The sequence below is a fragment of the Bactrocera oleae genome, chromosome 3, assembly GCF_042242935.1.
Source record: "Bactrocera oleae isolate idBacOlea1 chromosome 3, idBacOlea1, whole genome shotgun sequence".
Classification (NCBI taxonomy): Eukaryota; Metazoa; Arthropoda; class Insecta; order Diptera; family Tephritidae; genus Bactrocera; species Bactrocera oleae.
Genome location: NC_091537.1, coordinates 46,817,586 through 46,961,764, shown reverse-complemented (window position 1 = coordinate 46,961,764; position 144,179 = coordinate 46,817,586). Strand labels below are relative to the sequence as shown.

At 37.3% G+C, this 144,179-nt stretch overlaps 2 protein-coding genes, 2 long non-coding RNA genes and 3 pseudogenes across 5 annotated transcripts; 2 read left to right on the top strand and 5 right to left on the bottom strand.

Annotated features, from left to right (window-relative positions):
- The first annotated feature begins 14,733 nt into the window (after positions 1 to 14,733).
- On the top strand, positions 14,734 to 16,686 carry LOC138856173 (uncharacterized; annotated as a pseudogene).
- Positions 16,687 to 18,971: 2,285 nt separating this feature from the next.
- On the bottom strand, positions 18,972 to 20,125 carry LOC138856172 (uncharacterized). The gene is given in 3 exon segments (XM_070106591.1): positions 18,972 to 19,639; positions 19,642 to 19,843; positions 19,909 to 20,125. Coding segments are annotated over 2 exon segments (693 nt in total). The 5' UTR covers positions 19,825 to 19,843; positions 19,909 to 20,125; the 3' UTR covers positions 18,972 to 19,129.
- Positions 20,126 to 27,010: 6,885 nt separating this feature from the next.
- Positions 27,011 to 28,114, bottom strand: LOC138856170 (uncharacterized; annotated as a pseudogene).
- Positions 28,115 to 38,009: 9,895 nt separating this feature from the next.
- LOC138856470 (uncharacterized) lies at positions 38,010 to 38,676 on the bottom strand. Its single transcript, XR_011395687.1, has 2 exons — positions 38,305 to 38,676; positions 38,010 to 38,238 (listed from the first exon to the last, which is right to left on the bottom strand). It is a non-coding gene; the product is annotated as an uncharacterized lncRNA (long non-coding RNA).
- Positions 38,677 to 47,536: 8,860 nt separating this feature from the next.
- On the bottom strand, positions 47,537 to 127,848 carry Cand1 (Cullin-associated and neddylation-dissociated 1). 2 transcript variants are annotated; one of them, XM_070106590.1, is made up of 10 exons: positions 127,689 to 127,848; positions 127,248 to 127,631; positions 101,522 to 101,811; positions 101,305 to 101,467; positions 49,407 to 50,768; positions 48,401 to 49,348; positions 48,096 to 48,339; positions 47,891 to 48,037; positions 47,704 to 47,836; positions 47,537 to 47,643 (listed from the first exon to the last, which is right to left on the bottom strand). In XM_070106590.1, the coding sequence occupies exons 1-9, from the start codon at positions 127,728 to 127,730 to the stop codon at positions 47,706 to 47,708; spliced, it is 3,711 nt and encodes a 1,236-aa protein (XP_069962691.1). In that variant the 5' UTR covers positions 127,731 to 127,848; the 3' UTR covers positions 47,537 to 47,643; positions 47,704 to 47,705. The 2 variants fall into 2 exon arrangements, with proteins under 2 accessions (XP_069962691.1, XP_069962690.1); XM_070106589.1 differs by having other exon boundaries at positions 47,537 to 47,836.
- Positions 50,768 to 87,549, top strand: LOC138856171 (uncharacterized). Its single transcript, XR_011395229.1, has 3 exons — positions 50,768 to 52,072; positions 52,147 to 58,729; positions 86,964 to 87,549. It is a non-coding gene; the product is annotated as an uncharacterized lncRNA (long non-coding RNA).
- A 7,161-nt stretch (positions 127,849 to 135,009) lies between the features above and the next one.
- On the bottom strand, positions 135,010 to 139,502 carry LOC138856049 (uncharacterized; annotated as a pseudogene).
- Positions 139,503 to 144,179: the final 4,677 nt, after the last annotated feature.

The following is a 144,179-nucleotide window of genomic DNA, read 5'->3' as shown; positions in this document are numbered from 1 at the left end:
TTTGATGGGCCTAGATGCAAGAGTGATATCGACGTGACGTTTCTGAATCAGGCAGCAGATAGGGCGTTCATAGTTAGATGGGAGGTTAATGGAGGGTGGGGATTGAGTGATCATAATTTGATCCAAACTATGGTTACTCCCAAATACCCTCCCTTTTAGTATGATAGTCCATTGCGGAGATGGCGTACCTCTGGTATCGACGGGAATACGATCTGGACGATCTGTTAGGGAAGGGGTAATAAGTGTACTGCTTAGAGTGTTTGTAGGCGTAAAGGTCCACGAGCAAATAGCTCGGTTATATGAGGTAGTGTGGGGGTGAACGATAGGGTACTTTGGAAGTGTGATAGTTTTATGGTTAGAAAAAAGTTAGTGGTGGACGTTCGATGGTCCAATTCTGAAAGGCTGTACCAGCTTAGGTATGAATTTAGTTGTGCAATGTGGGAGTATAAGGAAATGTTGGTCAAAATTAAAGAAGAGGAGTGGAGGAATTTTGCGGGGTCACAAGAGGAAGGATATCATCTCTCTCCGCGTTGGTGACACTATGTTATAAACGTAGAGAAAGTATGTTGCTAGAAGTGGCGTGGTTTTCCCGTTGTAGCCGAATAATTATTGTGTTGTTTACATGGCGTGGTTTTACCTTTGTGTATGGATGTCTGCTGTGTTTTAATCTGCATGTCTTGTTTTTTCTTCTATTTGTATCCTTGCTGTGTTTTATTTGTTTAACAAATAATTCGTTGTGTGGGCTAAATTCCAAATGGATATTTATATCTCATAATGCTTAAACGTTAATATTTAAAAGCTAATCTAAAATAATTACTTAAAATTAAAGAAAAAGAAAGAAACTTTAGTTTGTAATTTATGTACTTATATACGATATATGTAGCAGGTATGTATAAATGGTAAAATTTAAAAGCTAATCTAAAATAATTACTGAAAAATTGTAAAAATGGAACCATAATGTATAAACGTGTGAAATAAAAAATTAAATTAAATAAACAATTTCAATTCGTAACCAATAAGGTAGTGATAACCAATACGTAAGGTAGTGGTAACCAATTGATGACCAAATAAATAACTCATAACAAGTGCCGAAATCGATTCATCAGTTTTCTGTAACCAATGGCTAATAAAACAAATAACCTATAAACCAGTTTTCTGTGTCTTGTAAGTAACCGACAAATAGCCAATGAAAAGGACGCTGTTAACCAAAGAGTAACAAATAGTTTTCCAAAATTGTTGGCATATTGGAGCAGTAAAATATATGAAGCGTTTGCACAAAAGCAATGCGAGAGAGCGTGTAAGATAATCACACCGACGTGGAGTGAGAGTGGAGGATAAGCTACTTTATCGTTATCGGATAACAAATGTATTAATTACTGATAACCTATCGGTAACCAGTTAGCTAACTTTTGCCCGTCTTGTAGGGATGTAGAATGCAATATTGATGGATTGCTATCCATATCACAAAATATTTAAATATATTGAAATCCACATCGAGGATCGCGCGTTAAACATTCAATATTGATCCCTCGATTCACGGTATTTTGAATGATGAAAATAATTAAAAAGATGTGCGATTCTAATTGAAATTTTACATTTTTAAACATTTTTAAAGATCCGGTGAGTTCTTAGCAATGGTTGATAACATTTTTTTGATCCAATGGTTACTTTGAAATTTTTACTTTAAATCTATAGAAACTTTTTTTCAGTTTTTTTCGACATTTAATAAAAAAAAAAGGACACAAAAATTAACATACAATAAAACAAAACTATTTTTAACATATGAGTTGAAAAAAATCGACTTATTTCGAATAAATACTGACGTGGTAATTATTGAACGTATAGAATCCACCCGCTATCCATCAATCATAACTATAGATTTCGCAGATACGGAAAACCAATATTCGAATCAGCTGTTTACGAATGTGACGAAACTTGGATATTGTGACGAACACAGATGATAGAACAAAATCGAATCAACGATAAACTGCCAGAAGCAACTAGTTAGCGAATTCGTAGTTGCCAGAATGTTCTAAAAGCAATGTTTTGTTACAGATTTACTATATAAGGGCTGCCGGATTGTGCAGCAAACACAGTTCTAGTTAGAGTGTTGTCGTGATAAGAACAATTGAGACATAAGCAAGAAGTTGTAAGCTCGAATAACGAGCAATAAGTGTTAAGTTGTTGAAATTAGAAATAAAGATAAGTGTGTAGCCATTAAATTGGGACTTTTATTTAACAATCCAGTGATCGAACTCAAGAGTGAGTTACAGGTAGACGATTTATCGAGAAATCCGTTACAATATGAATGAATTTGAAAGCAATTCTATTAAAGTTTACAGTGAGTTCCACTTTTTTTAGCTTTTAATTTATTGGTGGAAGAGTGCCACAAAAAAATTAAAAGGAATATATTAAGGGGAGCAATACATGTAAAATAAAAAAAAAACGATTTTTTTTCATTGATGGTTAATTTAGCATCGTAAAAATATGCCTGCAAATTTTTAGAACGAAAATCGCGTTTTTCTCAAAACGACTTTTTTAAAACTAGCGTGCAAGGAAACTCGGAAATTTCTTAACCAATTTTTATCAAAATACACATTTTCTTTGTAGTGTTAGCTTCTAGTTATTCTACCAAAATGCTACAAAAAATTTCAAAAACTACCCTTTTTGATTCAAAAAATGTCGGATAAAAGGATAAAAATTTCGAAATGCCTTCTAAAATTTCTGAATTTTTTCCGTAAACTAATTAAAAAAGCCATTCTGTATTTAGTTTTTATATTTTCCGATATAGAAATAAAAATAAGTTAATTCGTAACAATAAAATAAATTAATTTCTTAACATATGTTTCAAATCTGTCAGCGACTATCTTCTTTCTTTGTTTCTGCTAACAAAAAAACTGGTTGCCGTGACTCCTAAAACCGATACAATTTACATTTCGAACATCAAACCAATAATATCAGAAGTCATTACACCTACTACATTTTTTTATCGGTTTCAATTCTGATTCCGACAACTATCAGATTTACAACGTCTTCCCAACTTTACTTCTACGGAAGCTATGCAAAGTATCTTCGTCGTACGTTTCCAAATAATATTATTTAACTCCATACATTCGAGGCTTAACAGAATGTCGCAGACATAGCGTAGAAAGATGAGAAAGATAAGAAATGCAGTCCAAATGCTCCATTCAACTTCAATTTATTATTAAAATTACCCCAAATAGTTTTTGCTTTTAGATTTTTAACCTGAGAGATGCTATTTCTTGTTTTGGTAAAACCAGAACTTACTTGACAAAAGCAGATATTGAGAAAACTTAATTTAACTTTTGGTATTACTCATTTTCACTAAAATGTTACAGATTTTGATCAACATAAACGGTTTAAAGTCAGATGGAAAGACAAAATAGCTCAACATCTCGGGTGTATGGGGCTAGCACTTGCAACAGCATCACGTTCTAGTGTCACTTTTTGCACGCAATTTATGCAAATAATCGGCAACACTAAATGTTTGTCTGCACATCAGCAGAGTATCAGCAAATAAGCAACACAGTTGCTGTACTGCTGCAATTATTACGTAGCTCGACCTCACCACACATTAATTTTAAATTGGCCATACACTACATACATTTACGTTCGATCGGTACGTGCGCAAGTAAACTGTACTCGTGTTTAGGTTTGTGTGCATGCGAATTTATGTAAGAGAAAATTTAAAATTTTTTACAATCGGTCAGTAGCTTTCTCACTTGCTGTCTAGGGCCCCACGTATTGGGAATTATTCTAGCGATTGCCGACACAGACCGCCCCGCTTTGTTGTGGGTGGCGATTAGGTGCTGTTTGAATGAGAGTCTGTGGTCCAGGATCACTCCCAAATATTTGAGGCGAAGGCTCGATTTTATGGTGTGCCCATCAATGTTCATCTCAATGGTTACAACATTTTTTCGACTACTCATTAGCACTACCTCAGTTTTATATGTTCTCTAGCTAGTTTTTAACATGCCTTATGGCTTCAATGCAATTGTTCTTCGATTCTTTTAGGGTTTTCGCTACGACTACGACCGCGATATCGTCCGCGTATCCTACTATTTTTACTTTGTCCGGCATCAGGCACAGTCTCTCTCAGTGTATTTCTCAAGCCGTTTACATTTTATGGTTTCCAGGACCTTTCCTTTTGTATCGATCATGCAGAGAGGGTGATACGATGAGGGTTCTTTCGGAGGTTTGTCACCCTTTTTGAGAAGAATTAGCCGTTGCCGCTTGCAGTATTGGGAAAAAATCCCTTCCCTCAAACAACTTGTATTCGCTTAACGAAATTGGATATTCCGTCCAGGCCAGGTGCTTTTCCTGTCTTTATTCTTGTCACAGCATGTTTCAGTTCCTCATGGGGCACCTCCGGAATTTCGTCCATGTTTATACGAACAACACATCTTGGAAACAGGGCACTAACTATCTCACGCAGGATGATGGGAGATATAGGGGGTCTTCTTCACCTTTTAGTTTCCTCATCACTATCTAATAAGCTTTTCCCCAAGCGTCATTTTCTAGTTGTGACTCTCTTCACTATTGCTTTATGTAGTTCTTTCCGCTTTTTCCGAAAGTTGACCAGGAGTTCCTCAAAGTCGGGTCTTACCCTAGCCCGTTGTTGCCTACGTCGAAACCTGAAGCATTCAGCTCTCAGCTGGGCGATTTCTTCGGATCACCAGTACGAGGGTGCTTTGTTTACCCTGTTTTTCCTTCGTGGCATTGCGGCATTGCAGACCAATGTAAGTGATTTCGTTATGTTCTTCGTTTGGCTATGTGCATCACTTCGTGTGTCTTTATTGATTTGCCCAATGGCATATTCAAGCATTTCTAGATCGCAAGATTTTATCTTCCATCGTTTTGTCATATTTTTGATTTTTTATATCGAACTTTATGGCTTGGTGGTCACTATGAGTAAATATTTCGGAGACTTGCCATGATGTCTGTGAAACTACTGATGAACTTACAAAGGTGAGGTCAATATAAGACTATGCCCTGCCTTTAATAAAAGTTGATTTGCGTCCGTTGTTAAGAAGTACTAGGTCGAGATTTGCGAATGATGATAGTAGGGCTGTACCCCTCGCAATTGTAATTGTACAGCCCCATTCGACCGCCCATGCATTAGAATCGCCAGCTACCACTAGCGGTACCTTATCCCTTGCGTGCATTGTGAACTTGAAGAGCGTGTCCTGAAATTGCGTAAGAGATAGGCTGGAGACAGCGTAGCAACTATAAAAATGTCTGTATTTTATTTTTGCATATACAAAGTCATTATCTTGACTTTTGGGGGCTTCTTCAAATGGTAGATTGTTAAAAGTCCATATCGCGGATTTTGAGCTTTTGTCTTCAGTCCAGTTACTGTCACCACCTGGGGTTTTGTACAGTTCGCTGGGTATTAGTACGTCTGTGTTGAGATCTGATGCGGTTTTTGTCAGTAGTGCTTGGGCTGCTGTGCATTGGTTCAGGTTCAGTTAGAGGCACCTAATCATTTGCCTGAGATTTTCCAACAGCCTTTTTATATGCTGGGCAGCTGTAATTACCAGTCGGGTGCTTATTTCCACCTTGTAGACATAGCACACACAAAGGGTCTTTAATACAACCTTTTGCGGTGTGCCCTTTCTCTCCGCATCGGAAACACGAGCCAGTAAGATCTTTAGTGCTTTTACAGTTGCGTAGTGTATGTCCAAATTCGAGACATTTGAAGCAGCGGACTGGTCTGGCGACTTCTCGGACTCTCCTAGATCAAATATTGAACTCAACGAATCTCTCCGCCGCATGTCATGATTTTATTTCTAATCCTGCACACTTGTTTTATCTAACTCACTTAAATAAAATATTAAAAATTAATTAACATTTAAAAAGACTGCATATATTGCTTTCCTTGATGTCCCTCTCATGGCTGCTTTATCACGGCTTAGTATTGGAATTTAATTTAGGAAGGAAGGATTATTCACTGGTGAAATCCTTCAGGCCAGTTAGTATCACTTCATTCTTATTGTACTAAAAATTATGGAAAAGATCATAGATGTTGAAATAAGATCGAAGGCGCTGAAGAATGCACTCTTACATGCGAATCAGCATGCTCACAGAGCTGATAGGTCAGCTCTGATACAGGTCAGGTTAACTACAGAAATCAAAAGTTCACTGGATGGTGGAGAGGTGATGCTATGTGCCTTCCTAGACATCGAAAGTGCTTTTGGCAATATATCTCACGAAAGTGTGGCAAAAGCACTAGAGAAAAGGAATGTGGCAGCATCTGGGCGCAGATGAATAGAGGCTGTACTGCGCACTAGGCTAGCTGAAACGACAGTAGGGAATACTAAGATTCGTCTTGGCACGACAATAGGCTGCCTACGGAGTGGAGTGCTATCTCCCTTTTATGGAGCATAGTCGTAGATAACCTTTTCAAAATGCTAACCAACAATGTAATATGCGATAGAGTGGAGAAGTATTATGTGAATATGACCACAGTCAAAGCTACAAAAGCACTCATGGTGTCCAATCGTTTTGCTGGAAAATCCTGGGGCTGCAAGCCAAGGTTTATCAGATGGATGTACACTATGATCGTACTCACATCGCTTCAAATAGCAATCAATCAAATACACAATGCTTCAAATGACATCAGAAGGATTTGGCAAAGGAAAGGTTGTTTTGTCCCAATAAATGAATAAAATCCTCTTCTTCCATGGGACAGCATTACCAAAATGAAAAAATGTCACGAGGAAGTTTAAAGTTACCTTTGGTAGTAAGGCTGAATGGAGTGATTTCACGCTTGACCTACTGCTAAGGGATAGCACAGTCAAGTGGTATACCGACGACTCGTAAACGTACCAAATTCTACGAACATCCGAATTAACCTCCTGCCTGCAAGTCATGCAATTTGCACGGGAGTCGCGTAACAGCCTGAATTAGGAGGTGGCAGCTCTTGGTTGCCGCAACATAATTTTTAAGAAAACATTTTTCACTTAAAATATCACTCATTTTGACCAACCGGAACAGTTTAAAGTCAGATGGAAAGTCGGAAATCAATAAATGAAAAGTATTGGGTGAAGACAAAGATCTGGGCTTGTCGCATTAACTTTTGGCATCGCACACTTATACTCGATAATATTTTTTCCAGCATTTTTATAAATAAGTAACTTACACAAATACATATTTCGTATTAGGTTTGTTAAAATAGCGAAAATTTATATGTAGTACATGAAAGTTGTAGTAATTCGTAGTAATTACCTATTTTCTCAGTACATGAAGAGGTGTTAAAAAAATTTCATTTTCAGCCAGGGACTACGCCCACTTATTCAAAATTGTTAGCCCACAGGTGTTTCTTATTACTGCGATCACCTGTATCAAATAACAGTTTTATATGTTAATGTAGTGCTTATTTATTGCACTTTATACGTTTTTCGGCTTTTTATGGGCGTGGCAGAGGTCCGATTACGCCCATCATTTATCTCCTCTCTAAAGTAGTATTGGTTAAAACTCGATTAAACCACCATGCTTTAGAAGAACAGCCCAGTTACAAGCTTAAACAATACGTTCATAAAATCGTGACTTAAACTTGACGGCTATATACTTCGCACCTCGTTTTGAAATTACAGGTTGCCTATATAAATACTTTTTTGGCTCACTAGGAAAAAGACTTGTAGCAGGTGGTGACTACAATGCTAAGCATATATATTGGGGCTCTAATTAATCCGAAAGGAAGACAGCTATATTACACTATTATGAATAGGCGCAATAATCTTGACATAATATGTTCTAGTAAGCCGACATTCTGGCCCAGTGTTCTAAACAAAAGGGAAAACTTTAGTTTAGCATCCCATGATTTCAGGGTTGATTGCTTTCATCCGTTTGGATATCGCAACACTTATTATCTGACAACATGGAACCCATTTGTTATTGTTCATATTACGAAAATTGTGTAAAATTAAAATGCTTATTTAAAGCAAATACTTAAATATTTAATATAAAATAAATATGTAGAAACATTGTAGTGAAGTGTTAGTGTGTAATAAGTGCATAATATAATATAAAATGAAATTTGTGAAATTTTCAACTTAAAATGCAAATATCTCGAGAACTATAAATTTCCGGCGGCAATAATTATATATATTCGTGATCTGGAGAATCTCCTCAATCCAACCATACCTCTCTTAACCCTGAAATCGTGGGATGCTAAACTAAAGCCCACCCAAACCAAATATCAGATTTATTTTATTGTAATTAAAAATATAGATAGATCGCTTATAACTGTTGATACATGTACTGAATTACCTTCTGCTCATTCTCCTGCGCTAATAAAACTACGCGAGCAACCCTTGGTTGTATCACCAAAAGTTGGTTTAACATCCAATCGAACGAACTGGGTAATGTATCAAAAATAGTAACACCAGAAGATCACAAATGCTGAAACAGAAAAGCTTGTAATTGAAAAAAGACGAGCTAGACGTAATTGACAAGAAAATCGCTTTCCTTTTACTCAGCTCGAATTGAAGGATGTAGTACCTAAACTAAGAAAAGCGCTGAAGTGTGCGGAAGAATACAGCACTATAAATTGAGTAAAAAAGTTGAGACCAAAAAAAACTAACAACCAAAACTCCCTTTGAAAAGCCCAAATACAGATTAAGCCGCCGATAATGAAGAAAAAACAATTTTTTTTGCAAGCCACCTGGCTAAATGAGCTATCTATTATATATTATTCCCAGCAAACATCCCTGCACACGCACCACACACCACTTCACAAGCAACACTGATAAATTCCAACACACCACAACATTACCATCCACTCCTGAAAACACCACACACCAATACATACAACTTTACAGAATTCACCGAGGGATACCAACACACACCACACCTTCAACACACCCACGATCTCACCACTACCCAACGAACAAAAGGGATGGACGATTGGACACGGGCCCCTTTTTTCGATCGATCGCCGTCGTATACGCTTCAGCTGAGTCCTGTTGTGCGCCAACCCGGATATCTATATTTTCATCTCGTTTTTCAAATCATTTTTAAACAACTTTATAGTTTGAAAGACTAAATAAAATTGCAAGTTGGAAAAGTCTTTATTAATTTTGTAACCATATTTGTTCTGTTTCATTTCGGGAGCGTGTGAAAGTGGTGAGTATTGTGGTGCACTTTAGTACTAAACTATTTATGGTCCTTCGAGCCCTAGTGGACGGCACTATGGGTGTTTAAAACAAAAAAAAAAAAATACATTTCTAAAAAGAAAAAAAAGCCTCAAGTGATATTCATATACATATAGAAAAACAGTGCAGTTACCAAACAAGAAAAAAAAAAAACGCAAAATTACAGTAATGTAACAGTACGTGCAGTTAAAAAAAAAAAAAAAAAAAAGGAAAAAAATGCTTTAGTTTAAAACAAAGTGCGGTTACAAACGAAAAATACATATGTACATATATAAGTGCAATAAGTGCAGTGCAGTGCATATAGCCACATTACTGGAATACTGTTAAACAAAAAAAAAAAAAATTAATTACAAAGTATAATTACTCATATGTACATATAAGTGCTAAATAAGTGCAGTGCAGTGCATATACACTAGAATGCTGGTAAACAATAAAAATAAAAAAAATAAAAGTTCAATAAATATTAAAAACACATAAAACAATAAAAATAACAAAACGGGCGCGAAGCTTAATACAAAACATAAATCAAAAAAGCGGGCGCGATACAAAATACATACCACAAAATACATATAAACCAACAGCGGGCGCGATACAAAAAAAAAAAAAACATATAATCCAACAGCTGGGACAACTACACCTTATAACGTCCACTTATATCTCCCACAACCCCTGCAGGAAATCAGAGTGAGTTGTATCGCTTCCTCTTAATGAGTATATTTACATGTATATATGTATGGCAAATTACGTTTTTTTTCCATATAAAAAACGAAATTAATATTTAAATATAACGGACACCAAACTGTCTCAATTTACGGTTTAATTTACGGAAAGAGCCGAAAACAGTTTGGTACATATTATATATATATCTCTACATATATATACATATATATATAGATATATATACGGGTATCGAAAATAGCCATATTACATAGGGTGATTTCCTTGTATGCTTACATTTGTGTATTAAAAACACACTTTACGTTTCCAACAACACACCAAAATATTCAAGTATTCACTTGCAAACTTTTCCAGCAATACCCCTTACGCTTAACAAAGCAATAAGCAGGATTGCGTCAAACCAAGTAAGCTAAGGCAAATTCAGAACCTAACCGAAAACATAAAAAAAAAAAAAAAAAAAAAAACAAGCAGAAATTTACATACATACATATATGCAATTTAGTTACAAAATATATACATACGTACATACAATATAGCACATCTTCATATGCACATATATATACTTAATCTAACAACAACCATATACATATATATATTAAAATACATTTTATATAATTGCCAAGAGCAATACATATATGTACATACATAAATTCAATTTTATCTTTTAACATACGTGTACAAGATCATAATTTGATACATATATATATACATTTTACGAGAATACCTGCGGTCTATTATTCTCCTTTTCGCGGTCTTTTCATATATACACGCGCATTTACATACATACCGGCACAGGTTTACAAACATACGTACTTCGCTTCAAAGTCCACATTGGCAAATATTCCGCAATACCCCTTGTTCTTCGTTAAACAAAAACAATTAGGATTGCATATATACATATAATATTCTAAGTCCACATTGGCACATATTCGCAATACCCCTTGTTCTTTGACCAACAAAAACAAGCAGGATTGCGCAAAACATAATATAATACATACATACATATGTACAAAGCACATTGATCTCTAAGACGAGCTCTCAATTGCGCATAACGACAAGTACATATGTATCAGCTGATCCGCTTATAGGTATACCCTATAGGAATTGCGGACGAATAATACATACACATCAAATTAAAAATAAAATCATTCGCGTTTTATAATAATCAATTAAATAAATAAATAAAAATAAATAAAAAAAAATTATTGCGAGTGAATCCGAACAGTACAAACAAACGTCGTGCGAACTGTGTACAGGGGGGCATAAGCTCAAATCTTGCGAGAAATTCAAGAAAATGAATATTACCGATCGAAACAATTATGTACGAACAAAAAGGCTTTGTACAAATTGCCTATCACATGCACATACACTTAAAGAGTGCGAAAGCAAATTTAATTGCGTTTATTGTCATAAACGACATCATTCAATGCTGCGTTACAGCACATTTTCCAGCTCACCCCCAAACAGCGCAAATATGAAAAGAGCCACGGGTTTAGTTCCCGAAGTGCGAAATCCCGATAATTGCCAAGAAGCACCATGCTGCTCAAAGGCATTAAAAACCCAAACGCTACACAGCGAAAACCAAAGTAGGGTACTACTACCCACAGCAGTCGTCTCCATCGAACACCGAGGAGAACTGTTTAAACTTAGGGCCTTAATAGACCAAGGATCACAACGATCTTTCATAGCGTCTAGGGCTCAAAATAGGCTACAACTGCCAACAAAACAAGCCAACTTTGAAATTACAGGAATGGGCGGAAGAGTAGTCCAAAACTCAAATAAAATCTGCCCCATTACCCTAATTTCCCCCCAAGCGGATAAGCACATACAAGCAGAAGCTATAGTCTTACCGCAACTTACAAATATGCTTCCAAGCTATCACATACATAGCAAGCATTGGCAAAAGGTTTCACACCTAAAGCTAGCAGATCCCAACTGCAACACTCCCGCTCAAATAGACCTTCTATTAGGCAGCGATCTCATACCACAGATAATACTCGAAGGTATTGAGAAAATTTCAAATACACTTCTGGCACAAAATACTATTTTTGGGTGGATCCTAAGTGGACTAGTTTCGGAACCAGTTACCACCATGACCACTCAGGTTGAGGAAATCTCAAACGAATACCTCAATTCACAATTAAAGAAATTTTGGGAGTTAGAAGAGCTCCCCCCCATATCAATCGCAACCCCTGAAGATCAGTATTGTGAAGACTTTTACAAAGCCACAACTACTAGATCAGATAATGGTCGGTATGTCGTACGACTACCACTAAAACAACAATTTCCCAACACAATCGCCTTAGGTCACTCTCGCACCTCTGCTATACAGCAGTTTTTAAGTATGGAAAAAAACTTACTTAAAAAAGGTGAGCTTAAGCCAGAATACGATGGCGTGTTGGAAGAATACCTCCATTTAGACCACATGGAGGAAGTAAGCCCATGCGAAAAAATCGTAAATGGCAAATATTATTCATTTTACTTGCCTCATCACGCAGTAGTAAAGCCAGACAAAAAAACAACTAAAGTAAGAGTTGTCTTTAATGCATCAAGATCCACCAGCTCGGGGAATTCCCTAAATGATATTCTATTTACGGGACCCACGCTCCAACCAGATTTAATGCTACTAATTTTAAATTGGCGTATATTCAAATACGTTTTTAACGGAGACGTCGAAAAAATGTATAGGCAAATAGTCGTACATAAAGACGATCAAGATTTTCAGCGAATTATTTTCCGAAAATCTCCCAATAGTCCACTACGCGACTATAAACTTAAAACAGTTACCTTTGGCGTCAACTGTGCTCCATATTTAGCCATTCGAACACTCCACGAACTGGCAGAAAACACAAGGTCAGAATTTCCTCTGGCAACCAAAGTGTTAAAAACACAAACATATGTAGACGATATCTTGTCTGGAAGTCACAGTCTTCCACAAGCATACGAGTCACTCTCACAAGTGGTAAAAGCCCTCAAAACCGCAGGGTTTCCGTTGAAAAAGATAACGGCGAACCACCCTAATATCTTAAAGGACATACCTAAAGAAAATCTGTTGGATACCAATTTCCTTAAATTCGAAAAGGAAAGTACAACAAAAACTCTGGGGATCCAATGGAATGCGATATCTGACCAGTTTTCATACACTACAGAGTCAATATCTGCATTATCTGCCATAACAAAGCGGCAAATTCTATCCTCTGTGGCGAAACTTTTCGACCCCGCAGGATGGCTTTCGCCAGTTATGATACAAGCCAAAATTCTAATACAAGAATTATGGTTAGATGGAACCGACTGGGACGAACAAGTAAAACCACTGCGTTTAGAAAAGTGGTCCCAGTTTGCGAGCAATCTAAATGATATCTCACAGATACAAATCCCACGATGGGTAAATTATGCCCCAGAGCACAAAGTCGAACTACACGGCTTCTGTGACGCTTCTGAAAAGGCATATTGCGCAACTATATATGTTCGCACACAAAGCGACAATGCGACCACATGCCACTTACTAGTAGCAAAAGCAAAAGTGGCTCCTTTAAAAACAATAAGTCTACCACGACTTGAATTATGTGGAGCGCTACTACTAGCCAAACTCGTGTCCATCGTACAAACGCATTTAAACATGGCACAATACAAACTATATCTGTGGTCCGATTCTGAAATCGTACTCGCCTGGTTAGAAAAACCACCACATGCATGGAAGACGTATATTTCCAATCGAACGTCTCAAATCCTTGACCTAGTAGGATCAGCCACTTGGCGACATGTAGCCAGTGCTGACAATCCTGCTGATCTAGGTACAAGAGGATGCAAACCCCTGCATCTTGCCATCACCACCCTCTGGTGGAATGGCCCCCGATGGTTAACAGAATCTTCCGATTCTTGGCCACAATCGCCCATGCGCAATATAATTGCCCCAGAAAGTCAAAAAATCGACTCCTTTCATGAAACATCGGATGATACTGACATCCTTGAGCGATTCTCATCGTTCCCCCGAGCCCTCAGAGTAGTTGCATACATGATCAAATTTATAGAGCAGCTCAAAACTAAAGTTAACGGAACACCTCCAATATACCCCCAATGCGATACATTAACGCACTTACACTTACAAAAAGCAAAAGGCGCTCTTATCGCATCTACGCAAACGCGCTACTTCAGCCGAGAAATATCATTGCTAAAAGATTCGAAGCCAATCGATAAAAAGAGCTCACTTTTAGTACTAAATCCATTTCTGGACACAAAGGGTTTGCTTCGTGCGAATGGTCGGCTTGTCAACTCCAGCCTGACATACAACGAACGACATCCTATAATCATACCAGAAAAAGCACGGCTTGCCACATTATATCTGCATTATGTCCACATACTGATGCTACACGCTGAGCACCGCCTCATGCAACAAATAGTCCGCCAAGAGTTTTATATTCCCCGTCTTAAGCCTCAAATAAAGAAGTGCATTTACATGTGCAAAGTTTGCACAACGTACAAGCAAAAAATGCGAACGCAGATAATGGCAGCACTTCCACCTGAACGCTGCAACTTTGCTCTGCCCTTCACAACAACAGGTGTCGATTTTGCTGGGCCTTTCCAGATAAAGGCTTCAATGTTAAGATCTCCCACTTTAATGAAAGGCTATGTGGCAGTTTTTGTTTGTTTTACGACAAAAGCTGTTCACCTTGAGCTATGTACAAATCTGACGACAGAGGCTTTTCTCGCGGCATTCGCTCGCTTCGTCGGACGGCGTGGTTTTCCTTCAAAAATTATGAGTGACAACGGCAAAACGTTTATTGGAGCCAAAAGAGCCACTGAGAAACAGTTTGTGGACTTTATCCAACAAGTCTCACCTGAGATTGTACAGAAGTACGCACTCCAAGGCATTAATTGGCAGTTCATCCCCCCAAGCGCTCCTCATATGGGTGGTTTATGGGAATCAGCTGTAAAAAGCTTCAAATCCCACTTCAAAAAAGTAGCTGGAAACTACAAGTTTAATTATGAAGAATTCTCGACCTTATTAATTCGAATTGAAGCCGTACTCAATTCACGGCCAATCACAATCCTCTCGCAAGATCCCTCCGATTTCACCGCCCTAACTCCTGGGCATTTTCTCAAAGGAGCACCCATTCTGGCCATACCTGAGCCAGACGTGGAGTCGCTATCCTTATTAAACCGATGGGAAAGAATCAAAATTCTCCATCACAATTTTAGTCGCCGCTGGAAAGAAGATTATCTAAAGGACCTCCACAAGAGGTACCGCTGGAAAGCTCCAGAAAAGGCGCCGAAGCTTGGAGATTGCGTGCTAGTACACGATGATTGTCTCCCCCCTACCGAATGGCGGCTTGGTCGCATAGAAAAGCTAAATTATGGCTCCGACGGTCATATAAGAGTAGTTGATCTCCGTACCCAAAGTGGAACGCTTACCAGACCGCTCGTGAAGCTGTGCTTTCTACCAACCGCAGATATAAACGAAAAAGCAAATGATAAACGATAAACCGATCATAATGCCGAAAACGCAATTCATAACCGTTTCAATAAATCGACTAAAAAACACGAAAAGACAATAACTCGCAAACTCGACAACAATCCGTATATATAAGTATAAAAGTATATAAACTAACGAGTCGATCAATATGACGACCCTCTCATGCTACCAAGAGTTGTAGAATGCCAATTTCAACTTATATCTTAAAACTTTATAAAGCCCAATAATCTTTTCTACATAGATAACTATGGACGCAGATGCACCTATGCCAACGCCTGCTATTCGGTCGGCTATCAATGTGCCGCGACCTGGGGTTACTCCAGCGCCCCGATCTGTAACTGCAATCGCTCCTACAGCCGCTCCTCGAAGTAGCGCGCGACCGTCACCCACAGCAAACAGGGAACCGCAGCGCGTCCGGTGCATCATTTGCCGCCGCCCTCACCGACTACAACACTGCAACATTTTTAGAGGCATGCAACCGATGCAACGCCAGCAAATTGCCCAGGCTCATGGGCATTGTCTCAATTGCTTGACAGCGGCACATAACACACAGGAGTGCACGTCCGTCAATCTGTGCCAAATATGCGGCAGGTTGCATCATACGTTGCTCCATCGCAACCCGAGACGTGACATCGGTCGGCCGCCTGCCCCGCGCAGCCGCCCTCCAAGTAGACAACCACTATCTACTCGGGCAATACAGCATCGACGACCAGCAGCCCCTCCTGTGTCCCGATTAAGGAGCCACCGAAACGAAGCACCAATGATGCGCCGGCACTCTAGGCCGCAATATCGCCGCTCTACGGGACTGAGCAACGTTGTAGCAACGCTGCAACAGCTGCAACGACTCTTAGGCTAAACATTCGCCTAGGGGGGCCGGGATGGCTAAATGAGCTATCTATTATATATTATTCCCAGCAAACATCCCTGCACACGCACCACACACCACTTCACAAGCAACACTGATAAATTCCAACACACCACAACATTACCATCCACTCCTGAAAACACCACACACCAATACATACAACTTTACAGAATTCACCGAGGGATACCAACACACACCACACCTTCAACACACCCACGATCTCACCACTACCCAACGAACAAAAGGGATGGACGATTGGACACGGGCCCCTTTTTTCGATCGATCGCCGTCGTATACGCTTCAGCTGAGTCCTGTTGTGCGCCAACCCGGATATCTATATTTTCATCTCGTTTTTCAAATCATTTTTAAACAACTTTATAGTTTGAAAGACTAAATAAAATTGCAAGTTGGAAAAGTCTTTATTAATTTTGTAACCATATTTGTTCTGTTTCATTTCGGGAGCGTGTGAAAGTGGTGAGTATTGTGGTGCACTTTAGTACTAAACTATTTACCACCTAGAGAAGTTATTGTTCTCAAAACAACTTTAATCTGACAACTTTGTCCGACACTGCTAGCAAGTCGATCTTGTCTATTTAGACTTCAACTTTTGAAATTAAAAATGTAATAAAAGAGATAAATTGAAAAAAGTCAACAGATAAAATTACTCCAAAAATGCTCAGGGAGCTACCAAATATTTCTGTCGTAATGCTCGCTTTGTTTTTTAATACAATTTTCATTTCGCATATTATCCAAATTCGTGGGAAAAGTCGCAGATCATCATGATAGAGACCCAATTAGCCTCCTGTGCAACCTGTGCAATTAACATTGATACAATACAGAGGTACCAGTCTAAAATGCTTTGAGCTATAACGAGTTCACCATGGTACATTCGAAATGAAAACATTCAGAAATATCTTGGTATTCCTATGGTAAATAAAAGTAGAGGATAGCAGTAAAAACTATGAACTTAAACTTCTTGAGCGTGTTTAGTTTTAATTAGATTTTAAATTTTATTACTTATAGTTGAGGTTTGAGCAAGCAGATTCAACGAATAAAGATATATTAACAAAATAAAAACCGTTACAGCTTACACAGGCAGATGAACGGATATGACTATATCGATTATAGTGATGGTATAAAAATTCATAAAAAAAATTTAGTACATGGGCTGTTTAAAAGTTCTTAACATTTTATTTATTCGTTCTCAAGTTATTGGCCTCAACGGATGTCATGCACCAATTTTTTTAAATTAATAAGCTTTACCGGCAATCGGAGGCGCGGTTCTTTAAATCGATCGAAACGACGAACTTGTCGTCGGCTACGTAAAATGGGCTTCGCTTACTTACTTACATACCGGAGCAGAGGTTTAAGATTTTATCAGGAAGGCGAAATCCACCAAATCTATTGGCTCAGATGGAATAAGTATGTTGATACTGAAACGTCTAGGTGTGACTTCAAAAAGTTATTTTATTTAATTTTATCCGGAAGAAAGGTTAAACTATTAAAGCCTTAGAAACCCGGCCACCATAATTCATAACAAACAATTGATATTCTTTCTATCAGTTTTTTTATTAGTTTATTGATATTTCAAAATAAAATTAAACAAAATCGTGAAGTTATGCCAATGACGGCTATTCAATTCATGAATAAATAAACACTTTCTAAAGGAATACGCGATACTTTTTAACAAACCTTGTATTTGGAAAAATGGTGAGTAGAGAAAATAATAATAAATATGAAAAAAATACATTCAGTGCACATATGAGCCGAGAAAAAAAGACTTTTAATCTTAGTGCAGCTAGATTTGTTAACATTTTTTAAAATATGCAAATTCTGATTGTGATCGCAGTGTGGAGGGCAATTCACAAGCTCCCTTGAATTTTCTAAAAATAGCAGCGATAACCATGTTAATAATAAGAGTAATAGTGATAGTGTAAATTTAATATTCAGTGCAGAAATAAAAGCTTGATCTTTAAGAAATAATGTGTCTCACAACACAGTGACCGATTTGTTGCAAACGTTGCGAAAAATAGATTGCACAGGATTACTTTTATCGGCTAAAAGTCTCTTAGTTACCAGCGGAAAAAAATTAAATATTCAAACGATTTCAAGTGGATCTTTTTTATATAAAGGAATTCAAAATTTTTTTGAGAAAAATATATTCCTCAGCTTGAAAATAAGGATAATATAGTGCTTGATGTGGGGCAATATAAACGTAAGCAAAGCTAACGAAAAAATTCCATTTCTCTCCAATTTAGTTCCTTCAGAGTTGGGCCAAATATGTAGAAGTTTAGATGAAATCAGCAATTGGAAAGCGATAGAGTTTAGGCAGTTCTTATTTTATATAACGGGGGTCTCTTTTCAAGGTATAAAACTTTAAGTTGGCATTACTGTTCAACATGGCGATCGATTTAACAGCTGTCAAGTGATTTATTCTCAGTATGGTTTGGCAATCATTAATAGACTCATAGATAAAATGATCCGAAACTCCTCTCTTTGCCATCTGAGAGAGCTCATGAACTTTTAGTGCTGCCAAAAAAACCCACGAGTTCATGAGCTACTGAACAGATGACAAGCAAAACAATGAACTACCACCAGAGAACGTATATCATAGAGAAGGTTCAATTGCGGACCAGCGTGTGAATTGTCAAAACCTAACAAGATTTTATTAGTGAAATTCACCACATCTGGCTCGAAATTTTAATGCTATAAACACAATACGGGCGACGGCGAATATTCGTCGTACTCGGCGATGCCGTCGGTGATTCGAACACACAATTGTATATGAAGATTAACACATTACGCGACGGCGGCGAATTTGGCCCACCATGACGATTTTTCATTCAGAGCTATTTCTAATTTTATCGCCGACCGCGGCGGCAAAAACGGCATTGCCATATCAAAGAAAGTTTATTTTCAGTAAAATCTTTAGAATTTTCAAAACAAATACAAGAAAATGTCTGCGCTGGCAATATTAAGATTGTTTCTGTTTGAAATTCGAAACGTTTGACTTTGCGAAGTTGTTTGCCTCCAAATTCCAGGAACGAAAGCACCATTTTCCGAATGGTCCACCAACTCTTCAGTAAAATATCCCGAGCTCCTGTCTAGCATGAGATAATTATGTAGCACAACTGTTGCTAACACTATTTTGTCAATATTTTTTGGTGCTGCATGTATATTGCTATGTAATATTCTCCACCTATTCGCTAATATACCAAACGCATTTTCGATGTAAACTCTGGCGGAAGATAGCTTTTTGTTGTAGTGTTGCTTCAGAGGCGACAAGTTGCGGCCAGGATATGGACGCGTAAGGTTTTCCTTAAGTGGAAAAGCATTGTCCCCCACAAAGAAATACTGGAAGTCTTTATTTGTACCTAAATAAGGAAAGTATTTGTAATCATCAAAAATTAAGTTATTTCCAAAATTCAGATTATTTAATTACCCGGAAGGTGATCGAGGGGAGGCAATACGATGTTTCTTCTTAATATCATTTTCCCAAAAGCACTTTTGGCGAAAATTCTGCCATCGTTTTGACTTCCTACTGCCCTAACATCAACAAAAGTAAATGTATAGTCGGAGTCACAAGCTATGTTAATATGTTTGCCATCAATAGCACCTAGGCAGTGCGGCATTCCGGTTTTTATATAAAATCTACGAATAAAAAAAATTCATTTATGGAATAAATTTTTATTATTTATCAAAAATGTAAAGCCCACCTTTCAGAAATGAAATTTCTTCGGATTGGTTTGGTTGAGTAACATAAACTGTGTGTAATTCATTCCAAATTGCAGCGCAAGTTTCGTAAATAATTTTCCTCACCGTTGAAAGTCCAATTTTGTGAGACCATGCCAGAAATTTAAGACAGCATCCTTGAGATAAGTATCTAAATATAACTTCCTGTTATTTACAATGCTAATATAAATTATAAATATTAATTACATCAATGTAATTGCCAAACGTGTTTTTCATTTATCGGTTCTCTTCTCGAACACCGATGGAGCTTGTCTTTTAACAAACAAAGAAGAGCATTAAATTTGTTAACACTCATCCTTGTTGCTTGGAAAAAGTGCTCTTTATCCATTGATTTCAGCGGTTTAAAACAAGTATCATGAAACCCTAATTCCTTTTTTGTTAAATTCACGGGTCGTATCCACCATCTTCTTCTTGAACGCAATTTAAAATCTATGTATATTTTGCACATGTTCAACATTATATTTAACATTTTTAAAATTTGAATTAATCGAAAAATACGCGGATTCATATTTTTTTTTACTAACAAGCACTAACAGTTGCAGCGAAAATCGTTCGTATTGTGGTTTACACGGCGGCAACACTCGGCGAAAATCCGTCCGACGGCATCGCCGAGTACGACGAATATTCGCCGTCGCCCGTATTGTGTTTATAGCATAACAGTGGCGCGTAAACAGAGCTGAGCATTGTATGAAAATTAAGCTCAGAGAGCTGAGCATTGTATGAAAATTATGCTCAGAGACTTGCTTTCATATTACAGCTGCATGTTAGCCTTTTGGCTTATATTCTTATACGCTTATATGCAAACATATTTATTGATATGAATATCATTTTGCGAAATTTTATGAATGCATGCAAAACTGATAAAATCTATTAAATTATGGAATTTCGAAATAATATTTTTAGTCAATTTGGGCATTTAATAATTTTATTTAGTTTTTACCTCATATACATTACTAATCTTATATAGTCATATGTATGTACGTATGTATTTGAATGTACGCATTCAGAAAGTCAAATCATGATTTTATCACTTATCAATACACTATATGTGCGCGCATTGATCTATATGTACACGCATATATCTACATAAAATTGCCGAACAAATAATGTATACACAAACCAACCTACATATGTGTGTGCGTACACATGTAAATATGTCACCCGCAAAAACTACAAACATTGTTCTACAAAAACAACAATCGTCACAAGTCAATATGTCAGCAAAATAGGCGAAGCCCAAATTTATAGTAAATTATACAAGAACAACATTTTCATTCATGACCGCAGGCGTACTTTTAACAAGCAACCTCGTTTCATTCAGAAAAACAGGTACCCTCACATCCCCCGATGCTCTTGCCTACAAGCGTCTTTTCACGACGATAACAAAAGCTAACAAGTAAAGAAGTGCTAAGTTCGATTTCTTTGTTTAGAGTTCATTGTGGATCTTGCCGCCTTGTTCTATGTTGACCGATATTTTCGGTAAAAAGTCAGCTATAGGCACTGGGGTCCACATATTCAGTACCTAGGGCTTGAACACTTTTGATTCGATTTAGACAATTTTTGGTCACAAGGTGGCATACTTTAATTGCATTATTCACGCAAAGTTTTACCCCGATACAATCATTGTTGCTTGATTTGCATACTGGAAAGTGAAAGGATCAGATGGAATTGAAAATGGTGTTATATGGGAAATAGGCGTGGTTGTAGTCCGATTTCGCCCATTTTCGAACTATAACATAGAAATATGAAAATAACGTTAAGTACCGAATTTTGTTGAAATTGGTTAAGCAGATGTCAAGATATGGGTTTTCACCTAAAAGTGGGCGCTGCCTCGCCCACTGTCTAATTTTGAACGCTGTTCCTATAAAGTCATCTCCTACCATCCCCGAGATAAAATTTAATGTCTGTGGCGTGTTTAGTGCTTGATTTATCGCGCTTTTAGTAGTTTTTAACAGTACCGTTATATGGGGAGTGGGCGGAGTTGCCACCCGATTTCAACTATTTTCACACTGTAAATAGAGGTTCTAAAAACATTTGCATCCAGTGAATCTTGTTATTATAGCATTAGCGGTTTAGGAGATACGCACATTAAACCTATTAAGGGCGGGACCACGCTCACTTTTAAAAAATTTTTGTATTGTATTTTATTGCGGAGCTTAGTTATGGCAATATATTTGTTTTTGATTAATGGCGTTTTGTGGGTGTAGAAGTGGTCTGATTACGCCCATCTGCAATACCAACCGTCTCACGCTACCAAGAAGCATGTCGACCAAGTTTCATAAAGATATCTCAAATTTTACTCAAGTTAGAGCTTGCACGGACGGACGGACGGACGGACAGGCGGACGGACGGACAGTCACCCGGATTTCAACTCGTTTCTTCATCATTTATACATATATATATATAACCCTATATCTAACTCGATTAGTTTTAGGTGATACAAACAACCGTTAGGTGAACAAAACTATTATACTCTGTAGCAACATGTTGCGAGAGTATAAAAATCATAAATTGAACAAATTTCTGATATTCCCTCTAGAAGGGAAAAGTGACAGCCCCGCAAATAGGAGTATTAAAATATTTTAAAATAAAAGGGACAACATAGTATACTTGTCGATTTACAATTCAAGAAACTTTTTAAAGAAAATATTCAATATTCCTCTGATTTATGTGTACAGTAAACCCCCGTTAAGTATCACTCCTCCAATCCCTCTTATCTGCCTGTGTCTTGCTGCTTCTCACGTTTTTTTTTTCTCTTAATTTTAAGAAAAATGGTAGTTTTTTTTTAAATACATAGAAATAATTTTTTTGGTACCACTTGCTTAAGTACCACAATCGCTTATGTACTACAAAGTACCAAAAATCTGCAACTGGGATTGACTGTATTTGTCAAAGAATGTACCTAAGTATGTAAATATTAGAATTTTTTGTACACACATTTGCCCGTATATATGCACATGACTTATTGACTTTGTTTCCATTTAGGAATGCCACGTTGTATATGAATAGGGGTTGATTTTGCACTTGCACGCATGCGCTGTATGTTTGTAAGAGTGTGTATGGTTCTGATTTCCCATGAAACAATGAGTGTACATACATATTTACATACATACGCTGCATATAGACAAATTAACAATTATAATGGGTACTTTCATATTTGTTTACATGCACACATAATTCTACATACATAGGTATATGTATAAGAATATTTGCGACCGCTTGGTCTTTTCTTATCGGGTTATGTTGAGCAAGAGGTGAACAAAATCAAACCCAGAAATCTGACTGAACTGAAGCAGTCCATTAAATAGATATTTGAGGCAATCCCGACTTGAACCCTCCAGCCTGCATTAATTGTCTAATTAGGTGTCGCATATGCGTGGCTGAGCATGGAGGAATAATTAATTGTATAAAATAAAATAAGATTTTCTATACAATACAAAAAAATTAATGTAATGCATTGATTAAAAAGAAACTTATTACGGTTTTAAACATTGAATTTAGCATTATTTTTCTCATTTAATATTCAAAATGCTCAATTCTGCTATTTTGCGCTCCGCAGGGGTAAAATTCTGCTTATAATTTGTTTGTGGTGAAATGCTCTAATGTTGGCGAGTAACCCTCCGTCAAGAGGAACGGCACACCATGAACCTTTTCTATGATATACGTTCTCTGGTTTCGGATCATTTTATCCATGAATAGACTCACGCCAGAGAACGTATATTATAGAGAAGGTTCAATTGTGGACCAGCGTGTGAATTGTCAAAACCTAACAAGATTTTAATAGTGGATTTCACCACATCTGGCTCGGAAGGAGAAATTTTAACAGTGGCGCGTAAGCAGAGCTGAGCATTGTATGAAAATTATGCTCAGAGACTTGCTTTGATATTACAGCTGCATGTTAGCCTTTTGGCTTATATTTTTATACTTTTATATGCAATCATATTTATTGATATGAATATCATTTTGCGAACTTTTCTGAATGCATGCAAAACTGATAAGATCTTTTAAATTATGAAATTTCGAAATAATATTTATAGTCGATTTGGGCATTTAATAATTTTATTTAGTTTTTACCTAATATACATTCCTAGTAAATATTTAATATTATAATAATAGAGATTAAATTTATTACAATATATGTATGTATGTACATCTTTTATCATATTAATCTTATATAGTCATATGTATGTAAGAAAGCATGTATTTGAATGTACGCATTCAGAAAGTCAAATCATGATTTTATCACTTATCAATACACTATATGTGCGCGCATTGATCTATATGTACACGCATATATCTACATAAAATTGCCGAACAAATAATGTATACACAAACCAACCTACATATGTGTGTGCGTACACATGTAAATATGTCACCCGCAAAAACTACAAACATTGTTCTACAAAAACAACAATCGTCACAAGTCAATATGTCAGCCAAAAAGGCGAAGCCCAAATTTATAGTAAATTACACAACAACAACATTTTCATTCATGAACGCAGGCGTACTTTTAACAAGCAACCTCGCTTCATTCACAAAAACAGATAGCCTTACATCCCCCCGAGCTTGCTTTTGCCTACAAGCGTCTTTTCACGACGATGGCAAAAGCTAAAAATCATAAATTGAATAAATTTCTGATATTCCCTCTAGAAGGGAAAAGTGACAACATAGTATATTTGTCGATTTACAATTCAAGAAACTTTTTAAAGAAAATATTCAATATTCCTGTGATTTATGTATACAGTGAACCCCGGTTAGGTTTCACTCCTCCTATCCCTCTTATCTGCCTGTGTCTTGCTGCAACTCACGTTTTTTTTTTCTTAATTTTTTAAGGATAAGAGTAATTTTTTTTTAAATACATAGAAATTATTTTTTTGGTACCACTCGCTTAAGTACCACTATCACTTATGTTTCAAAGCACAAAAAATCTGCATCTTTGGTTTAGGCACTTAACCGGAATTGACTGTATTTGTCAAAGAACGTGCGTATGTAAATATTCGAATTTTTTGTACACACATCTGCCCGTATATATGCACATGACTTGTTGACTTTGTTTCAATTTACGCATGCCACGTTGTATATAAATAAGGGTTGATTTTGCACTTGCCATATGCGATGTATGTTTGTAAAAGTGTGTATGCTTCTGATTTCCCATGAAACAATGAGTGTACATATTTACATTCATACGTTGCATATAGACAAATTAACAATTATAATGGGTGCTTTCATATTTGTTTATATGCACACATAATTATACATATACTTACATATATATGTATAAGAATATTTGCGACCGCTTGGTCTTTTCTTATGGGGTTATGTCAAGCAAGAGGAGTACAAAATCAAACCCAGAAATCTGACTGAACTGAAGCAGTCCATTAAATAGATATTTGAGGCAATCCCGACTTGAACCCTCCAGCCCGCATTAATTTTCTAATTAGGTGTCCAATATGCTTGGCTGAGCATGGAGGAATAATTAATTGTATAAAATAAAATGAAAATTTTTTATACAATATAAAAAAGATTGATAAAAAGAAACTTATTACGGTTAATTTTTGTAGCACGATTCGTGAGCCGCCCTGTATATGCAGAATATCTTAAAATTATATGCAAAGTCGTTTGCGCATTGTAAATATACGAATTTGAAAGCGTACATTTCTTAACATTGAATTTAGCATTATTTTTCTCATTTAACATTCAAAATGCTCAATTCTGCTATTTTGCGCTCCGCAGGGGTAAAATTCTGGTGAAATCCGCTTATAATTTGTTTGAGGTGAGATCCTCTTAAGTTGGCGAGTAACCCTCCGTCAAGAGGAACATTTTGACAATCGGCACACCATGAACCTTCTCTATGTTAACGTTCTCTGCTCACGCCTGAACAACGCTTGCAAATAGTAAAATTTTATTTCGAAAATAATGGTGCTGTACGGAATAAGTATCGCGCACTACGTTCAAGTGTACTACTAAGTGCGATAAAGCGCACTTCTGGTTGAATGGCTACGTCAACAAACAAAACTGCCGCATTTGGAGTGAAGCTAATCCTCAAGTGTATGTCGAAACATCGTTACATCCAGAAAAACTGACTATTCGGTGCGCTTTATGGGCTGGTGGAATCATTGGTCCGTACTTTTTCAAAAACGATGATGGCCAGAACGTTACAGTCAATGGTGATCGGTATAAAGCCATGATTACTAACTTTTTCATTCCTGAATTGAACATCCATGATGTCCAAGAGCTGTTGTTCCAACAAGACGGCGCAACATGTCTCACATTTCACGTTTTGGACCTGTGAATTGGCCTCTAACATCTTGTGATTTAACACCGCTAGACTACTTTGTGTGGTGTCATCGAAAATTGGACGTCTAGATTGGACTACATCCGAGCCAGCTGTGGCGGTCATATGTCAGAAATCATATTTAAAATGTATAGCCACAAGATTATCTTTCGGATAAAGAAAATCCATGTCAATCGAATAATCCATCGTTGTTTTATTGCAATTTAAAGTTCTATACATCTAAAAAAAAACACCCTTTACATAGGTATATTTGTTGTAAAAGATTGCGTTGGAAGTGACCATTACTACCATTTTCTCTTATTGCATGCAGTTATAAGACTACTATCATGCAAGAAGTCATATAGGACTGAAGCCAAAGTTGCCAAACAAATCTTGGAAGAATTCATTGATTTGTTTGGAAATATATACGGAGACCATTTAGGGAGTTACAATACCTATACATGGTTTACTCCATTTAACTGACTACACTAAGCAATATGGTCCTCTAGATAATTTTTATGCTTTTACGTTTGAAAACTACATGCATTATTAAAAAAAAGCTTATAAATATGTTAAGCCCAATAAAAGCCTAAAGTTATTACATTTAATGCTTGAAAGAAGAAATGAAATTTCAAAATTAATTCATTTAATATAGATTAGTCAAAAATTAGGCCTAATAAAAATAACGGACACAGACAAATTCGGTAGCGTTGTAGTATCGATGCTGTTAAAAATTACTTTCAAGAAAAAAAGATTTGTTTTGAGTTATGTAGTTATTTTTGTACCTTTGTTCTCACCTTTTCCACTTTTTCGTTCCACTAAACACTCACGTATTTGTAAAAACTGAAATTTATTTATAAATATGTTGATATCTTATCAACAAACCAAAAAAGAACTTATAACGTCACTTGAGGAATAAAAGGTTATAATCGGGATGTGCGACCGTGGAAAAAAGGCGAAACTTCAAATGCGACTTCCCTGTTGACGATTTCGATGGAAAAGAGAGTCGGCTCGATCGCCCTCCCTGGTTTTGTTCATGTTGGTGTGTAGAGTTATGCTGCTGTGTGTGGGTGTATGCTGCTGCTTCCAGCAAGGTTGCCTTGGTGCGTGGGGTGTGGGTGTGCTGATGTTTCTGCTGATGTGTGAGTGGTGTGTTGTGTTGTCGCATGAGTGGTGTGTTGTGTTGTCGTATGAGTAGTGTGTTGTGCGGTGTTGTTGACTGCATTAGGGCGGGAAGCTGAACTCATTTAGCCATCCCGGCCCCCCTAGGCGAATGTTCAGCCTAGCAGTCGCTGGAGTTGTTGCAACGTTGCCACGACGTTGCTGAGGCCTGTCCTGCGACGAGGATGCGGCCTTAAGGGTTGGTGTCGTGTTGAGGTGCTATTGAGCTGACGCCAAGTACGGGGTGCGGCGAGTGCTTGTCGTTGACGGGGTCTTGCTGCATGGCTTGGCTGTGGACGACGGCCTGCATCATGGCTGCGGGGTACTGAGGGCCGTGCGCCAGGGCGTCTTGGGTTTCGATGCAGCAAGGTATGATGCGGCCTGTCGCAGTGTTGGCACACGATATCGGACACGCATTCCTGCGTGTCGTGCGTCTGGGCCAAACAATTCAAACAATGCCCATGTGCTTGGGCCACCTGCTGACGTTGATTGGGTGTCATACCCTTAAAAATGGGGCAGTGCTGCAGCTGCTGCGAACGGCAACAGAGTGGGCAGCGGAGGCGAGGCGGCTCTGAAACTAAAGTAGGCATTGGGCGCGTGGCAAGTCGTGGAGCTGTCGGTGCAGTTGTTGCTGGTGTTGTTCGTGGCGCTGCTACGGGGGTAGTCGCAGGGCGCGGCACAGTGACAGCCGAACGCATGGTTGGCGTGGGTGTAACTGGCATTTCAGCGTCCATACCTACCTGTATGGAAAAAAGAGCGAGTTTAGTTATGACTCAGTGATATAGATAATGGATCCTTTAAAATGTAACCAACTTTATTTGGTTGGTGGGGGACGTTTTAGTCCACCCATTATTGAATTAGTATATATTGTGGTGATTTATTATATTTGCGGTTTTTTTTCGGTTTTAGGTTATTAGACGGATATTTTGTTTTCTGCGTGTATATAATATTATTGTACGGATGTTTTATTACTTGCGTTTTCGCTGTTGTCTGCGATTGGTAGGAAGCATAGTTTAACGAGCGGCCTGGTTAGCGTACCGGTTCGAGTACGGAGGTCAACTACTCGTATATGACCGTCGGAACCATGATGTAGCTTCTCTATGCAACCAAGCCGCCATTCTGTAGGGGGGAGACAATCGTCATGGATTAGGACAAAATCTCCATGCTTTGGCGCCTTTTCGGGAGTTTTCCAGCGGTACCTTTTATGAAGGTCCTTTATATACTCCTCCTTCCATCGGCGGCTGAAATCATGATGGAGAATTTTAATTCTTTCCAATCTATTATGTAAGGACAGCGACTCCACGCCTGGCTCAGGTATGGCCAGAATGGGTGCTCCTTTTAGAAAGTGCCCTGGAGTTAGGGCTGTGAGATCTGAGGGATCTTGCGAGAGTGTCGTAAGTGGCCGTGAATTGAGAACGGCTTCAATGCGAATTAATAATGTTGTAAATTCTTCATAATTAAATTTGTAGTTTCCAGCTGTCGTGAAACAGACAAAGACAGCCACATAGCCTTTCATGAGGGTGGGAGACCTTAACATGGATGCCTTTATCTGAAAAGACCCAGCAAAGTCGACACCTGTAATGGTGAAAGGCAGAGCGAAGTTACAGCGTTCCGGTGGAAGTACTGCCATAATCTGCGTTCGCATCTTCTGCTTATGCATAGTGCAGATCTTGCACATGAAAATGCATTTCTTTATTTTGGGCTTGAGTCTTGGAATATAAACCTCTTGACGGACTATTTGTTGCATGAGGCGATGTTCTGCGTGTAGCAATAGCACGTGGACATAGTTAAGGTACAAGGTGGCAAGTTGTGATTTCTCTGGGATAACTATGGGATGACGTTCGTTATACGTTAGGCTTGAATTGGCAAGCCGACCATTCGCACGGAGTACTCCTTTCGTGTCAATGAATGGATTTAAGACTAAGAGTGAGCTCTTTTTATCTATCGGCTTCGATTCTCTTAGTAATGATATTTCTCGGCTGAAGTAGCGCGCTTGCGTAAATGCGATAAGAGCGACCTTTGCTTTTTGTAAGTCTAGGTGCGTCACTGTATCGCATTGGGAGTGTAATGAAGTTACTCCCTTAAGTTTAATTTTGAGTCGCTCTATGAACTTGAGCATGTAAGCGATAACCCTGAGTGCTCGGGGATATGAGGAAAATCGCTCCAGGATGTCATTATCCTGCAATGTTGCGTGGAAGGAGTCGATTTTTCGACTTTCTGGGGCAATTATATTGCGCATGGGCGATTGTGGCCAAGAATCAGAAGATTCGGTTAACCATCGGGGGCCATTCCACCAGAGGGTGGTGGTGACAAGGTGCAGGGGTTTGCACCCTCTTGTACCTAGATCAGCAGGATTGTCAGCACTGGCTACATGTCGCCAAGTGGCTAATCCTACTAGATCAAGTATTTGAGACGTTCGGTTTGAAATATACGTCTTCCATGCATGTGGTGGTTTTTCTAACCAGGCGAGTACGATTTCAGAATCGGACCACAGATATAGTTTGTATTTTGCCATGTTTAAATGCATTCGCACCATGGATACTAGTTTGGCTAGTAGTAGCGCTCCACACAGTTCAAGTCGTGGCAGACTTATTGTTTTTAACGGAGCTACTTTTGCTTTTGCTACTAGTAAGTGGCTTGTGGTCGCAATGTCGCTTTGTGTGCGAACATATATAGTTGCGCAATATGCCTTTTCAGAAGCGTCACAGAAGCCGTGTAGTTCGACTTTGTGCTCTGGGGCATAATTTACCCAACATGGGATTTGTATCTGTGAGATATCATTTAGATTGATCGCAAACTGGGACCACTTTTCTAACCGAAGTGGTTTTACTTGTTCGTCCCAGTCGGTTCCATCTAACCATTATTCTTGTATTAGAATTTTGGCTTGTATCATAACTGGCGAAAGCCATCCTGCGGGGTTGTAAAGTTTTGCCACAGATGATAGAATTGGTCGCTTCGTTATGGCGGATAATGCAGATATTGACTCTGTAGTGTACAAAAACTGGTCAGATATCACATTACATTGGATCCCCATAGTTTTTGTTGTACTTTCCTTTTCGAATTCAAGGAAATTAGTATCTAACAAATTTTCATGTGGTATATTTTTTAAAATATTATGGTGGTTCGCCGTTATCTTTTTCAACGGAAACCCTGCGGTATTTAGGGCTTGTATCACTTATCATAGTGACTCGTATGCTTGTGGAAGACTGTGAGTTCCAGACAAGATATCGTCTACATACGTTTGTGTTTTTAACACCTGGGTTGCCAGAGGAAATTCTGACTTGGTGTTTTCTGCCAATTCGTGGAGTGTTCGAATGGCTAAATATGGAGCACAGTTGACGCCAAAGGTAACTGTTTTAAGTTTATAGTCGCGTAGTGGACTATTGGAAGATTTTCGGAAAATAATTCGCTGAAAATCTTGATCGTCTTTATGTACGACTATTTGTCTATACATTTTTTCGACGTCTCCGTTATATACGTATTTGAATATACGCCAATTTAAAATGAGTAGCATTAAATCTGGTTGGAGCGTGGGTCCCGTAAATAGGATATCATTTAGAGAGTTCCCCGAGCTAGTAGATCTTGATGCATTAAAAACAACTCTTACTTTAGTTGTTTTTTGTCTGGCTTTACTACTGCGTAATGAGGCAAGTAAAATGAGTAATATTTGCCATTTATGATTTTTTCGCATGGACTTACTTCCTCCATGTGGTCTAAATGGAGATATTCTTCCAACACACCATCATATACTGGTTTGAGTTCGCCTTTTTTAAGTAGGTTTTTTTCCATACTTTGAAACTGCTGTATTGCAGAGGTGCGAGAGTGACCTAAGGCGATGGTGTTGGGAAATTGTTGTTTTAGTGGTAGTCGTACGACGTACCGACCATTATCTGATCTAGTAGTTGTGGCTTTGTAAAAGTCTTCACAATACTGATCTTCAGGGGTTGTGATTGATATGGGAGGGAGTTCTTCTAACTCCCAAAATTTTTTCAATTGTGCATTGAGGTATTCGTTTGAGATTTCCTCAACTTGAGTGGTCATGGTGGTAACTGGTTCCGAAACTAGTCCACTTAGGATCCACCCAAAAATAGTGTTTTGTGCCAGAAATGTATTTGAAATTTTCTCAATACCTTCGAGTATTATCTGTGGTATGAGATCGCTGCCTAATAGAAGGTCTATTTGAGCGGGAGTGTTGCAGTTGGGATCTGCTAGCTTTAGGTGTGAAACCTTTTGCCAATGCTTGCTATTTATGTGATAGCTTGGAAGCATATTTGTTCGTTGCGGTAAGACTATAGCTTCTGCTTGTATGTGCTTATCCGCTTGGGGGGAAATTAGGGTAATGGGGCAGATTTTATTTGAGTTTTGGACTACTCTTCCGCCCATTCCCGTGATTTCAAAATTGGCCTGTTTTGTTGGCAGTTGTAGCCTATTTTGAGCCCTAGACGCTATGAATGATCGTTGTGATCCTTGGTCTATTAAGGCTCTAAGTTTAAACAGCTCTCCTCGGTGTTCGATGGAGACGACTGCTGTGGGTAGTAGTATTCTACTTTGAATTTCGCTGTGTAGCGTGTGGGGTTTTATTGCCTTTGAGCAGCATGGTGCTTCTTGGCAAATTTTCGGGATATAGCACTTCGGGATTTGCTGTTGCAACTAAACCCGTGGCTCTTTTCATAGTTGCGCTGTTTGGGGGTGATCTAGAAAAATTGTTATAATGAAGCATAGAATGATGTCGTTTATGACAATAAACGTAATTATATTTGCTTTCGCACTCTTTAAGTGTATGCGCATGTGACAAGCAGTTTGTACAAAGTCTTTTCGTTTTTATAAAATTGTTTCGATCGAAAATATTCATCTTTTTGAATCTCTCGCAAGATTTGAGCTTATGCCCCCCTGTACATAGTTCGCATGACGTTTGCTTGTACTGTTCGGATGTGAACGTTGGATTTTTGAAGAAGCTTCTATTTAAATTGTTGTTGGTACTGGCTTGGGGTCTGTGGAAGCTTCTATTTAGGTCATGTTGAACGGGTTTCGTTCTGACCATTTTTTTATCTACCCTTTCTGCGATTTCATATTGGGTAGTTAGGAAATCTTTCATTTGTTGCCACGTGGGGCATTTTCTTCGTGATGAGAGCGATTGTTCCCATAGAAGTAATGATTTTTCTGGTAATGCGGCAGTGCATATGTTTACCAGTATTGGGAATATTTTGTGTCGATAAAACCGACAAACAATTTGAAACAGTGGATTGAAGTTTGATAAATTCTTCACTAGTTTCCCTTTGAATTTTTGGCAAGTTCATTAATATCGATATTTGTTTATCGACCAATATTCTTTCGTTTTCGAATCTTGATTTAAGAGCTTCCCAAGCCAGATTGAAATTATCGTCATTTAGTGCGAACTGTTTGACTATGACGCCTGCTTGACCTTTTGTTTTGTATCGGAGGTGATACAATTTTTGTGCGTTTGTTAATTTTGGGTGGTTTATGTAAACGGCTGTAAACATGTCCCGGAAGGACGGCCATTGTTCATAACCACCATGAAATATTTCTGTATCACATGTGGGCACCTTGAGATGGATGCCTGAACTTGCCTCTTGACTTTGTACTTGTGGCAGCTCTACTCGCGGATATGGAGTAGGTGCAATTGCTTTTATTAGCTTTAGTTGATCGGAAATCATTGCTTTAGTTTCTTCGAACTGGTCTAAGCAGTTCTCATATTTGGCGTAAGCCGAGGACTTCAAATTTTCTGGTAGATCTGAGTCGTCAGATTCTACTATGGCGTTATATGAAGCTTGGAGACGTGACCAAAAATTGTCAAGATTGTCTTTTTTGATTTCTAATACCGATTCAGAATTGTCCTGAATCGGCGAAGATAAGAATCTAGTGCAGTATCTTATTAAACTATCACTTTCCGAAATGAATTTTGTGTAAGAAATGTCTCTACCCCTTTTTTGTTTTGTTGCACCTAGCTTGGAGCGTGTAGCAGGTGCACATGGACTTTTCTCGTCCGAAATCATTTTAGGTACTTTTAATAGTTGGGAAGATTTAGATTCTTTTGAATCTGTGCTCATTTAGAAAAAATAGAAAATTAAAAAAGTTAATTTTTTTAATGTATAAATAATAAAATAAGCGATACTTTGTAAATTATAACTGCAGCCGAAACTCTTTTACGTAAATACGAGTTTTTAATTCAAATACAATAAACAAAGGTGCGTGAATAAAAATTTTTTTGTATAATTAAGACCGATTTTTAATTTGAGTTATCAAATAAGTATTTGTATTGTATTTTATTATTTGTAATAATTACAAAAGTTTATTAATAACCGCAATTATTTATTTTTTTTTTGTGTCCGGAACTCCTAGGTATACCTATAGTTCAGTTTATATATATATTGGCTTAATGTACGAATGAGCGCTCGTGAAGAGATCACTTTATACAAAGGTATGCACGATTTGTTTGTGCTTTGATTTTCTGTGTGCAATCCTGCTTGCTTACTGCCAGGTGTATTGCCGAATAGATGCCGAAGTGGACTTTGAAAATAATTTAGTTGTTGCTCAACCAGTATACATATATGAGTATATATATATAAATTATTATTATTATTTTTTTTTTTTTTTTATTAAACCGTTCTATATTTTTGTTTTTGGCTAAATTAAAATTCCGTTTATCGTAATGTTTTAATTTGCGAAATGTTACGATTACTTTTTCGCACGATTGTTCCCTATGTATTTAGGGTATGCCGACCTAAGTGCATTAGATACTGTATGTATGTATGTATATGTATATACGTATTATTTCCGCGGTATGAATTAAGAGAATTGGTAAAATGCCGGTATTTTTTGCTTTCGTTTTCGCTTTGTTAATTTGCACTTAGGAATTAAGTATATGTAATATGCATATAATAAATATGAACATACGTATGAAGTATATATGTATATATGTATGTAAGTATGTAAGTATACTCAAATCTGTCTCTTTTCTCTTCTTTAATTTCTTTTATTGTATTTAGGTTGTTATTTTGCCTTTGCTTACCTTTTTTTTTATGCAGACCTGCTTATTGCTTTGTTAAGCCTAAGGGGTCTGTCGGAAATTTTTCGCAAGTAAATGCTTGAAAATTTTTTTTGTATTTGGGAAATTGATGTGTTTTTTAAAACACAGTGCTTTTTAAACACAATGGTAAGCTTATAGGCATTGATTTATTATGTATATATTAATATACATTATATATTACTGTACATGCTGATATAAATCGTACATCAACATACTACATACATATGTATATACAATAATGAATAATGGAAACGATACAACTCACTTGGCATTCCTCCAGGGGCTTTAGGGGGTTTTGTATGTTTATTTTGCCTATCTGGGTTGTAGAGTCCTTTCCTCTTTGTTCCAGGTTTTGCTGTAGTAATTGGTGTAATCTCCGTGCCTATTTGTTTGGATGTTAGTTTTTATTTTAGCTCGCGCCCGCTTATATGGTTTATTTTGTTTGACTTCGCGCCCGCTTTTATTTTATTATTTTTTTTCTTCACTTTATTTGTGTGCTTTTTTAAGTATATATTAAATATGTATGTGTGTTTCCAAAGAAAATAAAATTTTATAAAACCGGGTTTTTTTTTTTTTCTTCACAAAGTTAACAGACTTTTGTTGCCGACCAAACGCACGAAACTTTTCACCGGTACATATGTATATCCATAATTCAGTTACTTTCAATAACTGCACTTGTTATATGTACATATGTAAATATATGTATTTTTTATAAATGCACTTTCGTTTATACACTTCCCGCCGGTTTTTATTTTCCGGTACTTTTTTTTTTTTGTTTCACTGCCCTTTTATCACTTTATATACACGTCTCTTTATGTAATTTATTGGTTTTGTCACTGTTTCACTGCACTTTGGTCACAAATGTATTTTTCCTTTTTTTTTTGTTTTTTATAAATCGATAGTGCCTTTCTTTTAGGCTTGAAGGACCATAGTTATTTTTGTAACTTTGTTCTCACCTTTTCCACTTTTTCGTTCCACTAAACACTCACGTATTTGTAAAAACTGAAATTTATTTATAAATATGTTGATATCTTATCAACAAACCAAAAAAGAACTTATAACGTCACTTGAGGAATAAAAGGTTATAATCGGGATGTGCGACCGTGGAAAAAAGGCGAAACTTCAAATGCGACTTCCCTGTTGACGATTTCGATGGAAAAGAGAGTCGGCTCGATCGCCCTCCCTGGTTTTGTTCATGTTGGTGTGTAGAGTTATGCTGCTGTGTGTGGGTGTATGCTGCTGCTTCCAGCAAGGTTGCCTTGGTGCGTGGGGTGTGGGTGTGCTGATGTTTCCAGATGTGGTGTGCCAGTGTTGTCCTGTAAGTGGTGTGTTACGCTGTCGTGTGAGTTGTGTGTTGTGTTGTCGCATGAGTGGTGTGTTGTGTTGTCGTATGAGTAGTGTGTTGTGCGGTGTTGTTGACTGCATTAGGGCGGGAAGCTGAACTCATTTAGCCATATGAAATATAGACCGAGAGAATGGCAAACGTGTGGTTTACCCATTAGGCTATTATGGAATGCAGCGTTGCGCTTCCTTGAAAGCAGTTTTGTTGATATGCCATACATTTAGTTAAAGTGTGAGAAAGAAGTATATATTTCTATTACCGCAGAAAATATGTGAGCGAGAAGGGAATAAAAAATCACATGCATATAAAAGTTTTGAGAGCTTTTTTGATTCACTCTTAGGAAAGTGATAGAAAAGTGTGACAATTAAACATACATACATATGTATGTATATTCTGCGAGCTACATATGTACAAACATTCACAAGGAAATAACAAGTGCCGCATACATCTCTCCGCATCCGTATGTTGTCTAAAAGCATGTATCGCGAATAATTGAATAATTTGGGAAATAAGAATTATTCAAGTATTTGTGATTTTTGTCAAGCTGCCGCCACTGATGGCACATTTCGCATTGACTTCAAAAAAAAATTGATTTTAACTTTTTGCCATCGTCGCGAAGTAACAGTTTGTGGGTAGCTTGTGCGGGAAGAAGAATTGAAACGCATGTTGTTGCTGGTTTTGTGTCATTAATATTTTTAATTTTATTGTAGTCATTCATGTATGTTTCTTTGTCTATAGTCATATGTCTAAAAATAATAAAATTTTATCTTTGAGGTTCTACACCATCTTCTTCAATCATTTAATTGCAAAAGCAGTTAAATGGCTTATGAGTTCTTTCGATTACATTGCTTGCCGATTCTTCGCAATAAATAGTTGTAAAGCCCAAAGGTTAGTGGATTTTGTTGACAAGAAAATCTTGGACATATAATATTAGCGAACGCGTATTTAAAAAAATGGGGATAGGCCTTAACGGACAAGCATGACAAAGGCTAGTTAACGATTTTCCAATTTGCATTATCTTATACCGATTCTTCATACTCGGTGCGGATTGTTACTACTACATTTGTGTTATATTATATGTTGGGGCTTCATTAGGAACAGCTTTAAAACTTCAAAAACTGGTTCTAAATTTGCATGAAGCTTAAGATAATTTATGTCGTGGCTAGTAATGAAAAATATGTTTTCACTTAAACTTTGTGATATTTTATTCATTTTCGAATCGGGATATTTTGTTATATGACTAAGTAAGCTTTTCTTAGCTTCAAATTGCTGAAAGGGTTTCCTAAGGCATCAGCCAAATATTTTTGTGATTTATCTTCAATAATACTGTATTTTTTTATTTTTATTAGAAGTTAGAAATATGTTTTCTATTTACATACATTATTTACTTTCACTTTCATAAGCCCCTAATTCAACTTTCCATTGCAGTAAAAATTCTTTAATCAATTCTTGTTTGTTTGTGGAATATTGGCTTCTTCCTTGATTGTGTTTTCTTCCTTGTCGGTTGTTCTTCTTTCAATCGCTCGGCCTCAGTTGGGCGACAATAAAACGAATTGATTTTTTTGACCAAGTTAAAGCAATTTACATTTTTTCCATTATCAAGCATTTTATGGTCGTGGAAATGATCATCTGCAATACCAATCTCTTCAGAGTGTTAGGTAGACGTGTACCATGTTTCATTAATATATGTATCTCAAAATTTCCTCAAGTTGTCGGTTACATATACGGATGGAAAGATAGACATTCAACTGAAACAACTTCTCGTGTAGAGGAATTTCAACACATAACAGTTCTATCTGGTATTACCTGCGACCAGTACTCGGATTTGGTTAAGAGCATGCCAGAACATAATGGTGATCAAACGCGTTATGTGTCAGACAGTGTGCTCTTTGAAGGTCTTTGAATAATATAAGGGAATCTGACGGTGATAGTGCCATGGTGAGCCATGGTAGGCCATGGGCATAGTTAGGAAAAATTATAGGTTCGGCAGATGTGGTATTATCTTCTTATAATACAATTCTAAATTTTTATGCAATAAATTCGAGATTAGATTTCACATATTCTGACAAAAAAACGATCTAGTTAATCGAACAAGATCTTTCAATGCTCAGTTCAGGATCAATATCGATTGTCAAGTACTAGAATGAGATCGAGCGCAAACTAATTATGCTAATAAATAAAACTACAATGCTTCATGGTGACAGCACACCACTTATTGAGTCACTCTGCAAGAAATATCTTAAAAAGGCACTTCGTGTTTTCATTTCCGGTCTTAATAAAACTTAATGTTACATTTTATTTTCATCAAAACCAATAGACCTTCCCTCTGCATTAGCCTTGGCTTGGCGAGCTGGAATGACCGAAATGATGAAATGACCATTCATAAAGGTAACTCCTTTGGAAGGTAGGAGTTACCATATGAAACAGGAAATATATGTCCAGGATAGCGATTATTACGAATTTAATATCTATAAAAAATACGACAATTATAATTGCAACAATCAGGTTGCAGATAATGAAGAATTTTAACTCACCGTAATGATGAAATCCATTTGTTAGAATAGATCTTTTTTGTCGTAGAGTATTCGCCGATCCTGATAAAGCTTTGCCCTATAACAAAACATAGTAGTCATATTTAGAACAGTTGATAACCTTCCGGTCTTCTTTAAAAGTTTGCGGTGGAGTTTGTCAATGCTGAAATTGTTATAGCAAAACCCCTTAATATAATATAAGTACGTAACAACCTTTAATTACGTATCTTAACGTGTCATCAATTTCGGCACATGCTAATACCTTTCCCAAGACAAAAGCAATGCAATGTAGACATAATTGTTAGTATAAACCAAATTAATTTGTATCCGAATAAATTTGGTAAATTATTAGATTTAGTATATGTTGATACCTCTTCAAAGCGTTCAGTTATTCAGAGTAATCCTTTTGTTCTACCAGAGGACTCGTATCATCCTGCTTTGGAAATATCTGTCGAAATCATAGGCAATGTACGGGGTAGTAATCATCAAACTTCTAGCTTCTGTACTCGGTCTAACTTTGCAAAGGCTAATTTTAAAAAGTTAAATAAAGAACTTTCTACGATAACATGGCCTAATTATAATGGTGATATTGAATTAAGTTTCTTGCTTTTTAATAATATTAGGACGAAATTATTTGAAAAGTATGTTCAAACAGTAATTGTTACAAAGGTAAAAGTACAAGTCTGTGGTTTTCGAAAGAGTTACATAAATTGAAAAACAGAAAACTCGCCCTACTTAATTTGAATAAGTTAAAAGCATCTTTAAGTTGCGCCCCAGACAAGATACCCTCATGTTTCCTAAAAAATAGTGCCAAATATATTTACTTGCCTTTGACAAGGATATTTAATTTCTTTCTTAAAGACGGTGCTTTTCCTTAAATATGGAAAGTCATTTATAATAAGGTATTGCAAAACTATCAGTTATACCTAATTTTTTTGAAAGTATCATCGCAGACCATATAACTTTTTCGATTTCTCCGTTAATTTCCTCATCTCAGCATCAATTTCGTAACCATGAATCATTTTTTTAGGTTGGGGTTTTAGGGAGCATAAGCATACGAATGTTAGCTTCTTATCTTTATAATAGAACACAATGAGTGATATTTGAGGATACTCTTTTAGATACCATTAATGTCTCTTGGCCCGATTCTGTTCTTGCTGTTTATTAACTGTAATAGAATTCTCAAAAATTTTAATATACGCCGACGTCTTAAAGCTTTTTAAATCATATACTTCACGAATACAATGTATCTGACTTAACCATTTTGGATGCTTGAAATAATTTGCCATTGAATCTCAATAAATGTTAGACGATGTGCTTTTTCCACATATCTGTGCACCTCTCTCCTTATGTAATTAAACACCATAGTCTAGTGCAAGTTTTTAACTTTGTTGATTTGGGAGTTAGTATGGACCCTAAGCTTAATTTTAGTCTTCATATTGATACCATGGTCTTGAAAGTAAAAGCTGTGCTCAGTTTTGTTAAACGTTGGTCTGAAGAATTTAGAGATCTGTATGCTACTAAAACACTTTATACAACTTTGGTTAGACATATATTGGAATATGGCCCTGTTGTATGGAACCCTAGCAACCAAATCCATTCCGACAAGTTAGAGGGAATTCTATGTTAAGTCTACCTCCATACTATGGTCGTTTAAAACTTATAAATCTACCTACACTTTCTAGTCGTAGAAAATTATTGGCATAATATTCTTAGTGAAAATCTTAAATGGAACAGTTTGCAGTTCTTTTTAAATTAAATATCCCGTTCGCTTTTCGAGGCAGTTTAGACCTTCACTGTTAAATCCTGTAGATCAAATTTCGAACTAAACGAGCCATTCCGCCGTATTTGTCATAATATTAATTCTCATTCCAGCACATTTGATTTATCTATAATATAAATAAACAGATATTCGTTAAAACGTATTTTTAAATCATAGCTGTTGAAGTTTTTGTTTCTGTAGCTGAGCAGTTTTAAATCTCAACACTTAAAAAACTCTCTTGCCTTTTCTGGCTCGGCTAATTCCGCACTACTTAACACAAGTTGCAACATAAGAAGCTACTTGTTCGGTGAACAAAGCATACACCGAATGGAAGCTTATGCAGTTCTGCTGAGTTGACCCTTGCGATTATTCGTAATGTGAATCACTCGTGGGTGTAATTTTTCGTTGCCGGAAATGACGTTTGCGCCGTCCCAACTTTTAAATATCGGGTTTCCCAATAGGGATAATGGGATTTCCTAGTGTCATTTAATATGTCATGATCTGTAATTTTTTTTTATCATTGTAGATATATGCAAGAACAACAAATTATTATACTCTCGCAACCTGTTGCTACAGAGTATAATAGTTTTGTTCACCTAACGGTTGTTTGTATCACCTAAAACTAATCGAGTTAGATATAGGGTTATGTATACAAGTATATAAATGATCAGGATGAAGAGACGAGTTGAAATCCGGGTGACTGTCTGTCCGTCCGTCCGTCCGTCCGTGCAAGCTCTAACTTGAGTAAAAATTGAGATATCTTTATGAAACTTGGTAGACATGTTTCTTGGTACCGTGAGACGGTTGGTATTGCAGATGGGCGTAATCGGACCACTGCCACGCCCACAAAACGCCATTAATCAAAAACAAATAACTTGCCATAACTAAGCTCCGCAATAAGATACAAGACTGTTATTTGGTACACTAGAAGGAAATGTTTTTAGCACTTCTATTGACGGTGTGAAAATAGTTGAAATCGGGTGGCAACTCCGCCCACTCCCCATATAACGGTACTGTTAAAAACTACTAAAAGCGCGATAAATCAAGCACTAAACACGCCAGAGACATTAAATTTTATCTCTGGGATGGTATAAATTGGCTTTATAGAAACCGCGTTCAAAATTAGTCAGTGGGCGTGGCACAGCCCACTTTTAGGTGAAAACCCATTTCTTGAGATCTGCTCAACGGATTTCAACCAAATTCGGTGCATGCGATACTGTCGTCGATATTAAGGGTGACGTCTTCCAGCTTCTTCCTGCTTGTAATCAGTACTGCTTCAGTTTTTTGTCCAGCAAGCTGGAGGTTTGTTGCAGCGAGCCAATCTTTGATTTTTGTTGCCGTCTGATTACATAGGTTCTGGATTTGATCCAGTTCCTTTGCTACCACTGTTACCGCAATGTCATCTGCGTATCCTATGATCTGCACTTCCTTCGGTAGTGGCAGGCACAGCACACCGTCGTAGAGTACATTCCATAACAGTGGGCCGAGCACAGAACCCTGTGGTACTCCACCCGATACCGTATACTTTTTCGGTCCGTCATCGGTATCGTACAGCAACTGTCGATCTAACAGACAGCTGGCTACAATTTTCACTAGGTAAGCAGGTGTTGCCTTCCAGTGCGCTTATTATATGAGGCCAATAAGTCGAGTTAAACGCATTTTGTACATCAAATGTTACCACAGCGCAGTATTCCTTTGTCCCATACATCCATCTATTTCCTTCGATTACCTTGTTAGCGATATCAGTGACCAAAGCCGTTAAGGCTGGTGTCGCAGTATTGCGTTGGAAGCATGGGGCCACGTAACTCCCTATGGGTCTTAAGGCCTGACCAGGTCTTAAGATGGCTCCATCCATTGCATGTATTGCACCTAACCGAGGTGGAGTTTGGATGGAGCCTTTTAGCGCATACGCAGCAAAAGAATTCCTCGGGGCCCGGGTTGGACTCGATACCAGCACGGGTCAAGAGGATACGGAGCAACCCTGCTGCTAGGTATTGCTCTAGTGACGACAGACTTAGACTAACATTTACCGATCCAAACAGGGTTAGATCGCCGAAATAACAGCCCTTGGCCCGATGAAATCTGGGTCAATTCCGGTAACGTAGAACCGGCTGTTGTGGGAATTGCTGTTGTTGACGACGTTTTTCCTATCGCTTGGAGATACCGAAATCTAACATAAACATCGTACCTTGAAGTTATGTTTTGTTTTTGTTATGTAATATTGTTTATCTTGTTACAAAATATATATTGGAAATACAAAGTATATACTTTATAATAACTGACCCATATACAATTATGATGAAAAGATGACTGTTTGTATGTGCAAATACGTTTTCTAAAAGAGATTTCAAATTCATTTCATTGACAAACGTTTATACCTTTGTTTTTTCTATAATTTTCAAATGAATTCGAAAAAACTAGTGTCATTATTTAGTTCTGTATTTCATCCACAATACGCAGCTTTATGAATCATGTAAATATTGTTTGGTTTTTACAAGCATTTTTCCGAACCCTTGTAAAACTGTGAAATTCGGCCGGTTTTTTTCGCATAAGCAGCTGCAATATTAGCAGAAAATGGAACGCCTATTGTAACATTTCACAACCTCCTTCATTACGCGTGATGATCGATGAAGTCTCGCCTGTGTATGACTCATTGCTATCGCTGGGCGATGAGAAACAAATCACAAATGCGATAATCATATGCATGCTCTGCCACCTAATCCAAGGATTGTGAAGTAACCTTGAATAGACAGTACCAGCACCTATCAGCGGAAGTAGCAGCGTGTTCGAGAACGAGACGCATAGTCGCAATCAGCGTGAATCACGTGAACAGGAAAAAGTCAGCTTTAGTTGCTGCAATTACAAAGCAGCAGTGTCAGCAGTGCGAATCAAATTACGATAATTTAGCTGCCGCTCCACTTTCAACACTCTCTCTGTGCAACAGAGATTTGAGTCTGTTAAATCATTGTCTTATGCATAAATTGTTTGCGTATGGCAGATACGGCATCCAAGTGCAGAGCGGATCGATGTCGTGTGTGCAATCCCGTTTCTTTTGCTGCTATACCTAATCCGCGACTAACAACAAATACACATGTAATACAACAAGTGTGCCTGATCGGGTAATGTTGGTAACAGCAGTATTCTTGTGAGAACCAGCTGTAAAGAATCCCTGCCCGCAAGAGCCTTGCTGGCTCAGGATCACAAGTCAACTTTATGACGGAGGATTTGGGCCAAAAACTGCGGATTCGACGCCAAAACAGGACGTTATATATTATAGAAATTGGAAACTTTAATATGTAAGTCAGGGCAATATTAAGCGCGTTTGTTAAATAGCGGGTAAATAATCACAAACTTTCGGCGGAGTTCCGGATTATGCGATGTATTTCGGATAATCATCCAGACCATAACATCAATGTTAATGGTTGGAAAAATCCGCACAATATTGAATTGGCGGATCCAAAATTCCAAAATATTGATATATTATTGGAAGCAGAAACCTTTTTGATCTGTTAACTGAAGGCAAAATTAATAGTGGTTCTAATCAACCAACGCCACAAAAAACTCTTTTGCGATGGATTGTGTTCGACAAATATGTCAGCAGTGTAAGGCTCCTCCCGTCGTAAATATCACACTGTGCCAAACTGAGAGAAAGACTAAACTTAGGTAGTCCAAAAATGTTGGGCTCTTGAGGAACTTCCTTCCCCTTCAGGATGCAGCAGGCCCTGGAGAAGAGAAAATTAAAAGATCCAGAACTTCGTAAAATGTATTTGGACTTAATGAATGAGTATACATCACTAGGTCATATGAGCACAACAAATAATAAGATCCCGAGTGAGCCACACTATTTCATTCCGCGTGAGTGCGTTTTGAGGCCCGAGGGAACAACAACAAAACTACGAGTTCTTTGGTGCGTCGAGTCGTACTTCTTCTCAAATTTCATTAAATCAGCTTTTGATGGTAAGCCCAACCATCCAAGAAGGATTGTAATCAACTCTTCTTCGTTTTCGCTTACATAAGTACATTTTAACAGCAGACATTACTAAAATGAACCGCCAAATAATTATGCAGGAAGAAAAAAAAAAATTGTCATCTTATTGTGCATCGCTCAGAGTTCAGTTTATTCGACTTAACGGCACTGCGCCTGCACCATTGCTCGCAACACGGTATTTACAAATGATCAGCGATGCTAATGCAGATACCTATCCACTCGATTCATTTTCCAGTAAAAGATACTTTCTATGTTGATGACTTATTAACAGGATCTGAAACTATAAGAAGTGAGGTGGTAGTTAAAATATTAACCTCGGATGGATTCACCTTAATGAAGTGGTTTTGCTAAACGACCGCTAAACGAAACATATTGTCAGTCTCTGCTCGCCAATCTGCTGGTTGTGATAAATGTACGCTGCTTACTGCAAAGTCTAGAGTGGCTCCGCTGAGGCCCAAGTCTCTTCAACGTCTCGAGCTCTTGGCGGCACACCTTTCAAAATTATGGTATAGGCGCTACTATATTGAATCGATTATTCGAAAAAATTTGGGCAGACTCCATTTTCAGGGTTGCAACTCCGAAGTGAATAATTCCATATGGTTTGGCGGTCCAAAGCTGCTTCTAAAAGACCCGGCTTTATGGCGGCTTTTACGATGGATTAGACGACTAAAAATGGCTGTTTTGAAAATTGTTCAGGTGGTTCAATTTGCGAATGAAATCCCAAAACTGACTAAAGGCACCACGCCACCCGCTAACGTGTAAAAACTCTACCCGTCAAATTAATCCCAGTAGGATGTCGCCTATTAAATGCACCTCTTCCATAAGATATCGAATAATTTCTTTGTTTTCGCCCTAAAAAGGTTCATTGGTCGCCGAGGGATGCGCCAGACCATTTACAGCTACAACGCAACCAATTTCGTCGGCGCCGACCGCAAGCTGCGCGAACTCAAAGAGGCGTTTCTGTCCCAGTCTCCAGAAGTAATGCGATTCGCTGCCGAAGTAGGATTCAAATTCGTCTATATACCACCCAGGGCGCCGCACTTTGGCTGGTTATGGGAGGCGGTAGTGGCTGCACCCGAAACGGAGTCTTCAGCCCGACGATATCGTTCTTGTTCACGAAGACAACGTAGGAACGCAGCAGTGCGTATTAGGACGAGTCGTCGCAACCGTAGAAGGAAAGCAAAGGTACGAGTGGCAGACGCGGTAACCAAGGCAGGCACAATTAAGCACAATATAAACTCGCCCTGCTATCAAGGTGGACGGTGTTGCGTCAAGCGACTTTGCAAAACAAAATAAAAATATATTTTAAAAATAAATTTAAAAATTCATTTCATGTTCATTCAATAAGCTCTATTCTTATATTTTTGTGGTCATCGATGCGCTTTCAAAATTGTTCTGGCTATACCCAACTCGCAGCACAGGGACAGAGGAGGTTATTGATCGTCTTAAGAACCAATAATTTGAGTCGATATAAGAATCAGTCATGTACCACAGCTAAGTGAACTCTTGGACAATGAGGTTATCAAGGAGATCAATAAGGAGTGAGAACACTGAGTGAGCGTAAGAAAACGAATGTGAAAATGAAGAAAGAAAATATACGTAGCTTTAACGCGCGACTATTGACTACTTCGGATGTACAATAACACAAGTTATATTCAAATTTAATAAACTAATGTAATTTTTAATAATTAAAACCAGAAAGTGTTGTAATAAAATTAATTTAATGGCCAATCCACATATATTTCCCTTCCGCTTTTTTGCTCTTCATTCAATGCTTTATAAAAAGTGTTACAGTGATCGGATTTAGTTAAAAAATGCGCCGTTTTGTTCGATGATCTGTTTCCATCTAGACGGCAACTTCATAATACCTTCCGCGTAGAAGCCCCCCTCCTTATTTGCGAAGAATTCGGACAGCCACTTTTCGCAAGCCTCTTTTGAGTTCAACTTCACACCACCAAGGGCATTCGCCATGGACAGAAACAGGTGGTAATCACTTGGCGCTACGCCCGGGACGCTTCTGGTCGATCGCCTGCTTCAAGCGGTCCAGTTGTTCGCAGTAGATGGTAGAATTAAGCGTCTGGCCATATGGGAGCAACTCATAGTGGGTGATTCGGTTCCAATCCCACCAAACACACAGCAAAACCTTCCTGGCCGTCAATCCCGGCTTGGCCACTGTTTGGGACGATTCACCGGCCTTCGACCACGACCGTTTTCGCTTGATATTGTCGTATGTGATCCATTTTTCGTTGCCATTCACCATCCGCTTCAAGAATGGGACGAGTTCGTTCCGTTTCAGCAGCATATCGCAGGCGTTGATTCGGTCCAGAAGGTTTTTTTGCGTCAAATTATGCGGCACCCAAACATCAAACTTTTTTTTGTATCCAGCCTTCTGCAGATGGTTCAAAATGGTTTGGCGACTAACTCCCATCTCCTGGGTGATGTCACGAGATGCCATATGCCGGTCTAACTCGATGTATTCCATGATTTGATCGGTATTAGTCGTCACAGGTCTTCCGCCGGCTGGCTTATCCATGGTGTCGTTTTCACCGGCTCTGAATCGTCGAAACTATTCCTCCGCGGTTCGAAGTGATAGAGTACCATCCCCCAAAACACCATTAATCTCACGGAACGTTTCTCTAGCGGATTTGCCTTTAACGAAGAAAAACTTTAAAATAGCGCGAATTTCGGCGTTAGTGAACTCCATGTTTACACGTCTATAACTGTTGAACGCAATATCCAAACTAATCATGCATAGCGTTGTTTTGTAGGTTATGTCAAGACCTTTCAAATTATGTATAGTGTTGCCAGATACGAGCTCTGTAGCGCTTTGTACATAGCCGCGAAATTCAAAAGACAAAAAAGCGGAAGGGAGATATTTGACAACCTTATATTTTCAAGTTTAATTTTTTATAGCCTATTCGGAACAGTTACATTTTCACTTTATTCGCATTTGATTACTTACTTATATATGTCAATAATATCACATTGATATTTACATACAATAAAGTTGTCTTCAGCACATATCAGCTTCAGAATTGGCGCAAAAGAGATTAACATCCATTTTCGAAAACTATTAATTAACATCCTTTTTTTTTGTTTTGCTTACGAAAGATTTCATATTGTTTTGTATGGTTCTTTAGTTTTTCAAATTTAACTAATAGGTAGTTGACATGACGCCCGGAGAGGATAGAATCATGATTAACTGAATCATGGGAATAAATGAAACTACCTTCGAATTTTTAAACAATGCATTCAGCTCTTCACGAAATAAATATAGTTGATGCAAACTTTAGTAGGGCAAGTTGGAGAATCAATAATCTACATTTATTGTGGTTAATTTCGCAATATATGCTCTTCCGTTCAGTTCATTCAACCTTTAAAATCAGGTTCTGAGAAAGTGTATAGTGCACTTCCTAAAATCGGCTTACTTATTTTTAAAGGAAGTTACGATAAACTCTAACTTAACAATTAAGCTGGCTACCCGATTGAAATTAATATGAAAAATTTGTTTATTTATTAAATAAGATATCTACATATAATACGTAGGTAAAACATTTATAATATTTTTACGATGACGTATTGGTTTCCACATCTGTCAGATAACAGAAAACATGGCATTAACGCTTATATTACAAAACAAAAATGAATTTACATTTAACTTTGATCCATTGACGAGTTTTCAATATTGACCGAATTTGAGTCTTTTTGAATGCATTCGTAAATTTTGCACAATTCCGGTGTATCTTTGATTATTTTCAAAAAATCCGTTAAGTGTTGATTTTTGTCTGAAATATAATTAAATTCCGAAACCGTAGAGACAAAAAAAAACTTTAACTCACCTGCATTAGGTATTTGGGATAACGCAGAAACAGCTCTTAATGCAGACCTTTTTAGTTCATCTTGTTTTTCATGTTCTTGTTTCACGGAATTTGCCTTTACTTTGTAGGTACACGTTTCCCGCAATTGCAGCACAAACTGGTCAAGTTCTAAACAAAACAATTATAATTTAGTTTAGCAAAGATATACACTGGACACTAAACATACGTTGTAAAACTGCATCAGGGCATAAAACAGCTAAACGCGCAGTCATTAAATATGTTAACATTTTTATGTCATAATGATCGCATAAACCAGCTTGCACGTGTCCCAAAAATTGTTTCACATCAACTCGGTCCAATCCTTGCTCTAACAAAGTATACATACATTCAAAAGCTGCCTTGCGAATGTCTAGACCATCGTCAACAGTATGCTTAAATGGACCCATTTCAACTTCACGAATTAATTCAGGCTATAAATAGTTTAACGAAAGTTTAACAATGTACATAATTTAAATAATGGTAAAAACTAACCTTAACTTTCGTTTCTGAGTATAAAAAAGGCAATAATGTGGGCAGTAGGTCACGTACTAATGTTGGTTTGTTATGAATGGCCGCATTGAATGTGACCAATGCTACTCTCCTTACTCCTGGTTCGGGATCACGAAGAGAGGAAAGAAACTCGCCTAGATTTTGTTTTAATAAGTGGTCTATTGGTTGCGGTTGATCTGATATAGTAAATTTTATGGACGATACTACCACGGCTCTCATAATTGCGTTATTAGAATATAAAGCATCGCGAAGCTGTGGCAATAGTTCATCTGGGTTAACCAAGATTAATTTTCCGAGACATTCTGCAACAACATTTCGAGAACCCTCTTCAGAACTCTCACAATGTTTTATAAGTTGCACCCAAATAGATGGAACGGAAGGTAGTAATTGAGAAAGTCCGTGTTGGGTAACAGATAATGCTGATATAACTTCCTTTAGTGAATGCAATAACAAGTACTGACGTTTTGGTTGTCCTTCTATTTCTTTAAGTATAAGAGGTAAGTAAGTTTTTAAACTTCCAACTGCAACAGCACCTAAAGCCAAACTTGATGAACTCTTGACGTCTTCAGAACAAACACCAAAACAATCAATTAGAGTTTGTGGTAAAGATAAAATCGGACTTAAGTCAAAATTGCGACCAATCTCTCCAATTGTTAATAGACAAAAGCCCATTTTTATATCATTAGATTCAGTTGTTTTTTGAATATAATCAAGCAGACGCGACGCCAAAGGTATGGCTTCCCATGGGCACTTTAGAGTGAGTGATGCTATACATTTAGCTAAAGAATGATGTGCTTGTTTATGAACTTGCTCATTATCAATGATAACTGGATCCATAAGTTTATTGAGCAAAGAATTGTAACCCAAATGTTGAATATTTGTTTGAACTAAGACTTGAAGAAGGTTTAACGTACATGTCAGTGCACCACCCTAAAAAACATACAGTCTGTATAGTAATTAATAAATAATAATAAAAAGAATTACTTACTTGTAAAAGTGGCGATCGCACCAGCATTAATACAGCAGGCAAAAATTGCTCATGAGTATCTTCAAGAGCTTTGGGATGTTTAAGGGCAGTCGCTGTTAAAAGTATTAAACAATATTGAGCAATATGGAGATCGGAATCTGATATTAGCGGTTTAAGCTCAACAATTACTAATTGTAGAATTTGGGGATTAAATGCAGGAGAATAATTCTCAACCAATTTGTTTAGTAAATCTAAAGAATGCAATCTGAGAGCTCTATTATTTTTTCGTAAAAATGAGCCTAATATGGGAATAATTTCTTTTATTATTAAAGTCAAATCGATTCGTAAAGGAGATGAAGCGATCATATGAATTGCTTTAACGCTACTTAGACGAGTTATTTCATTATTAAGCCGTTCCATCAATATTGGAAGGCAAGTTTGAACTTGCGGAACTAAAAAGTCGCCCATATTTGCTATTATTTGGCCCATACAAGTTATAGCACGATCTTTAACTTCCTGATCAACATCAGATGTCATTAATTTTTTTAGTGTAGCAGAATATAGGTCTTCCACAAAAGGTCCTATTTTAAAAGTACCAGGTAATATGGGATCGTCTAAAGGCCTTATAACCTTTACAAGTTGTTGCATGACTTGAAGTGCTTCTGTAGAAATTTTATAAAATGAATCAAATACAGCAGTAATTATAATTGGTACCAATGTGGGAATATGAGGTTGAAAAAGATATGTAGGTGAATGACATGTAAAAAGAGAGCATAAGAATCCTAATGCACTAATTTTAATGTTACTTGTTGAATTTTTATCACATAGTGCGTAACTTATACCAGGGACAATATCATTTAAGTATGGCCCTAAGCTTCCAGGTAATACATTTAATAATTCTCGCAATAAAAGAAAACAGTCCTGACGAGTTTTCATCGACCGTTCACGCATTAGAGGTTGGATAATTTTAATAACATCTTTTAGTTGATCTTGAAGAAGAGAGAAGATTCGGGGAATTTCTTCCATTGAATCTGGATCTTGTGCTAAAGGATGTGGAGCCTTTGCACTTTTCAACAAAGTTATGTATACATGAAATATGTCCGACTTCACATTTTCTTCTCTTTCTTTCAAACGCAAAATTAATATAGGTCCCAAGTCTTGGCAAAAACTCTCAATAAATTCATGGCGAGTTATTATTAAAGCTTCCAAACATTTTGCGGCAGCACGACGAACTTTCCAGCTTATATCATCATCATCACTGTAATCATCACTGTCGACATATTCTCCTTCTTCAGTATCCATCGCAAGGCAACTGTGACCATCATCAGATTCATAGTTATAGTTGGGATCGTAACTTAAATATTGAAGGCAAATATCCAAAATCTATTCCACGAAAAAAGAAAAATATGTTTATTAATAGTGTTAATTCCAGGCATAAATATAAAATAGCAACGCCGATATTTGTATCAGTATTGAACCAAACCAACTTTCTACCAGATATTGAGGTATAAGTAAAATTGATATTTCTCTGTTTTACCCTACAAATTAGAAAAACAGTACTCACTCGGTAACCGCAACGCTCGTTAACACAATGTAAGGCAACCTTAATAAGTACAACTCAAAAAAAAAAAAAATTAACTCTGCAAAATTAGTCAAACATGACACATTTGTACAACGTAATGCAACATTGATAAGTACAACTAAAAAAAAAAATTGAGCTCAGCAAAAATAGCCAAACATGACACATTTGTATTTTCGATACAAATTTAATCTTGTAATTCTCACATTTATTTATTAAAGTAACGTTTCTATTTACAGTAAATTAATTCAATATTTATTATTATCTTTTAAATCTTACCGTATTTTTTGTTTAAAAACAATAAGATCTCAATATCCGATCTTTTTAAGTAACCAATCTTTCACACAACATGCACCTTTATGTAGTAAAGGTAAATCAGATGACAGAAAGTTACAGCCATTTCAATAAAATAAAAAATGTGCGATTGATCCATTTTTACTAAAAGCAGATATTATATAAACAACAACAACAGACAAGGACGTATAAATTACACTACAACACCTGCCGATCGAAAACGTACCTATGTCTGTCGTGTATGGCCACTTTAATTGTAATTTTCTTGTCTATGCGTACCTATAATTTTAAGAAAATTGCTTTCTTGCCGGCAGTGTATTTAGTCCTGCCATAAGTTCTTTTACAAGTTCAGACTATTATAAAAATTAAATTACTTATACAAAAATGTTTAATAAAATTAAATTTATTTAATATTAAATGAGCGATGTACAAAATTGTATTTGAAATGGTCTCCGTTTGCTTTCACACACTTAAAAAATTCAGCCATCGATCAATAGCAGCACTTACAGTTTCTGTTGATACTCACCTCGTTGCACGAACGATATATTTTTGGAGTAAATTTTCAGTGGGGTATCTGATAGGCCATATTCTCCAACTCTGAACACATACTGTAGTCCAGTAGATTCCAATCTTGACTTTGAGATGATTAATCATCTACAGCTATAAAACCAGGCGTTTTTTCATCTGTAAAAAAATATCTTCCTGGCCGTTGACCGCGTACCACTGAAGAGCCGCTTGCATCTGTTGACCCTCATTTGTTTCAAGCGCTTTGTCAGAAGATGACTAGTTGACCGACAGTAGACTTTTAGTGGAGGTAAACTCAAATAAATCTTGACATTTTACTGATCGATACATTCATTTCCTTTGACATCCTTTTTTGTTTTCTAGGGATTTCTGCGATGTCGTTCGCGAACACTTTATGGCTGAATTGATCGGAAGCACGCGAGGTCAAGCACTTCTTTTTCTGTCATCAACTGTAGACGCTTGGGAAAATCGATCAATATTACGATAAACAAACATTCTCAAGATATTAAGTTTTTTGAGAATCTCATAAATTTCACTTGCGTTTTTTCCACACTTACGTAAAGCAATCACTGAAATACGATTTTCTTTTGCTCCCCACACCATTGTTAATAAACAACAAGTAAGGAAGTTCTAAGTTCGGGTGTAACCGAACATTTTATACTCTCGCAACTTATAAGGTTCAAAGCCCTGGAAATTACTTCAGGTGTTGGCAAATTTTATATTAAAGGAAGTATTGATCGGAATCAACCCATTTTTGACACAAAGACATACTATTATCGATAGTTTCATTTATTTATTCTATTATATGAATTTCAATTATATATCTTACACATTAACCGATATTTTCGGTAAAAAGTCAACTATAGGCACTGGGATCCACATATTTGGTACTTAGGGGCTTGAACAGTTTTGGTTCGATTTATACAATTTTCGGTCACAAGGTGGCATACTTAAACGCATTATTCATGCAAAGTTTTATCCCGATACAGTCATTGTTGCCTGATTTGCATAGTGGAAAGTGAAAGAATCAGATGGCGTGGTTGTAGTCCGATTTCACCCATTTTCGTGCTATAACATAGAAATATGAGAATAAGGCTAAAAAAATATTAACTGCAGATGCCCCTCCCTAATGTGATCCTGTGTACCAAATAACAGTCTTGTATATTATTGCGGAGCTTAGTTATGGCAATTTATTTGTTTTTGATTAACGGCGTTTTGTGGGCGTGGCAGTGGTCCGATTACGCCCATCTGCAATACCAACCGTCTCACGGTACCAAGAAACATGTCTACCAAGTTTCATAAAGATATTTCAATTTTTACTCAAGTTAGAGCTTGCACGGATTTCAACTCGTCTCTTCATCCTGATCATTTATATATACATAACCCTATATCTAACTCGATTAGTTTTAGGTGATACAACCAACCGTTAGATGAACCAAACTATTATACTCTGTAGCAACAGGTTGCGAGAGTATAAAAACAAACACTGAGCTGATTATTATATATGAGTAGACACTGCGTACAAATTATAAGAAAAAACAAATAAAGAAGGATTAAGTTCGGGTGTAACAGAACATTTTATATTCTTGCAACTTACAAGGGTCAAAGTCAAGGAAATACTTTCAGGAGTAGAAAACCTTTACAATATATTGAAAAATATTGCGACAGAATTTAAAAATTATTATTCGAATAAAATCGAGAATGTATAACAATTAAATTTGGTATTGAAGGTCATGGACTCACTTAATTTTATTAATATATTTGACTTCGCGTCAAAAATTAAACTAAATCGAAGTAACTAAATTTAATATATTGGGTTGATGTTGAAACCGTCAACCACAGGATCGGAAATCATTATATTAGGGATATGAGGTTTAAACCAAGGTGTAGACCAACTATATTCATATTCGGCGGTAAACCACATTATCATTAAGATATCACATATTTTGACCATCCCCAACGGCTTAAAGTCAGGTTGAACGCCGGAAACCATTATATAGGCTATATTAGGGCAGAGAAAGGGATTGCATTGATTTTCACGTTGATCAGGTATATTTAAGAACATATTTTCAATTTTGTAAATCCTCTGCCTAGTCTTAGTGCCTTAAGTTGTGAACGCCGTTCGTTAAGGGAGAGCTTGGTAGTGAGTTGATCCTTTGACCGACTCAACCCTTAACTTTCGGTCGCCATAAGTCTCCAGAGCATCGGCGCGCATCACCGTCGAACGCCGACGTATCCAGTCGAACATCATCACCGCGGGACGCAAACGTAAGGCATCCTTAGTCGCTTAGCACCCCCAGAGCGCGGCAGAGTAGAAAATCTTATCGTATAACAGCTATTCAACGGAGCCGCGGATGACGCTACTGCGGCAAGGAATGAATGTCTCGCAGTAAGGCGATCCTCTGGCAGGCATTTCACTCTTTACATAGATAGCATAGATTTGTAAATGGGCCCATAGTTTATAAATTTATTGTAACGAACCCTGGACACGACGAGTAAATCTCAGCAAATTAGAAGAAGCAGGACAGAAAAAATCTTTGTTACAATTGACGCTCGAGCAGGGACACTTTGCACTGACTTCATTGGACCCTACCCGCGATCCACGCTTGGTAATACTATGTTATTAGTATTCTTCGACCACTTCAGCAAGTGGGTGGACTTAGTCCGCATGAAGCGCGCTACAGCAGAAGTGCATTTAGAAAACGAATTTTCGCACGATTTGGCGTCCCGAAAATTCTTATTTCGGACAACGGCGTCGAATTTACTAGTTAGCTATGGCAACACTACCTAAACTAGGGGTACGCCAGCAATTCACTGCACCCCTCCAGAGAACCCCTCGGAACGAGTCAACCGGACAATTTAACGAATTATAGCACAACTCAGTAAATCCCTACACTAACGATGGGACGGTTTTCTCCCAGAGATCGAGGTCGCAGCGAATACCAACATCTCGGCCCCCACGGGGTATAGCCCGGCATTCCTCTTACAAGGACGAGAGCCGCGACTGCAAAAGGCCCTTTTCGACGAAGTTAATATCGGCACAGGTATTTCACCCACGACGGCTGAGGAAAATTCCAAGAGGATGCAGGAGGCCTTCAAAATTGTTCAGCAAAATATAGAGAGGGCGACGACGGATCAAGCCTGCCATTATAATCTGAGACGCAGAAAATGAACCCCCGCAATCGAAGAACTAGTTCTCGCGAAAGATTATCACCTCTCTAAAGCCACTGAGGGTTTCGCCGCAAATCTAGCCCCGAAGTACGATGGCCCGTATCAATTTCTCAGGTACATCTCATCAGTCATCGTCCAAATTCGAAAAATTGACGGTGGAATGGAGAAAACGGTGAACATCAGCGAATTCAAATCATACCACATAGCCGTAACAGTTTCGAAAAAAATAAAAAAAATATTTAAATGCCCAAATTTGGTGTCCAAACGAGACGTTCACATTCATTCAACCACGAGCTGTCAGCAAAGCAAGACATACAGGCCGTTTCAAGAGCAAAATAAACTGTTTATAACTGTACCAAAACAGAAAAATACAGACGATTGCGGTATTTACGTACTGAAAACGATGGAACGAGTTGAAGGAGCACCCGAATGCATCTCCAAACCTTTCACAGCAAAGATGGCAGCAGAGAAACGCGCTCACATATAAGATATAATACCTTCAGACATCATAAAGACACAACTACGAACAATGACGCAGAAGTAGTAGAGTCACCAACTTTGTCACAACCATCCGCAAAGGTACAGCTCCCACCTGAAGGCGTAAAAATATCCATGGCCGACGCAAACGGAACAGGACTAGAGGCCTTCCCACAGATCGCTGAAAGAGTCAGAAGGAGGCTCACGGACCTCACGACCGGCTTAAATTTACTACCGACAAATACCAAGTGGCCATGTATCGGTGGGAGTACAGATTGGAATGAAGCCAACAACAACTGCAAAACCCTACTAGAGAAAAAAAACAGGAAAATTGCTAATTCATAATATATTTGCAAAACGAATTTTAAAACAATATGAAAGAAAACTATGAAATTGAAAAGAAGAGCTAAGAAAAAAATTGATAGATGTGAAAACAAAAAAATATTATTTAAGAATCTGTACTTAAATTAAGGAAAAAAAATGCATTTATAAGAAAAAAAGAAAAACTTGATGTAATCGAAAAGGAAGAAAAAAAAGTGTTAATATGTAAAAGTGGAAAACTTTATATAATAATGAAAGGAAGCTTCAACTTTGGCAAATTGTTCAAGAAGCAAAAACAATGTAAATCACCAAGAAAAATATATAATTAAGAGTGAATTTAAGAATAATTTAATTAATTTAGTGTCAATTTTATGGAAAAATTTAATAAAAGCTTTCATTGTAAATTAACAAAAAGAAAAGAAATATTGCAAATTAGGTTGAATTTTGCATGTCATCTGATGCAGTGGGAGTTGATGGATTTAGCGTACCGAAATACAAATTTTGAACTGTTAAAATTTAGTAAAATTTGATTTGTCACCGACTCCTAAATATTTATTTGTGAAATCGATAGCGTTAAAACTGGTTAAGTCGATATCAGTATGCGACTGTGTTCTTTCTAACACATGCTAACTTAGCACCACGTGTTTTCCAAAACTGACGTGCATACTTTGGTTTTTGGAATTGGCGAAATAATATTTTAAATTAACCTGGTGCTCCTAGTTTTTTGTGTTTCTACAATAATAAGGCTTATATTAATAGAAAATAAATGTTTTGTGCCCTGTGTATTTGTATTGTATTATTAATTTGTGTTTGTACCTAATAACCTTCTCATAACCTATTTGTGAGAAAATTTCATCTTCTGTAGAGAAAAACTTTATGAAGCAGGGATTGACTGGTAAAAAGAGTATAATTGTCTAAAAGTATGATTCGTCCACTGTTTAAATTGTCAAAGATTAGCTGCCCATACTTTTAATGTTTAATTTTTTTAGCGATCAGCGATTTTGTTTTTTCAAGCGTTGGAGAAAAATTCAATTGTAGTTCATATACTTTGAATACAATTGTTGTACAATTGAAAATTTTCTGCCAAGGAACATATTGTTTTCCCATCCCCAGACTTCACTTCAAATGTCGTCAGAAAACAGAAAGCCTTCACAGATTGCCACCCTAAACATCAATGCGCCAAAGTTGCGAATCTCGTCGAAAGCAATACCTGCAGTGAGCTTTTTAAAGCAACATGTATATGTTTGTACAAATCTGGAAAGCGTAGTACATCCGAAATTGTTTCAATGATTGCAACAGAGACCGAATCAACTAAAAAAATTAAAAGAAGTCTTAGTCAAGTATTTCCTTTAAAATATACTGCTGAGTGCTTTGGCCCTTTTTATTGATGGCGATTATACCAAAAGAACATATAAAATTTTGCAAGCTGGAACAAAAGCACATAATTGCAATATCTTTCCAAGTTACGATGTTTTGTGTTCCGTCAAGAGAAATCCTGACAATTTCAGCCAATTTGAAGACAGCGAATATAAAAATTTGTGGCTCTTCTCCAAATGGGGTTCGGGGCACTCTACATATCGCCCAAGTTTTAAAAACCCAGATCTAAAAATAGCTGATGAGCAGTTATTTTTTATATATATTGTGCCACTACAATTGGTTTATGGAACTACCTTAGTTTGAGAAAATCCTCGGCCATCGTCAACGCGATATTGTAGCCCACTTAAAAATGTTTTTGAGAAAGAGTCTGCAGATTTGGTTAGAGCCGAGATTGGGAATACGAAATCGCAGATTCTAAGAATTGAGCCCACACGATTTAGCCGATTTTCACTTTCCGATCACAAATTGCAACTTACAATAATTGATGGAAAAGTATGCAGCGTAATTGCGGAAACGTCGACATAGACATGCGGCATCTGTAAGGCCACGGCAAAACAGATGAACAATTTGGATGCCATTATAAGTATGCCGAAAGAAAAAAACTTATTTGAAGTGGTTCAGATAAATTGTTACTGGAAGAAAGGAAGGCATATAGCCAAGGCTCGGGTAATAGCGGAAATACAGCTGGTCGATTTTTTTAAAATTCTGCTGTATCTGCTAGAATTACTGGTGTGAGCCATGAATTAATAAAACGACTTAAAATCATTTTGCGTTGAATGGCCTCCATTTATTCCATTAACATCGAAAGTTTCCGCGAATACGCATTAGGAACGGCAAAAATTTTCATCAGAGAATATCCATGGTTCTATATGCCAAGCTCAGTACACAGAATTTTGATGCATGGAAGTGATATCATAGAAAGTGTACCACTTGCGATTGGCATGATGTCAGAAGAAGCATTGGAAGATAGATGTTCATACCGAATGAACACATCCCTGCATTGTTCTCCAAACTCGCATAAATACGAATTAGAGGACAATACAAAAGGCTCAACCTCACCAACATAGCTCATAATTTCAATAAAAATAAATCAGAAGGCAGGAGCAGATATCAACGCGGACCAAAATAAAAAGGCGTGAAAAAAAGGTGGCCCAGCAACACAACAGCAGCACCACCAAAATCTACGCGGGATTATCAACCCACATCAGGTTCCAATTAAGTTTATAGTTAATTTATATTATTTAAGTTTAACTTACAAATAACACATAAATTGAATTATATATAATATATAACCCTTAACAAACACACACATAAATATTGTACAATTAACCCACACAAATTGTCTATAATATTTATACCCTATATACTCAAATTAATTAAAGTTAAATTTTGTTGAATTTTAATTAACATTTTATTTTATTTGGCACGAGCCGAATTCGTTCCCGGTAAAATAAAACCCACCCAATTAAACACCGTTTATATATATTCACCCACCCAATCAACCACCGTTTGGATCATCAGAAGTTATATATTCACCCACCCAATCAACCACAAACTTGGATTTACAAAAGCAACAAGGATTACATACGTGGAAAAAATTGTGAGTACATAAACCCAAATTTAAAAAAATATATATAACTATGTTCGCGCCGAATTGAAATCCTCTTGAAAACACAATTTGTGGATTGTGGAACCAAAGTCGTTCTGACCGACATTGTGTGTTTTCGATGAGTTTTCATTGACAGTTCACACATCTATATCTATACTGCTCACTCTCATGTCTTTTTCTGAGTCATTGCTGACCATAAATCCGTCATAGATGAAAATTGTCAGTTATGACTGAAACGCTATCAGAAGTGAAAAATTCTTTTGCGCAGTAGATAATACAATTTTTATTTCTTTAATAAATTTCGAACTTTTAATCAGAATTAGTTATAACAATATACTTAAATATAAAAAGGAATGAAACAAAAAATATAATAAAATATGAAAATATATAAATAAATTTTCACTTGATGCCATCTCCTCCTCTCAATAGCTCTGCGTACGTCTTTGTCCAATCTGTGGATAGTTCTGAATTTAAAAATGCAAATGTAAATTAACAGTACTGACATATCAAATGTGAGTGTATTGGTGAACCCATCAGCAGCTTCTTGTAGGGTACGTTTAGGCCAATTATGGAATGTAAACAAATTTTCAACTGACATTTAGGGCTGGCAAAATATGTCTTCTAATAATATCGATTAAACTAGAGCAGGCACCGATTATAATGAGTGGAATGTAAGTTTTCAAGGGGTTTTCAGTGAAAACTGTGTTTTCGTTTGACAGATTTTGTATGGCTGAAAACACAAGTTTTCGCGTGAAAACTTCTTTTGTCTATGAAAACACGAATTTTGTGTCGGTGCGAACATAGTATAAATAATATATCAGTGCAATACGGAATAAAACTGCAAAGTGAAAACAAATATATATATTAAAATAAATCTTATGCTTAACAGATATTAAGTGCAAAGTATTTGCGAAATTGTTATTGCCATATTCCGTTTAGCACATTGCTCATAATACATAAGTACGTACTTACGTATATATATATATATATATATATATATTTGGGTTTTTTGCATGTTCGCAATGAATATTTAACAGAGTGGGTAATGCAGTTTGAATATATATACATATATGTATATATACGTGTATGTATGAATAGGTACCAAGAGTAAAGCTGCTAGGCTCTCAAAAATTGTATATTATATTTATATTATATATACATATATTCATATATATATATATATATATATATATTCAAATTGCTCATTATACATAAGTACGTACTTACAATATAATATAAAATTTTTGAGAGCCTAGCAGCTCTACTCAGCGATATTAAACACCTTCAGAGGACCGTCAACAATTGTCTTACAAATCTTCATAATGTATACATAGACACGACTAGTTGGGACCCAATCTTAATCTTCTTGTGTGGATTGAGTCAACATAAAACTTTACTTCATCAATTTGAGGACACCCTAGAAGACAACTCTGAAATACCATCATGGAAAACTTTCGACGCGTTTCTCACCCATAGATACAAATCTTTGGAATCAGTAGGAAATCTAACTGACCCCGTCCCAGTTACCCAATCCGACAGTGGGCCTTATAGAAAAGGAAAAGACAGGAAGTTTAATATCTTTCACGCGAATGTCTCTGGAACTTCGAAATTAAGTTTTTTGCACGCTAGTGAAACCCCTGTAAGACCCCAATGGCTAAAACTCGACCCGAAACATTGGCCAATGACCCGAAAATCAATCGATACAACATTGGAACTGCGGCCGATCAAGACTTTCGTCAACACAACACAAGAGCATATACTGGATAGATTTTCATCACTATCCAAAGCCATTCGTGTCATAGCACATTTATTCAGATTCTGCTCGAATGCGTCACCCAACAGATCACAACAGCCATACACAACGTTGGAAATAACTCCAGACGAGTTCAAGACTACTCACCCAATTTACCCACTCAATTACCCTACATGGTGGTAACCAGCTAGTTTTACGACTTATGCGTACGGAGTTTTGGATACCGAAGCTTAAAACAGGAAGAGAGAAACTACTCAAATCATGGCAACTCTTCCAGCGGAACGTACCACCCTAATTCGCCCATTCGCAGCAACAGGAATCGACTTCGCCGGTCCCTATGACATAAAAAATTACACCGGCAGAGCGTACTTGATCACAAAAGGTTATGTATGCGTATTTGTTTGTTTTGCAGCCAAAGCAATACACCTGGAGGCAGCAAGCGATCTCACCACCCAAGCATTCATGGCCGTATTCGCACGATTCTTTTCCAGGCGCGGATGTCCCGCCGATCTCTATTAGGACAATGGTACTAATTTCGTGGGAGCGTCTAAACTCTTAATCAAAGATCGACGAGAATTCATAAAATCACTAAAAACACTAGTAACAACAAGTGAAGCACACCAAAACATCAACTGCTACTTTAATCCTCCTGGAGCTCCACACATGGGTGGACTCTGGGAAGCAGGAGTGAAAAGTTTAAAGAGCCACTTAAAAAAGGTGTGCCAAATCCAAAAATTCACTTTCGAAGAATTATTTACGCTTCTAACCCGAACCGAAAGCTGCTTGAATTCTCGACCTTTAAGCCCACTAAGTGAAGACCCCAGGAATATAGAACCTTTAACTCCAGGCCATTTCTTAATAGGTACTCCTTTATTAACCCCAGCAGAACGCAACTTAGAAGATACATAGCTAAGCATCGCACATATATGGCAAAAGTTAAAGATACTCCAACAACACTTCTGCAAACGACGGAAAGAAGAATATCTAAAAGAACTCCACAAACGGTATAGGTGGAAATACCCTCAACGCAATATAGAGGTCAATGGTTATATGGTAGTTATACGCCAAGAAACTCTACCCCCAAACGAATGGAAACTTGGTCGCATCGAAAACACCTATCATGGTGCAGACAATAAGACCAAAATAGTTGACATACGTACTTCTCAAGGAACAATTACCCGCCCAATAACCAAAATAGTCACCTTACCAAATAACTAATCTCATTTATTTATAGTGACATGGCTCTTCAAAAAAGCATCAAATCAAAATCAGCAGCCGGCAGATCAGCCCACCCTTCATCGTACAATCACTCAGCGTCACCCGAAGCATCACTCTCCGACAATGGGACCCTGGCTAGACGCTTACATCGCTTTAAAGCGACCCTCTCCCCCATTCGAAAAGAAAGAGGAAGTACCCACCGCACGGCCCGTCGAACTATCACCCATTCATCAAAACACACAAGCGCAAAACGATGTAGCATGTGTAACGGGGAGCATCATTCAACCCTACACGGACACCCCAGGTTGTTCTGCAAAGAGACAACCAAAACAACAAAGAGCGACAAAAGACTGCACAAAGACGAAGACACTCCAACGCTACTGGAGAAGCCGACTCTTATACCCACTGCCATGATAAAAATAAAACACGATGGAAACTGGAATAAAATACGTGCCATAATTAACCCGACCCGAAAGGTAGCAATAATTGCCTCTGAGCTGGTTCAGAGATTGAGGTTACCGAAAACATACCTCGACTCTCACCGTATATGTAAAATCGTCATAGGGTCACTAACTGATCCCGACTGGCATGTCGAAGTCAACTGTCTTATGACGCAGGAATTACCGACCCAACCCTACAATCGTGATATAGGTGGCGAAATCTTTAAGAGATTCGACCACTTAGTCCTAGCCGACCCTATGTTCCACAAGGATGATAAAATCATGATGGAACTGGAAGCAAATTATCTATCGAAAATGGAAGAATTTAAGTTCTGTATTTCGGATTTATTCGAATATATCGAAGAACATTACGAAACCCACCCCGAAGATGAATCCGTTTATACTCTGGAAATATATGAAAATAAAGAAAAATTTAAAACAGGTCATCAATTATATTTGAAATGTTTGGGATCCATTAACCAAACTATTGATGATCTTAAGACCCCAACCCCCACACCAAAAGAACGAGCTTCAGATGAAAACACATCGCGGGACATAGGATCTTCAATTCATCTACCCCCTTGTGACACGGACATATTTAATGGCGACTTCGTAACCTGGCCCTCATTCACAGACATGTTTACGGCCATATATGTAAACAATCAAAAACTTAGTAACGTGGAGAGACTGTTTTAATGTATTAGAGTATACCTTAATAGTTGCTTTATTTATTTAACCCTATCTTATATACCAACCCATTCGGACTTATCTGTATACATGCAGCATGCTTTTTTAATAAATAGTGCTACCTTGATGGCAAATAATGCAGATTCAATAATTGTATTAGGTGATTTCAATTTACCGTGTGCTTCGTGGAAACCTGTCGATGACTATATCGTGCCGATTTGCAATCGGTCATGTTTTAATGAGTTTTTCGAAAAAATGTCCGAGTTGGGTCTGAACCAAATTAATTTGATTCCGAATAAATTTGGCAAATGCTTAGATTTAGTATACGTTGATACCTCTGCAAAGTGTTCCGTTATTCAGAGTAATCCTCCTGTTCTACCAGAGGACTCATATCATCCTGCTTTGGAAATATCTGTCGAAATCTCAGTCAATGTACGGGATAATAATCATCAAACTTCGTGCTTCTGTACTCGGTTTAACTTTGCAAAAGCTAATTTTAAAAAGTTAAATACAGAACTTTCTACAATAACATGGCCTAATTATAATGGTGACATTGAATTGAGTGTCTCTCATTTTAATAACATTATTATGAAATTATTTGAAAAGTATGTTCCAATAGTAATTGTTAATAAAAGCAAAAGTATAAGTCCGTGGTTTTCGAAAGAGTTATATAAATTGAAAAACAAAAAAACTCGAGCCTTTAAACATTTAAAAAAAAACCGGTTCACTTGTCGACTATTCTAAATATTCTCTATTGCGTCGACAATATTTTGACCTAAACAAAAAATGTTATAATAATTACTTAAATAAAGTAAAAAAAAATATTGTAAGTAATCAAAAATCGTTTTATGATTTCGTCAACTCCAAACGCAGGATTTCCAAATTTCCGTTCGCAATGAAATACAAATCTATCATTTCAAGTGACAATGATTTATATCCAATATGTTTGCAGAATTTTTCAAGTCAAACTACTGTAATAATTCTTCCAAAACTTTTTCTTATCAGCAAGTGCTGTGTTCGAATACTTTAATTAACGCTCCAATTATTTTTGAAGAAGACGTCCTACTTAATTTAAATAAGTTAAAACCATCTTTTAGTTATGGCACAGACATGATACCTTCATGCTTCCTAAAAAATAGTGCCAAATATATTTACTTGCCTTTGACAAGGATATTGAATTCCTCTCTTAAACACGGTATATTTCCTTCAATATGGAAACAGTCATTTATAATCCCTTTGCATAAAAGTGGATTTAGATCCAACATTGAAAACTATAGAGGTATCGCAAAACTATCAGTTATACCTAAACTTTTTGAAGCTATCATCACTGACCATATAATCTTTTCGATTTCTCCGTTAATTTCCTCATCTCAGCATGGATTTCGTAAAGGGAATTCGACTATAACAAACTTACTTGAATTTGTAAACCATGTATCATTGGGTTTTAGGGAACATAAGCATACGGATGTTATATACACAGACTTTAGCAAAGCTTTCGATAAAGTAAATATCTCGATTCTCATACATTGATCTGCTCGGCTTTCAGCCAAGATTCCTTTAAATGGGTATCTTACTATCTTTATAATAGAACACAACGAGTGATATTTGAGGATACACCTTCTGATACAATTAATGTTTCTTCAGGTGTTCCGCAAGGTAGTCATCTTGGCCCGATTCTGTTCTTGTTGTTTATTAACGATATCTCTTCAGTAATAGAATTCTCAAACATTTTATTATACGCTGACGACGTAAAGCTTAAATCATATACTTCAACTGAAGAAAGGTGTCTGTTGCAAACAGACTTAAACAATTTGGTTGCATGGTGTGATAGAAATGATTCGCCATTGAATCTCAATAAATGTAAGATGATGTGCTTTTCCCGTAGATCTGTGCACCACTCTTCTTATGTAATAAAACATCATATTCTAGAGCAAGTTTTTAACTATGTTGATTTGGGAGTTAATATGGACCCTAAGCTTAATTTCAGTCTTCATATTGATACCATGGTCTTGAAAGCAAAAGCTGTCCTCAGTTTTGTTAAACGTTGGTCTAAAGAATTTAGAGATCCGTATATTACTAAAACACTTTATACAACTTTGGTTAGACCTATATTGGAATATGGCTCTGTTGTATGGAACCCTAGCTACCAAATCCATTCTGACAAGTTAGAGTCGGTTCAAAAACAATTTTTACTTTTCGCCTTAGCGCATTTCCGATGGGATGCTAGGGTAAGTCTACCTCCATACACTAGTCGTTTAAAACTTATTAATCTACCTACACTTTCTAGTCGTAGACAAATGCTTGGCATAATATTCTTAGTGAAACTTTTGAATGGAACTGTTTGCAGTTCTTTTCTCCTGTCTGAAATTAAATTTAATATTCCGGTTCGCCTTTCGAGGCAGTTTAGACCTTTACTGCTAAAATCCTGTAGATCAAATTTTGAACTAAACGAGCCATTCCGCCGTATATGTCATGATTTTAATTCTCATTCCAGCACATTTGACTTATCTGACTCACTTTTCAAAATTAAAGATTTTATTGTTTTCTCTTAATAAATGAAAATGTAACAATTTATTATATTGTAACTTTAGATCTTAGCTGTTGAAATTTTTGTTTCTGTAGCTGAGCAGTTTTAGATCTCAACACTTAAAAAACTCTCTTGCCTTTTCTGACTCGGCTAATTCCGCATGTATGCGTATATCTCTATTAGGACAATGGTACTAATTTCGTGGGAGCGTCTAAACTCTTAATCAAAGATCGACGAGAATTCATAAAATCACTAAAAACACTAGTAACAACAAGTGAAGCACACCAAAACATCAACTGCTACTTTAATCCTCCTGGAGCTCCACACATGGGTGGACTCTGGGAAGCAGGAGTGAAAAGTTTAAAGAGCCACTTAAAAAAGGTGTGCCAAATCCAAAAATTCATTTTCGAAGAATTATTTACGCTTCTAACCCGAACCGAAAGCTGCTTGAATTCTCGACCTTTAAGCCCACTAAGTGAAGACCCCAGGAATATAGAACCTTTAACTCCAGGCCATTTCTTAATAGGTACTCCTTTATTAACCCCAGCAGAACGCAACTTAGAAGATACATAGCTAAGCATCGCACATATATGGCAAAAGTTAAAGATACTCCAACAACACTTCTGCAAACGACGGAAAGAAGAATATCTAAAAGAACTCCACAAACGGTATAGGTGGAAATACCCTCAACGCAATATAGAGGTCAATGGTTATATGGTAGTTATACGCCAAGAAACTCTACCCCCAAACGAATGGAAACTTGGTCGCATCGAAAACACCTATCATGGTGCAGACAATAAGACCAAAATAGTTGACATACGTACTTCTCAAGGAACAATTACCCGCCCAATAACCAAAATAGTCACCTTACCAAATAACTAATCTCATTTATTTATAGTGACATGGCTCTTCAAAAAAGCATCAAATCAAAATCAGCAGCCGGCAGATCAGCCCACCCTTCATCGTACAATCACTCAGCGTCACCCGAAGCATCACTCTCCGACAATGGGACCCTGGCTAGACGCTTACATCGCTTTAAAGCGACCCTCTCCCCCATTCGAAAAGAAAGAGGAAGTACCCACCGCACGGCCCGTCGAACTATCACCCATTCATCAAAACACACAAGCGCAAAACGATGTAGCATGTGTAACGGGGAGCATCATTCAACCCTACACGGACACCCCAGGTTGTTCTGCAAAGAGACAACCAAAACAACAAAGAGCGACAAAAGACTGCACAAAGACGAAGACACTCCAACGCTACTGGAGAAGCCGACTCTTATACCCACTGCCATGATAAAAATAAAACACGATGGAAACTGGAATAAAATACGTGCCATAATTAACCCGACCCGAAAGGTAGCAATAATTGCCTCTGAGCTGGTTCAGAGATTGAGGTTACCGAAAACATACCTCGACTCTCACCGTATATGTAAAATCGTCATAGGGTCACTAACTGATCCCGACTGGCATGTCGAAGTCAACTGTCTTATGACGCAGAAATTACCGACCCAACCCTACAATCGTGATATAGGTGGCGAAATCTTTAAGAGATTCGACCACTTAGTCCTAGCCGACCCTATGTTCCACAAGGATGATAAAATCATGATGGAACTGGAAGCAAATTATCTATCGAAAATGGAAGAATTTAAGTTCTGTATTTCGGATTTATTCGAATATATCGAAGAACATTACGAAACCCACCCCGAAGATGAATCCGTTTATACTCTGGAAATATATGAAAATAAAGAAAAATTTAAAACAGGTCATCAATTATATTTGAAATGTTTGGGATCCATTAACCAAGCTATTGATGATCTTAAGACCCCAACTCCCACACCAAAAGAACGAGCTTCAGATGAAAACACATCGCGGGACATAGGATCTTCAATTCATCTACCCCCTTGTGACACAGACATATTTAATGGCGACTTCGTAACCTGGCCCTCATTCACAGACATGTTTACGGCCATATATGTAAACAATCAAAAACTTAGTAACGTGGAGAGACTGTTTTAATGTATTAGAGTATACCTTAATAGTTGCTTTATTTATTTAACACTAAACCTACCACGAGCGGTCAAATGACCGTTTTCAAATTTTCTTTAAAATTTTCTAAGCACCACGTTATTATACCGCCATTAAACTTCATGACTTTTCCTAAAATATGCATACAATTGTTTTTTTAATATTTACTACTTTTTCGATTCTTTGATTTTTGAGATAACTATGTAGACCGTTTTAACTACCACGAGCGGTCATTTGACCGACTGAACGATTTATATGTTTTTGTAATAGAATACTCTCGAAAACTCAAATCTGAAATTAAAAAATAGATACTGTTAACGATTCATCATAAGTTCCATTAACTTGAGAGATTTATGCTATACAATTTGGCAGCACCATTCTCTAGGTGCAATCTGGCATCATCATTATCAGCTGACGCACTTTAGCTTCGGCATTTTTACCGTTGTTTGGGTCAGACCATTGTGAAGCACACAAGAACAACAGGAATCACCATTATCAGGTGATGCGTTTGGCTTTGGCATATCATACCATTCTACTGTTGTTTAGTCAGGCCATTTTGCCGTATGCAATAACAACTTTGTTATTTTCGTCAGTTCTCTTACATACTAATTTTCTATATAAGCATAAGTTAGCATAAGATTGAGTTCAGTTGTTTGTAAAAGGATTTGGATGGTACTTGGAGCGTACCAAAGAAATAGTGATGTTATAAATTACTCTTTCAACGAACCACATTTTTTAGTTTTTATTTCATTATTTGTGTGCATCTATATCAGCCTAAAAATGTCAAGGCATTCGATAAATATCAAATTATTAGAGAATATAAATAATATTGACGAAGAGTGTTCGGAAGATGAACGGGAATTTTCTGATAATGAAGATGACAAAGAGGAAAATGATTTTGATTTATTTGGCAACGACTCTGACACCGATAGTGACCAAGAAAACATTTTGAACATACGTAGAAGACAAAAGAGAAGGATATTTGTAATTAGTTCCGAAAGTGAGAATGAAGAAGAGCTAACCGAAACTGCTATAGACGGAACTGAATGGCAAGAAATAAAAGAAGGGTCTAATCCTGGAAGAACAGAGATGCATAATATTTTTAGAGAAACATCAGGCCCAACCGGGCATTCTAAACGAACTATTATGAAAGATAAATTTTTTACAGCATTTTCTCTTATTGTTGATCATAATACAATCGAACATATAAGAAACTGCACGGAAGCCGAGGCATTTCGAGTGTTGGGAACTAAATGGAATCTATCTACTGCAAAATTATATGCATTTATCGGATTATTGTATGCACGAGGTGCATATGAGGCAAGAAATTTAGATATTTCACTCCTATGGAACAAAAAATGGGGACCAGCATTTTTCTCAAATACTATGAGCAGAAATGCATTTACGGAAATTATGAGGTTTATTCGGTTTGATCAAAGAAATCAAAGAAGTCATCGCTTACAAACCGATAAATTCGCTTTGATTTCTAAAGTTTGGAAAAAATTCAACAAATAATTGTACTCTGACAGTTTATAAGGCTAAACAAAATAAAAAGGTATTGATTCTTAGCTCAATGCATAATTCGGTGAAAATTGAAAAAAATGATGCCTGTATACCCGAGACAATAAGATTATATAATAACACCAAATTCGGTGTAGATGTTACAGACCAAATGGCCAGAAAATACTCTGTAAAATCTAAATCTCGGAGATGGCCACTACAAGTATTTTTCAATATCCTAGACTTAGCCGGGATAAATGCATGGATATTATATAAAGAAACAACGGGAAGTCTAATATCAAGGCAAAACTTTTTATTTCAATTGGGAGAAGAACTTATAAGCGAATATCAAAAAGAGCAACAGCCAGGCAAGGAAGAAGAGCCAGCAAAAGCAGCCAGAAACATTAGTGCACAAACAAGTGATCGGAAAACATGTCAGATAAGATATTGCAAAAAAAATAAGACAAACAAATTCTGTCTAAAATGTAAAAAGTACGTATGCGGCAAATGTGCGATTGAGAAGCCTATAATTTGTAAAAAGTGTTGTTTATAAGGAATAAAATGTAGATGATTTATTTTTAAATAAAAGAAACTATATTTTTAATTATGAAATAATTATTTTCTTCATTTTATATTAAGAGATATAAGTAATTTCAAAATCCGTCATTTGACCGCTCATGGTAGGAATAGTTATACATGCAATGCTGGTAGGTTTAGTGTTAACCCTATCTTATATACCAACCCATTCGGACTTATCTGTATACATGCAGCATGCTTCTTTAATAAATAGTGCTACCTTGATGGCAAATAATGCAGATTCAATAATTGTATTAGGTGATTTCAATTTACCGTGTGCTTCGTGGAAACCTGTCGATGACTATATCGTGCCGATTTGCAATCGGTCATGTTTTAATGAGTTTTTCGAAAAAATGTCCGAGTTGGGTCTGAATCAAATTAATTTGATTCCGAATAAATTTGGCAAATGCTTAGATTTAGTATACGTTGATACCTCTGCAAAGTGTTCCGTTATTCAGAGTAATCCTCTTGTTCTACCAGAGGACTCATATCATCCTGCTTTGGAAATATCTGTCGAAATCTCAGTCAATGTACGGGATAATAATCATCAAACTTCGTGCTTCTGTACTCGGTTTAACTTTGCAAAAGCTAATTTTAAAAAGTTAAATACAGAACTTTCTACAATAACATGGCCTAATTATAATGGTGACATTGAATTGAGTGTCTCTCATTTTAATAACATTATTATGAAATTATTTGAAAAGTATGTTCCAATAGTAATTGTTAATAAAAGCAAAAGTATAAGTCCGTGGTTTTCGAAAGAGTTATATAAATTGAAAAACAAAAAAACTCGAGCCTTTAAACATTTAAAAAAAAACCGGTTCACTTGTCGACTATTCTAAATATTCTCTATTGCGTCGACAATATTTTGACCTAAACAAAAAATGTTATAATAATTACTTAAATAAAGTAAAAAAAAATATTGTAAGTAATCAAAAATCGTTTTATGATTTCGTCAACTCCAAACGCAGGATTTCCAAATTTCCGTTCGCAATGAAATACAAATCTATCATTTCAAGTGACAATGATTTATATCCAATATGTTTGCAGAATTTTTCAAGTCAAACTACTGTAATAATTCTTCCAAAACTTTTTCTTATCAGCAAGTGCTGTGTTCGAATACTTTAATTAACGCTCCAATTATTTTTGAAGAAGACGTCCTACTTAATTTAAATAAGTTAAAACCATCTTTTAGTTATGGCACAGACATGATACCTTCATGCTTCCTAAAAAATAGTGCCAAATATATTTACTTGCCTTTGACAAGGATATTGAATTCCTCTCTTAAACACGGTATATTTCCTTCAATATGGAAACAGTCATTTATAATCCCTTTGCATAAAAGTGGATTTAGATCCAACATTGAAAACTATAGAGGTATCGCAAAACTATCAGTAATACCTAAACTTTTTGAAGCTATCATCACTGACCATATAATCTTTTCGATTTCTCCGTTAATTTCCTCATCTCAGCATGGATTTCGTAAAGGGAATTCGACTATAACAAACTTACTTGAATTTGTAAACCATGTATCATTGGGTTTTAGGGAACATAAGCATACGGATGTTATATACACAGACTTTAGCAAAGCTTTCGATAAAGTAAATATCTCGATTCTCATACATTGATCTGCTCGGCTTTCAGCCAAGATTCCTTTAAATGGGTATCTTACTATCTTTATAATAGAACACAACGAGTGATATTTGAGGATACACCTTCTGATACAATTAATGTTTCTTCAGGTGTTCCGCAAGGTAGTCATCTTGGCCCGATTCTGTTCTTGTTGTTTATTAACGATATCTCTTCAGTAATAGAATTCTCAAACATTTTATTATACGCTGACGACGTAAAGCTTAAATCATATACTTCAACTGAAGAAAGGTGTCTGTTGCAAACAGACTTAAACAATTTGGTTGCATGGTGTGATAGAAATGATTTGCCATTGAATCTCAATAAATGTAAGATGATGTGCTTTTCCCGTAGATCTGTGCACCACTCTTCTTATGTAATAAAACATCATATTCTAGAGCAAGTTTTTAACTATGTTGATTTGGGAGTTAATATGGACCCTAAGCTTAATTTCAGTCTTCATATTGATACCATGGTCTTGAAAGCAAAAGCTGTCCTCAGTTTTGTTAAACGTTGGTCTAAAGAATTTAGAGATCCGTATATTACTAAAACACTTTATACAACTTTGGTTAGACCTATATTGGAATATGGCTCTGTTGTATGGAACCCTAGCTACCAAATCCATTCTGACAAGTTAGAGTCGGTTCAAAAACAATTTTTACTTTTCGCCTTAGCGCATTTCCGATGGGATGCTAGGGTAAGTCTACCTCCATACACTAGTCGTTTAAAACTTATTAATCTACCTACACTTTCTAGTCGTAGACAAATGCTTGGCATAATATTCTTAGTGAAACTTTTGAATGGAACTGTTTGCAGTTCTTTTCTCCTGTCTGAAATTAAATTTAATATTCCGGTTCGCCTTTCGAGGCAGTTTAGACCTTTACTGCTAAAATCCTGTAGATCAAATTTTGAACTAAACGAGCCATTCCGCCGTATATGTCATGATTTTAATTCTCATTCCAGCACATTTGACTTATCTGACTCACTTTTCAAAATTAAAGATTTTATTGTTTTCTCTTAATAAATGAAAATGTAACAATTTATTATATTGTAACTTTAGATCTTAGCTGTTGAAATTTTTGTTTCTGTAGCTGAGCAGTTTTAGATCTCAACACTAAAAAAACTCTCTTGCCTTTTCTGACTCGGCTAATTCCGCACGTATGCGTATATCTCTATTAGGACAATGGTACTAATTTCGTGGGAGCGTCTAAACTCTTAATCAAAGATCGACGAGAATTCATAAAATCACTAAAAACACTAGTAACAACAAGTGAAGCACACCAAAACATCAACTGCTACTTTAATCCTCCTGGAGCTCCACACAAGGGTGGACTCTGGGAAGCAGGAGTGAAAAGTTTAAAGAGCCACTTAAAAAAGGTGTGCCAAATCCAAAAATTCACTTTCGAAGAATTATTTACGCTTCTAACCCGAACCGAAAGCTGCTTGAATTCTCGACCTTTAAGCCCACTAAGTGAAGACCCCAGGAATATAGAACCTTTAACTCCAGGCCATTTCTTAATAGGTACTCCTTTATTAACCCCAGCAGAACGCAACTTAGAAGATACATAGCTAAGCATCGCACATATATGGCAAAAGTTAAAGATACTCCAACAACACTTCTGCAAACGACGGAAAGAAGAATATCTAAAAGAACTCCACAAACGGTATAGGTGGAAATACCCTCAACGCAATATAGAGGTCAATGGTTATATGGTAGTTATACGCCAAGAAACTCTACCCCCAAACGAATGGAAACTTGGTCGCATCGAAAAAACCTATCATGGTGCAGACAATAAGACCAAAATAGTTGACATACGTACTTCTCAAGGAACAATTACCCGCCCAATAACCAAAATAGTCACCTTACCAAATAACTAATCTCATTTATTTATAGTGACATGGCTCTTCAAAAAAGCATCAAATCAAAATCAGCAGCCGGCAGATCAGCCCACCCTTCATCGTACAATCACTCAGCGTCACCCGAAGCATCACTATCCGACAATGGGACCCTGGCTAGACGCTTACATCGCTTTAAAGCGACCCTCTCCCCCATTCGAAAAGAAAGAGGAAGTACCCACCGCACGGCCCGTCGAACTATCACCCATTCATCAAAACACACAAGCGCAAAACGATGTAGCATGTGTAACGGGGAGCATCATTCAACCCTACACGGACACCCCAGGTTGTTCTGCAAAGAGACAACCAAAACAACAAAGAGCGACAAAAGACTGCACAAAGACGAAGACACTCCAACGCTACCGGACAAGCCGACTCTTATACCCACTGCCATGATAAAAATAAAACACGATGGAAACTGGAATAAAATACGTGCCATAATTAACCCGACCCGAAAGGTAGCAATAATTGCCTCTGAGCTGGTTCAGAGATTGAGGTTACCGAAAACATACCTCGACTCTCACCGTATATGTAAAATCGTCATAGGGTCACTAACTGATCCCGACTGGCATGTCGAAGTCAACTGTCTTATGACGCAGAAATTACCGACCCAACCCTACAATCGTGATATAGGTGGCGAAATCTTTAAGAGATTCGACCACTTAGTCCTAGCCGACCCTATGTTCCACAAGGATGATAAAATCATGATGGAACTGGAAGCAAATTATCTATCGAAAATGGAAGAATTTAAGTTCTGTATTTCGGATTTATTCGAATATATCGAAGAACATTACGAAACCCACCCCGAAGATGAATCCGTTTATACTCTGGAAATATATGAAAATAAAGAAAAATTTAAAACAGGTCATCAATTATATTTGAAATGTTTGGGATCCATTAACCAAGCTATTGATGATCTTAAGACCCCAACCCCCACACCAAAAGAACGAGCTTCAGATGAAAACACATCGCGGGACATAGGATCTTCAATTCATCTACCCCCTTGTGACACGGACATATTTAATGGCGACTTCGTAACCTGGCCCTCATTCACAGACATGTTTACGGCCATATATGTAAACAATCAAAAACTTAGTAACGTGGAGAGACTGTTTTAATGTATTAGAGTATACCTTAATAGTTGCTTTATTTATTTAACCCTATCTTATATACCAACCCATTCGGACTTATCTGTATACATGCAGCATGCTTCTTTAATAAATAGTGCTACCTTGATGGCAAATAATGCAGATTCAATAATTGTATTAGGTGATTTCAATTTACCGTGTGCTTCGTGGAAACCTGTCGATGACTATATCGTGCCGATTTGCAATCGGTCATGTTTTAATGAGTTTTTCGAAAAAATGTCCGAGTTGGGTCTGAACCAAATTAATTTGATTCCGAATAAATTTGGCAAATGCTTAGATTTAGTATACGTTGATACCTCTGCAAAGTGTTCCGTTATTCAGAGTAATGCTCTTGTTCTACCAGAGGACTCATATCATCCTGCTTTGGAAATATCTGTCGAAATCTCAGTCAATGTACGGGATAATAATCATCAAACTTCGTGTTTCTGTACTCGGTTTAACTTTGCAAAAGCTAATTTTAAAAAGTTAAATACAGAACTTTCTACAATAATATGGCCTAATTATAATGGTGACATTAAATTGAGTGTCTCTCATTTTAATAACATTATTATGAAATTATTTGAAAAGTATGTTCCAATAGTAATTGTTAATAAAAGCAAAAGTATAAGTCCGTGGTTTTCGAAAGAGTTATATAAATTGAAAAACAAAAAAACTCGAGCCTTTAAACATTTAAAAAAAAACCGGTTCACTTGTCGACTATTCTAAATATTCTCTATTGCGTCGACAATATTTTGACCTAAACAAAAAATGTTATAATAATTACTTAAATAAAGTAAAAAAAAAATATTGTAAGTAATCAAAAATCGTTTAATGATTTCGTCAACTCCAAACGCAGGATTTCCAAATTTCCGTTCGCAATGAAATACAAATCTATCATTTCAAGTGACAATGATTTATATCCAATATGTTTGCAAAATTTTTCAAGTCAAACTACTGTAATAATTCTTCCAAAACTTTTTCTTATCAGCAAGTGCTGTGTTCGAATACTTTAATTAACGCTCCAATTATTTTTGAAGAAGACGTCCTACTTAATTTAAATAAGTTAAAACCATCTTTTAGTTATGGCACAGACATGATACCTTCATGCTTCCTAAAAAATAGTGCCAAATATATTTACTTGCCTTTGACAAGGATATTGAATTCCTCTCTTAAACACGGTATATTTCCTTCAATATGGAAACAGTCATTTATAATCCCTTTGCATAAAAGTGGATTTAGATCCAACATTGAAAACTATAGAGGTATCGCAAAACTATCAGTTATACCTAATACTTAATTATACGCTGACGACGTAAAGCTTAAATCATACACTTCAACTGAAGAAAGGTGTCTGTTGCAAACAGACTTAAACAATTTGGTTGCATGGTGTGATAGAAATGATTCGCCATTGAATCTCAATAAATGTAAGATGATGTGCTTTTCCCGTAGATCTGTGCACCACTCTTCTTATGTAATAAAACATCATATTCTAGAGCAAGTTTTTAACTATGTTGATTTGGGAGTTAATATGGACCCTAAGCTTAATTTCAGTCTTCATATTGATACCATGGTCTTGAAAGCAAAAGCTGTCCTCAGTTTTGTTAAACGTTGGTCTAAAGAATTTAGAGATCCGTATATTACTAAAACACTTTATACAACTTTGGTTAGACCTATATTGGAATATGGCTCTGTTGTATGGAACCCTAGCTACCAAATCCATTCTGACAAGTTAGAGTCGGTTCAAAAACAATTTTTACTTTTCGCCTTAGCGCATTTCCGATGGGATGCTAGGGTAAGTCTACCTCCATACACTAGTCGTTTAAAACTTATTAATCTACCTACACTTTCTAGTCGTAGACAAATGCTTGGCATAATATTCTTAGTGAAACTTTTGAATGGAACTGTTTGCAGTTCTTTTCTCCTGTCTGAAATTAAATTTAATATTCCGGTTCGCCTTTCGAGGCAGTTTAGACCTTTACTGCTAAAATCCTGTAGATCAAATTTTGAACTAAACGAGCCATTCCGCCGTATATGTCATGATTTTAATTCTCATTCCAGCACATTTGACTTATCTGACTCACTTTTCAAAATTAAAGATTTTATTGTTTTCTCTTAATAAATGAAAATGTAACAATTTATTATATTGTAACTTTAGATCTTAGCTGTTGAAATTTTTGTTTCTGTAGCTGAGCAGTTTTAGATCTCAACACTTAAAAAACTCTCTTGCCTTTTCTGACTCGGCTAATTCCGCACGTATGCGGATTGCGCCCCTCGCGTCGGTTGGGCGGGAGGAGTATACTTATGACGCAGGAATTAACGACCCAACCCTACAATCGTGATATAGGTGGCGAAATCTTTAAGAGATTCGACCACTTAGTCCTAGCCGACCCTATGTTCCACAAGGATGATCAAATCATGATGGAACTGGGAGCAAATTATCTATCGAAAACGGAAGAATTTAAGTTCTGTATTTCGGATTTATTTGAATATATCGAAGAACATTACGGAACCCACCCCGAAGATGAATTCGTTTATACTCTGGAAATAAAAAGAGTTGAACTCAATGCTATTTACGACAAGGCGACTTTAAACAAGTCGTACGATGCCTTTCGTAGAACCCCACAAAAACCCGGTGAAACTATTGACTTCTCAAAAGTTAAAGAAAAATTTAAAACAGGTCATCAATTGTATTTGAAATGTTTGGGATCCATTAACCGAGCTATTGATCTTAAGACCCCAACCCCCACACTAAAAGAACGAGCTTCAGATGAAAACACATCGCGGGACATAGGAGCTTCAATTCATCTACCCCCTTGTGACTCGGACATATTTTATGGCGACTTCGTAACCTGGCCCTCATTCAGAGACATGTTTACGGCCATATATGTAAACAATCAAAAACTTAGTAACGTGGAGAGACTGTTTCACCTAATTCAAAAACCCGAGGAAAAGCAAGAGCCATAGTTAAAATCGCACCATTAACAAATAAAGGTTTCTTGATGGTATGAAGGGACCTGGTATCGCAATACGAAAACAAACGAGTTCAAGTCAACGCGTAATTAAAAATTTTGTTCAATTTACCCCAAGCAAACCAGTAAAGTGGAAGCGATATTAAACACCTTCAGAGGACCGTCAACAATTGCCTTACAAATCTTCATAATGTATACATAGACACGACTAGTTGGGACCCATTTTTAATCTTCTTGTGTGGATTGAGTCAACATAAAACTTTACTTCATCAATTTGAGGACACCCTAGAAGACAACTCTGAAATACCATCATGGAAAACTTTCGACGCGTTTCTCACCCATAGATACAAATCTTTGGAAGCAGTAGGAAATCTAACTGACACCGTCCCAGTTACCCAATCCGACAGTGGGCCTTATAGAAAAGGAAGAGACAGGAAGTTTAATACCTTTCACGCGAACGTCTCTGGAACTTCGAAATTGAGTTGACACGCTAGTGAAACCCCTGTAAGACCCCAATGGCTAAAACTCGAAACATTGGCCAATTACCCGAAAATCAATCGATACAACACTGGAACTGCGGGCAATCAAGACTTTCGTCAACACAACACAAGAGGATATACTGGATAGATTTTCATCACTACCCAAAGCCATTCGTGTCATAGCATAATAAATATAGATTCTGCTCGAATGCGTCAACCAACAGATCACAACAGCCATACATAACGTTGGAAATAATTCCAGACGAGTTCAAAACTACCCGCACGAAGTTAATTATTTTAACCCAAAGAAAGCACTTCCAGGAGGAGTATGAAGCTTTAATTAAAAAAACCAGCGTACACAGAAAAATACAATTTTTACCCTAAACCCTTTAATCGATCCCAAAGAAATAATGCGAGTTAATGGCCGCAATTCAGCCGCATTATCATATAACGAGCGTCATCCGATTATACTACCCTATAGTAGTCGATTAACAAAACTACTCACCCAATTTACCCACTCAATTACCCTACATGGTGGTAACCAGCTAGTTTTACGACTTATGCGTACGGAGTTTTGGATACCGAAGCTTAAAACAGGAAAAGAGAAACTACTCAAATCATGGCAACTCTTCCAGCGGAACGTACCACCCTAATTCGCCCATTCGCAGCAACAGGAATCGACTTCGCCGGTCCCTATGACATAAAAAATTACACCGGCAGAGCGTACTTGATCACAAAAGGTTATGTATGCGTATTTGTTTGTTTTGCAGCCAAAGCAATATACCTGGAGGCAGCAAGCGATCTCACCACACAAGCATTCATGGCCGTATTCGCACGATTCTTTTCCAGGCGCGGATAATGCCGATCTCTATTAGGACAATGGTACTAATTTCGTGGGAGCGTCTAAACTCTTAATCAAACATCGACGAGAATTCATAAAATCACTAAAAACACTAGTAACAACAAGTGAAGCACACCAAAACATCAACTGCTACTTTAATCCTCCTGGAGCTCCACACATGGGTGGACTCTGAGAAGCAGGAGTGAAAAGTTTAAAGAGCCACTTAAAAAAGGTGTGCCAAATCCAAAAATTCACTTTCGAAGAATTATTTACGCTTCTAACCCGAATCGAAAGCTGCTTGAATTCTCGACCTTTAAGCCCACTAAGTGAAGACCCCAGGAATATAGAACCTTTAACTCCAGGCCATTTCTTAATAGGTACTCCTTTATTAACCCCAGCAGAACCCAACTTAGAAGATACACAGCTAAGCATCGCACATATATGGCAAAAGTTAAAGATACTCCAACAACACTTCTGCAAACGACGGAAAGAAGAATATCTAAAAGAACTCCACAAACGGTATAGGTGGAAATACCCTCAACGCAATATAGAGGTCAATGATATGGTAGTTATACGCCAAGAAACTCTACCCCCAAACGAATGGAAACTTGGTCGCATCGAAAAAACCTATCATGGTGCAGACAATAAGACCAAAATAGTTGACATTCGTACTTCTCAAGGAACAATTACCCGCCCAATAACCAAAATATTCACCTTACCAAATAACTAATCTCATTTATTTATAGTGACATGGCTCTTCAAAATAGCATCAAATCAAAATCAGCAGCCGGCAGATCAGCCCAGCCTTCACCGTACGATCACTCAGCGTCACCTGAAGCATCACTCTCCGACAATGAGACCCTGGCTAGACGCTTACATCGCTTTAAAGCGACCCTCTCCCCCATTCGAGAAGAAAGAGGAAGTACCCACCGCACGGCCCGTCGAACTATCACCCATTTATCAAAACACACAAGCGCAAAATGATGTAGCATGTGTAACGGGGAGCATCATTCAACCCTACACAATTACAATACAAAATTAACTGACTTGTATTTGAACAGTTCCAATTTTAATTTCCATATAATTGGATTTACAGAAACTTGGTTAAAACCTCACATTTTTGATAAGGAGATCTTAAACAGCGAATTTCAAATTTTTAGATGTGATCGGCTGAACAGAATCGGTGGAGGTGTTCTATTTGCCGTGCATTCCTCTATCCCATCTGAAAATATTCTTGTTCCAGGGACCGACTCATTTGAATTTAAATGTATTAGAGTATACCTTAATAGTTGCTTTATTTATTTAACCCTATCTTATATACCAACCCATTTGGACTTATCTGTATACATGTAGCATGTATACTTCTTTAATAAATAGTGCTACCTTGATGGCAAATAATGCAGATTCAATAATTGTATTAGGTGATTTCAATTTACCGTGTGCTTCGTGGAAACCTGGCGATGACTATATCGTGCCGATTTGCAATCGGTCATGTTTTAATGAGTTTTTCGAAAAAATGTCCGAGTTGGGTCTGAACCAAATTAATTTGATTCCGAATAAATTTGGCAAATGCTTAGATTTAGTATACGTTAATACCTCTGCAAAGTGTTCCGTTATTTATAGTAATCCTCCTGTTCTACCAGAGGACTCATATCATCCTGCTTTGGAAATATCTGTCGAAATCTCAGTCAATGTACGGGATAATAATCATCAAACTTCGTGCTTCTGTACTCGGTTTAACTTTGCAAAAGCTAATTTTAAAAAGTTAAATACAGAACTTTCTACAATAACATGGCCTAATTATAATGGTGACATTGAATTGAGTGTATCTCATTTTAATAACATTATTATGAAATTATTTGAAAAGTATGTTCCAATAGTAATTGTTAATAAAAGCAAAAGTATAAGTCCGTGGTTTTCGTAAGAGTTATATAAATTGAAAAACAGAAAAACTCGAGCCTTTAAACATTTTAAAAAAACCGGTTCACTTGTCGACTATTCTAAATATTCTCTATTGCGTCGACAATATTTTGACCTAAACAAAAAATGTTATAATAATTACTTAAATAAAGTACAAAAAAATATTGTAAGTAATCAAAAATCGTTTTATGATTTCGTCAACTCCAAACGCAGGATTTCCAAATTTCCGTTCGCAATGAAATACAAATCTATCATTTCAAGTGACAATGATATTATATCCAATATGTTTGCAGAATTTTTCAAGTCAAACTACTGTAATAATTCTTCCAAAACTTTTTCTTATCAGCAAGTGCTGTGTTCGAATACTTTAATTAACGCTCCAATTATTTTTGAAGAAGACGTCCAACTTAATTTAAATAAGTTAAAACCATCTTTTAGTTATGGCACAGACATGATACCCTCATGCTTCCTAAAAAATAGTGCCAAATATATTTACTTGCCTTTGACAAGGATATTTAATTCCTCTCTTAAACACGGTATATTTCCTTCAATATGGAAACAGTCATTTATAATCCCTTTGCATAAAAGTGGATTTAGATCCAACATTAAAAACTATAGAGGTATCGCAAAACTATCAGTTATACCTAAACTTTTTGAAGCTATCATCACTGACCATATAATCTTTTCGATTTCTCCGTTAATTTCCTCATCTCAGCATGGATTTCGTAAAGGGAATTCGACTATAACAAACTTACTTGAATTTGTAAACCATGTATCATTGGGTTTTAGGGAACATAAGCATACGGATGTTATATACACAGACTTTAGCAAAGCTTTCGATAAAGTAAATATCTCGATTCTCATACATTGATCTGCTGGGCTTTCAGCCAAGATGCCTTCAATGGGTATCTTCCTATCTTTATAATAGAACACAACGAGTGATATTTGAGGATACACCTTCTGATACAATTATGTGTTTCTTCAGGTGTTCCGCAAGGTAGTCATCTTGGCCCGATTCTGTTCTTGTTGTTTAATAACGATATCTCTTCAGTAATAGAATTCTCAAACATTTTATTATACGCTGACGACGTAAAGCTTAAATCATACACTTCAACTGAAGAAAGGTGTCTGTTGCAAACAGACTTAAACAATTTGGTTGCATGGTGTGATAGAAATGATTTGCCATTGAATCTCAATAAATGTAAGATGATGTGCTTTTCCCGTAGATCTGTGCATAGATAAAACACCATATTCTAGAGCAAGTTTTTAACTATGTTGATTTGGGAGTTAATATGGACTCTAAGCTCAGTTTTGTTAAACGTTGGTCTAAAGAATTTAAAGATCCGTATATTACTAAAACACTTTATACAATTTTGGTTAGACCTATATTGGAATATGGCTCTGTTGTATGGAACCCTAGCTACCAAATCCATTCTGACAAGTTAGAGTCGGTTCAAAAACAATTTTTACTTTTCGCCTTAGCGCATTTCCGATGGTATGCTAGGGTAAGTCTACGTTTAAAACTTATTAATCTACCTACACTTTCTAGTCGTAGGCAAATGCTTGGCATAATATTCTTAGTGAAACTTTTGAATGGAACTGTTTGCAGTTCTTTTCTCCTGTCTGAAATTAAATTTAATATCCCGGTTCGCCTTTCGAGGCAGTTTAGACCTTTACTGCTAAAATCCTGTAGATCAAATTTTGAACTAAACGAGCCATTCCGCCGTATATGTCATGATTTTAATTCTCATTCCAGCACATTTGACTTATCTGACTCACTTTTCAAAATTAAAGACTTTATTGTTTTCTCTTAATAAATGAAAATGTAACAATTTATTATATTGTAACTTTAGATCTTAGCTGTTGAAATTTTTGTTTCTGTAGCTGAGCAGTTTCAGATCTCAACACTTAAAAAACTCTCTTGCCTTTTCTGACTCGGCTAATTCCGCACGTATGCGGATTGCGCCCCTCGAATTAACGACCCAACCTTACAATCGTGATATAGGTGGCGAAATCTTTAAGAGATTCGAAAACTTAGTCCTAGCCGACCCTATGTTCCACAAGGATGATAAAATCATGATGGAACTGGGAGCAAATTATCTATCGAAAACGGAAGAATTTAAGTTCTGTGTTTCGGATTTATTCGAATATATCGAAGAACATTACGAAACCCACCCCGAAGATGAATTCGTTTATTCTCTGGAAATAAAAAGAGTTGAACTCAATGCTATTTACGACAAGGCGACTTTAAACAAGTCGTACGATGCCTTTGGTAGAACCCCACAAAAACCCGGTGAGACTATTGACTTCTCAAAAGTTAAAGAAAAATTTAAAACAAGTCATCAATTATATTTGAAATGTTTGTGATCCATTAACCAAGCTATTGATGATCTTAAGACCCCAACCCCCACACTAAAAGAACGAGCTTCAGATGAAAACACATCGCGGGACATAGGATCTTCAATTCTCTAACCTGGCCCTCATTCAGAGACATGTTTACGGCCATATATGTAACCAATCAAAAACTTAGTAACGTGGAGAGACTGTTTCACCTAATTCAAAAACCCGAGGAAAAGCAAGAGCCATAGTTAAAAACGCACCATTAACAAATAAAGGTTTCTTGATGGTATGGAGGGACCTGGTATCGCAATACGAAAACAAACGAGTTCAAGTCAACGCGTAATTAAAAATTTTGTTCAATTTACCCCAAGCAAACCAGTAAAGTGGAAGCGATATTAAACACCTTCAGAGGACCGTCAACTATTGTCTTACAAATCTTCATAATGTATACATAGACACGACTAGTTGGGACCCAATCTTAATCTTCTTGTGTGGATTGAGTCAACATAAAACTTTACTTCATCAATTTGAGGACACCCTAGAAGACAACTCTGAAATACCATCATGGAAAACTTTCGACGCGTTTCTCACCCATAGATACAAATCTTTGGAAGCAGTAGGAAATCTAACTGACACCGTCTCAGTTACCCACTCCGACAGTGGGCCTTATAGAAAAGGAAGAGACAGGAAGTTTATTACCTGTCACGCGAACGTCTCTGGAACTTCGAAATTGAGTTGACACGCTAGTGAAACCCCTGTAAGACCCCAATGGCTAAAACTCGACCCGAAACATTGGCCAATTACCCGAAAATCAATCGATACAACACTGGAACTGCGGCCAATCAAGACTTTCGTCAACACAACACAAGAGGATATACTGGATAGATTTTCATCACTACCCAAAGCCATTCGTGTCATAGCATAATAAATATAGATTCTGCTCGAATGCGTCACCCAACAGATCACTACAGCCATACACAAAGTTGGAAATAACTCCAGACGAGTTCAAAACTACCCGCACGAAGTTCATTATTTTAACCCAAAGAAAGCACTTCCAGAAGGAGTATGAAGCTTTAATTAAAAAAAACCAGCAGTTTTAGATCTCAACACTTAAAAAACTCTCCAGCCTTTTCTGACTCGGCTAATTCCGCACGTATGCGGATTGCGCCCCTCGCGCCGGTTGGGCGGGAGGAGGGTAATCGTTGGGTTATTATTATTATTACACGGACACCTCAGGTTGTTCTGCAAAAAGACAACCAAAACAACAAAGAGCGACAAAATACTGCACAAAGACCAAGAGATTCCAACGCTACTGGTCAAGCCGATTCTTATACCCACTGCCATGATAAAAATAAAACACGATGGCAACTGGAATAAAATACGTGCCATAATTAACCCGACCCGAAAGGTAACAATAATTACTTCTGAGCTGGTTCAGAGATTGAGGTTACCGAAAACATACCTCGACTCGCACCGTATATGTAAAATCGTCATAGGGTCACTAACTGATCCCGACTGGCATGTCGAAGTCAACTGTCTTATGACGCAGGAATTACCGACCCAACCCTACAATCGTGATATAGGTGGCGAAATCTTTAAGAGATTCGACCACTTAGTCCTAGCCGACCCTATGTTCCACAAGGATGATAAAATCATGATGGAACTGGGAGCAAATTATCTATCGAAAATGGAAGAATTTAAGTTCTGTATTTCGGATTTATACGAATATATCGAAGAACATTACGAAACTCACCCCGAAGATGAACTCGTTTATACTCTGGAAATAAAAATAGTTGAACTCAATGCTATTTACGACAAGGCGACTTTAAACAAGTCGTACGATGCCTTTCGTAAAACCCCACAAAAACCCGCTGAGACTATTGACTTCTCAAAAGTTAAAGAAAAATTTAAAACAGGTCATCAATTATATTTGAAATGTTTGGGATCCATTAACCAAGCTATTGATGATCTTAAGACCCCAACCCCCACACTAAAAGAACGAGCTTCAGATGAAAACACATCACGGGACATAGGATCTTCAGTTCATCTACCCCCTTGTGACACGGACATATTTTATGGCGACTTCGTAACCTGGCCCTCATTCAGAGACATGTTTACGGCCATATATGTTAACAATCAAAAAATTAGTAACGTGGAGAGACTGTTTCACCTAATTCAAAAAACCCGAGGAGAAGCAAGAGCAATAGTTAACAAGTAAGGAAGGGCTAAGTTCGGATGTAACCGAACATTTTATACTCTCGCAAAGTCAAATGGTATACTCGTTTGAGATTTCTTTATGGATTGGCTGATATTTTCGGTAGAAGGTCAACTATAGGCACTGGGGTCCACATATTTAGTACTTAGGGGCTTGAACAGTTTTGGTTCGATTTAGACAATTTTTGGTCACAAGGTGGCATACTTTAAACGTATTATTCACGCAAAGTTTTACCCCGATATAATCATTGTTGCTTGATATGCATAGTGGAAAGTGAAAGAATCAGATGGAATTGAAAATGGTGTTATATGGGAAATAGGCGTGGTTGTAGTCCGATTTCGCCCATTTTCGAACTATAACATAGAAATATGAAAATAACGTTAAGTACCGAATTTTGTTGAAATTGGTTAAGCAGATCTCAAGATATGGGTTTTCACCTAAAAGTGGGCGGTACCTCGCCCACTGTCTAATTTTGAACGCGGTTCCTATAAAGTCATCTCATACCATCCCAGAGATCAAATTTAATGTCTCTGGCTTGTTTAGTGCTTGATTTATCGCGCTTTTAGTCGTTTTTAACAGTACCGTTATATGGGGAGTGGGCGGAGTTGCCACCCGATTTCAACTATTTTCACATTGTCAATGGAAGTGCTAAAAACATTTGCTTCCAGTAAATTTTGTTATTTTAGCATTAGCGGTTTAGGAGATATGCACATTAAACCTATTAGAGGCGGGACCCCGCCCACCCAAAAAAAATTTAACTGCTGATGCCCCTCCCTAATGTGATGCTGTGTACCAAATAACAGTTTTGTATCTTATTGCGGAGCTTAGTTATGGCAATTTATTTGTTTTTGATTAATGGCGTTTTGTGGGAGTGGTAGTGGTCCGATTATGCCCATCTGCAATACGAACTGTCTCACGGTACCAAGAAACATGTCTACCAAGTTTCATAAAGATATCTCAATTTTTACTCAAGTAACAGCTTGCACGGACGGACAGACGGACGGACAGACAGTCCCCCGGATTTCAACTCGTCTCTTCATCCTGACCATTTATATATATATAACCCTATATCTAACTCGATTAGTTTTAGGTGATACAAACAACCGTTAGGTGAACAAAACTATTATACTCTGTAGGAACAGGCTGCGAGAATATAAAAACGCACCGTTAACAAATGAAGGTTTCTTGATGGTAACGAGTTTAAGTCAACGCGCAAAATTTTGTTCAATTTACCCCAAGCAAACCAGGAAAGTGGAAGCGCTATTAAACACCTTCAGAGGACCGTCAACAATTGTCTTACAAATCTTCATAATGTATACATAGACACGACTAGTTGGGACCCAATCTTAATCTTCTTGTGTGGATTGAGTCAACATAAAACTTTACTTCATCAATTTGAGGACACCCTAGAAGACAACTCTAAAATACCATCATGGAAAACTTTCGACGCGTTTCTCACCCATAGATACAAATCTTTGGAAGCAGTAGGAAATCTAACTGACCCCGTCCCAGTTACCCAATCCGACAGTGGGCCTTATAGAAAAGGAAGAGACAGGAAGTTTAATACCTTTCACGCGAACGTCTCTGGAACTTCGAAATTGAGTTGACACGCTAGTGAAACCCCTGTAAGACCCCAATGGCTAAAACTCGACCCGAAACATTGGCCAATTACCCGAAAATCAATCGATACAACACTGGAACTGCGGCCAATCAAGACTTTCGTCAACACAACACAAGAGGATATACTGGATAGATTTTCATCACTACCCAAACCATTCGTGTCATAGCACATTTATTCAGATTCTGCTCGAATGCGTCACCCAACAGATCACAACAGCCATACACAACGTTGGAAATAACTCCAGACGAGTTCAAAACTACCCGCACGAAGTTCATTATTTTAACACAAAGAAAGCACTTCCAGGGGGAGTATGAAGCTTTAATTAAAAAAAAACCAGCGTACACAGAAAAAGTACAATTTTTACCCTAAACCCTTTAATCGATCCCAAAGGAATAATGCGAGTTAATGACCGCAATTCAGCCGCAAAGCGAAATAGATCTAATAACTTTTTTATTTGCAGACCCTGCAAGGCGGACGGCTCGTATAAATACGAATTAGAGGACAATGCAAACAGCACCAACACATTCCAATAAGAATAAATCAGTAGGCAGGAGCAGATATCAACGCGGACGGACATAAAAAGGCGAGAAAAATAGGTCGCCCCAGGAGCACAACAACAACAACAACAGCAGCACCACCAAAATCTACGCGGGATTATCAACCCACATCAGGATCCAATTAAGTTAATAGTTAATTTATATTATTTAAGTCTAACTTACAAATAACACATAAATTGAATTATACATATAACCCTTAACAAACACACCCATAAATATTGTACAATTAACCCACAAAAATTGTCTATAATATTTATACCCTATATACTCAAATTGATTTATGTTAAATTTTGTTGAATTTTAATATAATAAAATATATTTGGCACACTGGCAAACTCAACGTCGAGTACCCCGACACTAGAAATAAAGATTTGAGAAACTTCCGGCTTAATCATACTCGCAAGAACTCGCACAAAATATAATGGAGGATCTAATGAACTCATTGTTAATCTCTTGGATCTCATAAGTCCAGCAAAGCCTTAATTTTTGATAGGGAAGCTTTAAATCTGCTTTTGACTTTCATTAAGAGTCAGAAAACTCCGATTCGGACAAAGAAAATTAAATCAAAATTGTTGTTATATTCATTTTATGTAGTGTGAGAACTAAATATCCATACGGAATTTAGCCCACACAACACATGAAGAAGCACCCTGTTAAACAAATACAACACTGCAAGTATACAAGAAGAAGGAAAAACAAGACATGCAGATGAAGACATAGCAAGTACTCATACACAACGTATTGGGCTGCAACGGGATAACCACGCCACTTCTAGCAACTCGCCGTTCGTTAAGAGAGAGCTCGGTAGTGAGTTGATCCTCTGACCGACTCAACCCTTAACTTTCGGCCGCCATAACAGTCTCCTGTGGTCCGGGATTATTCTTTCACGGCTATACCGCAGCAGAATCATTGTCGAAGCCTACACGAGCGCCGGCAGAAACATCCGAGCGTCGTCGTCGTAGAATACACGAGCGTTAAGGCACGTGGCAGAACATCACCGTCGAACGCCGACGTATCCAGTCGAACATCATCACCGCAGGGCGCAAACGTAAGGCATCCTTAGTCGCTTAGCACCCAGAGCGCGGCAGAGTAGAAAACGTTATCGTATAACAGCTATTCAACGGAGGCGCGGAGCGGCGGATGACGGTACTGCGGCAAGGAGTGAATGTCTCTTTGCACTGACTTCATTGGACCCTAACCGCGATCCACGCATGGTAATACTATGTGAAGTGCATTTAGAGAACGAATCTTCGCAAGATTTGGCGTCCCGAAAATTCTTATTTCGGTCAACGGCGTCGAACTAGGGGTACGCCAGCAATTCTCTGCACCTTACACCCCTCCAGAGAATCCCTTGGTACGAGTCAACCGGACAATTAAACGAATTATAGCACAACTCAGTAAATCCCGACACCAACGATGGGACGATTTTCTCCCAGAGATCGAGCTCGCAGCGAATACCACGGGGTATAGCCCGGCATTCCTCTTACAAGGACGAGAGCCGCGACTGCAAAAGGCCCTTTTCGACGAAGTTAATATCGGCACAGGTATTTCACCCACGACGCCTGAGGAAAATTCCAATAGGATGCAGGAGGCCTTCAAAATTGTTCAGCAAAATATAGATAGGGCGACGACGGATCAAGACGTAGCAAATGAACCCATGCAATCGAAGAACTAGTTCTCGCGAAAGATCATCACCTCTCTAAAGCCACTGAGGGTTTCGCCGCAAAGTTAGCCCCGAAGTACGATGGCCCGTATCAATTTCTCAGGTACATCTCATCAGTCATCATCCAAACTCGAAAAATTGACGATGGAATGAATAAAACGGTGAACATCAGCGAATTCAAATCATATCACATAGCCCTAACAGTTTAGAAAAAAATAAAAAATATTTAAATGCCCAAATTTGGTGACCAAACGAGACGGTCACATTCATTCAACCACGAGCTGTCAGCAAGGCAAGACATACAGGCCGTTTCAAAAGCAAAATAAACTGTTTATAGCAAAATGTTAATACAAATTTTGAACTGTTAAAAGTTAGTAAAATTTGTTTTGTCACCGACTCCTAAATATTCATTTGTGAAATCGATAGCGTCAAAACTGGTTAAGTCCATATCAGTATGCGAGTGTGTTCTTTCTAACACATGCTAACTTAGCACCTCATGTTTTCTAAAACTGACGTGCATACTTTGGTTTTTGGAATTGGCGAAATAATATTTTAAATTAACTTGGTGCTCCTAGTTTTTTGTGTTTCTACAATATTAAGGCTTATATTAATAGAAAATAAATGCTTTGTGCCCTGTGTATTTGTATTGTATTATTAATTTGTGTTTGTACCTAATAACCTTCTCATAACCTATTTGTGAGAAAATTTTATCTTCTGTAGAGAAAAACTTTATGAAGCAGGGATTGACTGGTAAAAAGAGTATAATTGTCTAAAAGTATGATTCGTCCACTGTTTAAATTGTCAAAGATTAGCTGCCCATACTTTTAATGTTTAATTTTTTTAGCGATCACCGATTTTGTTTTTTCAAGCGTTGGAGAAAAATTCAATTGTAGTTCATATACTTTGAATACAATTGTTGTACAATTGAATTTTCTGCCAAGGAACATATTGTTTTCCCATCCCCAGACTTCACTTCAAATGTCGTCAGAAAACAGAAAGCCTTCACAGATTGCCACCCTAAACATCAATGCGCCAAAGTTGCGAATCTCGTCGAAAGCAATACCTGCAGTGAGCTTTTTAAAGCAACATGTATAAGTTTGTACAAATCTGGAAAGCGTAGTACATCCGAAATTGTTTCAATGGTTGCCACAGAGCCCGAATTAACTAAAAAAATTATTAGAAGTCTTAGTCAAGTATTTCCTTTAAAATATACTGCTGAGTGCTTTGGCCCTTTTTATACCCTGAACAGGGTATATTAAGTTTGCCACGAAGTTTGTAACACCCAAAAGGAAACGTCGGAGACCCTATAAAATATATACATAAACAAGTAAGGAAGGGCTAAGTTCGGATGTAATCGAACACTTTATACTCTCGCAAATTCAAATGGTATACTCGTTTGAGATTTCTTTGTGGATTGACTGATATTTTCGGTAGAAGGTCAACTATAGGCACTGGGGTCCACATATTTAGTACTTAGGGGCTTGAACAGTTTTGGTTCGATTTAGACAATTTTTGGTCACAAGGTGGCATACTTTAAACGTATTATTCACGCAAAGTTTTACCCCGATATAATCATTGTTGCTTGATATGCATAGTGGAAAGTGAAAGAATCAGATGGAATTGAAAATGGTGTTATATGGGAAATAGCCGCGGTTGTAGTCCGATTTGAAATATGAAAAGAACGTTATTTTTGAATTTTCGAATTTGTTCGAAATTGGTTAAGCAGATCCCAAGATATGGGTTTTCACCTAAAAGTGGGCGGTGCCACGCCCACTGTCTAATTTTGAACGCGGTTCCTATAAAGTCATCTCATACCATCCCAGAGATAAAATTTAATCTCTCTGGCGAGTTTAGTGCTTGATTTATCGCGCTTTTAGTAGTTTTTAACAGTACCGTTATATGGGGAGTGGGCGGAGTTGCCACCCGATTTAAACTATTTGCACACTGTAGGTAGAGGTTCTAAAAACATTTGCTTCCAGTGAATTTTGTTTTATAGCATTAGCGGTTTAGGAGATATGCACATTAAACCTATTAGGGGCGCGACCACTCCCACTTAAAAAAAAAATTTAACTGCAGATGCCCCTCTCAACTGTGATCCTGTGTACCAAATAACAGTCTTGTATCTTATTGCGGAGCTTAGTTATGGCAATTTATTATTTTTTGATTAATGGCGTTTGTGTTCGTGGCAATGGTCCGATTACGCCCATCTGCAATACCAACCGTCTTACGGTACCAAGAAACATGTGTACCAAGTTTCATAAAGATTACTCAAGTTACAGCTTGCACGGACAGACGGACGGACAGACAGTCCCCCGGATTTCAACTCGTCTCTTCATCCTGATCATTTATATATATATAACCCTATATCTAACTCGGTTAGTTTTAGGTTATACAAACAACCGTTAGGTGAACAAAACTATTATACTCTGTAGCAACAGGTTGCGAGAGTATAAAAAATGGAAACCAAAAGAAAAGAAATTAGTCTGTCGGAAAGAAAAATTATTATTAAGTTGTGGAAATATGGCGAAAGTTTCAGAAAAATTGGGCAAACTAATGGAAGAACGTATTCTTCTGTTCAGCGCGCCGTAAACAATTTTAAAATAACCAAAATTTTACCGTCAAAACCGCGATCTGGAATATGGTGAAAGTTAACCTTCGAATTTCGTCCACAAAGATTATTGAAAACGTAAATATAACCATTAAAAAAACATTTTGTGCCGAAACTGCTAGAAAAATTTTACGAAAAGCTGGATATCATGGTAGAGATCGCTCGAAATAAACCATATATTTTACTTGCAAACAGGCGAAAGCGCATTGATTTTGCTCATAATTATATAAATAAGTCACCGGAGTTCTGGAGACAAGTAATATTTTGCATTTTTGGCAAAGGGCGACAAATTGTGTGACGCAAGTCAGGAGCTGCCCTTGAAAAACAAAATCTTGTTGGTACAGTTAAACACGGAGGTGGCGGAATTATGTGTGAGGTTGCATGGCGGCTGGTGGTGTGGGTAATCTTGAATTTATTGAATCCACAATGAATTAATGGGGTTATTCGAACATTTTAACAAACAATTTGAAACAAAGTGCAGAGAATCTTGGATTATCTTCAACGTTTTGGTTCCAACAATATAATGACCCGAAGCATACTGCGGAAATAGTTAGACAACCAAATATTGAATTTAATTTTTCTTTATCATTTTCAAAACTTTTGTAACTGATTTTAAAGCTGAACGCAGACTTAATGGTGCCTATGTTTTTTTCTCCTTACACTAAAATCCTATTAATTACCTATTTACATACATTGTGTTTTTAATTCACTTAAAAAATAGTGTCGGGTTTATTGGCTATGTGTATGTAGAAAACTTAAAACTGGGCCAGTTTAAGCACCTTTTGCACAGAATTTGGAACGAAATTCGAGTAGAAGTTGTGCGTGCCGTGTGTACTAGTCAAGTATATATATATAAATAAAACAAGTTTTCATCCTAATTTATATATACATTTGTTAATTTTGCGAAAAATTAGGTGCGACAGTTTTTAGGATTTACGCTGTACATTAAAAACTTATTATTTGCAGAAGTTAGATATATTTACAACGTAAGTAATATATTAAAGTCTGTCGGACTATTGCAGCCAGAGAAAACGTCAGTCGCTTTTAAGAATAAGCGAATAAAAGTATTAAAAATAATAACTAACAAAATGGTCTGCCATTAATTTCGGGCGTTACATTTATTGTACTCTTTAATATGACTAAACTGCAGCTTTGTTAAAATATCGAATCTTCTAATTTTAGTACCTGTATTACCTTAGGTAGCTATGACTACCTCCGTTGGGCTTAGTGGATCTCGATCTCATGTTAGGTAGGTATTGCAGAATCTTTAAGCAAAATATCATCATCAAATCAGTGTCGTTTGATCTGACTCAATCATCCTCGTTGCAGCTCTCTGATATGTAGAAAATGTAGTTCTTAAAAAGACTATTGATTTTATATATTATAAAGTGGAAGAATCATCTGGATATACATACATAACAATAGTATTTTGATAGGAAGTTGCGTGGATGTAGCCCAGCTATCTTACGCCAATTTTAAAATCAACCACATCAAGATAATATTATATAGGGTGTACCGGTATGAAGTGAGCGTTAAGGTATAAATGTATTAGTAGGGAACATTTGTTGTGAACGAGCCTTAATTTTGTTCCTGTTTGGTTGGCATGACATCTGTCAAACATATTCAATAAACGTACAGTCAATGAACAAACAACATCATATTTTTTTATTGTGTTGAAAGTGTCAAATTTGGTACCAGTAAAGGATGATTTGAGGAAAGCATGATTTTTTTGTTTGAATGCTTGTCGAGGCATATGTTGACCATGTTAAAAAGCAACATGCAAAAGATGATTTCAACGATTCAGAGATAATGATTTTGATGTGAGAAATGAAGAACGTGAAAGACCACCAAAAAAGTTTGAAGACGCTGAACTGCAAGAGATATTGAATGAAGATGAGATTTTGAGTCAAAAGCATATGGCAGCCATGTTAAATGTTGCACAACAAACAATTTCAGACCGTTTTAAAGCTATGGAAAATATCCACAAGTCTAGAAAATGGGTGCCACATGAATTGAATGAAAGATTGAAACCCGAAAAAACCCTTGTGAAATTTTGCTTTAAAGACACAAAAGAAAGTCAGTTTTGCATCTAATTCTTACTGGCGATGAAAAATTCATTTATTTTAAGAATCCTAAAAATGTATTCCTCGTATTCTATAATAGAACAAACTGATGCTACAGTTCATTCTTTAAAAAAATAATAACCAAAATGCGAAAACTGTGATATAACGAGCTAGACACAAAAATGGAACAACCTAGAAAAATAGGGATTATTTAAATCAAATTGCATTTTTATCAACTATGGTGCATACAAACAATTTTATTGGTAATATTATGTGTTGTAACCTTTACTTTAGATGACTGCTTCACACCTGCGACACATACATTCTATGAGATTTTGATACCTAGCTTTAGGTATTGCGTACCATGCTTTTTTAACGGCAGACCATAGATACATTTTTATAATTAACATTTACAGTTTTACTCTTGACTTCATTCTATAGGTTTTCAATTGGCTTCAAGTCAGGGCTTTGGGCTGGCCAATCCAAAATATCGATCTTCTACGCAGAAAATCAATTTTTTATTGGCTTCGAGGCGTGTTTGGGATCGTTATCTTGCATAAATTTCGATTTAATTGGCAAGGAATCGTAAGCGTATGGTCCATATGTTTTTTTTTAATGTGAAAGTACTCAAACTCGTCCATTTTTTAATTGACCATCGGACCTTCACCAACGCCAAGAAAATGCTACCCAAACTTCAATATTTCTGCTAGCCTATTTTAACGTCTGCTGAGTGAACTAAGGATTATATTTTTGACACTTAGGGCGATGAACAAACGATGAATTACAGTAATATTCTGTCATCTGGTCCTATCCTATTAACCTGTGTCTCATCACTCCACAATAGATTTTTTCAAAATTTTCCGCAATTTTTTTGATGAGTTCCATACAAGACGAAGACCAATCGTTTTGAAAAATTATTTTTTTTATTGAAGGGAGTGGTTTCTTCCTCAAAATGCATTCGAATAACTTTACCTGATTCAAACGGCTCCTGACAAGTCTACAGGATAATGAAAATGGGTAATTTTTGACCCTTAATGCTATGAAGCCTTGCCACGCGCATGCATTTTGCGTGTTCTTGGCTTCCGAATCCTGCCTTTGACCAATACATGGTGACTCGCCACACATGTTTTGATTGCGTTGCATATTTTTTTACGAGAACTTTGTAGTAGTTAAGCAATTTCGACTACTTTTTGCCCGTTTTCATACACTTTCCAAATTCTTCGCCTTTCTTCAATTCTGGTATGTTGTCAGGATCCTATTTTATACTATTGCTTATACTTAAATTAATCACTTATGTTTTCACAAAATATATTATGTTGTTCTTTTAAAATTTACGCGAGCACTGCCTTTGCAAAGTATTCTGTGCCATTTATGGTACGTGTCTACTCAAAATCAGAATTACTCATCATTGTTAACGGTATCAAAAACACAAAATATAACGAAATATTTAGGCAGTATATTATAACTCTGGTACAGAAGCACCAAATTAAACGCAAAATTTTAACATTTTAATCAACTGTCAATTAAAAAATTTTAGCTTAACATATATATTTATGAAATCAAAATTTATGCCATTTATGTGTTCATAGCTGTATATATAAAATTTGTTCAAATTGGTCGAGTAGTTGCTGAGCTATGGAATTTCACCTAAAAGTGAGAGGTGCCACTGCCATCGTCAAGTTTTATACCGATTCTGTAAATTTAACTCGTCTGACGTTGAGTTAACGCATTTTTAATAATTATTAACCTCTGTATGGGGTTTGGCCGTGATTATCATCAAATTTTAAGCATTTTCATATATAAGTGTATAGCGAAGTACTAGGTTAGGTAGGCTAAGAAGGATCAGACTTGGACAGCTTAAACGCCGGTCCGTTGTGGTACCCAAAACTCCTATGAGCTGGATCAATAGACCCTTACATGTCGACAAAGCGCTTTGTGCATATGACAAACTTGTTGAGACGGCCAAATCTTCTGATCCGCCGAAAGTGTGATTGCCGAGATGTTTCAGTCTCAGCCTAGCAAAAGCCGGACAGTGGAAGAGAAAGTGACGGGATGTTTCCACCTCACCCTCCTCCATACAGCTTTGACAACTAGCATCGGGCAATGCTCAGTGAGAACTCTTACCATATCGGCGAGATGAACTTGTTCAAGGCGAGAAAATCCCCCGACCTCCTGCGATCCACTCTCGGCCAGAAGGATCTCGCAGTCCCTCAGGAGTTGGTCGTCGACCAGCGTCTGCTGAGTGCATGCGAAGTCCATTGGTCCAGAGCCAGAACGCAAGACGTTAGTGGAGATCCAACTCTGATCTTGAAGTAGCCTGATGATAATTCTAGTGAGGACAGACACTCCTTGACTAGCTTTGATTGCACGGTTCGCGCACTCAGGGCTGGTATGGCCGCTCTGCTGTCGTAGTGAATGCTGCCCTCTCTAAACGAGGCTGCACTTCGTAGCAGTACTTCTACCGCCACCTTGATCGCAGCCACTTCCACCTGAAAAACGCTACAGTGGTCCGGTAGCCTGAAGCTAAGATTGACGGAGAGCTATTTACAGAAAAAACCCCTCTAACATTCCCTCCTAACTTCGACCCATCCGTAAAAAAGCTCACCGCGCCTCTTCTCCAGCGGCTTCTTTCCACCCACATCTCCCACATCTCCCTCGTCTCCCTTCCTGCAGAGTTCCCCTATTAACCTTTCTGGTTGACTTGGCACTACACCACTCCACAACGACAGTTCTGTAGCAAAGAAGACTAAAAATGAGGTTCGATTCCAACTCAAACTTTTTGAGGGCTTCAACCACTGCCTCTGGCCCTAGTTATTAAAGGCCCGATCGATGTCGAGAAAGGTACCCACAGCAAATTCCTCGTGGGTCTATTCTGGATAAGTAGGAGTTTAACCTGCTACAATATCCAGAACGAAGTTGCGCGAGGGTCACTCTGGTTTCGCTAGGCAACTCGAGCTATACGTCTGCTATGGGTGGTGGTTTGACTCGTAGTACGCCATTCACTGAGAGGGAGTCGGTGAAGGTGTTGATAGCTCCACTGTGAATGGCGGTCAGTGCCTGTGTGTAGTTCGTTGCATCCGAAGTCCGGTCGGCGTATTGTCTAATGTCGTCGCCGTAATCAAGGAAAGACCTCTTGACGTTCCTAGGAGGCGACTCCGCTTCAAGCAGACGACTGCAGCGGTGGTTTCTACGAAAACAACCCAGCAGAAACTGCTTGGAGAGGAGCTCGTTATGTTCCTTAACCGGAAGCATACGGGCCTTACTGTGTAGGTGTGTTCGATTGGGGACATCAAAAGGCATCCCGTGATAGTCCGGAGTGCAGTGTTCTGACAGGACTGGAGCTTCTTCGTCTGGGTAGCACTACATCCAGGCGACCATATTGGGACTGCATAGTTTAGGACCGGCCGGCCGATTGCCTTGTACTTCGCCAGCAAAGTTTCTTTGTCTTTTCCCCAAGAGCTGCAGGCAAGCGATTTGAGGATTTTATTGCGGCTCTGTACTATGGCAGTTATCGCGTTCGTGTGAGGAGTAAAGGAGCAAAGACTGTCTAGTGTAACGCCTAAAATTTTAGGGTTATTTACCGTCGGAATTTTGGTACCATCGACTGAAATGTTTAGATCCAGTCTGTCCAGTTCATAAATATGGTCGCTGTGGATTTAGTGGGGGAGAGTGTCAGACTCTTTGCAGAGAAGAAGCGAGAAAGATCAGAGAGATAGCCGTTTACTTTCGAGCACATGCCATCGATTCCATTGCCCGACGTCAATATCGTGCAGTCATCAGCTTACGAGGTCACGGAAATTCCCTCTGGTGGTTGGGGAGTTTCGACACCGGTGGAGAGGTTGCAGGACTTCAGGTGCTCTATCCATTTTGTGCGCTTATGATGGTTTACCATTTGCTGAATCTCCAAATTGAGATCGCTTATTCGGGGATCACAGGGATCAGCATGGCGTAAGGTGTCGCGCTCGTTTGCGAGTACAGCTGCTTCGGCTGGGAAATTAAGGCAGAGTTCCGCGATTCTACCAGCCGGTATAAAGCGAGCAGTAGCAGCAGCGATCGCCTTGCGGAATGGACGCTCGCCAACGATGACGTAGGAATGGGTTGTGCGTTGAAGGTGCTCTCGGTAAATTCTGTGAAGCCGACCCAGTTAGCTTTGTTAAAGTTAATAAAGGTGCGGTTGTTTACAGAAATAAAGTCAGGAGGTTTATCAATCGAGATAATTATGGGCAGATGGTCTGATGCGAGAGTTAGCATAGGTCGCCAGGTTATGCTATTTATCAGACCCCCGCTGGCGATGGTAATATCGGGCGAGCTATTAGAGGTGCCCATAATTCTGGTGGGGGCTTCGTCATTCACTGTGCAGAATGTCGAATCGTCAATCTTTTCCGCCAGCTCCATCCTCCTACGATCGTTTGACAGGCAGGAATGCCAAAGATCGTGGTGCGCGTTAAAGTCGCCTAGCACCAAACGGTTTTCACCACGAAACAGCGCATCTATGTTCGGGTGATATCCTGTTGGGCAACATGTAACTGGGGGGATGTATATGTTAAATATCTCGAGCTCGACATCGCCTGACCGGACAGCTTTACCCTGACATTCTAAGGGTAATGTCCCTGCGGTCGATGTCACCATCGATTAAACGATATTGCACGGTGTTGTGCAGTATGAAGGCTAGGCCGCCACCATTATCTCGCTCGCGATCCTTACGGAAAACGTTGAAACCTGTACAATTCAGAAGATCTGAGCAGCTGTTTAGCTTGGTTTCTTGGACCGCAGCTATCGATACATGTTCCCGGCTCATATATGCAACTATCTCCTCGATCTTGCTCTGGAGTCCGTTGCAGTTAAATTGTAGGATTCGGGTTTGTAGCGGGTGTCCGGTCGTGATCCTGGGGGTAAGGGAGGTACGTGTAGGTGGTGGTTGTTGCAGCTGTAATACCCGCATGGGCGGTTGTGTTGATTGGCGACGCCACTGTATGTGATTGCGGGGGCAGACTCCTACAGCATGGGGCAATATACGACGCACTCCACTCTCGTGTGGTGCGCAGACCGGAACACGACAGAAAGTGACACCAGCCAGTACAAGAATTGCACTTGACTGATGTGACATTCCGGCGTATTACGGTCTAACACACGGAACAGACTGTGCGAGGAACCAGGAGTTGCTGGGTGGCTCTCGCACGAGGATTGGAGCTGGATGAAGGTTGGGGGGGAGGGTTGGTCAGACTGGGAGTGGCAGCGCAGTGCGCGAACATGGTGCAGGTTGCACAGCCGTTGAGGCAGATGTCGCAGTATTGCGTTGACAGCGTGGGGCCACGTAGCTCGTGGTCCACTCCTTATGTGTCTAAAGGCCTGAACATGTATTGCACCTAACCGAGGTGGAGTTTGGATGGAGCCTTCTAGCGCAAACGCAGCAGTAAAATTCCTCGGGGCCCGGGTTGGACTCGATGCCAGCACGGGTCAGGAGGATACGGAGCGACCTGCTGCTAGGCATTGCTCCAATAACGACAAACTTAACCTAGAACTTACCGATCCAAACAGGGTTAGATCACCGAAATAACAGCCCTTGGCCGGATAAAATCCGGGTCAATTCCGGTAACGTAGAACCGGCTGTTGTAGGAATTGTAATTATAATTTAAACTAACTTTCATTGCTTTCAGATGTACACAACATATTATATAAGGGATGTACATTATAAGAAAACAACGAAGTTTTATTCGATATGATGTACGAAAGCATCACGTTTGCTGTAAGTAACAAAAAATTGCTTTAAAAATAACAAAACAGCAAACTAATTTTAACTTGTTTGCTTGCAATATATGGTAAAATATTGCAACTTAATTGGAGTGTATCAATTTTTTATAAAAACATAAAAATTAAAATAATTTTATTAAAATATAAATAATTTAATATAAAGTAAATCATAACTAACTTCATATAAATTTGAGTTAGTTTTAACAAACCCCAATAAATACTAAGTATTATAAAAGAGTATTTTGTTTAACCTTTTACACCTACAAAACGTTGACGTTAAGCATAGCTGTTGTAGATGAAACTAAGCAATTTCCAGATAGAGGAATCGTTGCGGTTAATTAAACAAATATACGATATTAAAAATAAAACAAAAATATCATACAAACAATGATACTTCAATTTTAAACTTCTATGTACTTTTGTATGTTTTAAGTAAAAATATTGGTTGGGATTTAGAAGAGCATCCCCCCAATTTTGGGTTAAAAAGGATATGGTAGGGAGGTTTTCCAGATATATAAATATACACAATATATAAAATATATATAGTTGCCGCTGACTTATGGTTTTTGAGATATTTGCATTTAAAGTTCAAAAAGTCAACAATGTAAAGTACGCGTTTTTCGAATTATAACGAATTTTACACTTATATTATTATTATATTTTACACTTTTATATCCACTAACACTTCACTAATTATTCATACAATTACAAAGGGTTGCTTGCAAACAAAAAAAATATAAAAATTATACCGTCAATACAAAAGTCATCGTGCGATGGGTAATGCAAAATCTTTCAGTATTTGCCTTCTATAATAGTTCTACGCGAAAGAACTAAGGGCACCCCTTTTTGAATCGCCGCCGAAAGTCGCCAACCCAGAAAGGAGCTCTACGTGAAGAAACTGAGGACACTTCGGTCTTAGACCGAGCAGGGTTATTTTTTTTTAGCGCGAAAACCGCCAACGCTAAAATCAACAATGCAGCAAAGAATTCTACGCGAAAACTAATAATTTGTTTTTTATTTCCTGACATTGGGGTATAATCTGTTTTCTTTATTTTATTTGATTGCTTTGCAAAATATGTATGTAGATAAGATAACAGTAATTATTTGTTAGAATGCAACCATTTTATGTGTGAATTGAACAAAAGTAAAATATTGAATTAAAGTAATTTTTGCACTATTTAATTTAAAATAAATGTGTAGAAATGAATTAGCGAAGTTAGGGGATATAAAAGTTAAGAAAAAACGTTTACTTCGGTTGCCCCGAAGCTATAATATCCTTCACAAATACAAAAGCTCCTTGCTAGAACTTGATTCTGATCGTTCAATTTGTATGACAGCTATATGATAGTGATCTTATCTAAACAATTTCTGCGGGAACACATTGTTGCTTTAAACAATGACTCGTGCCTAATTACGTGAAAATAACTCGTCAAATAAAACAGTTTTCCATGCAAACACTTTATTCCGATCGTTCAGTTAATATGGCAGCTATATGCTTTAGTCACCCCATCTATTCAATTTTTTCTATAGCTATATGCTATAGTGATCCGATCTAAACAATTTCTTCAGAGGTTACACTGTTGCCTTAGAAACTAACTCATGCCAAATGTCGATATTACGTCAAATAAAAAAGTTTCCCATACAAGTACTTGATTCCGATTGTTTAGTTTGTATGGCAGCTATATGCTATATATGTCGTCCGACATCGGCCGAAAGGACAGGTGTAAAATTTTAGATCAATACTGAGGAACTAGTTTGTATATTACAGACAGACGGATAGATGGACAGACAGACGGACATGGCTAAATCAATTCAGCTCGTCATGCTATTCATTTATATATATATTTTTACAGGGCCTCCGACGTTCCTTCTGGCTATTAAAAACTTCGTGTCAAACTTAATATACCCTGTTCAGGGTATAATTAGTGTATATCGAAAACAAACTTAAAATAGTTGACTTTTCGAACTTTAGATGCAAATATCGCAAAAACCATAAGTCAGCTGCAACTATACATGTTCTTAATTTTAAGAACCTCCTCAATTCGTACCTACCCATTTTAACCCCTATTCTAAAGTTTACCCAAAATATTTCTACCAATTAAGTAAAAAATGTATAGGAATATATTAAATTAACAATAAAAATGTTTAAAGATACATACCATAGTCACGTGTGGAGCTACGGCGTCTTGGCATCTGTAAACAAAAGCTTCGAACGCCTGGAGACAAAATTCGTGAACTTCATCGTCATCACACTGACTGTACCTTTCTAAATACTTGATGGCTGTGTTAACGTGACTGCATAAACGAGGTCCAGATTGTCGGCTATATTATAAAATATTATGCTACATGTATTTCAATAGATATATTATACTATACCAAATCGATGCTAAACATTGTATGTAAGTTCGTACGGCACCAGAATTGGAGTTGTTTTCCAAACCTTTCAGAAGACGAACTATGACATCATCATAGATGCTATCATCCGCCAATGCAAGAAGATGTGAAAGTGCAATAATGGAACGTTTTCTAACGGCCTGTCGAGGAGATTCTAGTTGCGGAATCAACGCTTTTAAAATCTGATTGTGGAAAGGGACTAAAAACAATCCAAAACGCGAAAGCAAGTCGGTGAGTATATCCAGTGCTTCAAGTTTTACCGAAACGTCTTCCTATTCAATTAAAAAATTGTATACATTTAAAAAAATATTCCGAGTTGAAAACCCAAAAGTAAATGTTTAATATTATATTATGTATGTGTAAAGAAGAGAAAAGTATACAATTCACTAAGATACTATACATACACTACATAAACTAATTTTAATTATTATAAATATATATATTTATATATAGTTATTATAAAAACTATTCGCAAATACGTACACTTATGGACAAAATAATAGATATGCGTTTAGCTGGTACTGTTAGCCAAAAGGTATTTTGAAGTATTTTTCATTTTAATGTAGGTATTGGTTCCTATAAAGTCATCTCATACCATCCGAGAGATAAAATTCAATGTCTCTGGCGTGTTTAGTGCTTGAAATATCGTAGTCGTTTTAGTAGTTTTTAACAGTACCGTTATATGGGGAGGGGCGGAGTTGCCAACCGATTTCACCCATTTTCACACTGTGGGTAGAAGGGCTAAATATATTTGTTCCCAGTGAATTTTGTTATTATAGCATTAGCGGTTTAGGAGATATGCACATTAAACCTATTAGGGGCGGAACCACGCCCACTTTAAAAAAAGTTTTAACTGCAGATGCCTCCCTAATGTGATCCTGTATACCAAATAACAGTCTTGTATCTTATTGCAGAGCTTAGTTATGGCAATTTATTTGTTTTTGATTCATGGCGTTTTGTGGGCGTGGCAGTGGTCCGATTACGCTCATCTACAATACCAACCGTCTTACGGTACCAGGAAACATGTGTACCAAGTTTCATGAAGATATCTCAATTTTTACTCAAGTTACAGTATATATATACATAACCCTACATCTAACTCGATTAGTTTTAGGTGATACAAGCAACCGTTAGGTGAACAAAACTATTATACTCTGTAGCAACAAGTTGCGAGAGGATAATAAATTCAACGATGATGCCGAATTGTTGTTTCCTCTATTAATCGAGGAGAATGAAAAAGACCTTACAGACACAGATGTCGAAAATGATGCCACAATGGAAGAACAGGTCACAAATGTAGCTGACAACAAGTCTATAAACACAAGTAAATGCGACCACAAACCACGCAGGGGGCAGAAATAAAAGAAGAATGCGTTGAAACATATGAATATGAGGATGGAGCTGAAGTAATCGAAGATGAAGCATATGAGGAGAAACAGGTTTTGCACAAGCCGACTCAATTACCGAAAAAGTGCAAACATATTTTAGACGCAACACTGGGTACTGATGAAGAACCAAATGACGATGTCGAAATTAAAGTATCCGACGATGGAGGCAAAGCAACAGAAACTGACTCAGATGATTCTGTTTGGTACTACAACCATAAAGAGACTTTCTCAACGTGGTGCTGATAAATAAAAGGCCGCAGCAATACGGAACCCAAAGGCCAAGAAGAAGAAATGTATGAGACGTCCGCCAAGCAGTGAAGAGGAGAATACTAAACCACAAATAAGGAAGCGTAAAATTAAGGGTACACCGCCGTCCGATTAGAGAGAGAGAAAACGGACAAAACACCTTTGCGACGAATATGAAGAAATAGTTACGAGTAAATTATCACTTCTCACGTGAACAGTTATGTGACATGTCAACATTTGAAAGTCACAAATACGAATAATATGCAGCCACCAGCTACGATGTCACTTAGTTGACGAACATGACACGACTACATGCTGCAGGCAACTTTCCAGCAGTCACTTTTGTCGCCCGGGAGTATGTTGAAATATGAACATGTACGTTGGTGCCAAGAAGCATCATTTAGTGGTACGCCGCAGCATAGGATATATTTATAAGTTTAAACCACATACCATAATCTCAACTATCATACGAACATATACAGTCCACACATAATTACATTCTTGAGTTGTATAACACATGTTTTGAGTTGTTTACTTAAAAACAACCTCATGTGGTGTGCAATACATACATACATACACACATACATACACATTTAATTGTCTTGGCGAATCCTTTTGCCATCCCTACCAACCCTATGCAAATGGGTTAATTGGGATTATAACCCCGCCCACTCCCAATATTAACTACTAAAGGAAAAGCCGCCGGTGTCAAAATTTTAAGAGGGGTGGCAACGCCCACATGTAGGTGAAAACCCATATCACGCGACCTACTTGACTGATTTCAGCCAAATATTCTATTAATATTATCTAGTCATTTCTATATCACAGTGCTAAAATGGGGGAAATCAAAAAAAAACCACACCTACTTCCCATATAACACAATTCTAAATTCCATCTGATTATTTTCATCATAGTAATCAAGAATCAATCAATGTATTAGGATAAAACAAAAATTGTTCAAAACTATTCAAGCCGAATATATGGGCACATGTTCCAGTCCTATCGGTCAACCTGTTAGATATATTAGAGAAATTATCTCCGAAATCCTTTTCTAATAATAGTAAATCTGTATTTCAAAAATGGGTTAAATCGGACTAATAATTCCCTTAGATTTTCGAACTTCCACCGGACTTTATGCCGCATATATTGGCAAATATGTTATGTGAGTTATCGTAATATAATGGAGAGAGCGTGTTTCTCTAATAACATTATATCTTTATGCCTAAAATGGATAAAATCTGGTAAAAACTTGTCCTAGACCCCATATAGCTACTATCTGAAATTTCAAACATCTAATTGACTTTATAACGCATATACTGGTGATAGTATGTGCGGTACCTTAATGAAACTCAGATAGCACATTTTTCTGTTAACAATATTTAGTAATGCCAAACATAGGTAAAATCGGGTCAATGCTATCCCTATCCCCTTTTCAAACTTGTAGTTCACTTTGTACCATATATATTTGTCAATATGAAAGATATCTTTGCAAAATTAACTAACGTATAATATTGGACATACTACGAGCTTACGAATTACCCCAACTCTCATATGCTACAATACAAATATTGATTAATTGGAAATTCTAACAAGCTTTATGCCGAATATATTGGTCAGTTAGTTACATATTTATAAAACTGCTTGAAAATATGTTATATAAACATATGTTTGAGTATACCTGAGCAATATCAACAGTTTGTGCAACCACGGCAGACCTTTTCCGTTCCCATTATACCTTATATAGTGATTTCCAACTTGCCACTTGTTTTTTAATCGTTTAGGTTGGTCAAAATATGTGTTATTTGTGTGAAAATAAGTGGACAAGCTTTCTTAAAAATTAGGTAGTTTAGCGCTTAACATGAATGGAATTGGTTAGACCTTGGTCCAAACCTCATATATATATGTAATGAATTCCGATCCTCTGATTGACGTTTTGCACATCATCTTATATCTGAGCTTATGATATGTCTTATTCGAGAATGATTTTAATATAATTTTCGCTGATGGGAAGTAAAATATAGTCATAAAATTAATTTCTCTATGACCAATAATAAAACTTAATAAGATACAAATTTGATTGAAGCCTAAGTTCAGATGTAACCGAACATTTTATACTCTCGCAAAGACAATGGTATACTCGTTTGAGATTTCTTTGTTGATTGACCGATATTTTCGGTAGAAGGTCAACTATAGGCACTGTGGTCCACATATTCAGTACTTAGGGGCTTGAACAGTTTTGATTCGATTTAGACAATTTTTGGTCACAAGGTGGCATACTTTAAAAGTATTATTCACGCAAAGTTTTACCCCGATATAATCATTGTTGCCTGATTTGCATAGTGGAAAGTGAAAGAATCAGATGGAATTGAAAATGGTGTTATATGGGAAGTAGGCGCGGTTGTAATCCGATTTCGCTCATTTTCACGCTTTAACATAGAGATATGAAAATAATGTCATGTATCGAATTTGGTTGAAATCGGTTAAGCAGATCCCAAGATATGGGTTTTCACCTAAAAGTGGGCGGTGCCACGTCCACTGACTAATATTGAACGCAACTCCTATAAAGTCATCTCATACTATCCCAGAGATCAAATTTAATGTCTCTGGCGTGTTTAGTGCTTAATTTATCGCGCTTTTAGTAGTTTTTAACAGTACCCTTATACGGGGAGTGGGCGGAGTTGCCACCCGATTTCAGCTATTTTCACACTGTAAGTAGAGGTTTTAAAACCATTTGCTTCCAGTGAATTTTGTTATTATAGCATTAGCGGTTTAGGAGATATGCACATTAAACCTATTGGACGCGGGACCACGCCCACTTTAAAAATAAAATTTTAACTGCAGATGCCACTCTCTATTGTAATCCTGTGTACCAAATAACAGTCTTGTATCTTGTTTTGGAGCTTAGTTATGGCAATTTATTTGTTTTTGATTAATGGCGTTTTGTGGGCGTGGCAGTGGTCCGATTACGCCCATATGCAATACCAACCGTCTCACGGTACCAAGAAACATGTCTACCAAGTTTCATAAAGATATCTCAAGTTTTACTCAAGTAACAGCTTGCACGGACGGACAGACAGTTACTCGGATTTCAACTCGTCTCTTCATCCTGATCATTTATATATATATAACCCTATATCTAACTCGATTAGTTTTAGGTGGTACAAACAACCGTTAGGTGAACAAAACTATTATACTCTGTAGCAACAGGTTGCGAGAGTATAAAAAGCCTAGACCTGAAGATGCTGGCAACTTGCAATTAGTAAAATGTTCATTACATCCGATATTAGCCCTTACTTACTGGTTTTATATATGAATTGTTGACTTTTTCACATAATGAGCCAAAAGCTTTCCTATGTCCGTCCCCTGGTTGCAATATACCATTCTACTAATTAAAACGGCAATTTTTGTTTTACCTTTTCTTTTATAATTTTTAATAATTTTTTTTCCGAAAGCAACAGAAAAATTAACCATTAAAATTAGGTCATAAAGTTAGCACATATCCCTTTTTTCTGTATTTTTAAACATTTTTTGTAAAAAACATATTTTTCAACTGATCTATTAAATAATTTAAACATGTGTATATTATTTTAACAATGAGTCGGTACCGCTTTGTTGGGAATGATCTCAAAGATGAGAGTGGGTAGCGATTAGTACAATTTATTTATTTATAATTTAAGGAAATTAATGATCAAGCAACTTTAATACCTGGAATTAATTCCTCTTTAGTAGGAATCTGGCCGCCAGACTCGAAAACTTTGCGACCCAAGCATCCCCACACATTTTTAATTACATCGGTGTCAGGTGAGTAAAGTGCAAACTGCATTAAATCGACTTTTTGTGCTTCAATCCCACATTTAAACACTCGGACCGTGTCAATGCATGAATTTATTGTATCGTGTAAAGTTCCAAATCAATTTTTTAAATCGAGAAAATCAGTTCCCAGTACATTTCTATACGCATTTGCTTTCATATTAGTATTCAAATTGTAAAGTACACACCTGCCGTATTAGAAGATGGCTCCCCACACCATCATACCGCTCACACGACTATATAGTTGTTTTAACTGATGTTCCTCCTTCTGAAGATTATGGAAATAATAACTCTAATAATCGGCCCTTCCAAATTAGTTATTTTTTCGTCTGAAAGGACGACATAGCGCCAAATCAGACTTTAAGGCCACGTGCTCCAATGTAAAATCTAATCATGTTTCTTTTCGGGGAACGTTAAGTTTAGTCTTTAGTTTTAATAGTCTCAAATATAGAGCCTGTCTTATCACCCTTTGAACAGTAGATAAGCTCACTTTAACACCAGCATTTGCCGTGATCTTAGCGGTCGATTGATCAGAGTTTGTTGCTTTCTTGCCGTCTTTATTATTTCGACCTACTCCGACTCATTACGCAAGAAATTGTACTCTTATATAACTTTTCGACTTTTGCCAATGTTTTTCGATATTTTAATTATTGAAAGCCGTAACTCTTCATAAGCTTCGATTATTGCTTTATTTTCATTATTTATTTCGATTATAGCTATTTTCCTTTAGAATAGAGCACTTAAGCAATACAAAATGTTTGCTGTCAATACGTATTCAAACTCTGAAGCTAAATGCAAATCAAATTGCATGTGCTAGCCTGATGACGCAAAAATAAAACACACTTTTCGGCTAAAAAGAACAAAAAATAGCAAAATCCCATATAAGGAGACATTCTTATAGCATGTTTTCTGGAAGAGCATATGAATTAAGTGTTTTCGGAATATACCTCCAAAATATATCTTTCTTAAACCTTTGGCATACGCAAGATGTTTTTTTCATTTCGGACACTAAAATTTCCAACTGCCAATTTATTTATACGATTTCTAAGGTGGTAATTAACTTATGCTTGATAGTGATGTTTCAGAACCAAACAAAAGGGAAGATTTCATGTAGACATTAAATGTCTTGAAGTTAATATTCATGTCTATACTTGACAAACATTCGATAGCATAGCAAAGCAGGATTTCCCTTAGTTTTCTGTTATCTATGTATTGTACATGTGTATATTGTCACCCGCTGACAGTATGGGTGCGTTCGAAATGGCAATCACCACAGCAGATTTGCAAATTTGTCAAAGTATCACGTTCGGCATGAATTTGTGGCAACACTTGCAACAGCATCACGTTCTGCCTGCTGTCATTTTTCGCACGCTATTTATGCAAATAATCGGCAACACTAAATTTTTGTCTGCACATCAGCAGAGTAACAGCAAATATGCAACACAGTAGCTGTTCTGCTGCAATTATTACGTAGCTCGAAGCGGATGCAGCGGAAAAGTTCGTTTAGTTCAAAATTTGATCAACAAGATTTTATACTAAAGGTCTAAACTGCCTCGAAAAGCGAAATTAAATATATTTTCAGACAAGAGAAAAGAACTGCAAACTGTTCCATTTAAGATTTTCACTAAGAATATTATGCCAAACATTTTCCTACGACTAGAAAGTGTATATATGGGGGCTAGGGCAAGTTTTCACCCGAAGTTCGAAAATATTTCTATTATCTAGGTATACTTGTATGGAGGCTAAGAGAAGTACGTGAACGAAAATTCCGGTAAAAAGTCAACCATGGACATGAGTGTCCGATTTTCACAATTTTTAGATTTGAGATGGCATATCTTAAAGGTACTCTTTTTGCAAACTTTTATTTCAATATATTCATTAAACCTTTATTTGTACACTGGAAAGTCGAAAAATCAGTTGGAATTTAAATTTGTGTTATATGGGAACTAGGTGTGGTTGTAATCGAATTTCGCCCAATTTTCACTGTGACATAGGTATATCAGGATAATGGTACCTACCAATTCGGTCAAGTAGAGCCCGACATATGGGTTATAACCTAAAAATGGGCGGTGCCATTGGCTCCGATAAAGCTTAAATGTACCATCCAGTATGAAAAATTCAAAGCCTCTGACTTTTTTTATTTAATGAGTTATCGCACTGTTAAAAGTTTTAATCAAATCCGGTATATGGGAAGCGGGTGAGGTTATCACTCGATTTCAACTATTTTCACACTGTAAGTAGAGGTTCTAAAACCATTTGCTTCCAGTGAATTTTGTTATTATAGCTTAAGCGGTTTAGGAGATATGTACATTAAACCTATTAAAGGGCAAGGCCACGCCCACTTTTTCAACTGCATATGCCCCTCCCTGATGCGACCCTGTATACCAAATAACAGTCTTGTATCTTATTGTGGAGCTTAGTTATGGCAATTTATTTGTTTTTGATTAATGGCGATTTGTGGGCGTGGCAGTGGTCTAATTACGCCCATTTGCAATACCAAGCATCTTACGGTACTAAGAACATGTGTACCAAGTTTCATCAAAATATGTAAACTTTTACTCAAGTTACAGCTTGCACAGACGGATGGAAGGACGGACAGACATTCACCCAGATTTAAATTAGTCTCGTCATCCTGATCATATACTTATGTATATATAACCCTATATCTCACTCGATAAGTTTGATGTGATACAAACAACTGTTCGGTGAACAAAACTATTATAACAACATATTACAGGAGTATAAAAATGAATTAAAGTTGTTAAAATTGAAGATTCACGTAAAATAAAACGCAAAAATTCACAGTTAAAAAGTTAACAGCTTGAAGTGTTGCCACCTTGAGTTATACTTTCATACATATGAATTATCAACATGAAGAGAAGAGCCGAATTTCGGGCGACTGTACAAGCGATAGATTGAGTAAAAATTGAGATACTGTCACCAATAGCCTACTCGCACAGGAGTTAATAAAGTGCTAATTTAGATTGATTTACCATACGAAATAAAAATCTTAATTTACTATATTAATTCTTAATCGAATACAAATCGACAAAATCGCAATTTTGAACAAAATAAATTTTTTTCATATTTCGATAGCTTATACCTTTAAATATATTAAAATATTAAATATAAATTTCGATTAGCTCAATCCGGTTCACTAGTTTATTTTTAAACGCGACTTTCTCCAAACCACATTTTTCGAATTTGTTGCAGTGATAACTCGAAAACAAATTATCCGATCATCATGAATTAATTCTACATACAATAAATGAATCGGTTTTTTGATCTGATATTTAATTTTTTTTCTTTCAAAAACTTTGTATTCTTGAACATGTGTATATACCGTGAAAGTTTCAAAACAATCGATACAGCAGTTTTTTCTTGTGTGTGTCCCTTAAAAAGTTCTATCTTTTCCTTATTATAACTTTATATTTGAAACTTTAATAAACATGGTTTAAAAAACTAAAAAGCATGTTTTTTCCTGTTAAAATTCGACAACTTGAACGATAGCGGTCTCAAATTATAATAAACGGTTTGTTTAAGCCCCCTATTACGATTCTTAACCCAACTGCATTATGGATTGGTTTGTAAGTTTTGAAATTCGGTATTATCGATATCAAATGAACCCGTCAAAAAATTCTATAGAAGTATTGTCAAACTTCCAACTTTTTTTAGAATAAATTTAAACTATTTTAATCTGTTATTTTGTACATAAACAAAGCAAAAATAACAAGGTGAACAAGTAAGTAAAAACTAAGTTCGGGTGTAACCGAACATTTTATATTATTGCCAGGATCAAAGTCTTCCAGTGTTAGCAAAACTTTATTTTAAAAATGGTGCGAACAAATCAATATTAATTATTCGACGAAATCGTGAATGGATAACAATCAAATTTGTATCTTATTAACTTAAATTATTACCGAAGACAATAGGAAAATCCACCAGATCAAAACCATTCTTAGTACCGTTGTCAAAGTTGAGCATCATCGTTGCAAAATAACTGCAAACATTTACGATTAAAAAATTGATCAGATGCACCGAATTGTTAATTTCGTTGAAAATACAATGGATAAAAAGAATGTTTGTTCGGCGGCCTTCTTGGACGTGTTTAAAGCTTTTCACAAAGTTTGTCATTCGGGCCTGCTGCTCAAATTAAAATGCATGTTACCCAAACAATATTGCGAAATAATTGCTTCCTGCTAAAAAGATAGATACTTCCGCATTAAACAAGAGGATGCATATTTTAACTTGCAACCGATAGAAACGGGGATTCCCCAGGGAAGCGTGTTAGGGCTAATGCTTTATTTGCTTTTTACCAGTGACATCCCAACTGACCCAAGTTATGTAACAGCGACATTGGCGGATGACACAGCACTGTTAGCAGCTGGAGAATCAACCTCAGTATCTACTCGACAAGTGCAGACAGCAGTCAATGCAATTACCAAGTGGGCATCTAAGTACCTAGGTTTCACCTTAGATGCTAAACTTCGCTTGAAAGAGCATGTCCAAAAATAAAAGGAGTGAATTCAATATGAAATTTGCTAAACTTTACTACCTAGATGGCAGTTGATCCAGTTTATCAATCTAAAACAAGTTGTTAATATACAATCAAGTTCTAAAGCCAGTTTGGGCCTACGGAGCCCAACTATGGGGTTGCTCAAGTCAAAGCTCTATTGCCTGCATTTAGCGCTTTCAAAGTAAGGTACTAAGGACATGCTGACCTACACCGTTATCTAGGCGAGAATTCAGTGGTAAAAGAAATAATTAATATTGCAAAGTCTCACGAACTGAGGCTCAGACAGCATACAAATCCGGTTGAAACGCAAGAAGCCGCAAGGCCGACCTAGCAAGGGAACACTAGCAGCATGTGTATTTTATTAACATTTAGCTGTTAGTTAGCTGTATACTAGGTACAATTGTAAAAATAAAAAATTAAAATATATTATAATATGTATATAGTCTAAACCATTTTTAAAATATATTTCACTTCCCTGTCAGCGAAAACTAAATTAAAATCATCCTCAGATAAGACATATCTGACATAAAAGTATGTCTCTTTGATTGAGACTGAGATAATGTGCAAAACTTCAACCAGAGGATTGGAATTCATTACTGTTGTAGAGGTGAAGTAGTTCGCAGTAAATAGTATTAAATGAAGATGTACTTAAAATGAAATTTGTATATTTGCCTCTTGCAACACTGTAAACTGGTTACTACTTTTTTTCTTTTTATAATTCATACATTGTTATGCTTTTGTTCACATTCAAATAAGGTCAGTCGTTATTTTATTCTCGGAACTTTAGGTTATGGGCCCAGACCCCATAAGACTGTAGAAAACTGCGTAAAATAAAGTTAAGTTTATTTTTCGGTAAAAGTTTAATCGATTCTTTAATGGCTGGTGTCATGAGACGGCATGAAAGTGTGGCCAACCGTTGAGACAAAGCTCCAGGAGTGGAAATTTCTGATCAAAAGGTATCAGCCGGCATCACGTTGGCGATAACGCCATCAAAGCTAAGGTCGATTTCAGAGTGCAGCTCTACACGTGAAATTTGGTCAAAATTGGAATCGACATTTCAAACTAAAGATCAAGCTAGAAAAGCGACGATACCTAAACATCTTAATGTATCCTTCGATACAGTAGCGAACCTGAAAGAAATAGGCGAAGAGATAAGAAATAATTTTGTATGTGGCTGACTTGTGTACGAATTCGCTAAGATTAAGCCGAGATTATGAACAGAGACGATAAAATGATATTGGAAGTCGAACGAATTGGTAATTTGTATTATTTAAAAATATCGAAAAAATTTGCGAATCTGGCAAATACAAAACATAGTGCTCATTTTTGCCATTACAGAATGGGATATGTTACCAAACAAGCCTGATTTAAAATGTATAAAACTGAGAAACTATCCGATTGTGAAATTTGTGCAAAAGCAAGTGTGCGAGATACCGTACCACCCTTTCTTGGTATCAGAAACTCTATACTTACTCCCGCACTTATCCAGTCAGTCAACGACTCACCCAGAGTCGTAGTTGAAGTCAGATCTTAGAATTAATCAGAATGGAACGGTTGTTTTAATTTCGTTCCGAAGTACAACCTAACTGGCGCAGTCGAGTAGGCAACAAAAAAAATTAAGGCGTAAAGCTATTTTAGCATATATCAGCGAGCCTTGGTGAACATCGTAAAAAAACCGTCAGAATATTAAAAAACATTATAAGACGACATCAATCAATCTAATAATAGTGCAAACAAATACACAACAACCATATAAACCAGAGGACACCAATCACAAAGGATATAAAACGGAACAAAGGAACCATCAAATAACGGTGCCTACACATCAACCATATAAACCAAAGGATGCATTCATCACTGATATAATTAGGAGACATGTAAAATTCATATATAATAATAAAATATAAAAACAAATAAGGAAGTTCTAAGTTCGGGTGTAACCGAACATTTTATACTCTCGCAACTTGCAAGGATCAAAGCGCGGGAAATTACTTCAGGTGTTGGCAAAATTTTATATTAAAGGAAATATTGATCCGATTCAATCCATTTTTGACAAAAAAACAAACTATTATAAAGAGTTTCATTTATTTATTTTATTATATGAATTTCAATTATATATCTTCCACTTAGACCGATATTTTCGGTAAAAAGTCAACTATATGCACTGGGGCCCACATATTAGTAACTAGGCAAATATTGATCCGATTCAACAAATTTTTGACACAAAACCATACATTTATCGAGTGTTTCATTTATATATATATTATATGAATTTCAATTATATATCTTACACATTGACCGATATCTTCGGTAAAAAGTCAACTATAGGCACTGGGGTCCACATATTCAGTATCTAGGGGCTTGAAGAGTTATGGGTCGATTTAGACAATATTTGGTCACAAGATGGCATACTTAAACGCATTATTCACGCAAAGTTTTACCCCAATACAGTCATTGTTGCTTCATTTGCATAGTGGAAAGTGAAAGAATCAGATGGAATTTAAAATGGTGTTATATGGGAAATAGGCGTGGTTGTAATCCAATTTCGCCAATTTTCGCACTATAACATAAAAATATGAGAAGAATGTTATGTACGGAATTTTCACCCCCGGGTTTGTTCTCAGTGGATTTTTTTATTATAGGTTTAACGGTTTAGGAATATGTACATTAAAAATATTAGGGGCGATACCACGCCCACTTTTTAAAAAAATGTTAACTGCAGATGCCCGCCTCTAATGTGATCTGTATACCAAATAACAGTCTTGTATCTTATTGTGGAGCTTAGTTATGGCAATTTAGTTGTTTTTGATTAATGGCGATTTGTGGGCCTGACAGTGGTCCGATAACGCCAATCTGCAATACCAATACATGTGTACCAAGTTTCATAAAGATATCTGAATTTTTACTTAAGTTACAGCTTGCACAAAATGGACGAACAGACAGTCACCAGAAGTCGTCTCTTCATCCTGATCATTTATATATATATAACCCTATATATAACTCGATTAGTTTTAGGTTATACAAACAACCGTTAGGTTAACAAAGCTACTACACTTTGTAGCAATATGTTGCAAGAGTACAAAATGGATTAAACAGTTTCTGCATATGTTAAATGGATATATATATATTAATTTTTAATCGTAATAAATGTTGGGTGTTTTAATTTAAATGCATTAAAATTATTATTTTGTTCAATCTGGCTACAATAAAAAATGTTATAAAAACGCAAATTTTGAGGCATTTTCACACGGAAATATGTTGGGCATCCTTTTATCCCTGTTCTTTCTGTTGCTCCTCAACATAAGCACCATCCACCATCCAAAATAACCTACCTAATAAACATATGTTTTCAATTGCTTAGCAGAGATGCCAGCTGCAGCTTATCACAAATACTGCGAAATACCTATATATGTGCGGCAGTGCTAGATTATTGTTTTAACGAAATTTTTTTGTGCAACTAATCGGAGAATATTAGAAGCACATATTTTTAACTAATTATGCGAGAAAACCATTTAACCGGGTTCAATTAAGCGGGAAAATGTACACGTATTTTGTATGCAATATATTTCTGACCGATCAGGTGATTCAAATAAGCGAGAAAATCAATTAGCCGGAGGATACTGCAACTGATTGAATTGTTTTAATTTTTAGTTTCAACATTTTCTGCTGTTTAATTATCTATCAAATCTTAATTTTTAGGTTTGCAACACCAATATAAGTTAAACTAAAACAAGAAAAAACGTTAACTTTGGTTGCCGAAGCTATAATACCCTTTACGAATGCAAAGGTTCCTTACAAGGACTTGATTCCGATCTTTCATTTTGTATGGCAGCTACATGATATAGTGATCTGATCAGAAGAATTTCCGCGGAGAATACATTGTTGCCTTAAGGGGGGAGGGGGGTTGGGTTTTTACTTTCGAAAAATCGATTTTTTTCTCTTATCTTATTGTTTAACATTTCAAGAACATGTCCTTAAAATTTTAGGTCGATAGAAGCAATATTCTTGAAGTTATTGTCTTATTAATCTCCTGGCCTTTAACGCTCCAACCAATAGTTCATAAACTTTAGACGCGTTTTTTTTCAAAACTACTTTTTCAAAATCCACTTCAGTATCATTTCAAAACTACTTGACCGATTCATTTCAAACTTTATACACATTTTCGACATATAAAATTCCGCCCCGCCTACGTTTATTAAATTTTTTTTTTGTATTAAGGCTGTTTTCCACCTTCAAAATGGCGAAATTTTTAGTGGAATATAACAGTTTACACTTTAAATAGTCGCCAAAAATTTTTAAATTAAAAAAAATTATCAGAGAACATTGGGGGGAAGATTTGATCATAATTTAACTAATTTTTCGGGATTTGTTTTCGGAAAATTTCCAGCCGAGTTATGGTGAACACCGCAAATTGTTTTTTTTTCTCAAGACGTTCTGGGGAAGGGAAATTACCCCATATTGTCGAAAGTATGGTCAATAATGTACAAAAGGTCCGAATAAAATTACTCAACTAACTACGCCGCCACTCCAGTCGAGTGGCGAAGAAAGGATCCCTATGGCCCTAAGGAGCTCACAAGGGCAGAATGAATCCCAGTCTGCCCAATCCACCCCTCAACCTTCATCCCGCTCCATTGCTCTACTCAGCAACTCCTGGTTCCTCGCACAGTCTGTTCCGTGTGTCGAACAATAATAGGCCTGCACGTCACATCAGTCAAGTGCAATTCTTGTTGCCCCGTATCTGCCCCCACTATCCCATTAGTGTCGTAGCCAAACACCACAGTCCGACAACCGACCATGCGGATATTACAGCTGCAACAACAATTACCTACACGTACCTCGCTCACCCCAGGATCACCACCGGGCACCCGAGACAAAGGCGACTTCTACAATTTAACTGCAACGGACTTCAGAGTAAGATCGAGGAGATAGTTGCATTTATGAGCCGGGAACGCGTATTGATAGTGCGTCCAAGAAACTAAGCTAAACAGCCGCTCAGATCTTCTGAGTTGTGCAGGCTTCAACGTTTTACGTAAGTATTGCGAGCGAGATAATGGTGGAGGCCTAGCCTTCATACTGCACACCACCGTGCAATATCGTCTAAACGATGTTGACATCGACCGCAGGGACACTACCCTTGAATGCCAGGGTATAGCAGTCCGGTCAGGCGCTGTCGAGCTCGCGATGTTTAATATATACATCGCCCCAGTTACATGTTGCCCAACAGGATATCACCCGAACATAGGGGCGCTACTTCGTGGTGAAAACCGTTTGGTGCTAAGCGACTTTTACGCTAACCACGATCTTTGGCACTCCTGCCTGTCAAACGATCGCAGGGGGAAGACGAAGCCCCCACCAGAATTATGGGCGTCTATAATAACTCGCCAGATATTTCCATCGCTAGCGGTGGTCTGATAAATAATATAACCTGGCAACCTACGCAAACTCTCGCATCAGACCATCTGTCCATAATGATCTTGATCGAGAAACCTCTGCCCTAATTTCCCACCCGAAGCTGTGTATTGCTGTATTAGCAAACGAACGCGACACCTTACGCCATGCCGATCCCTATGATCCCCGAAAAAGAGATCTCAATTTGGAGATTTGGTAAATGGTAAATCAGCATAAGCAGCATTCAATTCGATGGCCATGCCTCCTCGGACCCGAAGAAGTGCGCGAGCTATTTTAGCCGTCATTTTACACTGCACCCTTCGGCAGACACCGTTACCGACGACGGCGCAAAATGCTAAAAGACCGCGCTCCACTTACTTTCACCGATGGACCTTTTGTGTCCTTAGTGTTTTTTTTTTTGTTGTCCTCTTGTCTATCATAATCGGAATATGCTTCTTTGTTAGCAGTACCAGCTCGGTTTTTTCAGTGGCAAGTTTGAGACCTTTCGCATCAAGCTACATTTGTGCTTTGATCATCACCTGGTCCAACTTCCTGCGTACATCTTCTTTGATTATCGCGGCGCGTGGCCAACTAAGTAAGTAGCGACGTGCATGTCGAGGCTTAATATGCCGTCGTAACTGACTTTCCAGAGATCTGCGCCGAGGATTGATCGCTGCACAGCTCCTGACGTGACCTTTAAGTGTCGTGGTCCTTCAGAAGTTTTATACAGCCAGACTCTGTCTTCCAAATAGCTCCTCACCATTATGTCGAGATGTGTGGGTATTTTAAAGTTTTCCTCTAATGCTTCAACCATGTTTTCCCACCGAACGCTGGTGAAGGCGTTCCGGACGTCAAGGGTGGCGAGTAAAACAACTCAAAACACAAACAAATAAGGAAGTGCTAAGTTCGGATGTAACCGAACATTTTATACTCTCGCAAAGCAAATGGTATACTAATTTCAGATTTCTTTGTGGATTGACCGATATTTTCGGAAGAAGGTCAACTATAGGCACTGGGGTCCACATATTTAGTACTTAGGGGCTTGAACTGTTTTGATTCGATTTAGACAATTTTTGGTCACAAGGTGGCATACTTTAAAGTTAGTATTCACGCAAAGTTTTACCCCGATATAATCATTCTTGCTTGATTTGCATACTGGAAAGTGAAGAATCAGATGGAATTGAAAATGGTGTTATATGGGAAATTGGCGTGGTTGTAGTTCGATTTCGCCCATTTTCGCACTATAATATAGAAATATGAAAATAATGTTGTATACCGAATTTGGTTGAAATCGGTTAAGCAGATCGCAAGATATGGGTTTTCACCTAAAAGGGGCGGTGCCACGCCCACTGACTAATTTTGAACGCGGTTCCTATAAAGTCATCTTATACCATCCCAGATATAAAATTTAATGTCTCTGTCGTGTTTAGTGATTGGTTTATCGCGCTTTTAGTATTTTTTAACAGTACCGTTATATGGGGAGTGGGCGGGGTTGTCACCCGATTTCACCCATTTTCACACTGTCGATAGAAGTGCCAAAACCATTTGTTATCAGTGAATTTTGGTTTTAGCGGTTTACGAGATATGCAGATTAAACTTATTAGGGGCGGGACCACGCCCACTTTTAAAAAAAAATTTAACTGCGGATGCCCCTCTCAACTGTGATCCTGTGTACCAAATAACAGTCTTGTATCTTATTGCGGAGTTTAGTTATGGCAATTTATTATTTTTTGATTAATGGCGTTTTGTGGGCGTGGCAATGGTCCGATTACGCTCATCTACAATACCAACCGTCTTACGGTACCAAGAAACATGTGTACCAAGTTTCATGAAAATATCTCAATTTTTACTCAAGTTACAGCTTGCACGGACAGACGGACGGACAGACAGTCCCCCGGATTTCAACTCGTCTCTTCATCCTGATCATTTATATATATATAACCCTATATCTAACTCGATTAGTTTTAGGTGATAAACAACCGTTAGGTGAACAAAACTATTATACTCTGTAGCAACAAGTTGCGAGAGTATAAAAACAATGACATTCATAATTGCCCTGTGTTGATTTGCCAGGTCTGAAACCGTATTGTTTGGGTGGTATACATTTCCGTTATTGCGTGACCTCTGAGTCTGCTTCTTGTGTAGGCCCGTCTTAATAGTTTCCTTTAGTCGTAGTCTGCAGCTGATCCATCCGATTTTGAATCTCCTCTGTCTTAGCAATGGATCTGATTTAGTACTTGACAATGTTATATACTCTGACCTGCTCTCTACTGTTAGGTGGAGAGATGTTTATTTTTGGGTCAGAGGTTCTCCAAGAGCGCTCTCTATTGCTTTAATGACTTCTTCCTTTGTCGTTAGGGAATCGAGGTCGCCAATCTCCACTGTGGTCTTTGGTTTAAAGTCGGCTACTGATGCGCTCTCTTTTAATGTACTCTTTAGAGATTCGAAGAAATTCGGGCTTTCCACCTGGCCTTTTTCTAGCTCCAGTAAAAGTGCTCCTGCTCTAGTTTTTCGTATTCCCTTTATTTTGACTTCTGTTTCGTCGGGCTTTAGGTTTGTTTTGATATCCCTAAGGACATCTGCGTAGCTGTTTCCTTTTGTTGGCTTAATAATGACAGCTTCCGAGTCTTTTTGGCCTGATTTTGGCGTTGGCATTTTCTATTGGCTTTCCTGAGCCGCCAGTTTTTGTGGAGCCCTTTGTCGATTTTTGACGCTCGTCGAGTTTTCTTGGCTTCTTCATCATCACTGTTTTTTACTGTTCGGCTTCTCCCTTTCGGGGACGTGTAGCGGTGCGTGTTTTTGAAGAACTAGTGGCGCGTCGTTTGGATGTGGCAGCCTGGGCCATTGTAATGGTTTGTTGTTAGTTTCAACTACAGGCTGCGGTTTCTTCTTTGACATCATCCAGTTCCTTTGATAGCTTTTAATGATATTAAAGAGCTCTTCTAGTCGCGTTGCTCCGTTTTTTACGTCGAGACTGACGTTCTTCTGTTAGCCATTGCCTGCTTCATTTGTTGAACAATGGCTCTGCAATTTTCAAGGGACTCATCTTCTGCCAGTCACATTTTGCGTACGAACTCCTGTCTCGGGGACTTTTGTGGGGTATTAGTTGTTTTTGCCAATGTTGGAGTGTTGTGTTCCTTGGTGTTTCCAAGTTTACTGCTGAGATCGGTGATGTAGACTCGGTCTAGTCTATCAAGTTTTCTCGACGGGTGTTGGCGCTATTTTGTGTCACTGGTGTTAGTTGTGACACTGGCGGTCGCATAACCCTGCTGCTTCTACGAAATACCACGAAATGCATTGCTGTATTCGTCGTTTCGTCGTGCTCATATTCAATTGGGTCTCCGCTTCAACCCGCTATCGCTGGGATTGTTGTTGTAGCGGCAGAATTTTGTCGAGTTGACAGTCCTTGACCGGAAAAAATCCGGGTCCGTTCCGGTTACGTAGACCCGACTGTTATGGGAACGGCTCGCTGGGGTTATCTACACCTGCGGTACTACACGCGAGGGTTGACACAAGTCCATATGAGAGATATCAGAGCCAGACAGACGCTAATCAGGAGTTACTTACTTAATCGATAGCTTGAAACAAATAGATACGTTTTAGAAAACTCACGTGGAATCCGGTGCAGACAAGGGATTATAATATTATTCACGTTCGTTCAATACATAAGCGGCCATAAAAGACATTGTTTCTTTAATGAAATCTATTCAATTTTTTCTCGTCGTAAAATCGTACGAATTCAAATTTAATTGTAATCCATTCGGTTTCTTCGAATAATGCTGGAAACAGTCACCGACGTTCCGCCCTTCCCTACTTACCGCCCGTATTATATAAAATTGGTAACGTACAAATCCGTAGTTCTCTTTTGTTTTCATTCCACCAATGTTGCCATTGCTCAATTTGTACACAATTATTTTTTCGTTATAATTTTTCATAATGGAAAAGCTCAAATCAAAAATCAAACTATTAAAAATAGTATACCATTTATAAATAAATGTATTCGACTGTGAATTTGGGTTTAAAAATATTTCAAATATATTCAAGTTTATTTTTTTTACTGCAAAATATCGAGACTGACAACCTTGTGTTGTAAGAGAGCAATCAGCTGACTCGCTTCTAAGGGGAAAATCAAGTTTTTGCGGATATCCTACTGTACGGTCTGTAGAAGCTGTGGTAAGTATCAGTTGATTCGGTCTACAGTTTTGTGTCCGTGACTTCTTCCAGCATAATGAATATTTAATTTTTACGCGACATTTATGATTATAGTTTTTCCAACACCTGAAAGTATTTCCCCGGCTTAGGTCTTTGCGAATTTCGAGAGTATAAAATGTTCGGTTACACCCGAACTTAGCTCTTCCTTTTGACAATACTTGCTATTTACGTGATAGCTCCGAAGCATGTTTGTAAGTTCCAGCAGGAATACAGCTTGTGCTTTAATTCAAATATCCGATTGGGGAATAATGGAGCAGATTTTATCATAGATTTAGATAAGGAAATAGCTGGTATATTCCCGTAAAAAAATTGCCTTGTTTTGTTTTCGTTTTAGCATATTTTGGGTCTCAGAGGCTATAAATGATCGTTGGGATCTTTTGACAGTTAAGGCGCTAAGTTTGAAAAACTATCTGCGTTGGGAGACAACTGCTGTGAATACTAATACGTTACTTTCATTTTTTCTATGGAAGGGTGCGTTTTTAATGCCTCTGAGCAGCATGAAGGGTTTTGTCAATTTTCGTTATATGGTGTTTCGGGATTATTTATTTTTACATTAAGAGCTTCTTATTGGTGCGCTGGGTAAATTTTTCAATGAAACAACAATTGAAATGGCTTTCTCAATCTTTAAAGGTATGTGCATGTGACAAGCAATTTCTGCAAATTTAGTTTGCCTTGAAAAAGTTGTTTGTCGTTAATATTTTTATGATAGTACGAGGTGTTCTTGAGGATAGTACGAAAATCATTCATTTGTTGCCACGCAGAGCATATTTTGTTTTGATTGCGATGGCCAATCTAAAGTAACAATAGGGATTCCTTGTTTCCATTTCAGCTAACCATCCAGTAAACTTGTTTTTACAATTGCATCATTTTAACGACGTTCAGGTTTTCTGTGAAGCACGTCAAAACCACTTCTTAGCTAAACCGTGGTTTAACAAACAAAAGTTGACTCATCTGGAAATATTACATTGCTCCAATCGCGGTTGATGTTTTCCTGCGCAACCTTATTTCAATGTGTATTATGAGAGTAGGGGTTTAATTACAGTACTGCTGCGTTTGATGCCCGATCCCTGAAGTCTGTCCCGCATTGTATTTTGAAAAATATCTAATCCCCTTCTAAACAAAATTCTCTTAGAATGAGCAGTGAATTTTTCTCAAAAAGGAAAACAGTAGCTTTGTCCTTACTTTTAGAGGTCATGTGATTCTTCCCTCATCCGGGCTTGTCAGCCACGTTTCCAACTTCTCCATAATGGTCAAATGACCTTTTCTTAAATGTACAGCTTGTATTTAAATAATATGCAGTTTTTTTTAATAGTCCATTTGTCCAAAAGCTTGCTTTAAAATGTTTCTTATACTGACCACTAATTCTTCTTATTTCTCGGCACAAATGCGTTACATTAAAAATACCGAAAAAAACTGACCGAATTGTATGCGTCAGTGATCGCAATTGAACACATGTTAATTTAAAAAAAAAAAAAAAAAGATACGTGTGGCACTCGGGGACTACCGCGGTAAAGCTATTGCATAGCATTTTTTATAAACTTATGCAATCCGTTCCCATAACAGTCGGGTCTACGTAACCGGAACGGACCCGGCCAAGGACTGCCAACTCGGCAAAATTCTGCCGCTACAACAACAACAACTTATGAAATTATATTTATTTATTATTTATGCAATATTTTTTTGTTTGATATTACTTGAAGTTACACTTTTTGAAAGTGGTGATCGAAAAGAAAACAAATTGTTTTTTTTATTGAATAAATGAGGTTAATATTGTTTAAAATATTTGTATTATCTTACAATACATGTAGGTTATTCAGGAATTTTTATCATTGAAACTATAGGTTTATGGTAACTGAAATAAGAAACATAAGTTTAAGACTTGGTATTCTTTAAATATCTGGAAAATACCGCGTCAATGGTGGTCCTATATTTTGTTGTCGATTCTTGTGTATCATTATTCATTTTCAAATTTTATTTTTTCCAAAAGAAAAGTTGTCAACCCCTCTGATATTTTATCCGCGAAGTTGATGTTAAAATCGCCAGCCAAGATAAGTGGAAATTTAATAAAATTGAAAATCCGATTGAAATACCTAATTTCAATTATATTGTTCAATTCGAACGAGATACTGTTCCAAAAGGTGGGGTAGCTATTTACCAAAATAATAATAATGTTACTAATATTATGACTTCGAATATTGAATAATTTTTGTTTTAATTAAATTTTTATTGAATTCCATGTTTTTATTTGCCATTAAAAAAATTGTATCTTTAATTTTATTATTTTTGAATCATGTCGACAGATATACAAACATTATTCGTCTTAGATTTATTTCCGTTACGGAGTTTCTTAATTCTGTCCCCGCGCGACACGATAGACTCTATGCAATAGCTTAAAAATATAAAAACGGTTTATTTCAGTTCATTATTCAAGAACTTGATATGTAAATAGTCGCCAAAAATAAAAAAATGTGTTATGCGTAGACAACGCTTCCTGCCATAAAACATAACATAGAAATATAATTTCCTAAATATAACGCCACTGCTCTAATTCAACCTCTTGACCAAGGCATGGGCAGAGCAGAGTATACGAAAATTCGAATTCAAAAACAGATAAATGCAATTATTCAAGGAACTCTACTTCAAACTTTGATTGAATTTATTTCTGTACAAGGTGCAATTCAAAAGTTTCAAGACTTTTATTAAAAAACTAATATTATTTTTTTTTTTTTTTGAAAAATTTATTGGTCGCCTTCATAATAGTCTCCTTCCGCCTGAATACAACGTTTTGCACGTTCAAGAAGGTTATCGAATGACTTTTTTAGGTCATTTGTCGGTATAGCGTTGAGGATGGCGGTCGTCACCTTTTGGATGGCATCAACGTCAGCATAGCGGTTTCCTTTCATGGCCAAATGTAGTTTTCCGAACAAATAAAAACCGCAGGGTGCCATATCAGGCGAAAAGGCTGAATGGTTGATGATATGAATGCGATTTTTGGTCAAAAGAATGTTGAATTCTGAGGTCTTTTTCGTGTTGCTTCAAAGTGTGCGGGACAAATCGAGCACAAACCTTTCTGAGACCCAAATTTTCTGTCAAAATACGATAAATCGACGCTGCGGATATTGATAATTCCGATTCCATATATTTAAGCGATGATTTCGTCTCTTTTTTTAATGAATTCACGCAAAATTTCCGTGTTTTTTTCGTTCACAACATCTTTTGGCCGGCCCGAACGTTCGTCGTCTTCCAAGTCTACCCGTCCCTCTTGAAAACGTTTAAACCACTCGTGAATACGGCTACGGGATAGACAATCATCGCCAAAAACTTGTTTCATGATTTGATGAGTTTTGGTAAAAGTTTTACCAAGTTTAAAACAAAACTTAATGTTGGCTCTTTGTTCGATGCTCATTTTCCGACCGACACTACAAATGTAATGTCACATGTAGCGCGATATCTCAGCTATTATACAAGTCTGCTGTTATACAATATAAATTTTATACGACAACACTGAAGAATACACAATTGAGGGATAACAATTTCAGACAGATGGCGCCACTAGAAGCCGCGTTGTTTAAAAAGTCCTGGAACTTTTGAATTGTATCTTGTATTGCACGTTCTTCACAATATTAAAAGAGCCTGGTGGCTGGTGAAACCTGAAACAATTTCTAACTGTTTTAAAAAGGTAAAGTCACATGGGTGTATCAGTAAAATTTTTTTCTTTCTTTCAGGGAAGATTTTGTAACTCACTCACTCCATCAGAGGTATGAGCTAAGAAGTTGGGGTGGGTGTTTAAGAAATACCAAATCTCCAAGAATATATCCATTGTGATGAAGAACTTCAATGTAGCGGATTTTTTAACAGATCATGAAATTGTTGCGTTTTTATGCGTTATACCCTGAAATCAGTAATCGCAATATAGACCGCGAAGACAAAAATGATGCCCCTAAAGTTATGTGTTAAGGAGGCCTTATCTGCATTAAATACAGTGAAATTTCTCATAAACGGAGACCCATCGTCGCAGTGATTTAAGGAAAGACAAATATATATGTATATATGGATATATTGTGTAATATATTCATATATTATACTTATATTCGAATACTCCGCGACGCACCACGACAGATATAGATATAGCCGCCGGAAAGCTTTCTAGATATTTGCATCTTAAGTTGAAAATTTGACAAATTTTATCTTGCAATTTCTCGATTTATATTGTAGTTAATTTTTCTTTTATATTATGCACTTATTATACACTAGCATTGTTTCTACATACACCGGGGTGTTCATAATTCAATCGCGTCAAACTCCTTTCTGCACTGGTGGCCTTCGGCCGCGCTTCAAAAAAATAACCCTGGCCAATCCAATACCATAATTTATCAATAGAAGAGAATGAACAAAATTATAGTTCGATTTGGAGTATAATCCTCTTTTATTGTTTATTTTAATTCGCTTTCAAAATATTAGGTAAAGTAAAAAGTTCGTTCGGTTTTTATCTAAGAGATGGCGTTATTGTCCATAGTATTAGTGTTACGTGTCGCATCATACTATACGGCGCTGAAAACGTGTTTATTCACGCTAAAAGTTATCTTTGACAGTTTTTCGATTGATTGACCCAGCGTTGTGAGCGCTCGTCAAAGATGGACACCAGCAAAGAGAAAATTCGCTATATTTTACAATTTTTCTTCGATCAAGGCGAAAAAGCAGCATAAGCGACTGAAAAAATTAATTTCGTTTATGGGCCCGATACTGTAAACGAACGTGTAGCACAAAAGTGGTTTGCTAGGTTCCGTTCCGGAATTTCGATGTCAAAGATGCACCACGCGTCGGTGGAAACCGACCGTCACGTGAGCACTTATTTAATTGCTGAGGAACTAAAGATAAGACAGAAAACCGGTTGGAACCATTTGCATAACCTTGGATTCAAAAAGGAGCTCGATGTTTGGGTGTCACACGAACTAACGCAAAAAACATGATGGACCGAATTTCCATCTGCAAATCGCTGCAGAATCGCAACAAAATCGACCCGTTTCTGAAGCAGAGTGTGACTGGCGATGAAAAATGGGTCACTTATGACAACATCGAGCGCAAACGGTCGTGGTCAAAGCTCGGGGAAGCGGCCCTCTACTGCCAACAACTGGACCGCTTGAAAGCAGCACTCATCCAGAAGAGGCCATCTTTGATCAACAGAGGCTGAATTGTGTTCCATCAGGACAACGCCAGGTCACACACGTCTTTGGTGACGCGCCAGAAGCTCGGATGGGAGGTCCTAATGCACCCACTTTGGGGCCGTCCATAAATTACGTCATCGATTTTTTCAGCGGTGCGCGCCAAAGACAAAGGAAGCCGACTTTGTTTAAACAGCGCCGATTTCGTTTATTCTCCGAGTCGCCGCCAATCTTCGTTTAATAAACACAGTGTCGCATACAAACTATTTTTATAGGTACGATGTTATTTATAGTTTAAAAAAATAATGTAGACATGCCTTGACCTTGTAATAAATAAATAAATAAATAATGAGTTCAATAATTAATACCATTAAATACTTGCAAAATATCACAAGAACATTATCTTTCCTTAGTATGAGACATGTATTTAAGTATAAGTATAGTATTAATATGTACTTTTATTAATTATGTAATGTTGTAGTTATTATTTAAGTATTGCGTTTATTAGTATGCTTAGATCTTTAAAACTACGCAACGGATTTTGATGTGTTTTTTTTTAAATAGATAGACTGATTCTTGAAGGTTTATATGTATTATACATGTAAGTACCACGGGCGAAGCCAGGGCGGGCAGCTATTATTTTACTAGGTGTGCTGGAAGAAATTTCTTTTTAGAAATAATCTTTTTGTACGTGAAAAATAAACTATAAATAAATAAATAAGAATGACGTCAATTTCGAAACATCGAACAAATTCGTACTTTAAATAGTTGAAATTTACAACTTTAAACGTAAATATCTCGAAAACTATAAGTTTCCAGCGGCTATATATCTAAATATATTCATGATCTAGAGGATCTCCTCTATTCGCCCATACCCATTTTATCCCCAAAAGCCTGGGACCGTATTCTTAAGTTTTCCCATTTTCTGTATCATAATAGATACGATAAATATTATAAACGCAACCATTTTAATTATCCATATATACCTTTTCTACAGCACTGTTAAGCTTTCCAGTTATTCTCCTACAAACATTAGGCGCTAAAGAATTTGATGACTGCGGAAGTTCCAATATAACTGTTTTCAAACCAATGCTGGATATATCTCGAAGTTGTTCCACATTCGATATCATATTTAAGCAAAGGGAATCCACAATAGTTTCAACTTGGCTCTCTTTTACTTTGTTTACCAGAGGTCCTAAACACTTGACCGCCAAATTTTGTACTTCGCCATTTTTATCTTCCAATAGACGTAATATCATACGTACAACCTTCTTCTCAGATTCATCATCGAGCTTAATACTATCCTTTTGCAATTCCGTCATTAAATCATTTGTTGCCATAAAACGAAAATCCTTGTCACTAGAAGTCATCTGAAATAAAACATAGTTCTGAATCTATACTAACCAAGTAGGTTTAATGTTTTTTACTTTTTCTAGTAAACTGGCTATTTGATGATACTGATACGACATTGTTTTAAAAGATATTTATTTAGAATTGATATTTAATCGAAGAAAATTGGACTATGCCGGCACATAAAACCTAGAACTCAAAGGGGTAACACAAAGTACTAATCTACCAGAATGCAGAACTAATGCACTAATCGATACTTTAAACGATAAACATTAGGTACAATACACAGTAAGACCATATATACAGCGTTGTACAACCTCAGTATATAAGGTATTCAGGTAGTCTCGACACTATGAAACAAAAAAATTTATTGAATGAATTTTCGTTAAAACAATTTCCTTAACCGATTCGCAACAAAATGGTGAATTGTCTATTAACATTTATACTTTTGATTTATTCATATTCAGGAAAGAGGGCGACCACAATCAAATGACCCTCATAAAACGATATAGTTTCTGCCAGCCAAAAGTGGTTAAAAAACTAGTGTAACTAGGTTTTCAAACCTTAAAAACTACTGACAACCCCCACCACTCTCTCCTTACACGTACGTATATTTTTTCTATATAATTTCTCTAATCGTCAGCTGGCTCAGGGATGCATTTTCGAATTCCTAATTTAAAGTATTTTTAAAATTTCAGTCAAAATTTTTATATGTAAATTTTTTTATTTATTACACATATTTTATTTTACATACTTAACTGTTGTTTATATATCTAAAGTTAACCTAAACTACAATATATATAACATAAAACAAAATATAAACCTAAGCCGCTTATAAATTTAGAAAGTTGCCGTAGTTGATTTTTATAGGCATATCAAAATGGATGAAACCGAAAACGTTTAATCCCTTTTAGCCCAGCAAAGATTGGATTCCTTTGCATGTAAAACAAAATGTATGATACAGAACTCATATATGGACATACAAATTTACCCCAATTAATGAGTCCATATTCTTCTGTTGGAGTTTCATCAACCACATCCATCCATTAATAAGACATCCAATGCGAGGCATTTACACATTTCGCACTCGGGGACTGCCGCGCTATGCAATTATATTTATACAATTATAATTATTTATTTATAATTTATACAGTATTGTAATGTTTTCTTTGATATTACACTTTTGAAGTTAACTTTTTGAGCGTGGTGATCGATAAGAAACCAAATTATGTTGAAATATTAAATAAACGAGAAGTTAATATTGTTTAAAATTTATTTGTCGGAAAGAAGTTTGATGCGATTGAATTATGAACACCGCGGTGTTGGACCGACCAGGGCAATTTTTTTATTTTAATATTAGTTAATATTGTTTAAAGTTTTATCATTGAAACTATAGGCTCATGGTGACTGATATAAGAAACATAAATTTGAGACTTGATATCGTCTAAATATCTTGAAAATCCCGCTTCAATGGTGGTCACATATTTTCTTGTCGATTCTTGTGGGTCATTATACATTTTCAAATTTAATTTTTCCGAAAGAAAAGTTTTCAACCACTCAGGTATTCTATCCGCGAAGTTGATGTTGAAACCGGCAGCCAAGATAAGTGGAAATTTATTACCATTGATAATCCGATTGTATTGTTCAAGTCAAACATGATACTGTTCCAAAAGGTGGGGTAGCTAAGTATATACCAAAATAGTATTAATCTTACTATTATTATGTCTTCGAATATTGAATAATTTATTTTGTGTTAATTAAATTAAAAAATAAATTAAATTAAATTCTATATTTTTATTTGCCATAAAGAAATGTATCTTATATATTATTATTTTTGAATCAACCTGCTCTTCAATTGATTTGTTCTGCTTGAGATATGCGAAAATAAGCCTACAAGTATGCAAATATTTTGCGCATATTTTGTTATCGTGTAAGGTTTATTTTCTTTACGGAATTTCTTGACTCGGTCGCCGCGCTCAAAGCCCGCAAATTTTTTTTAAGGATTATTCTTATGGCACTTATGACAAATATGTTTTCTCATTCGCCTTCATTCCATAAGGTCAATAAATGACTAAACAAGTTCTGTTTGTTTTTGAATTTCGAAATCGGTTCTAAGAGAAATGCTCAATAAGTGTGCGTTGGTGTTAGTCCTTGAATAACAGTTGTGTAATTGTGTTGAAATTTCTGGGGAAAGTGGGGAAACGATTCAACGATTAAAATTAACTTATTCTTATGTATGTAAGTATAAGGTTTAGATAATAACAATGAATTCATGATTAACACACGATAATTCATGGGGTGCCACGTCGCCCGACAGGGGGTGAAATAATGATGGAGGCCTAGCCTTCATACCGCACAACACAATGCAATATCGTCTTATCGATGGCGACATCGACCGCAGGCATACTACCCATGAATGTCAGGGCATAACCATCCGGTCAGGCGATGTCAAGCTCGAAATATTTAAAATATACATCTCCCAAGTTACATGTTGCCCAACAGGATATCACCCGAACATAGGTGCGCTACTTCTTGGCGCTACTAGATGGCATGTGTTCGAAGTAAACTACTGTATCTCCGACTTTTCTATCATCTTCTCCGCAATGAGCTTAAAACTGTCCACTAAAACCACATTAACGAACTGGACAAGGGAACTGGACAAGGGAGTACAGACTGGATCTTAACATTACAGCCAAAATGAGATACGACAGACTGTCCTCCTTCACTCCTCATACGCCCGCGATAATTGTCGAAGTACAGAGCTGCAGCAAAATCCTCAAATCTCACCGCAATGGTCGCCTGGATGTAGTGAAATGCAAACGCAGAAATTTCAGATGTGTCAAAATACTCTCGACTATAACAGGAAGCCTCTTTATGTCTCCGGTAAAACATCACACCGCAAGGTCCGCTACCTTCCGGTCAAGGAACAGAATGAACTCCTCTCCAAGCAATATCTGCTGCATTTTTTCGCAGAAACCATCCTTGCAGTAGTCTGCGTGAAACGGATCCGCCTCCTAGGAACATCAAGAGGACTTTCCTTAATTACGTCGACGACATCGAATAGTATGCCGACCCGACTTCGGATGCCATCAACACCTTCACTAACTCCGTCTTAGTGAATGGCGTACTTTTAGTGAAACCCCCACCCATTGCAAACGAAGAGCTCGAGTTGCCGCGAGAATCTAGAGTGACCCTTGCGCAACTTTGTTCTGGATACTGTAGAAGGTTAAGCTCCTACTTATCCAGAATTGACAGCGATAGACGAAATATATGTCCAGCGTGCAACGAATCTCCGCATGACTCTAACCCCCTCTTTCCATGCCCAGGGGACCCACTTATTTAACACCCTTATCCCTATGGTTCGACCTTGTCAAAACAGCACGTTTCCTGGGCCTATCTTTAGATGACTTCGAACATTAACACCCAAGCGGGGATTACAAGTAGATAGCCAAATCAACAAAAACAACAGGGGTTGCTCGACATTGAACGTTGTAATTTTTTTTTTCCGAAGCAACATGAATTTAATAATGTTGATAATGATGTAATACAAATAACTATTTTGTTAATCAAATTATATTTAAGATTTGTGGTAGTGATTTACACTGATAGATTTATACTGTAACGGATTTATCGATAAATGGTCTACGTACGAACTCTATATTGAGTACGATCACTGGATTGTTAATTAAAAATATCAGTTTAATGGCTATACGCTTATTTGTATTTCTAACCGAAACAACTTAACACTTTATTACTCATTATCCGAATTTACAACTTTTTACTTATCTCATTTACTCTTTACACGGCAGCATTGTGTCTGCTGCACAATCCGGTATCTCTTAAATAGTACATCATTGCCGAAAAGTCGCCACACGAACATTCTGACGACCACGAAGTTCGCATGTCTGGATGATTTATGCATCATTCTCGATACTCTGTTTTATTCTGGCAACCGTGTTCGTCACACTGCCGTCAAATCCTCCCAATTGTTTTCTAATTAGCGATACAGAACATAACAGCGCAGGGCATTAACAGCGCATGCGGAACATAAATCTGATTAGACTCTATAAACATAGCACATGACAGATGTACAATTTTTTTTGTTTACAATTATGAAAAATTTAAATACCATATATACATAAGTTATGGGACTCAATACTTTATTTTTGATTTGGGGCTTTTGCACCTCAATCGAGCTTTTAAAAAGTGTAAGCTAGGATGTAAATAAATTATATTATTTATTTATGTTTTAAATTAAAAAATAATAATATTTGTTTGCGCTTCAAATGAATGACTCGTATACTGGAGAAGACGCACAACTACCTTAGCCTTCCAACGGATGCTAGGAATATTGGAACAAAGAAATAATAATCAAGTTACGCTACCTCTTGTCAAACCACACAAAAATAATTATAATTATCGAACTTAATGTTTTTAAATTCACTTCCTCTATGATGATAACTACTCATTGCTACCAATAACGAAGAAGAAGATATTGATGCCATCTCCTCCTCTCAATAGCTCTGCGTACGTTTTTCTCCAATCAGTGAATAGTTCTGAATTTAAAAATGCAAATGTAAATTAACAGTACTGACATATCAAATGTGAGTGTATTGGTGAACTCATCAGCAGTTTCTTGTAGGGTCAGGCCAATTATGGAATGTAAACAAATTGTCAACTGACATTTAGGGCTGGCAAGATATGTCTTCTAAAAATATCGATTAACAGGCAGGCACCGATTATAATAAGTGGAATGTAAGTTTTCAAGGGGTTTTCAGCGAAAACTGTGTTTTCGTTTGACAGATTTTGTATGGATGAAAACACAAGTTTTCGCATGAAAACCTCTTTTGTCTATGAAAACACGAATTTTGTGTAGATCACTGCCAAAACATCACCACTCGAACATTCTAGCAACCATAAATTTTGCAAGTCTCGATGACTTTTACAAATTATCGATAGTTTGGTCTAAGGTAGGAGTTGGAGCAGACACTCTTCTGTACCTGTGATCGTTCATTCACTCAAAGTCCTCATTAGATATTCGGTGTGTATGTTTTTGTTTTCGCGATAATTCTTTCAATGTATTAGACTTTCGATAGCCGTGACTTCCTGGGAAATAAATTAAGTATTGCTTAGTTTTAGAATATTTTATTAATTAATTAGAAATATTTTGCGTATATGTATATGATAGTGTAATTTATTTAGTTTATTTGTTATTTATTTTTAGATAGATACCATGAGGGATGGTGAGATGATAGAATTCAAAAGCATATACCTTTTATCCTAAAGATTTAACCCCATTTATATATATATTTAATTAATTAAATTAAGTAATATTTACAACATCTTTTCTTGAAGTCATATCTCGTAACCTCTCAACATGTCGTGAAATGTTTAAAAAATATTTTGATAGTTTATCCCTTTTGAAATATCCCACTAAAATTTCAAATCGATCTTTTAAATAGTTTTTTAGTTACAGCCATTCAAAGGGTAGCCGCCCAGTTCAATACATCAGTTTTTCTTTAAACGTGTTTTTCTTAAAATAGTATTTTTCGAATTTGCTCCAGTGATAACTCGAAGACATATGTATTATAACGGATTTCTCGATAAATCGTTTAATTATAACTCACTCTTGAGTTCGATCACTGGATTGTTAAATAAAAGTCTCAATTTAATATCAATACACTTATCTTTATTTCTAATTCCAACAACTTAACACTTATTGCTCGATATTCGAGTTTACAACTTATTGCTTATAGCTTAATTGCTCTTTACACGGCAACACTCTAATTAAAACTGTGTATGCTGCACAATCCGGCAGCCCTTATATAGTAAATCTTTGACAAAAGTTCGCTACTATAACATTCTTGCAACTACGAATTCGCTGTCTAGTTGCTTCTGGCAGTTTATCGTTGATTCTGATTTATTCTGGTATTCATGTTCGCTACACTGCCCTCCACCTAAGTCTGATCGTCCCGATTAGACATATTTGCGGTACCAAACGCTGCAAACCGCTCCAGATGAACCACGTTCATTTTATTCCTTGGTCTTCCAATGGTCTGTATGCGATACACTACATCGTTGAGTCGTTTAAAAACCTGGTATGGTCCCTCCCAATTACACTGTAATTTGAGAGATAACCCTTTCTTTCGTTGTGGGTTATATAACAATACTCAATCGCCCTCATAGTTCATTGCCTTGTCGTATTTTGGTTTCATTTTATCGCTCATAATTTTGGTGCGCTGTACCATAGCATGTATATCCCTCATCTCATCTTCAAGGATACTGTTGAATTCCTTAGCATTCCTTCCTCCGTTGGCGTTAATTAGAAATTTCAAATCAATTGGTAGTCGAAGATCATTTCAAAAATTACCCTTGCTGGAGTCTGCTCCGTTGTTTCATGTACACCAGACCGATAAGCCATCAGGAACAAGGATATATGGGTATCCCAATCTTTCCACCATGCCATCAGACTGCGGATGTAGTGCAGTTGTACGTGTTCCGGATACCCAGTTTCTGGCATATCTCCTGTATTGGAGCTGATTCAAAACTTCTCCCTTAGTCAGAATGTAACACTTTTCAAATCTGGATCCTCTTGCTGACATTTCTGTAGCTCCTCCGGATCCCAGTCTGATGTTATAGTCATTAATCGGACAGGAGTGTTACATAACCCAAGGACATTACGGTAAATTGCCATAGCCGTTTTTTCGTCGTTTACCTCCACTTGCTAGTAACCACTTTTCAAATCAAGTGTTGAGAACCATTTTGTACCTGATAACGAGTCCCGCGTCATCGATTCTAGGTAGTGGATAACTGTCTTTCTTCGTTACATCATTCAACCTTCTATAGTCCACACAGAATCTCATGTTGCCATCTTTCTTCTTCACAAGTACTTCAGGTGAGCTCCATGGACTCTCTGATGGTACGATTATGCCGCTTTCGCTTATTTCACATATGGTTTGGCTTACAACTTCTCGTTTTACTAAAGTTACGCTTCGAGGAGCCTGGCGGATTGGTCTTGCATCACCTGTGTTAATAAAATGTTTCACAACTTTGGTTCTTCCTGGTTTGGCATCGTCTTTATCAAATATGGATGAGTATCTGAGAAGAAGTTGTTTAGCCTTATTTTGATGGTTTGTCTCAAGTTCTTCCTCAATACCTATTTCGCAATTTATCACGGCTCTAATCTCTTGACACTGCCCCAATATAGCTCCTTTGGAGAGTTTGACTGGTAACTTGCACTCATTATGTACTCTTTCTGGAACACATTTATCTTGTCTTGTCATAGCCAGGGTCTTGTTTGGCCCATAGTCTCCATCTATTTCTGCCCAAATAACTGCTTCTGATTTTGGTGGAATCTGCTGGTTCTCTGTTGTCATCACCCGTCTAACGTTGTACTTATTATCGTAACCGAACATAAGTGGCACTTCCATATTTGTATATGACTTCCTCGACGATATCTGCCACTATAAAATTGTGTAACACGGCTGCCTTTCCAATTACGATTTCGAGAACTTGGTTATCTCCTCCAGTTGCGGCATGCAACTTTGCCCCAGGTAATGGTCTCACTTCTTTATCAACCATATCAGATCGAATTATGGAATGTGATTTAAGTTCAACTGTATTATTCGACTGGTTACAGTTGCGTGCAATATGGCCATTTTTGCCACAGTTGAAACATTTAACTACCCCATTATTTTTCTTACGCACTTCTGTAGATTTTTCTAAAGCTTTCTGCATGTTGTAAATTTTTTCAAGTAATTGATTCACCCAAGTGTGTTCTTCTATTTCTACTTAATGAGCTTTAAATGTTTGATTGCAAAGCAGAGATGCAGTTTTCTGTGTCAAAGCATACGAAACGGTTTCCGCAAACGTCAATTTTGGACATGCTAACGCATTGACGAAGGTTTGAAGTTTTGTATCCTCGATATATTCCACGGATTTATGTGCATAAGCTAAGTGAGCTAACCTCTCAATCTCTGTAGAAAACTTTTGCAGAGACTTATTGGCTTTCTGGTGGCGATTTCGCTACTCGATTTGGAAGATCTGCTTTCTGTGCTCACTACCATACCGTCTTTCTAATGCACCCATCAACGTTTCATAACTACTCGCCTCGCAGTTTGGAATGGTCTATAATATCTCCGCTACAGATCAGTTTAATGCAACTACTGCGGCTACTTTATTTTCAGGAACCAATTATTTGAAGATGCCGTCTTTTCGAATTGAAGCTTAAAAACATGGATCGGAACAGTGCCATCAAAGGATGGTATCAAAGGATGGAGGTTTTACCTTGGCAGAAGCTGTGGACACAATTGGCCGATTTAATTGTAGCTCGCGGAGACGATCTTTCAATTCATCCATTTCAGTTTTAATTTTATCCCGCTCTTCCGAAATCTGTGAGGACGCTTCTGCTATTTGTGAGGTCACCTGTGCTGATATACGTGCATCTTGCGCTGAGAACTGCTCTTCCAACTGTGTTGACAACCGCGTTTCTAACAAGGACAATTGGGATTGTTGTGCCAACATTTGTGATGACACATCTGCAATTTGTTGGGTTATACGTGCTCTTTAAATTGTGTCGATATTTGCGTTGACATCTCTGTTGATATCTCCGTTGACATCTGGGACATTTGCGCTGACATTGCACCCAAAATCATGTTTATGTCCACAGCGTTTGATGAGCACACCCTAATGAAACACACCACACCTGTAAACACTCAAGGAATTTCACCCCACACAACGACACCACCACATTCAGCCTCTGAGAACAAAATGCACAAAGATACCTAACAAAAAGGACGGGATCATCGTTAAATCTACATTCGCTTATTAGACTGCTAATACAGCGATGCTAGACTTTCGAAAACTTTCGCTTATTGTCTACGGGACTGAGCGCCATATCAACATTCGCTAAAATAATTCGTTTAGACAACAGTTCTTGCGCGAGTTAATACTTTAACCTTTAACCACAACCTTATGTTTCAGTAAACATTAAAGAAAAATCATCAAAACAACTTTATCTTAGAACAATAGAAGCGCACTATCAGTACAACAAACAATAACAACCCAAATAGTTATTTACTAGTAAACAACCAGCATCTCAATAGTATGAGCAGCGATAAGCATAGCCTATATAAGCAACTGGAACAATAGCCTCGGGGTCACTTTATCATTATCGACTGCCAAGTAACAAGTTACCACTTGTAACACTTGTACAGTTTAAGTGTAATATATTCAATATTGAAGTACATGTGAATACGGTGAAAATTATACAAATAAAGGATCAGTCAGAACTAATCTCATTGGCTACTTAAAATTATATATTTAATTTATTCCTAACGAGTAAATAAATCAACTGGCGCCCAACGTGGCGCAGCAACAAAAAAGGATCATCAATAATATCCTTAGTCAGTCTGCCTGAAAGGGAAGAACCTAGTCCCTGGAAACAAAAAAAGGATTCATTTAAACCATCCAAGAAGTTTACCAGTGCATCATCCCACACAACGTCAATCAAAAGGGATTCACATAAAAATCCTAATACGACAAGAAATTGAAAGTAAAGGATCAATATACCATCCTTGGCAAACAACACGCTTTCATAGAAAGAATACCATATCAAGCAGCGCTCCAAGAATACAACTGGAGACCGATCTTTAGTAAAATAAATCAACAAATAAATCAGCATGATGACAGAACAAGCAACTTTAATTGCATTAACTAACGCAGTCACCGATCTGCAACAACAGTTATCCGAACTACAATTAGGAAAAAGTGCAACCATTCCACAACGAACAGAACAAATATGTTCTTACACCAGACCAGAAGAAGTGGATCTGAATATGTTTAAATCAATAACACAATTTAATGGTGACTGCAACGAATACAGGAATTGGAGGAAAGTTGCAACCGCATTAATGGAAGACATACGACAACTCGATGGACATAATATTATATAAGTTAACACGGGTAATCAATCATCCGCCCAAAATATCACTTCAACGTAATCAAATATCGCTTCAACGTAATCTGCTGACGGCGCATCTACAGTTTTGCACATAACACCAAAGAAAAGTTCAGTACTGCAATAATAACGCTTCCGGCCATATTGCTGATCGAACACTTATAGTCTTGCGCGTGACAACAATAAACCAAATACAAGACAATAAGCGGAATTGGTTCACGCGGCAAATAACGTGCAGCAACTAAAGTTAGCAAGCAGTGTAGGTATTCAGACCGGCTGCCCTTGTAAAGGGAAATAAAAAATTCAAAACGAAATTAACAGATCGTTTTACTGGCGCCCAACGTGGGGCCAAACAATAAAACTCCTTGTAAAGGACACTTGCGTTTGGCCGTGGGTTCGTACCCACCTCCTAAAAAGAAAAGGACTCTCAACTAAAGTGAAAATATTCAGAACATAAGATCGAGAAAATTTTAAAACGGTTCAAAATCACGCTAAAAGTGTCAAAGGTTTTTAAAAAAAAATCCTTGTGTTCGACATAAACTGATAAACGTTTTTGGAAAGAAAAACAATTAAATGAAAACTTTAAATATCGAATAATATTTATAAACAAAAAACTATCATCCGAAGAACTTTTAATGGATTTTAAGTGTCAGTGACTAGTGACTTCTTAAATAAATCACACACACACACACACTCGCATCCAGCGATAAAACGACGACGTTCGCAAGCACAAACAGAAATAATAAAAAACTTACAAACTCTAATAAAAACCATATCTACAGAATCTACAAAGCTAGATAGATAGCTAGCTAGAACGTGTGTACGACGAAGGCATAGAACCGAACTGGCAGGACAACCAACTTTAACAACCATCAATCAACCACCAAAAAACCAACTTTAACCAACACAGCAACATACTAACATATGAACATGGAAATATTTATGTAAGTAGAAAGGTCAGCAGCTAATATTTCTCAATAAAAGTGTGAATAAATTAGATTTCCATTCGAAATTTAAAAAAAAGCAAAGATAGTATTTTTTTATTTTGAATCAAAGACTATGGATTCCCAGACTCTCCAAACCCTTCTAAATACCGCAATCCGTGCGGCAACCGAACATTCTAGACAGGAATTTCAGACCCACATAGACGAGCTTACAAATAGGTTAGCTAGAATTGAGACCCCGACTCAGGTAATTCAATATGAACCAGTTACAATTAATCCAAATGTATTGTGTGACGAATCCCTAGACCTAGTAAAGGCCATGCCGGATTTCAGGGGTGATCCTACTCGTTATGTCTCCTGGAGACAAGCGGCGCACACGGCGTATAAAGTATTCGAAGGATACCAGGGTAGTTCCAAGCACTACCAGGCAGTAGGCATCATAAGAAACAAAGTAGTAGGGGCAGCAGACAGTGTACTTTCGTCCTTCAACACAGTCTTGAATTTTAAAGCAATTATTGCAAGGCTAGATTTCGCATACGCCGATAAAAGAACTATCCATCTAATAGAGCAGGAGCTGTCCACCTTAAGGCAGGGTAAACTATCAGTGATAGCGTTCTACGATGAAGTTGAAAGGAAACTGACCCTTATAATAAACAAAACGATCATGACCCACGGTGGAAACACCACCCTAATAGAGTCACTCAATAATAAATACCGCGAGGACGCTCTCCGCATTTTTATTTCGGGACTCAATCGTCCTTTATGTGACAAACTGTTTTCCTCCAGGCCTAATGACCTTCCCTCCGCTTTAGCTTTAGCACAGGAGCTTGAATCAAATCAAGCTAGGTCCATGTTTGCCCAGACTTTTAACAAGCAGACAATTCAGAGTCTAAGCCAATTTCCGTATTTACCACAGTACCGAACGATTCGGCCTGACCAGCAACAATGGCCTCAGGGACAAAGGGTCGTACCAATGGATGTAGACCCATCGCTCTCAAGGTTCAGACAAAATAGACCCCAGCCAATAAAGGGTAATAGTAGGAGGTTCCATCAAGGAGCCTATCCAAGGGCTCCTCATCCAAATATTGGCGACTCGAGTGGCTTACCCAACCGAAATACCATCCAGACCTTCGGAAAACAAGAGCCAGCTTCTCTAGGCAGGGAAAGGCCAGAGAAAAGACCACACGGGAGTGGCCAGCAGGCATTACACAAGGTACAAAGGATAAACAACCTTACCCAGGAACAGGAAGACTCTGAGGAAGAATACTGAAATAACGCTAGTTATGATAATTACTATCATAGCGAGGGTTATGCAGAATGTAAATAAGTTGTATACCAAGACGAAATAAATGATGATGTGAATTTTTTAGGACAAAATCCCTCTTGCCCTATATCGAGAGGACAATCGGGGGAAGAGGTATAAAATTCCTTATTGACACTGGTGCTGCGAAGAGCTACATAAAACAGCTCGACGACCTAAAGGGAATCAAGCCAGCAAACCACGCCTTTACAGTCAAATCTATCCACGGCACCACTGAAATTGACAAATGTTGTACAATCAACATTTTTAATAAAAATACTAAATTCTTTATCTTACCCAGCTTAGACACCTTCGACGGTATCATAGGTTTTGACCTATTAACCGGAGTGAACGGTAAAATAGATTGTAAAAACGGACTTCTTAGTTATGATGGGGGACAGGAAAAGTTTTTTTATCACTATTGCCCGGATGTTAATAAATTAATTGAAACAAACGTGAGCAAGTTGGACATTCCCGCTCTGTTGCAGCGACACGCTAAAGTTTTCGCCGACTCCAACGAAGCTCTACCTTATAATACCAATATTATAGGAACAATCAGGACCACCGATGACCTTCCAGTTTACTCAAGGAGCTACCCATACCCCATAGCTTCAGCCGAGTTTGTCAATAAGGAGATTTCGAATCTCCTGCGTGACGGTATAATAAGACCATCCCGTTCTCCTTATAATAATCCAATATGGGTTGTAAGTAAAAGGGGCATTGACGAAGACGGTAATAGGAAATCCAGACTCGTAATAGACTTTAGGAAACTGAACAACAAAACAGTTAGTGACAAGTATCCGATTCCGGACACTTCCGTAATTTTGGCTAACATTGGAAATGCCAGGTTTTTTTCAACAATAGACCTCAAGTCCGGCTTCCACCAAATTAAGCTAGCTGAAAAGGATCGAGAAAAAACGGCATTCTCGGTTAATAATGGCAAATACGAGTTCTGTAGGCTCCCATTTGACCTAAAAAATGCGCCCAGAATTTTTCAGAGGGCCATTGATGACGTATTAAGAGAAGAAATCGGTAAAATATGTCACGTCTATGTAGATGATGTCATAATTTTTTCGGAAAATGCCGAGCAACATCTAAAGGACATAGACCAGGTACTACACAAACTTTACGCTGCTAATATGCGAGTATCCGCCGACAAGTCAAAATTTTTTCAAGAAAGTGTCGAATTTTTGGGCTTTACAGTAACTAAAGAGGGTATTAGGACATGCCCCGATAAAGTCAGGTATATTTTGGACTTCGCTGTTCCCAAATCCTTGAGAGCCTTACGATCATTCTTGGGGTTAGCTAGCTATTACAGACGATTCGTAAAAGAATATGCTGCGATTACGAAACCCCTAACGAAATACCTACGTGGAGAAAATGGTAACATCAGTGCTAACCAATCTCGGAAAATAGAAATAACTCTAGACGAGGAATCACTTAACGCGTTTGGTAAAGTTAAGAAAATTCTTGCATCAGAAGACGTACTGCTCCTTTACCCTGACTACAAACAACCTTTTGACTTGACAACGGACGCCTCTTCACATGCCATAGGCGCCGTTTTGTCACAAAATGGCAGACCTATCACCATGATCTCGAGAACTCTGTCTCCGACAGAAGAAATCTACGCGACCAACGAAAGAGAGCTCTTGGCGATCGTATGGACCCTACAAAAACTGCGTAACTATTTGTACGGCGTCAAACACTTAAACATTTATACAGATCACCAGCTACTCACTTTTGCTTTATCTGATAAAAACCCAAATACAAAGATGAAAAGATGGCGCGCTTTTGTCGAGGAGTACTCACCAAAGTTTCACTACAAACCAGGTAAAGAAAACTTTGTGGCTGATGCACTCTCCCGGCAACACATAAATGCATTGAATCACGAGGTAGACACAGAAAGTATGGCCACCAATAGCGAGTTATCACTTACTCAAGCAATACTTACAGTAAAAAAACCCATTAGTTGTTTTAAAATTCAGATTATTCTGGAAGAGGGTGCCAAATTGCCGGTTAACACGTCAATCCTATTTAGGACACAAGTGAGGCATCAAATATCTTTTAATAACCTACAGGATTTACTGAAATCCATGAAACAGTGTGTTAATCCGAACGTCGTTAACGGGTTGCTATGCGAACTCCCTACTTTGGCACTAATCAAAGACGATTATCCAATCTATGAACTCCTCAACTTTTACAAAAACACTAAAGTTCTGGTTTGTGATAATGAGAGGTCACTGAATTCTGAAACTATTAAAGCGATTCTAAAAAACCACTTCGGTGTTACGATCTACACCACACCACCGGCTCACAGTACGACTAACGGCCAGGTGGAAAGGTTTCACAGTACACTTACGGAAATTGCACGCTGCCAGAGGCTCGAGACTTGCATTTCCGACACGGCCGAATTAATTCTGCTAGCAACGGCTAAGTACAACCGCACAATTCATTCCATGACAAACAGAAAACCTATAGACATCATCCACGCAATTCCGGACGAACTAGTTAATGAAATAAAGAACAGACTTATATGTACCCAACAAATTGACTTAAAAAGGCACAACATAAAAAGACAAACAAGACAATATAAACTAGGGGAAAGGGTTTTTGTAAAGACCAATAAGAGAATAGGAAATAAATTCACTAAACTTTACACCGAAAAAATAGTCCAGAGCGACTTGGGCACCTATGTTTTAATCGATGGACGTAAAGTTCACAAAATCAATTTAAAACACTGAAATGTCTCCTTCTTCCTTAGGGTAACTCTGTTCTTGATAATGAACCATTGGGCTAACGCAGGGATATTTAACTATACCAGCTCTCATTACATCCCGATAGTAACAGGAAAAGTAATCGTCCACGAGCATTATGAGTTTTTACTCCTCAAGATAAACTTGTCAGAATTCGAGGCGATAGCCGAAGAGACGGACACGATATTAGAACAATTCCCACTTTCCCATGCCAGGCAACTTCTCCGAAACGACGCTGACGAAATATTAAAACTACTCGACGCGGTCAAGATACATCACCGACATGCGCGAGGTATTAATATCTTAGGGACTGCATTAAATTTCATAACCGGCACTCCGGACTTTGACGACTTTCAGACAATTGAGACCAGAGACCTAATAGAAGCAAATGAACACAGTCAATGATTAATCTAGCTACCCAGAGGCAAATTAACGAGCTGACGGTGACGGTTTATAAACTTTTAACACAGGCAAAACGGACGCAGATCGACACGGGAAATCTCTTTTCTTTGGTCAGCACTAGAAATAGAGCGGTAATAATGCAATTAGAAACCATCATTACATCAGTAGCTTTAGCAAAAGTAAATATTATTAACCCCATTCTGCTTAATGGCTTGGAAATAAGTAATATATTAGCTGCTGAGCTCTCTACAAATACTAGTATAACTGACTTACTTTCTGTTTCTAAATTTAAGATATTTCAAAATACACAGTTTATTTATTTCATTATTAAATACCCAAAAATAGCTAGAATTTGTAATAATGTAAAGTTGCTGCCCGTGATCCAGGAAGGAAAGATTATTTCCTTGGAAACGAGTCTTATGGCTGAATGCAGCGGAGAATACATCCCACTTTATAATTGCAAAGAAGCCATAATAGCAAACTTCTGCCAGCCCTTGAAAGAAAGTCCCTGTGTACGAGAACTACTCAACCAGAGCTACGCAAATTGCAAATCCAAATCCACCGATCACGTGCCCGCCATTGAGGAGATCGATGACGGCGTAATTCTAATTAATGACCAGCCCGCTATAATACAAACCGAAAATTTGACAAGATTAGCTAGAGGAACCTTTTTGATAACATTCAAATGTGATATTATGATAAACTCCACTGTTTATAGCAACTGGAATGAGGTAATGTGTTCACATCCCGAGGCGGTACCCGCGCAGCACGTTAACTTCACCGAACATATTGAGCTATTATCACTTCCACACCTACAAAAAATTAATTTAAAAAATCTCAAGCACATAGCTCACCTACGGAATCTTATTGAGACCCGCTCCATACAATCAGGAAGCGCCTTGCTCCTAATCGTATTAGCCATAGCTATGGGCATAGCAATACTTCTGAGGAGACGACAAAAAAATATGGTAGTACTGAAGAATGTCATAAAAGAAACCGAGGACGCTGATCGAACACTTATAGTCTTGCGCGTGACAACAATAAACCAAATACAAGACAATAAGCGGAATTGGTTCACGCGGCAAATAACGTGCAGCAACTAAAGTTAGCAAGCAGTCTAGATATTTAGACGCTAGCATCGCCTTTGTGTAAATCAGTTGTAATAACTCTCCGCTGAGACCGGCTGCCCTTGTAAAGGGAAATAAAAAATT

Bases quoted from the DNA above. Each gene is read 5' to 3' on its own strand.
- Cand1 (XM_070106589.1), bottom strand. From the start codon at position 127,730: ATGTCGTATCAGTATCATCAAATAGCCAGTTTACTAGAAAAA. The intron at 101,812-127,247 runs GTATATATGGAT...TTAATTGAATAG, and splicing joins TTAACAGTGCTGTAGAAAAG to GAAGACGTTTCGGTAAAACT. The intron at 47,837-47,890 runs GTGAGTTAAAGT...ATTATATTTCAG, and splicing joins ATCCCAAATACCTAATGCAG to ACAAAAATCAACACTTAACG.